Source organism: Sorex fumeus, unplaced genomic scaffold (genome assembly GCF_029834395.1).
Source record: "Sorex fumeus unplaced genomic scaffold, SorFum_2.1 ptg000002l, whole genome shotgun sequence".
Taxonomy (NCBI): domain Eukaryota; kingdom Metazoa; phylum Chordata; class Mammalia; order Eulipotyphla; family Soricidae; genus Sorex; species Sorex fumeus.
The window spans coordinates 14,976,729-15,120,907 of NW_026606059.1; the positions used below are offsets into that span (position 1 = coordinate 14,976,729).

At 40.9% G+C, this 144,179-nt stretch overlaps 2 protein-coding genes across 2 annotated transcripts; one reads left to right on the forward strand and one right to left on the reverse strand.

The window, feature by feature from the left end:
• Positions 1-34,192: 34,192 nt before the first annotated feature.
• Positions 34,193-91,457, reverse strand: ATP6V0D2 (ATPase H+ transporting V0 subunit d2). Its single transcript, XM_056112092.1, has 8 exons — positions 91,328-91,457; positions 73,993-74,164; positions 49,415-49,593; positions 47,841-47,920; positions 46,434-46,511; positions 37,355-37,531; positions 36,025-36,102; positions 34,193-34,354 (listed from the first exon to the last, which is right to left on the reverse strand). Exons 1-8 carry the CDS (start codon positions 91,455-91,457, stop codon positions 34,193-34,195), a joined length of 1,056 nt encoding a protein of 351 aa, XP_055968067.1.
• A 21,700-nt stretch (positions 91,458-113,157) lies between these two features.
• Positions 113,158-122,641, forward strand: PSKH2 (protein serine kinase H2). Its single transcript, XM_056113314.1, has 3 exons — positions 113,158-113,318; positions 119,104-119,770; positions 122,336-122,641. Exons 1-3 carry the CDS (start codon positions 113,158-113,160, stop codon positions 122,639-122,641), a joined length of 1,134 nt encoding a protein of 377 aa, XP_055969289.1.
• Positions 122,642-144,179: the final 21,538 nt, after the last annotated feature.

The window sequence follows — 144,179 nt, forward strand, 5'->3', positions numbered from 1 at the left end:
GCATGGTGGTCACCGCCTCAGAGCTTATTGGACAGCCAGGTATGAGCCTGCGGTGATGGGCAACTGAGGCCTCATGGGATGGGGGCAGGACTGGCACGTTCTTCCTGCCCCACCGAGGCTGAGAGTTGCCCCCACGAGCGGCTCTCCAGCATGGCCATGGCCCCAGAGGCACACAAACCAATCGCAGAACTATGCGGCTTTTGGCAGAAATCCCTCCAGACTTAGTAAAATATCAGAAATCCAAAATCGCAGCCGTGCAACATCAGATGGTCTTCATAACCAGCAATGGAAAACAAATTATTTCAATGTCTTTTCAGCAGGTTTGACTGTTGGAGGAAAATTCCAACTAATAATGATGCACCTTTTGTCAAAAAAATGAATGTAATCAAAGTAAAGAGAGAGTTAAGTGGAAATCATCTGCCTCATCTGCCTCACAGGCATCGGGAGAGGTGGGATGGGGGGTATATTGGGGTTCTTGGTGGTGGAAAATATGCACTGGTGAAGGGATGGGTGTTTGATCATTGTATGACCAAGATTTAAACCTGAAAGCTTTGTAACTTTTCTCACGGTGAATCAATAAACAAATTAATTTTTCTCTTTTTAAAAAAGGAAGAACAAACCCTGAGTGCTCAAGGACAGATGACTGGTTAAAGAAACTTTGGTACATCTACACAAAGGAGTACTATGTAGCTGTTAGAAAAGATAAAGTCATGAAATTTACATACAAGTGGTACTACATGAAAAGAATCATTTTAAGCAAAATGAGTCAGAAAGAGAGGGATAGACATAAAAAGATTGCATTCATCTGGGGGACATAAAGTAACAAAATAGGAGATTAATACCCAAGAATAAAAGTAAAGTAAAGTAAAGGCCCTCCCGTTGATCATCGATTTGCTCGAGCGGGCCCAGTAAGGTCTCCATTGGAGACTTTGTTGTTACTGTGTCTGGCATATCGAATATTCTCGGTAGCTTGCCGGGCTCTCCGAGAGGGGCGGAGGAATTGAACTCGGGTCGGCCATGTTGGCTGCGTGCAAGGCAAACGCCCTACCTGCTGTGCTATCCAGGAGGTTCACTCCATGGCTTAGAGGCCAGCCGGGCATTCTAGGGGAAAGGGCAGCTCAGATAGAGAAGGGAGCACCAAATAAAGGGTGTTTGGAGGAATCTCCCAGGATGGGAGATGCATGTTGAAAGTAGACTATGGACCGAACATGATTGCCACTCAATGCCTCTTTTGCAGACCACAACTCCCAAAAGGAGAGAGAGAACAAAAGGGAATGCCCTGCCACAGAGGCAGGGTGGGATGGGGGGATGGGGGGTGGGAGGGATACTAGGATCTGTGGTGGTGGAAAATGGGCACTGGCGGAGGGATGGGTACTTGATAATTGTATAATTGAAACTCAAGCACAAAACTTTGTAAGTCTACAACTGTACCTCATGGTGTTTCACTAACAAAAATTTTTTTAAAAAAAGGAAGAACAGATACTCTGTAGAATACTTGGGATTTTATCATTGACGTTGGAAATTTTTCTTATACACAAAAGTAGATTCTTGATCTGGAGAGAAAGTACAGGAAGTAAAGCTTTTACCTTGCATATGGTCAATCCCAATTTGATTCCTCCCTCTGCATATTTTACCCCTAGCACTGCCAGCCAGTGACCCAAGCACAGAGCCAGGAGCAAGACCTGAGCATAGATGGGTGTGCCTCCAAAATTCTGGATTAAGAGAAATTCTTGAGTTTTACTCATTTTTCTCTAGAGAAGAATTGCCAACAACATAATTAGCATTGGTGCATATTTATTAAGTGCCTATAAGGTACATGTCCTTTAATTAGGGATTATGCAAATTTTTTTCCTATGGGAAGCAATGATAACTCTCATGGATATTTAACAGAAAAACAAATTGTTGGATATGAAAATTTAAAAGTGTACGTGGGTTCCGTGGATATGACTTAGCCTACAATCTCTGGTGCACCAAAATCAAATGTATGATCTTTGGCTATCTCAGCAGCAAGAACTAAGGGAAGAGGGATGATGTCAGTAAATTCACACCTATGTGAAATGAATCATATCAGCTAGTAGCAGATGACTTCTTGGACACATCCATCCTACTATGACCCCTTCTACTACCCTCTGCTTTATTTTTCTGACTTCTATGTTGAAAATATCTACTCTTCTTTTGGGGGATCATGCCTCTTAATTACAGAGGTTGGTTCCCTTCCACAATCCATTCCTCTTTTCTAAAGAGTTCTCCAGTCTGAGTTCTAAATTTCAAAGTAAAATTCTTGGGGATGAGGGGAGAGGTAATGATCTGTGCCGACACTCCCCACATATCTTGGCAGCAGCTGGGGCAGGTGTGAGTGTTCCAGGACACATCCGTCTGTGAGAACACCGGAAGCCCACAGAATGGCAGTTCTGGCAATTGTGCAGGGAAGAATACTTAAAATACTCAGACATATACACACATCCCACCTCCCAAAGCTCTATATTAATTCTGCTATTGAATTCCAACCCGACAATGAATTGGAGAAAAACTGATCCCTAACTACACCAATCATCCACATTTGTGTGTGTGTGTGTGTGTGTGTGTGTGTGAAACAAAATATTGTGTTTTCCTTGTTCCAGAAACTCTTCTTAATTGCCAACCACTTTTCATTACAACATCCTATGAATGTCTGAGATTCCTTCAGGTACTCTAGAGGACTGGTTACCTCTTATTCTTCCACTTAGATTTTTGCACAATAACAATAACACATTATCCATTCATTCATTTTTTGACTTTTTAATTCTGTCACTGAGTCATTCAACAGATATATTTGTTGAGTACTACTATGTGCTACTCGGTACTTGGTGTAAAGATAGGCTTTAATTCCACAAATATCTCACAAAGTAATGAATTATACAGACATACCCAAAGTGGTGTAGAAGTAGGCACAGAAAAAGAGGCAATTAAATTTTACTTTAGGATAAAGTCATTATCCTATTTATTTCCAGAGATGATGGAAAGTGGTAATTCAACTGTAAAAGTAAAAAAAAATATTTATTTTTCTTAAGACATATTAGGATTCTACTATACCTCAAAATTAATACTTAGGTTTGTTTTGTGTGGTGTGTATATGTTTGCGTATGCATGTGTGTACTTTTCCACAGTCCATTTTGTTCAACTGAAATAAAGATTTTTCCATACCTTCAACTTAAGGTGCTGAGTAGTTTTGCCAAGTCTGGCTCCACCGAAATGACTCTGCCTCCCTGCTTATAGGCTGGCAATCCACCCTAGTCACTGTCACTGTCACTGTCCTCCTGTTGTTCATAGATTTGCTCAAGCAGGCCTAATCACATTGTGAGACTTGTTATTACTGTGTTTGGCATATCAAATACATCATGGGTAGCTTGCCAAGCTTTGCCGTGCAGGCGAGATACTCTCGGTAGCTGGCTGGGCTCCTTGAGAGGGGTGGAGGAATCGAACTTGGATCGGCCGCATGCAAGACAAGCGCCCTACCTGCCATGCTATCGCTCCAGCCCATCCACCCTAGTATTAAAAATAAAATCTAACATTGTAATTTAATATGAAGCATGAGTCTATTCCCACCAGATAAGCAGTGGTTAATCTCATCACTTCACTTTGCAAGAGAGCAACTCGCTGGGCTGCACGATAGCCACTGTCCCATTTCTAGGTCCCATTTCTAGGATGCCTGTAGACCTCCAGCTCTGCTTCCTGACCCACAGCATTTCTGGGTCAGAGACAGAACAGGTTCCAGTATGAGCAAAGGTCAGTGAGGGAGTCAAGCATGAAATTAATGTCTTCATTTAAAACTCTTATGAATAGTTATTGAGTGCACGCCTTGAAATAGAAATTGTCATACATGCTGGAAATATGACATGCAAACACAGACATTGGGTCTCCTGACATTTTTTTTTCTCTTCTTCCCTGATCGATGATTGCCACCTACTGCCAGTATTTCTCAGTTTCTTTTGCAAGTAGGTGTAGTCATGTGACTAAGCTGTGATGGATGGGATGTGAATAGAAGTGACATTTGCTATTTTAGGGATCTCACCTTTTAAAGAACTTATCCCACTCTGCTCCATTCCTATTTCTAATTGACAGGAAAAGAGCAAGGAGTTGACTGCCCTCATGACTTGAGATGGAAGTAGGAGCATCCCATCAGCCCAGATTGTCCAGATAGAAATTGTTTCATAAAAAAACAATAACCTTGCAACTTTAACAAGTTGCATTACTTGGGGTTTTCATTCTTAAAGGGTATTTTTATCGTAATGAGAACACTGCAGTCTTTTGCCCCCACGCCTGGGTGTCCCTCGCCGGGACCCCTTGGAGGGGAGCGGGTTGAGCTTTCCTCCCCGCCCCGACCGGGGCTCCGGCAGCGGAAGACCTCCAGGACCAGCCACCACCATGCTGAGACCACTCGCCGCACACATGAAGGTACTGGCAGAGGGACAAAGCCACGCGGGTTCCGGGGCTGAGACCTCCAAGCCTACTCGGATTGGAGTCGAGCACCTTCCATCCAGATCCTCCAAATTCCAGCAGGCGGGGGTCACACCCACCACCTGGCCCCCTGGCGCTGTGTAATCCCATCAGCGGCCAAGACTCAGAGACTATAAAATCCAGCTCCCGGAACATCTTATCAGAACTTTTTTTTATGACATCTTATTGTCTCATTCCTACTTTGGACAAACTTGCAGGCTATCGAATGTAGCCTGCCCACAGGGCAGAGTCTGGCAAACTCCCCGTGGCGTACCAAATATGCCAAATACCAGTAACAATGATGGGTCTCATTCTCCTAAAGACCCTTAATATAATCTCAGGGCTAGGATGAAAGAGACGTTACTGGGGCCTGCTCGAGGCAATCGACGATTAACAGGATGATGAAATGAAATGAAAATGAAATCTTTTCATAAAAATTATCTACAGAGAAACAGACATTTATCAATGAATCTCAAAATAATGTGTCATTAAAAATAGGGATAAAATCTTGTAAGAAAAAGACATGAGTCAAATCTTGTAAGAAAAGGTGAGAGAGTAAGAGCATGTAAAAACGGAGAGCTGCACCAGTGAGTGTCAGTGGATCTGCTGAGTATCTTGCATGTGGCTGACCCTGACCGAGGTTCGATGATTCTCCAATCACATATGATGCATGTATGGTCCCCTGAAAACTGCCGAGAGTGATCTCTGAGCACAGAGCTAGGAGTAAGCCCCCAGAACACAGAGAAATGTGGCCCAAAAGTAAAATGACAAAGCTCTGACCTAGTTAGGGGGTGAGGTTAAGAAGATTGGAAAAACAACAAGACTGGAATAAGTCTCTTAAATGTCCTAGACATGGTATGTGCTAATTTTTAAAAAGCCAGATTAAAAGAAAAAAAATCAATAAAACCATAGTGATAGTGATTTATCATGATAATCTAAATACTTTTAAAATTTTTTTGGTTTTGGACCACATCTGAAGGTGCTCAGGGATCATTCCTGGTGGTCTCTTAGGACTATATGGGGTGTTTGGGATTGAATTTGGGTTGACCACATGCATGGCAGGGCTGGAGCGATAGCACAGTGGTAGGGCGTTTGCCTTGCACGCAGTCAATTTGGCCGACCCGAGTTCGATTCCTCTGCCCCTCTCGGAGAGCCCGGCAAGCTACCGAGAGTATCTCGCCCACACGGCAGAGCCCAGCAAGCTCCCCGTGACGTATTCGATATGCCAAACACAGTCACAACAAAGTCTCCAATGGAGACGTTACTGGGCCCGCTCGAGCAAATCGATTATCAACGGGAGGGCCTTTACTTTACTTACTTTACATGCATGGCAAATGCCCTACTTGATGTACTACCACTCTGGCCTGAAAATCTAAATACTTTCCTGCATGAATATCTCTGTTTGATGTGACGATTGGTCTAGGGTGGAGGATTTGCTAATGTCTTGCTATAGAATTAACAATTAATACAATGAAATAGAAATATTTTGTATATTATAAAATAACAAATTAAGATGATCAAACAATAGTTCCTAGCAAGTGGTATCAGCTGTAATTCTACTAAAAATGAAATCTTAAATTTTTGAGAATATTATATTCTTTTAATTTTATTTTAGTCGCATGGCTTGCCATCCTGTTGATGATAGGGTATCATGCACTTCACATTCTGCTATCACATTCACCAGCAGAGGGTCTGCTCCTCTCCACCACCTCAGGTCCCCCTAAAACACTCACCTCCCTCCACGTCTTTCTCCCCGTCAAGGTCAACTTGATTCTACAGACCCATTTACAGATTTTGTTGCTTTGGGCCATTTATTATTTCCTTCCACTGCTTCTTTATATTATAATGCTTGCCTTAAAAAGAAACAGCAAAGAAAAATGTTTAAGTCAGTCCTCAGAGGCAAATACATGAGTACAGCTAAAGTGGACAGAAAATCAAAGCAAAACATATAACTAATTTCTTTTTTAAGGAAAAGAATGAGGTTTTTGTTTTGGGGGCACATCCAGTGTTGTTCAGGGCTTGCTCCTGGCATGTGCAAAGCAAATGCCCTGTCTGCTGTACTCCAGCTCCAGAACAAGATTTATTAAGGTAAAGGTAAAGGTCCTCCCGTTGTTCATCGATTTGCTCGAGCGGGCCCAGTAACGTCTCCATTGGAGACTTTTGTTGTTACTGTGTCTGGCATATCGAATACGTCACGGGGAGCTTGCCAGGCTCTGCTGTGCGGGCAAGATACTCTCTGTAGCTTGCAGGGGCTCTCCAAGAGGGGCGGAGGAATCAAACTCCGGTCGGCCATGCTGGCTGCGTGCAAGGCAAATGCCCTACCGCTGTGCTATCACTCCAGCCCTAAATTTATTATTATTTTTTAAATATTAACTGGTTTTATTTTTTAGTTACAGAACTGTGATTTACAAAGCTATTGAGTTTTAGACATATAATGTTTCTACAGCAATCCCTCCACCAGTTTTCCCGTATTCCGGCACCCCAACCCAATCCCACCTGTCAACTTGACAGAGACATTGCAAAGTTCCAGTGGTTGCCACTTAGATCTCATGTTTTCAGTGTTGTTGAGTCTGTGTTTTGGATATACGGCTTTACCACTCACCCATGTCACCAGTGTAACTGAGGCCCTGATACCTGTTCACCCATTACTTCCTGTTCTCTTCTTCTTCCTTGATTTCTTTCCTTCTCTCCTTCTCTGTCCTTCTCCTTTGTAAACATTGGGGGGGGGGGGTGGAAAGAGTGAAATGCGCATTCGCTTTTTACTACATTTCCTCATCCAGTCAGAATGAGGTATTTTGGTATTGTTGGCGTCTTATTGACATTGGTGAAAGACAACTGAGAGACTACAATTGCCTGTTCACTTTGCTGGTATTGAACTAGAGGCTAATTACAACTAATAATGTGAACTGATGGGAAAAACATGAAACCATCTGAGGAGCAGGAGACATTTTAGAATTCTAGACACACGAGTAACTTTTATAAGGTGATACACACATATGCTACTTTACCACCAACATGACATTACTGTTTGACACACAGATGCAAGAAAAATCAAAACCAATGGGGACGGGCTGACACAGCGATGGTTGAGCACATCTCAACAATCTAATCGAACTCCATTGCAATGTGGGACTTTTAAATATGTTAAAATATATTTTATTGCTCTAGCGGGCCCAGTAATGTCTCCATTGGAGACTTTGTTGTTACTGTATCTGGCATATTGAATACTCTCGGTAGCTTGCCAGGCTCTCCGAGAGGGGCGGAGGAATCGAACTCGGGTCGGCCATGTTGGCTGCTTGTAAGGTAAATGCCCTACCCGCTGTGCTATCGCTCCATTGGTGGCTTTTGAAATTAACTTCAATCAGTGTATGCACCCTGTGAGCTTCAGATGGTTATCTATATAAAATTGTTGCTGTTGTATCTAATTGGTATTGAGAGACTGGGATTGAGCAGATCTCCAATATTAATTCAAAACATATATCCTTAAAAACTGGTACCAAAAATTTAAAAGAATCTGTGATGGCAATGAAGAGTACTATTTACTTCATGTTTCTTCTTATTACTTTTTTTGAAGGGGAAGTATTTGGGCTACACGTGGCAGTGCTTGGGGGACCTTATGTGATGCTGGGGATTGAGGCTGGGTTGACTCACCTGAAGCATGTGCTATACACACTGTGCAATCAATCTCTCTCATCTTACTCTGTATGACTTTTACTAATTCAACTTTTATTCCACATTATTTCTGAATGAAGAGGCAATTACATAGAAGAAATAGCCATATCGAGAAAAAACTATGTTGCTTTAAGGAAGTATTGCCTGGGTTAAATAGTCCACATGAGAAATTAAATATAATTTTCACTTAGTACTTTAGGGACCAAAGAAAATCCTCATTTGGAGGGAAATAGCAGCATAAATACTGTATGAATAGTTATAGGCAATGATAGAAAAATAACCATGGTCACACTTTTTTCCAAAGTAGATGGGAAAAATTCTATCAGAGGACATCATCTTAGTTATTATGGTGATGCAATTTTCTCTTCATTAGAAGTCACTGCAAGTATTGTACAAGAGAATTTTAATAATTCAAATAAATTACTTTGGAAATAGTTTAGTGTTATGCGTTGTAGAAAGAGGAAGGGTCGGTGCTTTTGGAAAGCTTACCTTTAAATAAGAAGAAAAAAATTTTAAAAAATTCATTGTAAATCTTACTTTATCTTGTCTGATCTGTTTTATTATTATAATAAAAGTCATATCTAATTAAGGTTACAGAAACATTCATTTCATTTCATTTTTCATTCTTCATCCTGTTATTCGTCGATTGCCTCGAGCAGGCCCCAGTAACGTCTCTTTCATCCTAACCCTGAGATTATATTTAAGGCTCTTTAGGAGAATGAGACCCATCATTGTTACTGGTATTTGGCATATTTGGTACGCCACAGGGAGTTTGCCAGACTCTGCCCTGTGGGCAGGCTACATTCGATAGCCTGCAAGTTTGTCCAAAGTAGGAATGAGATAATAAGATGTCATAAAATATGTCCTGATAAGATGTCGCGCGGCCGCGCGCGGTTCCGGGAGCTGAGTCTCTGAGTCTTGGCCGCTGATGGGATTACACGGCGCCAGGGGGACAGGTGGTGGGTGTGACCCCCGCTTACTGGAATTTGGAGGATCTGGGTGGAGGATGCTCAACTCCAATCCGAGTAGGCTTGGAGATCTCGGCCCCGGAACCCGCGTGGCTTTGTCCCTCTGCCAGTACCTTCATGTGTGTGGAGAGTGGTCTCAGCATGGTGGTGGCTGGTCCTGGAGGTCTTCCGCTGCCGGAGCCCTGGTCGGGGCGGGGAGGAAAGCTCAACCCGCTCCCCTCCAAGGGACCCCGGCGAGGAACAGCCAGGCGCAGGGGCAGGAGACTGACTGCACTGGTCTCGTCCGGGAGCTGGATTTATTATTATAATAAAAGTCATATCTAATTAAGGTTACAGAAACATTAATACAGTTCAATTATGACTGCCTTATAGAGATAACAATTCATAATTTATAAAATGATGAATAGTGATATCATCTTAAGTGGAAAACAGTAAAGGCCAATAAAAATAGAAACACATTTCATGGTCGCGAGCTGTTACCTGGCCCTTCTTGCCAGTGAGCTGCAGGCACTGTGTGGAAATAAAAAGTAGAAATATATGTGTTCAAAAAGCAAAACAGGGGCTGGAGAGATAGCACAGCGGGTAGGGCGTTTTGCCTTGCACGCAGCCAACCTGGGTTCAATTCCCAGCATCCCATATGGTCCCCTAAGCACCGCCAGGAGTAACTCCTGAGTGCAGAACCAGGAGTAACCCCTGTGCGTCGCCAGTTGTGACGCAAAACATATTTTAGTATACTTAAGCATGATATACCACTTTAGTATTCCAAGACATTATCACGCAAATCAATGAACAACGGGAGGACAATGGACAATGCATCATAGATAATTAAGTTATATTGCATTGCGATGTATAAAGTTTATGTGGGAGCTGGTATTTATTCAGTGGTTACTTATTTTTGTTTTGTTTTTTGTTTTTCTGGGCTACACTTGGTAGTGCCTAGGATGCTGAGGATAGAACCCAGGTTGGCCATGTGCAAGGCAAATGCCCTCCCCACTGTACTATCGCCCTGGTCCCTCAATATTACTTATTGAGCACCTGCATGAGCCAGACACTGCCAGGCACTGAGAATATAAAACTGGGCCAACAGAGAGAGGCTCTAGCTTCTTGAAGTTTATAATTTGCTGGGAAAGAAGAACCACATGTTTAATAGCTTCTTAGTAAGAGGAAATATGACATATTTTGAGTAACTTAAAGGGTGGTTAAGACAGAATGTAAGAGGGAGTCTGAGGTAGGAGAGAGCCAAAGTCTGTGGTATGCTGGTGAACTGGTTCTCCTGGGGGAGGACACACTCTGCTCCGCAGCATGGACCTCTCAGCCCAGAATTCAGACTCTGCTACACCCAACTTGAAACCACCAATGGTCAACAGTGAGCTTGTAATAGCCTGTCAGTTTCACTATCCTCTACTGGCACCAGACAATCTGCACCAGCTGCAACATTACTTCTTTCTCTTATTTGCACCAGATCTCTGGTCCTGTATTTATGCCATGGCAAACTTATTATCTTAAAAATAATAGAAAACTTGGGGCTGGAGCAATAGCACAGCTGGTAGGGCGTTTGCCTTGCATGTGGCTGACCGGGTTCGATTCCCAGCATCCCATATGGTCCCCTGAGCACCGCCAGGAGTAATTCCTGAGTTCAGAGCCAGGAGTAACCCTTGTGCATAGCCAGGTGTAACCCCCCCCCCCCCGCAAAAAAAAGGCTAAAAAAAAAAGAACATGTTTTTTAAAAGAACTTTTTGGTACACCAGAGAGGTAGGATGTTTGCCTCACATGTGGCTGACCTGGGCTCCATCTGTGGCATCCCATCTGGTTGCCTGAGTCCTTTCAGAAATGATCCCTGAATACAGAGCCAGGAGTAAGCCCTAAGTACCACGGGGGATAGCCTAAACATGAAAATAAAAATTGAAAAAAAGTAAGCCTGAGGCTAGAGAGATGTTACAGGAGTTCAGATACTCACCTTATATTCGGCCAAATTCATTTCTATTCCTGGAAGCATATATGGTTCTCCAAGGACCACCAGGAGTAAGTCCTGAGCACCACCATTTGTGCTCCTCCAAACACACACAAAAAATACCAACTCTAGCTCTTTTTTTATTATTTCATTTTTATTTGTGAAACACCATGCGGTACAGTTGTAGACTTACAAATTTTTGTGTAATTTTTGGGTTTCAGTTATACAATGATCAAGTACCCATCCCTCCACCAGTGCCCATTCTCCACCACCACCAGTCCCAGTATCCCTCCCACCCCCCATCCCCCCATCCCACCCTGCCTCTGTGGCAGGGCATTCCCTTTTGTTCTCTCTCTCCTTTTGGGTGCTGTGGTTTGCAAAAGAGGCATCGAGTGGCAATCATGTTTGGTCTATAGTCTACTTTCAGCATGCTTCTCCTATCCTGGGAGGATCCTCCCAACACCCTTTATTTGGTGCTCCCTTCTCTATATGAGCTCCCTTTCCCCCTAGAATGTGTGGTTGGCCTCCAAGACATGGAGCAAAACTCCTGGTACTAATCTCAGCCACTCTTGGGTGTTAGTCTCCTATTTTGTTACTTTATGTTCCCCAGATGAATGCAATCTTTCTATGTCTATCCCTCTCTTTCTGACTCATTTTGCTTAAAATGATACTTTCCATGTAGTGCCACTTGTATGTAAATTTCATGACTTCATCTTTTCTAACAGCCCTAACTCTTGGATGGTAAAATAGAGTTGAAAATATGATAGCAACTAATAGAACAATTTCTGTGAATGAATTATATGAGGAGAAACCTGGCTTGGGGAATTAGAGGATCGTGACATCAGTGCTGGATATGTTGATTTTGAGTTGCCTTTTGGATTGCCAAGTCAAACGTTGAGCTAGAAGCCAAGTCAAATGTTGGACTTGAAAATTAGGAGTGAGTTGAGTAAGTGAAAATGGAGTAGAGGTTTGAGTAAGATGGTAATTACAGCATGTTCTTAGACTGTTGCCTAGGAAGAAAATGAGGAGAGGAAATGAGGACAATTCAGATGAAGTCGTCCATCACTTAATGGTCAGGCAAGAGGCTGAGTCAGCACTGAGCAGGAGGAAGACCAGGCGTGTCGGGCTTCAGAAACCCCCAGAGTCCGCTTCAGGGTGGGTGGAGGGGGTGATGGTACTGATGTGAATTCATGGAGCCACTTCTTCAAACTCACCCTGGGGGTTGGGAGCCAAGCTTTCTCCCCCGTGTTAATCAGGAACAAAACTCCCATTTCATTAGCTCAAATAGAAAATAATATTACAAGAATAAAAAGACTTCAGGGAGAAGTGAGGGCAGGATCTTGGATTGATAGGAAATGAAAATGGGAAGGCTCTAATTTTTATTATTGATCATTGTATTCTATTGTAATTATATCATAATACATTATACAATTTTATCAGTGTAATCATAAGTTTAATATGGGTTGAACAGTATTCAGTACTCACATATTGACTTTTTTTAGTCTAACAATCACTATGTGTATGTGATACTAGTTTCATTTTACAAAAGATGAAATCAAATTTTATTTTATTTATGTTTTATTATTTTTTTAAGTTAGTTTTGTTTTGGGGGGGCGAGTCACACCGGTGATGCTCAGGAGTTATTCCTGGTTCTGCACTCAGGAATTACTCCTGACAGTGCTCAGGTGATTATAAGGGGTAGTGAGGATCGAACCCTGGTCAACCACATGCAAGGCAAATGCCCTATCTGCTGTACTATGAATGAAATTTTAAAGAGGAAGAATTTGTGCAAGGTTATATCTGTTCCATAGGGAGCTAAGGCTCAAACTAAGTTTTAACTGATTCTGCAGCTCTTAATATTCAACAATATAAAGGTTCACAAGGATGAAGAAATTTGCCCAAGCACACTCTTTCAGCTCAGATAGAGAAGAGAGCACCAAATGAAGGGTGTTGGGAGGATCCTCCCAGGGTGGGAGAAGCATGCTGAAAGTAGACCAAACATGATTGCCACTCAATGCATCTCTTGCAAACCACAGGACCCAAAAGGAGAGAGAGAGAACAAAAGGGAATGCCCTGCTATAGGCAGGGTGGGATGGGGGATTGGGGGGTGGGAGGGATGCTGGGACCCGTGGTGGTGGAGGATGGGCGCTGGTGGAGGGATGGGTACTTGATCGTTGTATGACTGAAACCCAAGCACAAAAATTTGTAAGTCTATAACTGTACCTCATGGTGTTTCACTAATAAAAAAAAAGCACACTCTTTCAGGGTGCAGTTACTGTGTCTCTCGGCAGGGCGATCCATTCTCTTCAGGGGCTGACTTCCTCAGCCTTTCCTGGCACCTGGTTCCTCTTCCTCTGAAGAGCCCTGCCTTGTCAAGTGCTTCCATCTCTCCCTGTCTCAGTTCCAAATCCCACACACACAAATCTAACCAGTCCAGTTCGTCTAGGAGATAGAAAAATGTCAGGTGGCCACTCAAGAACCCAGACAGTTGGGACCTGGCACTGCAGTGATAAGGACAGAGGAGATTTGAGGGAGGGACTGTTCCTTCAGGTGAGAGCTGTGGGCGAGCTGAAACAGGACTGCTATCTGGGCTGAGATCCCTTATCAGGGATCACAGTCTCTGGATCTTTCTCCTTTCTCCTGACTGTCTTTCCAGGAGAGGATGTTCCACTCAATATCAACAACACTTCTGGTGGTAAATAGCAGAGACCGTGCCAGAACTTGCATCAGCAAGAAAGGGGCACTTGTGAGTTATAAGATTCTTGATCGGGTCATAGTCCTCCAAGGAAAGGACAGCTCTGGACGTTGGGAATAACCTGAGGAAGCGAAGATCTAAATGTTGCTAGGGCTTTTACCTTTCAGTCTTTTAGCACTGTATATCCCCGTTAATCGAGACCGTTGTCTTTCTCATTGTAGGTTGCTTTCAACACGCAATGAGCAACAGGTGTTGAAATTTCACAATTTATGGTTTCAATCACTGCCGTGACAGTGATACAGTATTTCATGGCTCAAAAACCTAAAAATCCCGAGGTGTCAATACTTTGCCTCACTTGAGTAAATTGACTACTCTTCATTTATGCAGAAGATGGTAGATTTTTGATATTGATTCGGATTAGATTTGTCCTCTACCAGTTTTTTCTTAACTAAGAAAGAGGCTATGTGAAAGTATGAAATCTTTAAAAACAACAACAGAAACCCTTAAAACCAATGACCTTTGGGGCTGGAGCGATAGCACAGCAGGTAAGGCGTTTGCCTTGCACGTGGCTGACCTGGGTTCAGTTCCCAGCATCCCATATGGTCGCCCAAGCACCGCCAGGAGCAATTCCTGAGTTCAGAGCCAGGAGTAACCCTTGTGCATTGCCAGGTGTGACCCAAAAAGAAAAGAAAAGAAAACAAAACAAAACAAAAAACACCAAGTGACTTTTGAAGGAGGTGGAAAGAGGAAGCCTCTTCTAGAGGAAGGAAATTTCTCTACACTCATCTTTCTGATGACTGGTTTCCTTGATTTTGGTTTGCACACAGTCCATGAAAATTTCTGAGTCTTCATAAGCTCCGTTGCTATTTAAGTGCTGAGCAAACACTGCTCTAACCTCTTACTGTCCTTTTCATGGCCCAGCTTAAAGCTTTTGCTAAGGTTCTCTCTGACAAATGAATGAACACTTTTCAGTTTCTATCTTACAAAAACTCTCTTCAGTTTGTTTTCGTTCTCCAGTTCCTGTGTGGTGAAGACTTGCAGTTGTTTGGGGGATCTTTTTTCTCCTTCTTTCTTACAAAATACAACTCTGTTTTCAGCAGACCTCAAATGGCCAAAGTCATCAGAATAGGAGATCTTATCTATAGAAAGGAACTTAACATGGCTAAGGGGGGCTTGGGACACTAGTCAAGGGAAGCAAGTGGGGCTTCTGCCTAATGATTCTGGAAGCGACCCTGACTTGTCTTCCTCTTCACTCTTTCCCTCCTATTTTTTTTTTTTGCTTTTTGAGTCATACCTAGCGATGCACAGGGGTCACTCCTGGCACTGCACTCAGGAATTACCCCTGGCAGTGCTCAGGGGACCATATGGGATGCTGGGAATCGAACCTGGGTCGGCTGTGTGCAAGGCAAACGCCCTACCCCGTGTGCTATTGCTCCAGCCCCCATCTTCCCTATTCTTGGCATTGAGATTTCATCCAAGGGTACAGCTGATGAATCCTGTAGGACCAAGGGGATATTCCATCTCCAGACACTTGAAAATAAATTGAGACAGGCAGAGAGTGAAGGTGATGGGAGCTGAGTCCTCTGTTTTGCATGTCCTATCAAGAAAGCTCATGAGTCACCAATTCTGGTATTTCCTTGGATTTGCTCTGATTTCTGTTTTCTTCACCGTCCATTTACCCAGCCTCTCCTTTGATTTTCCAAGTACCTTTTCACCACTCTCTCACTCTTATTTGGGTCAGCTGGAAACAGTTTCTTTGCTTGCAAATAAAAGGATTTCTAACCAAAGCACCAATTATAAAAGCCCTGAATCAGGATTAATAGTAAACACTATTGGCAGATTCTCTGGTGGGCGGGTTAATGATTAGACTCCCAGAAATCCACACTGTGAAGCTTTTCAAGCGCTCAAATTGTACAGCCCCCTGCCTGCCCCAAAGAATGAGATTGAGTAGAAACAAATGCAGTCAAATACACAAAAATCTATTTTACTACCATAACAACTCAACTTAAATATTTCCGCCCCCCCCCCCCAGGACTGGCATTCTCACATTTTAATAAAAATATATAAATTTCCTCTTCAAGAAAATTTCCACTTCAAATTTAAGATGCCATGTCAAGCTAATATAGGATTTAGAGGGTAAATTGTTCCTAGAGATTAGCTTCACTTTCTCTCAAGGCTAATTAAAATCACCACCAGCCTGACATAACATAGTATCTGGTGTTTCCATAGCATCTCTCACTAAGCGGCTTTACTCACTAATTAGCCTGGCAGTACACTATGAAATTCCTTCCACTCAGAGACAAGTGGTTAGAAGGCCTTTTGGGTAAACATAACCTTATAAAACAGAATAGCAGATAATCAAAATTTATCCAGATGAAACAGAAAGGGGACATGTGTTCAGCCAAAGAGTTAAACTCAAGCTGAGGCTTGGCAGAACACTGGAAAGAAAATATCCTCTCCTGTTTTGTTATCAAACACATGCTCAGCTGAATACTTAATAATCAGAAAGAACGAAAGGCTTGATTTTGTAATGCGGTTTGGCAGTGGGCATCTCTAGTACCCAAGGTCTTTCCAAGTATCATCACGAGCATTATTCAACGCTGAGTTAGAGGGCATATCCGACTGCTGATTCAGCTCTACCACTTCCTGTCAACAAAATGCTAATATTATACAAACCCTTCACATACCCAGTGGTTATTTAACAAAGTCATCTCATATCCGAAGAAATAGAAAATAATCTGTCACACCAAAGGACTTGCTGAGAATTCAAAGCTGTACCACACTGCTTACTCTGAATCTATTTACCTTCTTTCGGACCTAATGGAAATTGTCAGTATGGAAATTGAGTTTTATTGCATCTGGGAGGTTGGTAAAATATCAAATTCAATAGAAGGAAGCAAAAAAAAAAAACCCTGTAAAAATAACCTCAATTACAATGACAGTGAGATTAGGGGCAAGAAAACTTAAAACAACATCAACAAAATACACACACACACACACACACAAACGACCCAACAACCCCATAGAACTAAAGATATAACTCAGAATACTGGGGTGCAGGCTTTGTATACCGGGAGCTTAGGTTCTAGGGTGGGTACACATAGTTACACAAGCACTGCAAGGAGTGGTCATGGAGCACTGAGCTGGGAGTAGTCAATAAACAACAATAAATAAAACATAAAACTATGAATTTCGTCCTTGTTTGAGGGTAATTGCAAAGAAGGGCAAAAATGGTTCTTCAGTTCAGTAGTCCTGCAGGCAACATTCTGTTTGCCTTTTTTATGTCTTATGTTCTGAAATAATGATGACTCCTTTTCTACTGCAGCATTTTCAGAATGGCAGCTATAAGCAAAGGTCCTGGATACAAGTATATGCTCTGTACTATAATTCCATCTACACCATTCATCATGTATATGTAGTATCAGCACCCAAGTGAAGGCAGTGAAGAGCATTTCCTCTGGGAGAAATGCTGGTGTGGGATTGTCTCATAGTATTGCATGAAAGGCTGACTGCAACAGAACACATTCCCCTCATATTTAATTTAATATTTTTTTTTTGGCTTCTGGAACATGCTCAGTGGTGCTCAGAGCTCATTCCTGCCCTTCTCAGTCAACAGCTGCAGAATGACGGACTCTGTGCCAACGACTCTAATTTTACTTAACAGTGACTCCCAAATACAAGAGTACTTGAAAGCAGTTTTAGAACTGGTCATAGTGCCTGAAGCAGTCACCTCACTTTTTTCTCATCATGTAGCCATTGTCTAACCTCAAGGTGTGCGCCCACGTGCACACGCGCGCACACACACACACACACACACACACACGATTGAGTATGCTATAATCAGATATTTTTGTGAGACAAAATGTTCATTCATTACTTTTCTTACATATGTTGTTACAACTTTCCTGCACTTAGTCATTGGTTTTAATTTAGGAAGGTGACGTTAGGCCACACCTATGGGTCTTCAGGATTTACTCCTAGCTCAGTGCTCAGGGATCACTCCTGGCAAGGTTTGGGGGACCATGTGTGGTTTGGGAAATTAAGTGGGTTGGCAATGTGCAAGGCAAGACCATTAACCTCTGTACTACCACCTGTCCCTATTTTGTTATCTTTTTATCAGGCCTAATTGATAAAGTAGATTTTGTCATCTGTGTGTAAATGAAAAAATGGAAAAAAAGACATTTTATAGAGTTTGTTACTATCCATAGTTTCAGGCATTCACGGGAGTCCTTGGAACATAGGCCCCACAGATAAGGGCGAATACTATGCTTGCTCCAAAAGCATGTGGGAAAAGGTTGTTTAAAAAAAAATCAAAATGTTAGGGGCTGAGCTATAGGATAGTGGGGAGGATGCTTGTTTTGCATGTGACTGACCTGGGTTTGATCCTGGGATCTCATATGTTCCCCTGAGCACTGCCAGGAGGAACCCTTGAACACTGCCGGGTGGTCCCCAAACAACAAACAAACAAACAAACAAAACGTTATCCCTGTTACTCTATCTGGGTCCCTAAGTCCACCAAGAGCAATCCCTGAGTAAGGCTAATCAGTGGACAGGGGCACCCGTGGATCTGCTGCATAAAGGGATGATGCAAGAGATTTCATCACACTATTCTGAGCAGGGCGCAACTTAAAATAGATTAATTAAAAGGTAAAGGTAAAGGCCCTCCCGTTGATCATCGATTTGCTCGAGCGGGCCCAGTAACGTCTCCATTGGAGACTTTGTTGTTACTGTGTTTGGCATATTGAATACCTCAAGGGGAGCTTGCCAGGCTCTGCCGTGCAGGCGAGATACTCTCAGTAGCTTGCGGGGCTCTCCGAGAGGGGCGGAGGAATCGAACTTGGGTCGGCCATGTTGGTTGCGTGCAAGGCAAATGCCCTACCACTGTGCTATCGCTCCAGCCCACTGAACTCTTTTTGAACTAGGATGACCATGAGTAGCTTAAAATGCCCCAAGTATGACCATGAATGTGGAAGGAGGCTGCTGGAGTAGTCCTGGAGGTAGCCTCTCAAACCACGCCCAAGGACTGTCAATAAGCTCTGATCATAGCCCTTGGGAACATGATCAGAAAATTCTCCAAAGAACAGGTTATGTCCAAAATGCCTTCATCTTTCATAACTTCTTTTTATCTATTTTGCATTTATTTCTAAGTGTGTGTGTGTGTGTGTGTGTGTGTGTGTGTGTGTGTGTGTATGCGTCTTTTGTTAAGTTGACTTTGTTAAGTTGGGGAATGTCTTCTTTGAACTTCTCTGTATTCAAAGTGGGGAATTAAGAAATATTTGGCAGAACAGATTTACTGTTCAAGTGCCTGGAAGGAGTGGGTGTGACTGAGGGAACAGCACTATTCCACAGTACAAGTGTTTCCAGCATTCTTTAGTTTGGAGAACAGTTACACAACCTTAGAGGTTTCTCAAGACCCCTTGTATCACATGGCCTGTAATCTGTATATTGGGCATGGCTCTACAAATCTTTTAAAAATAATTTTAAATTAAGACACGGTGATTCACAGTCAAGTTATTCATAGTTGAGTTTCAGGTTTACAATGTTCCAACACCGATATCACCACCAGTGTCAACTTCCCTTCAATGCTCTAGGTTACCACCCACTCCCACCTGCCTCCTTAATAGACAAATTTTTAAAAAAAATTTTATTAGTGAAACACCATGAGGTACAGTTGTAGACTTACAAATTTTTGTGCTTGGGTTTCAGTTATACAATGATCAAATACCCATCCCACCACCAGTGCCCATTCTCTACCACCAATGGTCCCAGTAGCCCTCCCCCCCCCATCCTCTCTCCCCACCTCCCTACTCTGCCTCTGTGGCAGGGCACTCCCTTTTGTTCTCTCTCTCCTTTTGGGTGCTGTGGTTTTCAAAAGAGGCATTGAATGGCAATCTTGTTCGGTCTATAGTCTACTTTCAGCATGCTTCTCCTATCCTGGGAGGATCCTCCCAACACCCTTTATTTGGTGCTCCCTTCTCTATCTGAGCAATAGGCACATTTTAAAGTTTGCTTGTTCTAGTTTGGGTCTCATGCTTCCATTGTTGTTAGTTCTGTGGTTTAGATCTATAGACATACCACACACCTCAACACCTTCCAAATCTTGACCAACACCTGAAAGTCTCCATTGTGGAACATTCTCCCCTTTCTCCCCAAGGATTCCACATATGATAAGACAAAATATTTATTTTGAATAGATCCCTAAATGCTACCTAACGCCTATAATATGTCGGTGATCACACTACACTTAGGCAACAGAAGAGATGCACCTACACCACCTTCCTGAAAATCGCTGATGCTAATCTTGCTTACTAGTAGGAGACTCTCAGTCCCATTTCTTTTTAAAAAAAGTTTTTTAAAAAACTGATTTTAATGTAAACAAAAGCCACAACTATTGATACAATTTGAAAATTAAAATTGATTAAACAACAAAGCTGCAATATTAAAATATTGGCATAATAAATCCATTTATGTGAAAATTATTATATCTGATCACAGAGTTATTAACTTCTTATCTAAGAATTTATTAAGCTGCGTGTTGCTTCAGGAGGTATGCTGTGAAACAGAATTTTACAGGTAGAAAATTCTGCTCATTGGTTCATAGAGATAACCGAATTGAACTCATGCTTTGCATACAATTACCTCTGATCTCTGAACAAAGAACTGGGATTAGCCCCCAAGGTATGCTGGATGTGACCCAAATCACACACCCTCAAAAAAAAAAAAGAAAAAAATATTTATTAAGCAAATATATATTAAATACTACTCTAAGTCAGTTTCTGTGCCAAATACTAAATATATAGCAAATAATTTACCAAATAACAAAATATTTGTTTTTATATAATAAAAATACAAATTTTCTATTTTTATAATTTCAGTGTTTGTAAATGTCCCCTCTATGGCAAAACAAATATGTTCATGTTTATAAAGTATGCAAATAACATAGTAGGATGCTGAGAGATGAGAAGACAACTTCATAAGATAAGAACATCTTATCTTACGAGGTGGCAAGCAGTATAGTTATATACTGTGATCTTTACTGTTCCCAAGAGATAAAAGGTGCCTAGTACAGTTGGGCAACATGTCTTGACATTAAAACTTGAAGAAAAGGGGAGTGAGGGGGAAGCATTGGGAGAGAAACTGAGGACACTGGTGCTGGGAAATATACAGTGGTGAGGGGATGGGTGTTGGAACACTGTATGACTGAAACCCAATTCTGAACAGCTTTGTAATAGTCTAACTCACAGTGATTCAATGAAAAAGATAAAAAAGAAAAAAAATCTTGAAGAAAAGGCACTGTTGGGTAAAAATACAGTGGAAAGGAATTCTATGATAAGAGTAGAACATGTCTAAAAAAAAAAAAGAGTAGAACATGTCTCACAGCCTGATTGACCCAAATTAGTAGTATTCAGAGTTTAAAATTGTTTTGTTTTTGCAGGGGTTAGAGCTAGACAATACTTGGCTATGCTCAGGGCTTCCTCCTGCTCTGCATTCAGGGATCACTCCTGGCTCTGCATTCAGGGATCACTCCTGGCTCTGCATTCAGGGATCACTCCTGGCTCTGTATTTAGGCATCACTTCTGGTGTTGCTAGGAAGACCATATGGGGTGCCAGGGACCAGTTGCATGCAAGGCAAATGCCCTGGCTGCTGTGTTATCACTCTGTCCTCTGAAAATTTTAAAGGCCACTGACAGTGGAATAGTGGACAGGGGAGGGCAATGGAGGACAACATGGAAAGATCAGCAAAGGTCTGAACGTTTGAGGCCTTGTAAGACACAGGAAAGTTTTTATTTGATTTCAAATGTGGTGAGGTACTATGGAAGCACTTTAAGTGCAGGGAATGATAACGTCTCAGGCTTTGAAAAGTTTTCTCAGTTGTAGTGGGTATAATGACTGGTCTGTCAAAGTTAGTCATCGCTAAATCCAGAGGAGTTTATTAGGATTGGACAGGAACATTCTTCTTGCTGAGCTGACAAGCTGATAAAACGTCTGCCTGAGCTATTGCTGCTCATCTCTAAGTGCGGAAAAACACCAAATGAAATCTTTGAATCTTAAAATGAAAGGCACATCAAAGGAAAGTGTGAGGTCCTGGTTTCATGTGTATTAGCTCTTAAAAATTGCTGATGATGTGAGCCACTACTGCTACTCTGTATTAGAAGCCAGTTTGATAAGTTTTCTGTCACTGTTTTACAGAGTGTATTTGAATCTTAAATGAGAGACTATCAGTTCTGAAGAAAATAAAAATTGAAAACCACACTGAGTAGAATATGTGTATATATATATACATATACATATTCTACATCATGTGGTTTATATATAATATTGAGATAGCTATAACTTCTGTCACTGTCACTGTCACTGTCCTTCCGTTGTTCATAGATTTGCTTGAGTGGGCCCAGTAACGTCACCATTGTGAGACTTGTTGTTACTGTGTTTGGCATATCGAATACATCATGGGGAGCTTGCCAGGCTTTGCCGTGTGGGTGAGATACTCTAGGTAGCTTGTCGGCTCTCCGAAAGGGGCGGACGAATTGAACCTGGGTTGGCTGCGTGCAAGGCAAACACCCTACTGCTGTGCTATTGCTCCAGCCCTGTAAATAATATACAATTTATACCTTTTTTTATTAGTGAAACACCATGAGGTACAGTTATAGACTTATAAATTTTTGTGCTTGGGTTTCAGTTATACAATGATCAAGTACCCATCCCTCTACCAGTGCCCATCCTCCACCACCACGGGTCCCAGCATCCCCCCCCCACCCCCATTTATTACCTCAACATCAGACTGGAATCCATAATGTTTATTGAAGACAAAGTTGGCAAAACTCTCCATGATATCGAAGCTAATGGTATCTTCAAAGATGTCACGCCACTGGCCGAGCAAGTGAAAACAGAGATAGACAAATGGGACTATCTTAAACTAAGAAGCTTCTGCACCTCAAAAGAAACAGTGACCAAAATACAAAGACATCCTACAGAATGAGAAAGGATATTCACCAAATACACATCCAACAAGGGGTTGATATCAAGGATATACAAGGTACTGGTTGAACTCCACAAGAAGAAACCACCCAACCCCATCAAAAAATGGGGAGAAGAAATGAACAGAAAATTCCGCAAAGAAGAAATCCGAATGGCAAAAAGGCACATGAGAAAATCCGAATGGCAAAAAGGCACATGAGAAAATCCAAATGGCAAAAAGGCACATCACTAATCATCAGAGAGATGCAGATCAAAGCAACAATGAGATATCATTTCACACCACAGAGACTGACCCACATCCACAAGAACAAAAGCAACCAGTGCTGTTGCGGATGTGGCGAGAAAGGGACCCTCCTTCACTGCTGGTGGGAATGCCGGCTGGTCCAACCCTTTTGGAAAACAGTATGGACGATTCTCAAAAAATTAGAATTTGATCTCCCATTTGACCCAGCCATAGCACTCCTGGGAATATATCCCAGAGAGGCAGAAAGGTATAGTCGAAGTGACATCTGCAATTGTTTGTTCATTGCAGCACTCTTTACAATAGCCAGAATCTGGAAAAAACCTGAGTGCCCGAGAACAGATGACTGGTTAAAGAAACTTTGGTACATTTACACAATGGAGTACTATGTAGCTGTTAGAAAAGATGAAGTTATGAAATTTACATACAAGTGGTACTCCATGGAAAGTATCATGTTAAGCAATTTATACTTTTTAATTAAAAAAATTTAGGACACTGAGATATAGTTCTGTTTCTGTTTTTCGTGGGGTTGGAGTGTTGAATATCCTTGGGGACTCTGCTCAGGAATTAACCCTGGCAGTGCTTGGAGGACTGTAAGTGGTGCTGGGAATTTTGACCATCACATGCAAGGCCTGCATCCTGTACTACTCTCCAGTGAGAAACAAAGTTTTGATTTCTCTTAGCATTTCTGATCATAGTTTCCCTATTTGGGGAATGTGTCCATACTATTCCAAGTGCCCATTTTATGTTATATTTCAGCATCTGATTTAAGATATATATCTTATTTATTTATCTTTTTAGGACAGATACAACAGTGGTTAAAGACACATTTCTAAGATAGCAATATTAAATAAGGAACTGCACTGCACTGCACTGTCCTCCTGTTGTTCATCGATTTGCACGAGTGGGCACCAGTAACATCTCACAACAAATTGTGAGACTTGTTACTGTTTTTGGCATATTGAATACATCACAGGTAGCTTGCCAGGCTTTGCCATGTGAGCGAGATACTCTCAGTAGCTTGTCAGGCTCTCCGAGAGGGGCGGAGGAATCGAACCTAGGTCAGCTGCATGCAAGGCAAACACCCTACCCACTGTGCTATTGTTCCAGCCCATTAAATAAGGAAACAAATGAATATTAAAAATACTGTATGAGGGGCTGGAGCAATAGCACAGCGGGTAGGGCATTTGCCTTGCACGCAGTCAACCTAGGTTCGATTCCCAGCAACCCATATTGTCCTCCAAGCACCGCCAGGAGTAATTCCTGAGTGCATGAACCAGGAGTAACTCCTGTGCATCATCGAGTGTGACCCTGCCCCCCAAAAAAAGAATACTGTATGAAAGATGTTGATAAACTCATGATCATTAGAGACTATTAAAGACTCAGTTACTGTTGAAAAATCAATAGACAATGCATGTCAACTTATTTATGGGGTTATTAAAGTTTGAACTTCTGCTATAAGGCAAAGGAGTTCTAGCACAGAGAATGTGGAGTATGCTATACTCTTGGAAATCAGATGCAGGCCAATTTGTGCTGATCAGGTGTCCCAAGGCACAGAGAGATTAAGAGTGCCATAAAATATAGAAGTAAGCCTTCTTCATACCTCTTTGGAGAAACCATGCTGGTTCATTTGTTATCTTACTTGGTGAAAATATTGCTTTCCTAAATTTCCACCTCATTGTGCACATAAAGAATGTTTCTTTGGGTAATTAGGGAAGACTGATAGGGTCAAGGGAGATGAGACCATAGATATTCTGAGGCTGAAAAATCCATCCTTTCTTTCCCCTCCCCTCTCCTTCCTCCCCTCCTTTTTTTTTTGTTGTTGTTGGGTACACATCCAACAATGCTCAGGAGTTATTCCTGGCTCTGTAATCAAGAATTACTCCTGATGGTGCTCCGGAAACCACGTGGGATGCTGGGGATGCTACACCGGTTGACCATGTGCAAGACAAGTGCCATACCTGCTGTGCAGTGACTCCGGTCCTGGGAATCTACGTTTCTGTTCCTCTGTCATGTGAGGCAAAGCTAGGTGCTCAAGAAACACTTGTTTAAGAAGTATGTGGACACAAACATTTCAAACCTTTTTTTTCTAAATTTTTGTTTTTATTGAATCACAGTGTTGGTGGTTGAGTTTCAGTTGTACAATGTTTCAACACCTATCCCTTCACCAGTGTTCATTTCCCACCAGCAATGTCCCCATCATTTCTTTTGTTTTAAACGATTGCTACAAACCCTTTTTCTTAAGCTCCAGCTTTGGTCTTACGTACGTTGGCAATGTCAAGGGTCGGAGAGATAAGACTGTGGATAAAGTGCCTGCCTTGCAACTGCTGCTAAATGGGGTTTGATCCCTGGAACCCCATATGGTTTTTCTGGGCCTACCAGGAGTGATCCCTGAGTTTAGAACCCTGACTACCAAAGTTGGCAATGAATCAGTTGACCCTTAAAACTCAGCCTAACAGGAATATTAACATTTTCACAAGATTTTTTGTTGTTGTTGTTGTTGTTGTGTTTTTGTTTGGCGGACACACCTGGCAGAGTACTGGCTCTATGTCAGGGATCACGTGCCTATGGGCTCTGGGAACCATATCGAATGCCCGGGGATTGAACCTGGGTCTGCTGCATGCAAGACAAATGCCCCATCTGTTAATCTATTGCCCTGCCTCTCCAACTCCTCCACAAGTTTAATAAAGGCCCTCAATTTGCTCAAGCGGGCCCAGTAACATCTCCATTGGAGACTTTGTTGTTACTGTGTTTGGCATATTGAATACATCACGGGTAGCTTGCCAGGCTCTGCTGCGCGGGCTAGTTACTCTCGGTAGCTTGCCGGGCTCTCCGAGGGGCAGAGGAATCGAACTCGGGTCAGCAATGTTGGCTGCGTGCAAGGCAAATGCCCTACCACTGTGCTATCGCTCCAGCCCAAAGGTTTCTATCTATAGAACACTTAAGTAGCCATTGCGGTGGATTCCTTGGATGTTTAACATTGTTCTACTGCCTGAGTCTTATAATTCCTAATTAAATTTAGTACACGTAATAGTCACAGTCTAGTGGGAAAATCTCCAGAGGAAATATACAAGAACTTAGGGGGGAAAAAGGTTTAAGATACTAATCAGACAAAATTCAAATTCTGGAAATGGGCTACAGTTCAGTGGGAAAACACTGTTTTACATGGAGGAGGTCAGGGGTTTAATTCTGTGGAAAAAGGAAAAACAAAAGAAAAAAAAATAACCTCCAAGCATACAAAAACCCTGCGATATAAGAGTTCTTCTCCTCACTTAACTTTCACAGGACATTTGCTTTTATTTATTTTTCCATGGGTAAATTTTTATCTCAAAGTAGGCTATTCTGGTGGCTTCAACCCAGAGCTAATTTTGAGAAGAAAAAAAACAAAACAGAATTCACTTCCTCTCAATTGACGACTGGTTTCTGCTTTATTTTTACAGAAACATCCTTTTCCCCCTTGCAACTCCCTTTTCACATTTCAAAGCCATTCCCATCTTCAGTAAAGTCACACTTTCCATGTGGCTCCGGAGAGGTTTGCTGCATTTATACATAAACAGCTCTGATTTATATGTAAGCACTCTCTTGGCAGTCCTGTCTGAAATGGTCTCATCAAAGTAGAAGAGCACAGACTACTCCCAGAACATAAAGATAGATGTTTCCTTCTAGGAAATAAACTGACTCGAATTCCATATTTATAATACTCACTAAGGTGGCCATGCATCTATTCAGCCCACTCCATTCCACTCAACCTGCTTTATCTGGCCTTGAGCGGTAAAAGATGAATAAGAAGATAGAAATGATTCATTTCTAGCTTCCACGAGGGAAATGGGAAAGCACATTTTTCTTCCATTTCTCCAAAAATGAAGCGTTAAGAATAAATTTTTCCCACTTGATCACTGAATTCTGAAGGTTGACTTCAAGAAATATTTGCTGGTCTCGGTTTATATTTTTCAGACTTAATTTTTTTTAAAGTACTTCTCTGTTTATAACAGAATTGAGAGGAGGGAACAGAGATTTCTCAAACATTATAGCCTCCGGCTCTATCAACATAACTCATGGAAGTAAGGCATTTATATACTAAAGGAAACTTTCTATACTGGCACATCATAATCATCCAAACTATCTTAGTGTCTCCATAGAGTTGATCATAAGAGTCCAAACACTATATGGGTTAGGACAAATAACATATAATAACATAATAATGGGCTGGAGCAATAGCACAGTGGGTAGGGTGTTTGCCTTGCACGTAGCCAACACGGCCAACCCAAGTTTGATTCCTCTGCCCCTCTCGCTACCTAGCAAGCTACCAAGAGTATCTCACTGGCACAGCAAAGCCTGGCAAGCTCCCTGTGACGTATTCGATATGCCAAACACAGTAACAAGTCTCACAATTTTACTGGGCCCACTAGAGAAAATCGATAAACAATGGGAGGACAGTGTCAGTGACAACATAATAATAACATATCCATTATTATAATATCACACATAAAAATTTTACAGACATCTGAATACTCTAAGCTTTGTTTATCAATTCAATGGTAACGACTACTTTGTATATTGCCTCTATCTGTCAGCATTTTCTAAGAATATTTCTATGATTGAAATCAGACGGTATTGCAACTTCTCGGTATATAGGCATCTGTATATACACACGTATATATGTATAGTAATATGCATTTAGGGTGCCTCATTGTCTTTTCACACTTCAAACTCATTTCACCTCAGTTTGGATGTGTCACAATTTATACATTCAACTATTAAAGAACATCTTGGATACTTATAAATTTTGGCAATTCTGAGTAAAGCTCCTACAAACTTCAGATTTTGTGTAGACACAAGTTTGGGAAATCCTTTGGGAAAATACCAAAGAGGATAATTGGGAAAATACCGAGTGGTCAATTTTTGGATTGTGTGGTAAAATTATAAGAAACTGGGGTGAGAGAAATAGTACAAGGATTAAAGTATTTGCCTTGCACACAGACCACCCCACCTTAATCATTGCCAGGAGAAATCCCTGAACTCAGAGTCAGAAATAAACCTTGAGCACTGCGGGGGTGACTCAACCCCATCCTCTCTCCTGACCAAAAGAAGCTGCCCACTTTCCGAAGCTGCTGCATGGTTTTGCATTTCTGACATCAACAAATAAGAATTCTTTTTGCTCCACACAAGAATTCTCCAGAATTTAGGAGTATCAGTGTTCTGGGGTTTGAAAATCTAGTAGAGGTGTAGCAATACCTGCCTGGTGCTTTAATTTGCATTTCCCTGGTAATATATAAATATGATATTGGGCATATTTGGTGAGATAGCATTAACGTTTATGTATTGATGTACAAAGTTACTGAATACCATCATGGCCAGCCTCTGTCCCTGCGTTATCTCTTGATACCTCCTCTGCTTATTAATCTGAATTTGTCATCACTTGATATAGTTGTCCCCTTGCTTCCTTCCTCTACAACAGATAAATGAGATAATCCTTCAAGTTTTGTTTATTAATTAGAAGTCACACCCCGCAGTGCTCAGGACACCACCTGGCACAGGGCATAAAACTCAGGACTATGATCTCAACAGCAGGCTAGTTTCCTGAGGAACGGGAAATAAAATTCTACTCAGCCACTATAAAACGTGAAAGTTCAAGACATCTTGAAATTACTGGGTGTGTGTTCTCATCTCTTAGAGGGGCACATTCTGTTTTTCTCTTGGGGTTGCAGGGAAGTTCCTCTCTTCTGTGTTCACATTCTAATGACACTTATCTGGGGGTGGTGGGGGAGTCATTGTTTATAGCAAGGAAAAAGCAGCAGCAACTTCTCAGAGGGTCCTGGAGGAGGGATTAGCCACCAGTTTATCACTGGCAGGTGGGTGTAAAGGGTTCGTCAGAGAATTAACTTGAAACTTTCCTCTAAAATCCCTCTCTCGTTGGCAGTTTTGCTGCCAGGCTTTAAGATCTCTCTCGACTGTACAATATAAAGATGCACAGTAACACAGTCCGGGAATAATAAATGACCCACAGCAACATGTCTGCAGGTCACCAGAACTTTGCTGGGGAAAGGGCAGTGAGGAAGATGACAAGAGGAAGATTCTGGAGGAATCTTGTTGGAGGAAGTGGACACTGGCAGAATGTTTTACGTAGCTAACCCTGTCATCAGCAATATTGTAAATCAAAGACTAAAAACTTAAAAAGCCAATAAGGGAAATAAGACATTGCAATTTGTGTGGACTTTTAAAAAGCTAAAACGCTGAAAATCCTTTACTGTAGAGACACAGGCTAAAACATGAAATTCTGGTGTTCCCGAAGGCCAGTTACAAAGCAGGGAACGTGTCCTAGGGTCACCCCTGGAGTTAACTCCTGGCACTGAACTGAGGGAATGATCTCACCTGGAGACCCCCCCACCCACCCTCCAGCCCCGAGACTGGGACACTCCACCTCAGGACCTAGCTGAGAGTCAGGCCTCCTGAACAAGTGAGAGCACAGCACTTTGGCTTTCTCTGACTCTGAGAGCCACTATTTGTCCTTGTACTTAAAAATATCTACCGGGGCTGGAGCAATAGTATAGCGGGTAGGGCGTTTGCCTTGCATGCAGCAGACCCGGGTTCGATTCCCAGCATCCCATATGGTCCCCCAAGCACCGCCAGGAGTGATTCCTAAGTGCAGAGCCAGAGGTAACCCCTGAGCATCGGCTGGGTGTCACTCAAAAAGCAAAAAAAAAATCTCTACCACCAAACAGTCCATTACTGAAATAGTCTCCAAAGGGCCAGAGAGGTGGTACAGTGGGTAGAGCACTTGCCTTGTACACAGCTGACCCAGGTTCATTTCCTAGTACTACAGTGTTCCCTGAGCCCCTCCAGGAGTGATTCCAAATCAAAACAAAATCTTTTCTCTCTTTTTTTTTCTTTCTGCTTTTATTAAATATGCCAAACACAGTAACAAGTTTCACGATGGAGACGTTACTGGGCCCGTTCAAGCAAATCGATGAACAACAGGAGGACCGGACCGGACCGGACCGTATTTTTGGATCACGTCCAGCAAAACACAGGGGCTACAATTGACTCATGCACTCAGGAATTACTTCTGGCAGTGCTTGGGGGACCATGTGGGATGCTGGGAATTGAATCCGGGTTGGCCACTTGCAAGGCAAATGCCCTACCCGCTGTGCTATTGCTCCAGCCCCAACAAAACAAAATCTGCAAATAAAGATTGAATTATTTTTTTGTGAATTGATATACCCTGTGGTCTGTGCCTCGTTCCTAATATGCATGTGTTCTTTAAATACTCTCACAAGAAAAATTTTTAGATGTATATGTCTTTAATATTTAAAAACAATAAACACAGAAAACCCATTAAACGTATAAAACCCAGCTGCTGGAAGTGCACGGCCGCATCCGTGGCCTTGCGACATCTTACTGTCTCATTTTTCTTTTGGAGAAACTGGCAGGCTACCAAAAGTATCCTGCCCTCACGGCAAACTTCCTGTGTCGTACTCAATATGCCAAATACCAGTAACAATGATGGGTCTCATTCTCCTAACCCTGAAAGAACATTGAATATGGCTCTTTTAAAATCTCAGGGCTGGGAAAAAGGAGATGTTACTGGTGCCTGCTCGAAGCCATCGACTAACAACAGGATGATTATGATTGTGAAACACAGAATTATCATCATTCTTATGTTCTGGGGCCCCACCTGGGATGCTCAGGATCTATTCCTGGACCCTACCTCTGGGGGTGCTACTAGTGGTGCTGGAGGGGGGGTAGAACCTGAACGTTCCACATGGAAAGCAAGTACATAGGTGCTAAGCTGTCTCCCAGGCCCCCTAATTTCCTCAGTTATTTTATTATTTTGTTTTTGGGTGGGGGCGGGGCCAGGCTTATTCTTGGCCAAGGATCACTCTTAGTAGGGCTCACGGAACCATATGCGGTGCCAGGAATTAAACCAGGCTTGGCAAGCGCCTTATCTTCTGTTCTAGCTCTTTTATTTAAAGTTGTGATTCAATATAAATATTATCTTTGTTAATCAAAATAATGTCCACTGTCACCTGGAGGAAAGCAAGCACACTTTCTCTTTCCTGTTGACGTGGAGGGTTGTCTGGGGAAAGTTAGCAGGGGAGAGTCCTGATCGGCTGTGTCCCTCACACGTACCCTCCCTGTGATTTAATGTAGCTGTGACTGTCACTGTCCTCCTGTAGTTCATCTATTTGCTCGAGCGGGCCCAGTAACATTGTGAGACTTGTTACTATGTTTGGCATATCGAATACGCCACGGGGAGCTTGCCAGGCTCTGACCAAGAATCTGCAGAGGCTGAACTCAAGAGATTTCCTCCCAGGCAGGAAGTATTATTGGTGTGGGAAACTCGTATAAAGCGATGGCAATTCAGCCTAAGGCATTTCAGTAGATGGCTACGGTTATGGATTCCTCCACCCCTCTCAGAGAGCCCAGCAAGCTACCGAGAGTATCTCGCCCACACGGCAAAGTCTGGTAAGCTACCCGTGAGGTATTCGATATGCCAAACACAGTAACAACAAGGCTCACGATGGAGACGTTACTGGGCCCGCTTGAGCAAACCGATGAACAACAGGAGGACAGTGACAGTGCATCAAGAGACTATGGATGGGAATTCTCTAACTTTCTCAAGCCCCCCGGATCAAAGAGTATTAAGAGGGAAATAATACTTCTCAGCAATCTGCTCCATGATGGATGCATCCAACACACGTAACAGAGTCTTATGAAACGAGATAAATATCAAAGCTTTTTGCAACTTTCACCTTCTCTCCCTTGAGACGATTTAGAAGGATTCTGGGGTTTGGAGAAACTAAAGACTGGTCTGAGGCGTGTAGTTTGGAGGATATGGCAGCCTGTCTCTGAGGGCAGCTGCCCCATTGCCATCCTGTTAACTCTGAGTGCGCCTCAAAGGAACCTTAATAACACTTAGGCACCGTTAAGGGCTCTGGGTCCCAAGCTGCACAGATGCAGTAGAGTCCTCCACTTCTAGTCTCCTTGTTCTTCCTCACCACGCTAAAGAGCACCTCCCCAGGGGCTCTGCCATTCTGTGAACACATGACTGATGTGAGCTCACTCTCATTTCCCCAGCTGTGCGTGCTCACCATTCTCTCTCATGAATATACACAGGTTTCTTGGGCGGGGGGCGGGGGGGGGGGGATGCTGGAGTATATATAAGCTGCTATGTCACTTGGTTTCTGCAGGGTGGGAGACCAGACCCCCAACTCCCTCTTTTGAAGCTGTTCTCCAGCCCATGCAGGAAGATAGTAATGTAGCACTGTTGTCCCGTTGTTCATGGATTTGCTTGAGTGGGCACCAGTAACGTCTCCATTGTGAGACTTGTTGTTACTGTGTTTGGCATATCGAATATGTCACGGGGAGCTTGCCAGGCTTTGCCGTGTGGGCGAGATACTCTTGGTAGCTTGCCAGGCTCTCCGAGAGGGGCGGAGGAATCAAACTTGGGTCAGCCACGTGCAAGGCAAACACCATACCCGCTGTACTATTGCTCCAGCCTATTAGTTATATAAAAATCATAAGGTTAGATATGATAAGTAGAATGAGATGATATGATATGATAACCCAACCAAACTTGTAGCATTGCCAATAAAACTTTGTTTGGGGGTCACACCTGGCAGTGCTCAGGGCTAAACCCAGGCTTTTCAATAAGAAATCAGTCCTGGTGGGGTTTGGGTGGCCATATAGGGTGCAAGTGATCAAACCTAGGTTGGCTCTGTATAAGGAAAGTGTACTACCCCCTGTGTTATCTTTTCATACCTTAAGTATCCTCTTTCTATTCAGATGTCCCTGAGTTTTATGTAGGATAACAGAAAAGTGAAAATGCTAAGTACTCATTTTTTTTCTTTTTGGGGTGGAGTCATACCCAGTAGTATCAGGAATTACTTCTGGCAGTGCATGGGGGACCTTATGGAATGCCAGATATTCAACTTGGTTTAGGTGCATGCAAGGCAAATGCCCACCCACCTGTATTATCATTCCAGCCCCAAGTCCTCAATATTTGTGTGTAGAAGCATGGAAAAGCAAGAGTAAAGCATTTTTAGTAGATGTAATTTTTAACACAATCAGACAAGAATGAGAAGCATTACAGAGTTATTTAATGGTAATGAAGGCCCAGTGAAGGTTGAGACTTAAGTATGCAAACAAAATTTAAGATTGCTGGAAGGAAGGAAGGAAGGAAAGAATGATGGAAGAAAATGGACTATGTGTTAAACCGCGCCACCATGCCTGCCCGGAGGGGAAAGGGTGTTGTCCCGCTCGCCCGCTCCTCTCTGCAAAGAAAGATGGCGGCCGCACAGGAGCCTTGTGGACAGCAGGTTTGAGCCGGGGGCGGGGGGCGGCAGGGGCCTCATGGGAAGGGGGGGCATTCTGGGCCGTCCTTCACGCCCGACCGAGGTCGCCAGCTGCCCCCCACGAGCGGCTCTCTGGCACGGCCATGACTCCAGAGCACAGAAACCAATCTCTTAACTATCTAACTTTTAATAGAAATACTTCCAGGGTTAATAAGTAAAACAGCAGAAATCTAAAACCGCGCGGCCGCAATAGCGGCCGCGTGACATCATTTTATTCTTAAACCAAGCTGTAGAAAGCAAATCATTTCACAACGCTGTTTCAGCATATCTGATGGGGGGGGGGGTCATAAACTCTAAACAATAATTGTGCATCTTCTATCAAAACAATGTATCTAGTCAAAGTAGATAGAGTATTAACTAGAACTCATCTGCCACACAGGAATTGGGAGGGGTGGGAGGTGGGGTTCTATTGGGGTTCACGGTTAAAAATAAGTATTGGTAAAGGGAAATGTGTTTGATACTTACATGACTGAGACCTAAACCCGAAAGCTCTGTAACTTTTCCCACAGTGATTCAATAAAGAAATAAACTATTAAAAAAAAAAAAGAATGATGGAAGAAAGGAAGCTAAGGAAGGAGGGGGAAAAACTGAAGGAAGGAAAGGACAAAAAGGAGGAAGAAGGAAGGAAGAAAAAAGGAAAGAAATGAGTAAAGAAGGAGCAGAAAAAGTAATAAATGTGCTGTCTCAGGATTGGTTTACTGTAATTCCAGCAGATCTGCACAATTGAATGCATGCAGTATGGCTTACTTTTTTTTTTTTGAAACTTAAATAATATCGACACTATTCCTATTATTTTCCTAACAACTTCCTCTTAAGATTTATGATTTTCTGCATCTGATGTCCCCGTCCATTGGGCTATAAGATTGGAATGTAACTATTAATTTTAGCTCGATGTCTTTGGGAAATGCACTCTGCTATCCATACGACGTTTCTCATTTCTTGTTCCTTCAGCTTGGTATAGGCGTAAAACACACCATAGTGGAATTGCCTGTTGAAAGCCAGCACGTTCATCTGTACCTGAAGAAAAGAAATAAAATGAGGACTGTCAGCTTATGTGATTAATAAAATTATTAATTATTGATAAATTAGAAATAAAATAATATTAAGGTACTATTAAGGCTTGCTCTTGTGTCTGCAGTTAAACAGGCAAATTAAGTCAGAGGGAAGAGTAATTCAGCAAGCTAAAGGGACAAGTTCACTCTGCAGATAAACAAAGAAAAGTCTCATTTAGAAAGCACTGCTAGCTCTAAGATTGATAGGAGAACTTCGGTGTGTTTAGCTGTGTGTGTGTGTGTGTGTGTGTGTGTGTGTGTGTGTGTGTGTGTAGTAATATTCATCAACATTGATCTGATTTCTGGCTAAGAGACTTGTGACATTTAGATAAAGTATTTTTTCTTGGCCATGAGCTTTAGGTTTTTAAAAGGGGGGTTTGACCCTAATTCCCTTCTGGGGCAGTGTCACCAGCCCTCGGGCATTTACACTTAGAGAAACCACTTTAGCTTCTTTTACAGAAGGCAGATCCATTAGAGAAAATGTCACAGAGATTTCAAAACTGGAGTGAAGGTTAAAATGTAATGATTCCTTGATTCTTTCCATTTTCAAGACAAGGAGGAGGGTAACTGAAATCTTTATGAAGTTCTGAAAATCTCAAGCAAAGTACTTAGGTGCAGAAGGCCCCATCAGGGATGGATACTTTCCCTGGCAGGGGCAGAATCCTCAACAGCCTCCTTACAGTGGGCACCTCTGCGTAGAGGTGTCAAATTGTAAAACATCCCTAATATATGAGATCATTCATTTTCTTTAAACTTCTATGACAAGTTGTAGAAAGCAATTATGTCAAGAGTATGCCTTGAGCCAGGGAGAAAGCTCAAAGAATTGGAGCACGTATTTTGCATGCGGGACTCCTGGGTTCACCCCCTGGTCCTGAATGTGCTCCCACCTAGCTGAGAAAAAAAATAGGCCTTATAGGGAAAACTTTCATAATTCTTTCCGAAGTCAGTTTAACCCTAAGGTTTGACTGAATTTTCAGATTCTCAGTCTATGCCAGTGAGACTGAAATGAAAGTGGTTTTAGGAAAATTAATGGAGTCATTGGAAAATTTGTAAGATCCTTTGTTTGAATTGTTCAGTAGGATGGAAATTAACTGTAAATTAATTAAGTAAGCCATTCCCTCTTCAGGGCATCAGGGCATCAAAGTAATCTAGATTCTCTGGATGAATTATCATAAAATAATTCCTAATAGTGTGAGTCTTACTATCAATCAGCATAATCCTTTTTGAAGAAGGGATGGCTCAAAAGTGAGATGTACCTATTACGAGGCTGTGGTGTGTGTGTGTGTGTGTGTGTGTGTGTGTGTGTGTGTGTGCGCGCGCACGCATGCGCACACATGCGACAGTGTGTGTATGTGTATAATCATTCAAATGTACTCTTCTCTTTCTCTTGCTAATTCCCTCCAGAGTTTCACTATGCTCGTATCAGTCTTGATTGCACAATTCTATAAGAAGTTATCACATATGAATCATAGGACAAAAATATTCACTCATAATATCCATTGGCTGTCAAATTATGAATATGCCTAATCAACAGGCTTGATCAACTGTAAAAAGAAACCAGAGGAAGAAAGTATTTAAGACCTATAGTCAAGAAAAGGAGCATACAAGCTAACAATATTCTTATTTATAGCATACCTCACGTTCATAAAACACATCCTCCAGCGTCTTTCCCCCGTTGCCATCACCCACAGCCTCAAACAAAGGCTTGTAAACCTTAAAAACAAAGCCAGGAGAAGATGAATCAAATTATAGCTGATTGACTTATTTAGACCTACCATGCAAGAGGCAAAAGGAGCTCTACCCTCAAGGCCTACTGTTTTGGAGTCACTTGCAGTTCTTAGGTCCTAGCAGGTCCAAGGTGAATAAATGTGGGTTGACCAGTGTTGGGTTCAAGAGTTTTGTGAGACCAGAACTGATACAAATGAAACTTTGAGTGTGGAAGGAGCAAAATATAGGAAAATGCTCAAATTTTAGTATTATGTAAAAGAGCCTTTGACTATGACAATACAAAGTATTACAAAGGTTTATGTAAAGTTTGTCAACTATTCCTTTTCCTGTGGGGCATCAGAACTTCTTAGAGAATAGCAAGAGATACGTCATTCTAGATCTGGAATAGTTACCTGGGTTACCTGTAAGTAGCTGTCTACATGTTAGAAGGAATTGAATCAGGGTTTAGAACCTTAAACCAAAATGCTTCAGTTTCTTCCAAAAGTAAACTTGGTGTTAGAATAAGCAGAGAAATAAAAGTAGTTCTCCTAAAAGGGAATGCCCTGACACAGAGGCAGGGTGGGATGGGGGGATGAAGGTGAAGGGATACTGGGATCCATGGTGGTGGAAAATGGGCATTGGTGGAGGAATGGGTATTTGATCATTGTATAATCGAAACCCAAGCACAAAAATTTGTAAGTCTACAACTGTACCTCATGGTGTTTCACAAATAAAATTTTTAAAAAAATGTACATAAAAAAAATTAGTTCTTTCGTTCCCTAGTTCTGGCCACTGAACAAAGGTAATGAGATAAACCAATATATCCATAGTCTCCTCTGCATTTCAAATAGACAGGCTGTACCTAACCCTGTTTACACAAGGGCACTTGAAAGGACTATTGGGTCAGGCCATTTTGCATAACTTTGACATGAGCTCATATTTCCAGAACACTGCACCGGTCTCTTGGAGAAGTGGCTTTATCAAGCACTTCAAAAAGGAGTACTCAAATGACCACTCCGTGGAGATTTAAATCTAAAATTTAAGCACATGCTTAGCAGGAACCCTAGTGAGCACTAGCTCAGGTTAGAACTTTAGAGTATTTCTTTGGGGAGAAGTAGTTGCAGCAAGAAATGCTGGTTTCTCCCTGACAAACATTACTAACTGCTTAAGATAAGAAGTGCAAATTTGATGTGCAGACTTGTGAAGCTGTCTTGATGAAATAATTTGAGACACGTAGGGTCCCGGGAGAATCACATACTGCATAATGTTCTGCGACTCTCTTCATCTGTTCGAAGTCTTCTGCTTGGGCCAGTAGGCGCAGCCCCTCTGGATAGAGTTTGCCACAGGTCGGGTAGAGGGTCTCCCGCTCGTCTTTGCTCAGCTCCGTGCCAAAGGAGTTCAGAGTGATGATGAAAGCCCGTCTGTCCGCCTCAAACTGAATTTGCAAGACATGAGATCAGTAAAATCCAACCATGGACTGACTCAACACAGGAAACAGAGCCAATAAGTCGACAAATTCATTTCTGAAGGGATTCGTCTTCCTTTCCGGATCTCTGTCTAATTACAAGACAGACATGTGTTATTAATGTTCCCTGAGTCTTGTATAATGGAGTAACTTTGCTTGCCAGAAAAGCCTCTTGCCAGTGATAATGGCCTGTGACTGAAACTCCCACTAACCCATCCTTCCCAGGAACCCTGCAATTACTCAGCCATGTGTCTACCACAGAGGCCTTGGCCGCTAGAGTTTCAAGGGCCTCTTCTATAGAAATTGGAATAACAATTACTTGTTGGGGTCAATTTGGGGATAAAAATTTTAAATGTCAGTGGAATCACCACTACTATGTGCGGAACAAAAAGGGTGTGTTATATGTAAACATCCCTTTTCATCTGTTGATGTCAGTCATTGATGTCATTTTATATAATGAAACCTCATAGTATCTGCCATTTAATTGGACTGTTGCTTTGTTTTCTTTTTCCTTCTTCTTCTTTTTGTATTTTGGCCACACCTGGTGATGTTCAGGAGTTCCTCCTACCTGCATTCAGCAATTACTCCTGAAAGTAATGGGCGACATAGGGAATGCTAGCAATTGAACCTGGGTCAGCTGCATGCAAGGCAAGTGCCTTACTACTGTACTATCACTCTGGTCCCTGGTTTTGCTTTATTTGTGTATACGGGGATGTGTGTGGGTTCTCAAGTACCTCTTCTATATAAAAAAATTGGAATAACAGATACTTGTTGGAGGCTTAATTCGGGGATAAAAATTTAAACGTTAGTGGAACCACTACCATATGTGGAACACACATGTGGTTTGGAAAGTGAAGGGGATTATAGGGTAGACAGGTCCGGCCTGGGGTGTCACTCCTGTGGAGAAAGTGATCCATCAGGAGCCACATCCATCCAAGTTTTAGTTATTTTCTTAAAAACACTAAGTCTGACGCCACTAAATTTAAGTCTGTTGCTAAGAGTTAGGTGTCTCAGATCAAGTTCTTTTCCTTACAGGCCCTCAGCTTCCTTATTTGTAAGGTGACGGGATTTGGTCCTGGAGGTAACTACTGTACACTCAGAGCCCATCTTCTCTGCTGGGCATCCCAAGGCATCTCAGCAAACAGGCCCGTCAGCCTCTTCTTCATTCTACCGCTTGAATTACTTATTATCCTCTTAAACTTTCCTTAATGGGTCCTCCTCCCTGAGCATGGGTATTACTGGATAACCTTGGACTAAACAAGTCTTCTCCCGGAAGCACCAACACTTACCATGTAATTTTAATTCAATTTTTATTTCTTTTGGGGTGGCACATAACTGGCAGTGCTCAGAGTTAACTTCTACTTCTGAGCCCGGGGTAACTCTTGGTGGTGCTTGGGGGACCATATGCAGTTCTAGGGATCAAAGCAGGGTCAGCTTTATGTAAGACAAGCACCTTAGCCCCTGTACTGTCTCTCTAGTGCCACATGACTTTTGAAATCTGCATGTATTTCCTTTCTCTCCGCTAGACTAAAGTGTTTGAGGGATCATTTCCATTCACTAGCCAGCTTTGCATCTACACTGGCTGACATATAGAAGTATCTTCATCGTCCACTGAATCTAACAGAAATGGTTCGAAAACTTTAGAAATTCTCTAATATTTTCTCCCATGTTGCATTGTATACTGTCATTGTATACTGTGTGTTCCATGGATTACCAGTCATGCTTTTTGGCATTTTCCAGAAGCTTGTGAGAAATGCAAAACCTCAGGTCAAATACCAAACCTGTGGAGCCAGAAATCTGTGTTTTACAGAATCCCAAAGTTCCTAGTAATGCACAAGGAAGAAGAAATGAGTTGCTCTGTATCCTTCAATCAACTTCTGTCACTGTCATTGTCACTGTCCTCCCGTTGATCATCGATTTGCTCGAGCGGGCCCAGTAACGTCTCCATTGGAGACTTTGTTGTTACTGTGTCTGGCATATCGAATACGTCATGGGGAGCTTGCCAGGCTCTGCCGTGCGGGCGAGATACTCTCGGTAGCTTGCCGGGCTCTCCGAGAGGGGCGAAGGAATTGAACTCGGGTCGGCCATGTTGGCTGCGTGCAAGGCAAACGCTCTACCGCTGTACTATCGCTCCAGCCCTTGATCAATTTATTCTGAGTAATGGACTAATAACAAATCCAGACTTGCAACCAATTTTATGGGAACTCACACTGAACAAGTGTTTTCCTCTTAGGAGCAGGAAACCTAGCTTCTTCTGATCTTTTGACTGCTCTCTTGGAAACTATGGGTGAGCTAAAAGCAGGAGTGACCTTTATTTGGAAGCAAAGGCAGCTACCTCAGGGTACCGAGTAAAGTTAGTCTTATCATAGTTTTATGCATTTTGGTGACTAGACTGTCACTGTCACTGTCCTCCCATTGTTCATCAATTTGCTCGAGCGGGCACCAGTAACGTCTCTATTGTGACACTTGTTACTGTGTTTGGCATATTGAATATGTCACGGGTAGCTTGCCAGGCTTTGTCTGGTTGGTGAAATACTCTCGTAGCTTCCCGAGCTCTCCAAGAGGGGCGGAGGAATCGAACCTGGGTCGCCTGGGTCAGCCACGTGCAAGGCAAACGCCTTACCTGTTGTGCTATCACTCCATAAATACAAAAGGAAGATGTCATATCATTTAGGGACCTTGGGGAGAAATAATACAGGAGGTCCAATGGTTAATTGCCTCAAGCATTTCTTTGTCTTGCTTTCTAGTCTTAAAATGTTAGGATTCTATGAAAATTTCTAGTCTTAAAATGTTGGGGGGGGGCGTGTTCCTATCTTTGAATCACACCTAGAAATGCTGTGGACTACTTAGGGGTCACAGAGCTCAAGGTCATATGTTAGTTAGGGACCAGACCCAGGGCTCCTGCATGTAAACCTTAAACTCCAGTCTTTTGAGGCCCAACATATGAGGATTTTATTTATTAGTAGCAGTATTATTTTGGGCCACACCTGGTGATACTTAGGGCTTACTCCTGACTCTGCACTCAGTGATCCATTCCTGGTGGTATTCAGGGGACGATATGTGGTGCCAGGGACCAAACGTGAATTCATGGCATGCAAGACAAATATTCAATCCCGGTACTGTCTTTCCAGCCCCAAGATGCTAGAATTGTAAAGAGAGGGGTAGATTAAGGTAAGGAGAGCTCGAAATGTGCAAGGCATGGAGTCCTTTCTAGAAGGAGGCTAGATGAAGTAAAACATGGCATTTCGGAAGTATGGGCACAGCTTAAACACTGGGACAACTGCTCTGTAATAAGTCACTTTAACAATCCATAGACTTCCCCACTTCTCGTAAACACATCTCCCCTTTACCTACAATGCACATATCTATTCCTGTATGGTGAAATTCTCCCTGCATAACAGGTCACAGGCACCCAAAAGCATCTTTTTCATAGGAAAACTTTCCATTTTCTCCTTAATTGGATATGATTTCCTTTGGACTCTCTTGTAATTTTAATTTCTCTTGTTTATTATAGTTGTCTTTAAATGTACCTCATTATCATCTTCTAATCTTGAGACTGTAAGCAAGTGTTTGCAAGCTCTTAGTGAAAAAGAACTATAATTTTGTGGAGTTATAAGAGAACTATACTGTCTTTGGCAAGCTCATTGCTACCAGTTTGACAGGATGTCTGATTATGGAGGAAAGAAAATAGATGGAATAAGAGGCTTTGTTAGTCAAACATCTATGAAAATTTTCACAGGTTTGGCATCCTGTTGACAAAATTTATGATGAATACACTATGTTCTATGTTCTACGTATTCTTTTCACGCCTTCCTTCAAACACTTGTAACTTTAAAAACAAATTTTGTTATTGCAAAAGATAACAAAGTACTGTTGATTCACTCAAAATTCACTCAAAATTGTTATCAGTTGTACATGCCAGAGTGAGGCTGATCAGGTCCGATATTCTTGCCAATTCTCGAAGGCGGAAAGGAATACCTTGCAGGAGCAGTGGGTGGAAGAGTGGAGAAAGGGAGTGACTGACTGAAATCAAGTCCAGCCTTGTCAGCGGGGTTACTGGCCAGGGAAGGTGGACAGTATTCCCTGCACGTCATCATCCCTGTTTGTTTAGTCACATGGGCTGCCAGTCGAGCAAAGGGAAAAAAGTAATGAAAGACACAAAGGCAAACAGTACACTGTGGTGTATTTGCCTTGAATATGTCAATTTCCTCTTTTTCATATGAAGTCACAATCTCGTAATCGGACCAGATTCTCTCAGACAAGTCTAGTTTCCATCACAGACTCCTTTCTACCATACAGACTCCTTTGAAATCTCCAATCAAATGAGATCAAATGAGACTATACATGGAAGAACTGTAATAGAAAAACTACATTAATTAAATGCACCACAAACAAAAGGAAAGGTCATTACTTGATCTTATGTAATTATGTAAAATTGATCAATCTCCTTTGTTCATGTCATCAGAAAGGTCAAAACTGCCACATGCTATGTGTAACTGGTATTTTGATATGTGCAAAATTTTATTTTAATTTTTTGCATTGGTAGGGATTGGATACTGAACCCAAGGCCTCACACAGGCAAAGCAAATGACTCTACCACTGACCTACATCCCAGGCCTTGGTGTTTCTAGTTTTAAACTATAATGATGATAATTTTTTAAAGCACAGCTTGAAAAAAACCCCGGAAGCTAATGTAGCACTATCATGGGTATAAGAAAGAGCCAATGATAACAACAGGTATATATAGTTTGATCAAATCCTCCCAGAAATGAGCAATATTATTATCTTGTCTTTTTAGTTACCTAAAGAATTACAAAGATATTTTTATCTATTTCTTATTTTATAGTATAAACATATGATACTGCTTTTGAATTATCACCTTTTAGACAAAAGAATTGTGAAAAGTAAATTTACTGTAGGTGCTCTATAAGGTAACGGGTGCACAGACAGGAGTGGGAGCCCCAGGCTGCTTCAGTTCAAACCCAACACTGCCACCTACTACTTACTTAACACCATTTACTGTCATTCATTAGGCAAGTTACTAACCTCTCTGCCTCTGTTTCCCCCTTCTGAAAAGAGGCACTGAACTGCCCGATGCACTGTGCTATGTTGAGGTATAAGTGAATCTACATATTAAGGTACTTAGGATAATATTTAGCACATAATACGTGTTCTTTATTAAGCACACCATTGTATACCTTTCCTCCCTCCCACCTTCCTTCATTCTTCCTTTTTTCCTTCCTTCCTCTCTCCCTCCTTCCTTCCTGCCTGCATGCTTGCTTTCTTTCTTTCTTTCTTTCTTTCTTTCTTTCTTTCTTTCTTTCTTTCTTTCTTTTCCTGGCCCATTGTTCAACAGTGCTCAGGAGACCAGCAGTGCAGTAATTGAAAACAGGATTCAATAAAAATCAAGTATTCCCTCTCTTTGAGCTATCTCCCTGGCCCTCACATCACGTATTTCACGGGTAAATGTACACAAACCATTTATAAACCACAGGAATTATGCCATGTGGAAACTATACTTTTTAAACTGACATAATGTGTTCTTATAGTGTGACTGTAGCACTGTAGCACTGTCATTCCGTTTTTCATCGATTTGCTCGAGTGGGCTCTAGTAATGTTTCCACTGTGAGACTTGTTGTTACTGTTTCTGGCATGTCGAATATGCCAAGGGGAGCTTGCCAGGCTTTGCTGTGTGGGCGGGATGCTCTCAGTAGTTTACCAGGCTCTCCGAGAGGGATGGAGGAATCAAACCTGGGTCGGCCGCATGCAAGGCAAATGCCCTACCTACTGTGCTATCACGACGTGGTGTGACTAGTTGTTTTATTTATAAAAAGAAAGGGATGAGCCTCATGGACCACAAATTTCAATACTTGGCATGTCTGAAAGAGACTCAGTCACTTTCTGAAATTTAGTGTGCCATAAAAGTGTTATTTATTGATAGTCACTTTTTTGTGTTATGTAGATAAGGACAAAAATAGTTTTCAGAGCTTGTCAGCTACAAAATTTTCCTTCAAGGACTTCTTGCAGGGCCAGAAGGATTGGTCCACAGTTGGAAGCCTGCCTCAAGTGTTGGGGGTGAGGGCAGTTGGGATTGACAAGGGACCACTATGGCAATAATGTTGGAAGGGATCCCTCTGGATGGGAGATGCTTACTGAAGTGGGCAAGGGACCAAACATGATGCCTCTCAGTATCTGTATTGCAGACCATAATGCCCAAAATGGGGGTGGGGGGCGGGGGGGGGGAGAGAGAGAGAGAAAGAGAGAGAGAGAGAGAGAGAGAGAGAGAGAGAGAGAGAGAGAAGAAAAGTACATGCCCTAGAGACAGGAGATGGGGAAGGGGAGTGGAAGGGAGAGATACTGGAGACATTGGTGGTGGGAAATGTACACTGGTGGAGGGATGGGCATTGAAACATTGCATGACTAAAACCGGATCATGAACAGCTTTGAAACTGCATCTCTTGGTAATTCAGTTTTTAAAAAATTTTAAAATAAAATAAAGCATAATCAAGGACTTCTTGGGCTTTATAAGAATTTTAACAGGGGGGTAAGAAAAGTATCATTAATTGTGAAATTTAATAATCAGATTTTCTAAAGGGAACTAACTTGACATGCTGTATCAACACTGGTTTAAATACATAGGCATGTGAGATTATTCACTTTCCTTTGTTCACTCCTAATTAAAGGATAGTTCTTTTATTTTTTTTTTTAAATTTTTATTAGTGAAACACCATGAGGTACAGTTGTGGACTTTTTTTGTGCTTGGGTTTCAGTTATACAATGATCGAATACTCATCCCTTCACCAGTGCCTATACTCTACCACAAATGATCCCAGTATCCCTCCCACCCCCCCTTCCTCCCATCCCACCCTGCCTCTGTGGGCAGGGCATTCCCTTTTGTTCTCTCTCTCCTTTTGGGTGTTGTGGTTTGCAAAAGAGGCATTGAGTGGCAATGATGTTTGGTCTATAGTCTACTTTCAGTATGCATCTCCCATCCTGGGTGGAACCTCCCAACACCCTTAAAGGATAGTTCTTACCACTTTTCTTGAAATCAGAAGTCATTGACTCATTTAGATATTTATCCACCAATTAAATTACTGCAATAGAAAATCTTATGATTAAAGATTTAGATGAAAATGATGGGACAGAGCGATAGCACAGCAGATAGGGCGTTTGCCTTGCACGTGGCCAACCCGGGTTCCATCCCCAGCATCCCATATGGTCCCCCAAGCACCGCCAGGAGTAATTCCTGAGTGCAGAGCCAGGAGTGACCCCTGAGCTTTGCTGGGTGTGACCCAAAAGGCAAAAATAAACAAATAAATAAATAAATAAATATTTAGATGAAAATGAGCTTCACATGGCAAAGCAAGGGCTTAGAAGTGCCTCCCATGGCCTTTTCAAAAATTAAGTGAATTTGGACACTAGCAAAATAAATCTGTATTAAACACTCAACACATATTCTTCCCAGGGTGCTCATCAGTGTTTTCTAATATCGGTCCTGAATTTCTTATGTGTTTGCAGATCAAAATTTGAAAGAAGGAGATCTTGATAACAGATTAAACGAGTAACCCTAAATAGTTAAAAAAAAATTCAGTCTGTCCTTATCCACCGAGGTTGTCTTCAGGAATCACTTGATAGTAAAAATGTGATTTTTTTCCCTATATGTACGGCTCAGTTTCCTATACATACATACCCCTGATGAAGTTTAATTTCTAAACTAGACACAGTAAGGTATTTACAGTTATAATGATAAAATAAAATATGTATAGTAACATATTGCAATAAAAGATATGTTAATATAGTCTATCTCTCTCTGAAAATGTTTTACTCTGTAATATTATTTTCTGACCATGATTGATGGAGGGTAAATATAACTGTGAAAGGGAAAACCGCAAGAAAGGGAGAACCACTTTAGAAGAATAATTTGAGAGGTAGACGCCAATGACTACATTTGACAAATCATTAAGTGACTGTCAATCACATAACCCATAGAGTAACTGTCCATCAACCATAAGCTGTAGTCTTGGTGATTGATAGTTGCATGTTTGTTAGTTACTCTATAGATGGGAAAATGCTGAGTTATAGTCAACCACACCTGGAATACTTGCAAGGTGGTTGGGGTGACCTTTATTTTGGATTTATTTTCATTTCTTTTCTTTGGGCCCCACCCAGCGGTGCTCAGGGCTTACTCCTATTTAAGTATCTATGTAAGTACATATAACAACAACCCTATGGAAGGAACCTCAGTGAACTTTGGTGTTAAGTTGTGGGGGTTCCCACTCATTTGATATTCTCTTATTAGAGGTTTTTTATTCATGCCCGGCAAGCTACCGAGAGTATCTCGCCCGCATCGCCCACATGGCAAAGCCTGGCAAGCTCCCCGTGACGTATTCGATATGCCAAACACAGTAACAAGAAGTCTCACGATGGAGACGTTACTGGGCCCGCTCGAGAAAATCAATGAACAACAGGACGGACAGTGTTTGTTTGGACAGTTTTAAAAATAAAGAGTATCACCAATTTCCTATAGTTTACTAAAGTTTTGACTAATTACAATTTGCTTTTCTCAAACATTTCAGAAAGAAACAGCAGAAAATGTTTATATTCTCTTCTAATTCCAAAATGATTCTTCTATGTTGAAAAATTGTATTCTTAATTATAGATATTAAATTTTGTTTGTATAAGTAGTTTATGCCCAATTAAAATATTCAACGTTAGAAAAGATAAGTGGGATTATACAAATTAAATTTATAAGCACAGAATCAGCAAATGTCCCTGAGCACCATAAGGTGTGGCCCAAACAAACAAATAACGCACAAACAATTATGTAAGCATTTTATTTGGTGAAAAAAAAATTTCAAGGACTCTTTCTTACCTCAAGTATGGGACACATAATTTCTGCTGTGACATCACCATGATTCTTGCAGAATTTATAGAATGCCTCAAGGTAAGACTTAAAAAGAAGATCATAAAACAATAAAGTGAATGTGCTTTCCTTTCGGGAAGTCTACATAAACTTAAATCTGATTTATTAAATGCTTTAATAGAAAGTAAAATATTTCTCTCATATATTTTATAATAAATCTGCTATTAACTTCCACAGTGAAGCCTGTTATACAGCCTAAGAAAGAACAGAAAAACAAAACTGCACTTATCATACTTTATAATTGCTTAGCAAGCACTTTCTTGCAAGGTTCTTGGATCATTTCACATAGTCGACTGTTGATATTATAATAAAAATGCCAAAGTCTCCTATGAGCTCAGCAAATAAGTCTAGATTTTGTCCTCTGCTGACATTTCATCTCTGTTAGGGCTCACAAGGTCTACTTGGATAACTCGGAGCATGGTGGGTGTGTTGTTCAAAGCAGAGTCTAGGTCGTGGAGTGAGACTACTTTGATCACAGTTCTGGAATATTCTAGCTAACTGACTCTGCCAAGTAAGTCTTATCTCTCCGTGCACCAGGTTTCTCAGCTGAGCGCTGAGGCTGAGGAGAACTGGTAGCTTTGTTGAATGAATTCAGCAAATGCCTTGAAATTGCATATAGCAGTGACTTCTATTAGGAATATCTCAAAAATGTTTTTTTTAGATGAAGTTTTCTTATATAAACAAAACTTCTCTGCAATGCAATACTTTATTTTTTATCTTTTGGGTCACACCAGGTAGTGCTCAGGTGTTACTCCTGGATCTGCAGTCAGGAATCATTCCTGGTGGTGCTTGGGGGACCATATGGGATGCCAAGGCTTGAACGTGGTTGGCCGTATACAGGGTAAACACCCTCCGCGCTGTATTATTGTGCCAAACCCTGCAATGTAATACTTTAGAGACTATATTTTATCATAAGGTAGTATAAACGTGTCTATTCTTTTATTGTGTTGATGGCTTTCTTGTGCAATTCAGGAACTGTACAACAATTGAACAAAAAGATGTTGCACAGTACAAGATTGACTATGCATGGTGATGGCTTTAAAATGGAATAATATGATTCACCCTATTGACCTACTGACCTGTCTACAGACACATAACCAAGACATTTAATCCAAACATTTAATATTCCAGGTACCATGCATGCACCGGATTAAGGAAAAGGATGATATTTCCTCTCAGGAACTTGTGGGTTGAGGGAAGGTGATATGTGTGAATTTAACTAAAAGACAGGCAGGGCTGTATAGGCTATGTTCCAAGTAAGCACAGCTTCCTCATTGTGGCATTTGGCTAACAGACAAAACAACTTTTATATGTAAATTTCAATTATGGTGTTATTAGGTATCTGGGGAAAGTTACCTTGTATAATTTATTGCGCAGTAATTCAATATTCAATTCATCTAGAGTATTTTCAGACATACAGTCCTGAAAGAAAGGGGCTGAAAATAGAAAATAAAAATTATCATATAAATCAATTAAAACATGATAATAAATTATAGGAAAGGTCTCCTAAAGGTACTAGTATGTCACCCATGCCTGACAAGGTTGTTCTATGGTAACATAACACTTCACAGTAAAGAGACTAGGAGGGACTATTTACTAAGCACTCCATATGTAAAAGCCAGATACTACGTGCTGAATATACCTTAATTTATTTAACCCTCACAAGATCTTGAAATTGTTTATTTTAATGTTGACTGTTTGGGAACACACCCTGAACTCCCCTGGCCATTATCTCATATTTACTATTTGTGACTTGACTAAGCTTTGAGTTGCTCTGAAAGTATATTTAGTTTACAGAATTATAATATAGTTAAATACTACCACTTTTAAAATGATAAATCAACTAAACTGAACTTCTCTGTGTCATCTGATTGGGAACAGACTGAGCCTAGCTTTCCGTTCAAAAATGTCTAGTTCATCCTGTTTTTTGTCATTTAGTGCTGACATAGCATGGGCAACTTAGAGAAAAATTGTTTTTCTTCCTCAAATTTGTTTTAAATGGCAATTCTTTTGTTGTTGTTGTTTTATTTTTTAGGGGTCATACCCAGAGGTACCTGGGGTTTACTCCTTGCTATGTCCCCAGGGATCACTCCTTGGGGGATTGTAAGGAGTGTCAGGAATCCAACCTGGGCCACCTGGGTCAGAGATAAGAATCTTATCTCTGTACTATCTCTCCAGCCCTTAAATGGCAGTTAATGGAAAACTGGCCGTTAGCCAGATTTTCTTACAATCATGTGTACAAAATTATTGCTCTAACGTTTGTAATACTTCAACTATTGTTCATGCCAAATTAGAATAAAAATATTCATATCATCATTGCTTCAGATAGTTGGACAGGCATTCCTAAACATTTGATAGAAAAATGGCATCCCTAAACTTCCTAGTACTAAATACTTTCCACATCAATCTTATTTACAAAGAAATAGAAACTAGAAGGTGATAGGATTAATCACAATAAAATTCCACTAGAGATTATTATAAAAAATTACATTCTACTAGTTGTTAAGTTCTAGTGGAAACTGTGATAACTTTAGAGTTTTGGAGATGAAACTTCTATGGTTCTCAGGTGATCCTGGACAGCTTTTTCATCTGGAGTGAAGAAAGGGAGATAGAAGTAGATGGCTTAAGGCCTTGTTCAATTTAGTAGTCTGTGTAGATGCATCTGTGTACAAGGAGAAAGCTCTAAACTGCATATGTGTTTTCTTTTTGTTTTATTGCTTTGGGGGTCATACCCGGTGATACACAGGAGTTACTCTTGGCTCTGCACTCAGGAATTACTCCTGGCAGTGCTCAGGGGACAATATGGGATGCTGGGAATTGAACCCAGGTTAGCCATGTGCAAGGCAAATGCCCTACCTTCCCTGCTGTACTATCGCTTTAGCCCCGAATAACAGTTATGATAGAGGAACTGTGAGTGTGTGGATTCATACCCAGTGGTGTCTCAACCAGGACAGCATGGAACAGGTCAGAGGGTGTCTCTGCAATGTTGACAGCTTCCATTTCTATGAAGCGACCCAGCGGATGGCACTTCATCAGAATCTCTTTTACAGATTTCTTTTGCAATGCCCCATTCATCAATAAAATCACGTTGTCTATCATATAACTGCACCTGGTGTAAAAGAACACTCAATTATTTGGAAAACAACTGCATGAGAGAAAGTAGCATCCCTGAAGATGAAATGCATACAGATTCTCTCTCTCTCTCTCTCTCTCTCTCTCTCTCTCTCTCTCTCTCTGTGTCTCTCTCTCTCTCTGTCTCTGTCTCTGTCTCTCTCTCTCATATGTAGGTAAGGGAAAATATATGACTTTATAGGTAGATGACAGGTTGAAAAAGCATTTTGCTGTTACAATTACCAATTAAAAATAAGTTAAACATTGGCTTGTGGGGCTGGAGCAACAGCACAGTGGGTTGTGTGTTTGCCTTGCAAGCGGCCAACCCAGGTTCGATTCCCAGCATCCCATATGGTTCCCTGAGCACCACCAGGGGGGATTCCTGAGTGCAGAACCAGGAATAACCCCTGTGCATCACCGGGTGTAACCCAAAAAGAAAAAAAGAATCGGCTTGTGAGAACATGTAGAAGCTTTTAACATGTGATGTAGTCTGGGGAACACAAAATTGATTTTTCACATTGGCCAAGGGGTTTGCGAAGTTAAGAAACAGACAACTTTAGATATTACTATCCAATCTCACTATTAAAAAACTAATGAACCTATGATGAAATACATCACTGAGGATTCAAAATATTGAAATATTTTAAGTAAGTAAGTAAGTAAAGACGGGCTGGAGCGATAGCACAGCGGTTGGGCATTTGCCTTGCACGCAGCCAACATGGCCGACCCGAGTTCGATTCCTCCGCCCCTCTCGGAGAGCCCGGCAAGCTACCGAGAGTATCTCGCCCGCACGACAGAGCCTGGCAAGCTCCCCGTGACGTATTCGATATGCCAAACACAGTAACAACAAAGTCTCCAATGGAGACGTTACTGGGCCTGCTCGAGCAAATCGATGAACAACGGGAAGACAGCGACAAGTAAGTAAAGGCCCTCCCGTTGATCATCGATTTGCTCAAGCGGGCCCAGTAACATTCAGTCCCCGAAATATTTTAAATGAAATAAAAATTTCTAATATGAACTTATTAAATAATTTATTAAAATTAAGAGCAGAAAGTGAACATTCTAGATTTCCCATTCCTTAAACCCTAGAAGTTCAATAGATGCAGACTTTATGTGATTTCTTTCCTCATATAAATGGTGTCCAGGAAACAGGGATGAAAGGACCCTTTGGCTCATAGGCTGGGACTCACTAGTCTTTCAAGATTGAAAAGAGACAAAGTTCCTTCCTTCACATAGAAAATGATCCAAGGGAAGAGCAGGGACAAAGAATAAAAAAAAAGTCTCATGGTAAATGACAGAAAAGTGGACATGCTTTGCACAGGAAATTACAGGATTGTGCTGGTCGTCAGAGCAAGGCCCTCAGCTAGCCTGAGTCAAATTTACTAAAGTTCCATTCAGGCTGAAAACTGTAGACCAAGTGGGAGATGTGCAGACCCAAACCACTGAAAAGTGGAGGAGGAAGTGTTTCAAGGCAGACAGGAGAGCCAGTGAAAAGCCCCAAGAAGATATTCTTCTCCCTAGACTTGCGCACTGGAGTGGGGACCCAGGCTGAGCTTACATGGTTTCTTCCAGGGGAGAAATGTGAACATTAAGATACCGAATATTAATTAGAAGATACTAAATGCATTTAAGCAGAAGATACTGAACGTATTTAATGCACTGAAGCAGAAGAATGCCTTTTTGAATCCTCACTGGATTCATTAAATTTTTTAAATAGTGAGATCAAGTAGTAAGACCTAAAATTGTTTGTTTCTTAACTTCTCAAACTGCTAACCCAATGTGAGAAACTAATAATGCATTAAAGAAGAATTTTGGACTATGTAGAAGAGATTAAAACGGAAGAGGTAGACCAAGACTAATATAGTGAGATGTTCCCCAAAGTCACTTTTTTAGAAAAATCATGATAAATAACAAATTATTTAATCCTGGAAACACTATGATGGTAATTGGTATTTCTTATCTTACAGATGAGGAATCAGAGCCATAACAAAATCCCACCCATGCTGAAACAATGAACAAATGAGGGACTGGGGAGCCAGTACATTACATTTGCCTAGCATGCAACAAACCTGGGTTGAATCCCCACCATCCCATATGGTCCCCTGAACACTGCCAAGAGTGACTCCTAAGCGCAGTCAGCGTTAACCCTTGAGCATTGCTATGTGTGACTCCAAAATAAAACAAAAACAAAACACAAAAGAGAGAACTGAAAAATCAAATAGGCATTCTGTGACTGAACTTTCTCTGTCCACTTCCCCCCCTTTTTAATTGAGGTACGGTAATGGAATTTTTCTCTTAGCTGAAGTAAAGTAACCAAAGGTTCTGCCATCAAGAGTTCCCTTGAGAAAATATTGCAAACGGTTCTGGTGGAGTTGTAGAAGGAAAAAAGGGAGAAAGCAGAAAAGCTGATGGCTGTAATTAATAAGCAGGATTGGTAAAATAAGACAAGACAAGAGGTTTTGAAATAAAAAGAGTTCGAATCACAAATTGACCACAGAGAAAGGGAATAATCACTATATGGTGACTGAAGGACAAAGAAAGTTTTGACTTTCAGTCTTTGTGCATATAAAAAATTTGCAAACAGGAAACAAGCAAATTTGTTTAAATGGTGAGGGAAAGGGAATAGATTGCAAATAAGAAGAGGGAACAGGCTAATCAACACTTAAATCCTCACGACTAAACAGTGATAGTCGTGTTTACTAAACTTGATCACAATTCAGACTTGAGAAATAGTGGCTTTCACTGGATAAAATGTAACCAAGACATGAGTCAGTTTGCATGGTTTATCAATATCCGAAGCAAGGAGGGACTTTCAGGTAGAAAAGAAAGTCCCCTTCATTATGGAAATTCTACAATCAATCCTGACAAAAAATTCTATCTTAAAGAAGTTTGGAATCAGCCAATTATTCCTTTATAAAAAGCACATGGTAATAAAGTTTTTTTCACCTCTCAAACAACAGTACTAAATTTAGACATAATGGAATTTTAGAATCCTTTTTATCCCTTGAAAATGATATTCAAATGGAAGTGCTTATTTAACTGTCCCTTTATGGCTCACAAGCTATTACCTGAAGAGGGAATTACCAGCAGTTAATAATCCTTAGTAGGTTCCTGACATTTAATTGTTCCTCACAGCATCCCCTTAATGTAAAAGCTTATGAGCCGCCAACATCCTCAGTTTTGCAGAGAACTGTTAGGCCAGTGTTGATGAGCACCTGATGTCAGTGCGATGAGTGTGAATTTAGCTCACATGTAATACTCAAGCTCAGCCTTACTGCAAACCTGGGCTTGATCCTTAGCACTGCCAGAAATGATCTCTGTGTGCAGAGCCAGGAGTAAGTCCTGATCATAGCTGCAAATGGCCCAATCCTTGCCCCCAACTGAAACAGTCCCTTCTCCTGAAAAAAAAAAAAAAAGAATCAAGCACATGTGAAGTTTGTACATGTAGTTGTGCCCATGCAGACATGTGTGCATATGTGTAATAAGAATTTTCATTCATGTTACAACAGAGAGGGTAGGTATTATACTACACTGGGCAGGGATCATAAAGATTGAATCACTTTATTTCAATTCATTATTTAAGTGGCCCTATTTTTAACAGGGGTCAATAACACCAATTCCTAGTGTTTCTCAGGAAGTAAAGAGGGAACCCCAAGAGTGATGGGGTCACTGTCTCTCTGTGCCCCACTACACCTCTGTCACAGAGATCTATTGGGTATAGATTCATACTTGACTGGTGGAAGTGGGAGGGGGATATTACACCCAGGAAACTTTATTTTTTGCAGGCTTTAATCTTTATAGACTTCCAGGCATGTGGTCGCCAGGAATGGTATTATTGCTAATGCCATCGAGTAATTTTTGAGCTGAAAGGCACTTGGGTATTTGCCTGGTCCAAACCCTCATATTTAAGGAAACTGGGTTTGTCACATAGTGACAAGTCAGGAGAGCTCAAGTAAGGAAGATAGAATTTTCACCTCCTTTTCTCTGGACAAACATTTTCACTTTTAGCATTTTCTAAATACTTTACTCAAGAGTTCTGTAACTCTGAGAGGAAAACCTGTGAAAATCATGAAGTTCCTTAAAATTGCGGAGAAAATTATTCTTGACATTTCAAACACATTGGGTTGTAAAAATAATGTTTTCAATGCCAACCCTTTCTGAGCTTTTCACTACGTGTTTCACTCAAACGTCACAATTCAATGCTGGGAATACCCGGAAAATCATCACTTGTGTCAGCAGAAGTCTAAGGATGAGTGGTGTTAAATACCTTGTCCAAACAGACTTGGAGCCCTAAAACCAAAATTCTGGTTCACTTTTAGATTCAGATAAAATATATCTTAAATTGAAAGATATTTTCTTTCTTTCTTTCTTTCTTTCTTTCTTTCTTTCTTTCTTTCTTTCTTTCTGCAGCATTTTAGATCACAATTGCTTGTGTTCAAGGCTGACTCCTGGCTCTGTGCTCAGGGATAACTCCTGCCATACCTAGGGACCATATGTGGTGGCAGAATTGAAGCAGGGTTGGCCATACTCAGGCAAGCACCTTACCCCCTCTACTCTTACTCTGTTCACAGCAAGCTGAAAGATTTAAAAACCTCTTCTTGGTCTTAGAGACATTCTCTCTCCTAGATTTTTTTTTTCTCACAAACTTATTTAAGGATCCTGAAGATAAATAAAACACATTTCCTATATGATGACTATCAAACTCTAGGCTGATATCCACTGTTAAATGATAACATAATCTAGACCCAAGAATTACAAGCTAAACGAACTGTTTTATGGATAAAAGATTTAAATACTCGAATGTAATTACCAGTGCCTGAGAAATGACTGTCATTCTCATTCACTAGGCACTCAGACATAAGAATGAAAATGGGAACCATTTTCCAAGAACTCAGAGAAGCTGAAGCAAACAATGGTTCAGATCTTTTCCAAGGACAAACTACGTAGATGGAGGACACCAGTAAAACTGTGACAATTTATATCAATCTTTTCAGGCCTCTCTCATCAGATCTGGGGCTGGGCATACACCCACACTCTTTAACCCTCTCCAATATTGACGAGCAATCACTTGTAATCCCTTGTCATCCCGTTGTTCATCGATTTGCTTGAGTGGGTGCCAGTACCGTCTCCATTTGTCCCTGTTGTGTACTAGTGTAGCCCAATGGCATCTGCTCACTCCAGGAACACAAAAAGCATCAATCCATTCATTCAGGGTCTTAATGAAGAAGTTCGGCCATCTCGTAGGTGGGCAGCCATACGATCTTCTGTCGTCCCATGGAATCCAGTCGGTAATGGCTCTAGTCCAGTGGTCGTCTCCAAATCTCATTACGTGTTCAGCCCATCTGATTTTTGACGCCTTGGCAAATGAGACAGCGTCCCTGATTCTTGATGGTTGACGGAGGTCGGAACTCCGGATACTTTCATTTGAGTGAAATGTGATACTCCAAGCATAGCTTTTTCGATTCCTCTTTGAGAGACCCAAATAGCGAATAGCGTTCTCATCCTGTTTTCATAAGGCCCAGGTCTCTGAGGCATATGTTAATGCAGGAAGAACAGTAGAATTGGAAGAGGTGTGCCCAGAGCCCAAGGTTCTTCGTTCTCTTAGCTATTTCTTTGACGCCCTCGAAGGCGTTCCAAGCAGCTCTCTTCCTCCTGCACAACTCAAGTGCCAGGTCATTCGTCATGTTGACTTCTTGACCTATGTACACATAACTGTTGCATTCGGAGATGGTCGTCCCGTTGAGAGCAAATGGAGTATCAGGGACTAGTCCGTTTCTCATGAACATTGTCTTGGTGAGATTCAGCTGTAGTTCGACCTTTCCACACTCATGGTCGAAGTTGGCCAACATTCATGCTGCTTGGCTGATGTTTGCTGTTATTAGAACAACGTCATCAGCAAAGCAGAGGTGGTGTAGTTGCTGACCATCTATCTTCACTCCCATTTCTTCACATTCCTGTCATTGCATGACATTCTCGAGGGTGGCACTGAAGAGTTTCAGTGAAATGGTATCATCCTGCTGAACCCCTCTCTTTATGTCGATGGTCACTTCCTTGTAGAATGGTGAGATCCTGGTAGTGAATCTGTAATACAGCTCATGGAGGATCCTGATGTATTGAGTTTGAACGCCCTGATTGGCTAGGGCTTCGATGACGCTTCCATCTCAACAGAATCAAAGGCCTTCTTTAAATCAATGAACGTTAGACAGAGTGGCATCTTGAACTCCCGAGAAACCTCAATGAGCTTGGTTATCATGTGGATATGGTCAATTGTGCTGAATCCTTTTCGGAACCCGGCTTGCTTGCATGGTTGTCCTTCGTCTAGTGTACTGATGAGCAATACTGACGAATAATCAAGGTAAATGGAATAATGACAAAAAAATCATGAAAAAAAAAGTATGTGTTTTAGAACAGTGCTTCAAAATTTCCTTCCTTCCTTCCTTCCTTCCTTCCTTCCTTCCTTCCTTCCTTCCTTCCTTTCTCCCACCTTCCCTCCCTCTCTTCCTTTTCTCCCTCTCTTTCTTCCCAGTTCACTTCACAGGGGCTGAGAGTTTATTTTACAGATGCTAAAAGAGTGGCTTTTGAAACTTAGACACTTGCACAAAGAAGCAAATAAACTGATGCTCAGAGACATTAAAGACTTAATTGCTGCTGACAAGCTTTTTTCTCCAGGTGGTTAGATTCCACTCTAGTATGGAGATAGACATTATTATCTCCAAAGCAAACAGTATTTACAAGAGGTGCTCTGAAGTGGCCTGTGTTTATCTTAATGAAGGAGTCTCCTTATTTCTAGTGTCCTTGTGAGAGAATTTATGGATTAAGCTAACTAGGCTTCATCCTGGATAGAATCTCTCTTTGTGGATTTAGCTGTCCTCCCCCCCCCCCCCCCCCCACCGCACTGTCCTGGATAGTGTCTTCTCAGCAGCTGGCCCACCCTGGGGGGCCTTAGTGGAGGAGGAGAATGTGCTTGAGACAGGTTGAATGTCACAGGAACTGGGAATAAAAATGGCCGAGGCTGGCCCACAGTGATGTATAGAGAACAGGGCACTTGCTTTGCTTGTGGCAGACCCAGGTTCAATCCCCGGCACCATACTTGGTCCCAGAAGATGCTTGGAGTGATCCCTGTCCCGAGCACCACTGGCTGTATCTCTCTAACCCATTCCCCAAGAAAAAAAAAGATGGAGGTCCTTGGTTTCTTTCTTTGTATGTTAAAACCCTCTTGTGACATGCCTTTCAGGGAGAATAAGGTGGTTCACGTCTCCCTTTATGCTCTGAAATCTATTTCCTGGCAAAGCTCCTGCTGATGATTTCTTCACTGAGTGAGTACAGTTCTTAAACTTATGACTGTACCTTTGGGTCGCAGACAGGCATGAGTTACTGGACAACAATGAATAGAGGGCCGTGACTATGTTCGCAAGCTCCTTTCCAAACACTGAACTGAGCAGACAACCAAATCAGGGACGGGGGTTCTAAACTGGGGCATAATCAAACTTTATCTTCCCCTCATTACACAGTGACATGAGGGCTAAGATCAGGCCCGGTGGGCTAGAAGGATTACCAGTATTCCCAGGTTTGTCCAGCATGTAAGTGTCATCAGTTCTGTGGATCTGAATCTCTGCTCAAAACTCTTCAGGCACAGAAAGGAGCTGGCAAGGAACACTGAGGTAAGGGCCTGAAGGGCAAAGCTACACACAGTCTCCTCATAGAAGGGGAGAGGCAACAAGAACACCAGCAATCCTGAGCACCATGGTGAGTTTGGAAGGGCTAGTTTAGAACACTAGACACAGGATGCAGTGAATGACAGAAGAGGAAATGCAATTGAAGAGGTTTGAGAAAATAAGTGAGAAAAATAGATGAACATAGATCCCCACACCACCACCTGCCACACACACACACACACACACACACACACACACAAACACACACACACACACACTCTTAATCTGGTGCTCAGGGATCAAATTCAGACCTTTTCTCATGTGAGGCAAGGCAGACATCTGACATATATTCTGACCCCTAGGGGATCTTTTTGGCATTGTTTTATTTTGCTCTGTTTTGGGGCCTCACCAGCCATGCTCAGGGCCAATGGCTAATTCCTAGCTTTACACTCAGAGATTTTTCTGGCAACCATTTGGAACAGAGCCCATAGAGGATTCTTCCTTCCTTCCTTCCTTCCTTCCTTCCTTCCTTCCTTCCTTCCTTCCTTCCTTCCCTCCTCCCTCCTTCCCTCCCTCCTCCTTCTTCCTTCCTTCCTTCCTTCCTTCCTTCCTTCCTTCCTTCCTTCCTTCCTTCCTTCCTCCCTCCCTCCCTCTATCCCTCCCTCCCTCCCCCTTCTTCCTTCCTTCCTTCCTTCCTTCCTTTCTTTCTTTCTTTCTTTCTTTCTTTCTTTCTTTCTTTCTTTCTTTCTTGTCACACCCGGTGATGCACAGTTCTCACTCCTGGCTTTGCACTCAGGAATTACTGGCAGTGCTCAGGGGACCATATGGGATGCTGGGAATCGAGCCTGGGTCGGCTGCATGCAAGGCAAACGCCCTACCCGCTGTACTTTAGCGCCCTAGAGGATCCTTTCTAAGAAGCTATAGGTCTCAAAGGGCGAGAAGAGCAAAGAATCACAAGGTCACTATGCAAATTAAATTATATCATTCATAAGAAAAGTGTTTGTAAATCCTAAAATGCCACTGTAGAGGAACTCTTCTTCTTCTTCTTCTTCTTTTTTAATTGAATCACTGTGACATACAATTACAAAGCTCTCATGTCTGAGTTTCAGTCACACAATAATCGAACACCCAACCCTCCACCAGTGCTTATCTTCCACCACCAATGCCCCCAGTATCCCTCCCCCTCCCAACCCTCCCCCGCCTCTATGGCAGACAATTTCCCCCCTACTCTCTCTCTACTTTTGGACATTATGATTTGCAATATAAATACTGAGAGGCTATCTTGTTTGGTCCTTCATCTACTTTCAGCCACACATCTCCCATCCCAATAGATCCCTCCAACCATCACTGACTTAGTGATCCCTTCTCTATCCCAGCTGCCTTCTCCCCCAGCTCATGAGGCAGGCTTCCAACTATGGAGCAATATTCCTGGCCCTTGTGTCTACTGTCCTTCGGTGTCAGTCTCATATAATGTTATTTTATATTTGTGGAAGGACCTTGAAGCAGATGAGCCTAATTCGAAACCCAAGTCTGTCACTTAAAAACCAGTTTAATAGGAGATCTATTTCCCAGACTTAAAATGGAATTTTTACTGGTTGTTGAATAGCTAGTGCAGGGATTAGTCATACAAATGAGATCGCTAGCAGAGTGTCTTTGATAAAGGAGAGTCATATACTATAAGATATTTTCTGTGAATCAGATTTTAGAGGAAGGGGGAACAGATAATTATAAGCCACAAAAATGTTAATGTAAAAAACTTACAATGTTTCGACTCTTTTATTAAGCCTGAAATCTTTATAGTTCTGTAGTTTTACATTGAGCCAGTAGGATCTTCTCTAAGTTAACATAATGCTCTTAGAGGATAAGGCGCTAGCACCCAGCTAATGCTGTGGGAACCAAGTGGTCATTATTTGGGAGGCAAAGGCTCTTAAAATCCTGTTCTGCACCTTCTAAGCTTAAAATTATCCTCATGTGGTGATTATTTCATCTGATGTTTCCTTTGAGATTGTCAAACTTCAAAACGGTTAATGTTCTTTCTTTGGGAATGTAACCAATAATCTTGAAACAAAGATGTTAACTAGCTGTCTTAAGTAATAACTGGTTTCAGATACATTTTAAAAGAAAAGAATCTCCAAATTCTCCCTTTGACCATGCACCATTCAGTAGTAAAAACAAAACAAACCTCTGGTGATTTCAACAATTTCAACAAAGCCACAAGCACTGTGATTAAATGGCTTCGTCACCAGAGCTGTTTCCTATTGTCAGGAGTTCGGTAAGGAAGGTTTCTTTCCACCTAAGAGATATGGTCTGGTCCAATAGTCGTTGGAGAGGTGGTACCAGATGTAAGGGATTTGCCTTGCAGGTGACTGTGAACCTGGTTTGAATCCCAGGTACCACATATGGTCCCCTGGGCACAGAGCCAGGACTAAATCCTAAGCACTGCCAGGCATGGGCCCAAAAAAAAAAGCAAACAAAAAGGAGAACTTGTCAGCATCTTTTCATCAATAATACATCCTGTAGGGTTCTCAATGATCACAATTGTTTCTAGGTGACCAGGACCAATGACACTAGCTTGGTCACACTTTTACATATGGAAAATACAAGGGAAAGAACTAAAATGCATAATCAGGAATAATTATTCATGGAAAGAATTGAGGGTGTGTTCATGAAAATATTTAATACATTGTATAAACATCTTAAAAGGGGTCACTTTGGGCCGTGTTTGGGGGATGCCAGGGCTATGCCCACTGGTATTTTAGGGGATCATGTGGTGCTGGAAGTCAAATCCAGAGTCTAACACGGCAAGGCATGAAGCACATCTCTGTCCCCTACTTGACACACTTCCATAAGCCATTTAATGAGTTAGTGAGATTTCTCAACAAAAGTGCGCATCTACCTTAGCAATCCCAATGGTTACTAATTATAGCATGAACATATTGGAAGTGTTTGTCAATAAGTTAAATTTCAAGTAAGAGTTGCCCCTGATTACTCTGGTAACCATTTCTGTTCTATTCCAGATTTTCTCAATTCAGGACTCACCCCATATGCTCACATGGGGCAACCCTGTCATTTACCCAGATTGGTTAAACAGTTGAGACTTAGAAATCCCTATAAACATTTTTTGTTCTTCCTGAAATTTAACAGTTTGGTTAATTTTTGTTATTTTCCTGAAATCCTCCCCCCTTTAAATAAGGGAAGTGAAAATTAAAAACAGTTTTAAAAAGCAATTAATTTTTGCTATCACACTCATTTTTTTTTATTCCAGCAAAATAAAATACTGAACAATTTCTCAGAAATCAGCATTGCCAATAATAGCACATTCTGGAATAAGAATGCTGATCACTATGCATTTCTCAAACCCTCAGTAAATCTGAATCTTTAGAAAACTTCTCTAGTTCTTAAAATTCTATCTAACTCATCTGTTTGGATTTAAAATTTCTTAAACTTGTTTCCACACCTGTCTTTGTTCCCAGATGTATAGAGCTTCCTCCCCACCAACTGCTGAAAATTGAACTGCTTTCCTTTCCATAAGACCAATTCAAACTTATTTTTAAAAATGTCTCTGGTTACAAATGATATTTTTTCTCTCCTAAATTTTCACATTTATATTTATGTTATGGGGAAATTAGTGTTTATCAGTATATCAGTAGCAGCAGTGGTAGATAGAAGAAACTTATTCATTCAATCACTTATCAAATCCCGTAGGATTTAATTAGGATTCTACTACTGATTCTGTTTCTATTCAACTTGGTCCTCTTGAGTAAGTCATTTTGCACATTCATTTCAAAAATTCTTATTTACAGATGATTTTTGTCCACCTTTATTGATTATAAAAATCTTAGGTGCAAGGACTTTGTTCAGTAAGTCCATATCTGCAGGTCAGAGCAGAAGGTCTGATGATTCTTGCATAAAACGAGGACAAAATAATTTTCTCACTCTGTGGAGTGCATTGTCCTCTATGTTCTTACAGGTATAACCACGATCCAGTCTATTAAATAAAAGTGAAAGTGATAAGTGGCTACTTATCTTACCCCAAACACCTTGTCTAGAGCTGCCTATTCTCTGCTTTCTTATGCTTTCTGCACTGAGGAGAATTAAAATATTAGAGATTGATTCAATGTCTCTTCATCTCTAGTCAAGTATGTGAGTATTGAATCTTAATTTGTGGTACCCTAGACCACCAATGGAGTGATGTTTCTTGCCTCTCAGATGGATTCCAAATATCGGATGCCTAGTGCAGCCTGTTCAATAAACAGCCAAGAACAACGGTGAGTGGATCTCATCTATGCATATTTATACACTAGTCACCACAGGCTCAAAGGATCTTATTTATTTCTTCCCCAAAGCAAGTGGAAAACCACACACACAGCTGAGAGAATAGGAGAAAACCAAAACTTCCCTACATTATTGTAGTATGAGAGAGAACTCTGCTAAGATCTGTCAAAATCTAAACCTGCACAACTGTTGACAAAGCAATTTTACTTCTGGAAATCTATATGAGGGATACACTGGTACACGAAAGCAAAGGCTTACAGATTATGATGTCTACTGTAGTATTACCAGATTGGGAGGTGATGGGGACCACACCTCCACAGCCAGTGATGCTCAGGGACTACTCCAGGCTAGTGCTCAGGGGATGCTCAAACCTGGGCTTTCTGAATGCAAAACATGCACTCTCTCCACTCAGCTATCTTCTTGGCTCCAGAATATAACTTAAACTAGCAAAGAAATAACTTAATTGGAAAAAGATGAAGGATTAATTAAATTATGTAAAATTAAGTTATGTAATACACACTACAATATATGATATATGTTTGAAATAAGCTAGACTGATATATACTTATGTAGAAAGCTTTTAAAAGATTGCATGAAGACAGTCCACTCTCTCATTATTCACAATAGCCAGAATCTGGAAGCAACCCAAGAGCTCAAGAACAGATGAATGGATAAAGAAACCAAGGTACATCTATACAAAGGAATACTACGCAACAGCTTTTAGGAAGAATGAAATCATGAAATGTGCTTATAAATGGATGGACATGAGAGTATCATGCTGAGGGAAGTGAGTCAGAAGGAGAGGGACAGGTATAGAATGACTGCACACATTTTTGGTATATAGTATGAGATCAGTATCCAAGGTCAGGGTAAACAGGGTCTAGGAAGACTAATGAATGGTTGGAAGCTTGCCATAAGAGTGTGTGTGTGTGTGGGGGGGTGAAGTTAGGATAGAGAAGGGACCAACCTGACAGTAATAGTTGGAAAATGGTCATTTTGGACAGGAACTGAGTGCGTAAAACAGGTAAATAGGTAAAGGGATGTATCTAATAACCTTCCATTATCTGTAATGCAAAACATAAGACCCACAATGAGAGAGAGAGAGAGAGAGAGAGAGAGAGAGAGAGAGAGAGAGAGAGTGCTTGCCATAGTGGAAGGCCAAGGGTGGGACGTGGAGGAGGGAAACCATTCGTGGTGAGATAAGTAGTACACTGGTAAAGGGATGGGTGTTGGAACATCATATGACTGAAATCCAATCATGAACAACTTTGTAAATGTGCATATCTCTGAGATTCATTTAAAAATTAATTAAAAAATTGTTACTGTTTTTGGCATATCGATGGGCCAGACACGTAATGCTATTTGGAGACGACTGCTGGACTAGAGCTGTTACTGACTGGATTCCAGGGGACGTCAAAAGAACACCTGGCCGCCCACCTACGAGATGGTTGGACTTCTGCGTCAAAACCCTGAATGAACGGTTTGAGGCTCTTCATGTTCTGGAGTGAGCAGATGACATTGGGCTACACTAGCATGTGACAGGAACGAACAACAGGATGACAAGTGATACAAGTGATACAATTAAAAAACAATAAAGATAAGGCATAATGCAGTGTTATCTTAAAGAACTGGCAACATATGAACACAAGTTATTATTATTAATGATGGAAATTTAATTCATATGGGTATGCAATACAAAAAAACCCTAATAAATAAATGCTCTAAAATTTAGTTTGTAACCTCAAAAAAAAAAAAAAAGGACAAACTGCTATCATGCATATATGAGCTTACTGCTCTAAAACAAACTATGCATGTATACCTGTTCACATATTTTGGTTTTATTTAAATATAGATAACATTTGGCATAAAAATTGGGAAGATATACATGAAATTTATGATTGGCTACCTCTGGATCACTGTCACTGTCACTGTCATTCCCGTTGTTCATCGGATTTGCTCAAGCAGGCCCAGTAACGTCTCCATTGCGACACTTGTTACCATGTTTGGCATATCAAATACGCCACAGGTAGCTTGCCAGGCTTTGCCATATGGGCGAGATACTCTCAGTAGCTTGCCGGGCTCTCCAAGAGGGCAGAGGAATCGAACTCGGATCGGCCCGGTCAGCCGCGTGCAAGGCAAACGCCCTACCCACTGTGCTATCTATTGCTCCAGCCCCGGCTACCTCTGGATATTGGGAAATATTTACTGAAGCATAGTTTTTACTTAATATTTGTTTGCTTATTCCTGAAAATAAATGGAAAAGCCATTAAATAGAACTTGTGCCACCTCATTGAGTTATTAAAAATTAAATAAACTTAATACATATAAAGTAATTAGGTGAGCACTTAATTCATTGTAATAAAAATGAACCATGAGATTCTTTTAACCTAAATAAGATACTGTTAATTAAAATTAGGATAGTGGCTATTCGGATCTGTCCCAGGGCAGATGTCAGCCTCTTCAGACTATGAAGCAGATTCAAGTCTCCTTTACTGAACAACTGTCAAAGGAGCCATGAAAGATTCTGGAGAACAGGTGAATAGACTCAACCATGCCCCCTGGTGGTTCAGTGATGCCTAGGTGGAGGGTTCATGTGCACCTCAGTCCAGAATGCAATATACATTATAGTTTAAGTCACTCGCTTACGTTTTAACACCCATGTGCACCTCAGTCCAGAATGCAATATACATTATAGTTTAAGTCACTCGCTTACGTTTTAACACCCATGGTTTTAATGTGCACAGTCATCACCAAAGCGCCCAGAAACCCAACAAAACCCTAGAAAGAACATAAAAGCCTTGACCCTGACTGGGATCCTACACGCAGAGAGCTGCTGTAGTGATGGGGTAGTGATCCCAGCCTCTCCAGCCCTCACTAAAATTCTTCTTTTATGTTTTTTGGGTCACACCCGGCGATACTCAGGGGTTATACCTGGCTCTGCACTCAGAAACTACGGGGGAGGGGCGTGCATATGGGATGCCGGGGATCGAACCCGGGCCGGTCACGTGCAAGGCAAACGCCTTCCCCGCTGCTCTGTGCTGCTCTATTGTTCCAGCCCTCCCTAACATTCGCTGCCCTGAAACATGACCTTTGCTAATCCTGTGTAGCATCAGCGTTCCAGCAGTCGGTGTTTCTGCTCTTGCTGCTGGTTTGGTCTACAGATTTCTTTTTCATTCTTCAAGCCCCAGCTTGGGTATCCCCTCCTTTACATAATCTTTCCTCGCTTTTTTTTTTTTTCTTTTTGGGTCTCACCCGGCTATGTTCAGGGGTTACTCCTGACGGTGCTCCAGGGACCATATGGGATGCTGGGAACCGAACCCGGGTTGACCTCGTGCAAGGAAAATGCCCTCCCCACTGGACTACGGCTTTGGCCCTACCTTTCCTCACTTTCACAGCTGAATCGTGTGCTCTAACATACACATAGAGGGAAGAACATGTTTGGGGAGCAGATATAATGTGAGTGGGTATATTTATGTATTGCATATGAATGAACTTCTCCAATAAGTCAGTTGCGTGGTTATGCAAGCATATAATTACACAGGGACCCACACTTGTCTAAATCTCTATTGTTGCTCTAAACATTCTTTCACTTTGCACGAGGTCTTGCAAAATATGTTGCTGGTCTTGTTTTCAAATTAAACTCATAATTTTATATTGTATATAACTATTATTATTATAGATGTGGAAACCAAGGTTTTAAATGACTAAGAAACTTTTTTTTACAATCCCACAGTTGGTATATTGTAGATAATAACAAAGTCTATATTTAGTTTTTCTCTAATCTTAGATTCAAACATAAATTTCCACTCATAGTAGTCAGTATATTGATAAAATAAATAAACATAATAAGCATAATTCTATTCAAAATAGACTACGTTTGCAGAATAGCACTAATGTTATTTTTAATTTACAAAATACTTGAGAGTTGTAAATATCGAAAGTCTTATCAGCAGCTATGTTGAAATATACTTTCTCTACTTTGGCTCCCCATCAAATCTTTAAAGATAAATCTCTTTAAGACAGTGCAACTATTAAGGTTTCAGAAAGATACTCTCTACCTGTCTCTCCCTCTCCAAGGCAACAAAAAGATCTCAGAAGAACTTACTGGTTCAGAAGCTAAAAGTAACAAATGTATAGTGATATGAAGTATTCCTTCTCACATTACTGGAAATGTAATTACTAAAATCAGAAACTTAGCAAATACTATGCAGACTTTAAGGCATGAATGACACAAGACTCAACGTATCTAAAAGCTTATGACTACATGGAGAGCTGGGGATTTTTAAATATTTACCTTAAATGTAATTTTTTAAATTTTGTGAGCTATCCCCAGCAGTGCTCAGGGAGTTACTCATGGCTCTGTAAGCAGGAGTTGCCTGTGTCAGTGCTCTGGGGGACCCTGCCCTGCTCTGGATCCAACCTGGCCTCCTGCATAACAAGGATGTACTTGGGACTGGAGCTATAGCACAGCAGGTAGGGCATTTGCCTTTCATGCAGCAGACCCGGGTTTGATTCCCAACATCCCATATGGTCCCCTGAGCACTGCCAGGAGTGGTTCCTGAGTGCAGAGCCAGGAGTAACCCCTGTGCATCACTGGGTGTAACACACACAAAATAAAATCAAACAAACAATAAGGATGTGCTCTGTCTGATGAGCTACCTAGCCTGCTCCAATAAGTGATTTTTCTTTGAAGACTTTATAAAAATCATTTATTATTTTGGACTTACAGTGTTATTAAAATGTGTTCCAGATCTTGATGGTCCTATCGTTCCCCATCTGGGACTTCCCGATGATCTCGGCTCTTTTTGGAACCTGGTTTTTTTTTTTTTTCCTTCGGGATCTGTGGATCCCACCCTCCATGTTGTCCTTCTCTTCGGCTGAGTGCTCGCTCCAATAAGTGATTTTTAAAAATTACTTATATTTCTTTTCCACATGGGAAGAGGCTGATACAAATTTTAAAAAATTAAAATTTCATGACAAAGGTCGTTATTGTATTGTAGAATTAAAGAAAAAGACTCAGGGAAATGTTAAATGATGAGATTAATGGTGTTTGTTTAGAAATTTTTTTTTGTATTGTACAGTCAACTCCGCCCCTCTCGGAGAGCCCGGCAAGCTACTGAGAGTATCTCACCTGCATGGCAAAGCCTGGCAATACTACCTGTGACGTATTCGATATGCCAAACACAGTAACACGTCTCACAATGTAACTGGGCCCGCTCAAGCAAAATCGATGAACAACGGGAGGACAGTGACAGTGACAGTACAGTCAACTGTAGTTCTTTTAATCAGGAAAAAAGAACCCCAAATTTTATTTCTTTTTGTTTATTTGGGGGGAGAGGTGGGCAACACTAGCTGTGCTTAGAGATCACTCCTGCTGGTGCTCAGGGCACCATAAGCAAATGCTGAGGATTGAACTGGGCCTGGTAGCATGAAAGCGTCTTCATTCCTTTACTATCTATTCGGCCCCCAAACATGAATGTTTAATATGGCAAATTTTCTTTTTCCTTAGCTCAGAATCACGAGGAATAGATTCCCTGCTGACCCAGGTTCAATCCCTGGCACCCCAAGTGGTCCCCCAAGCATCATCAGGAATGATCTCTGGGCACAGAGCCAGGACTAAGTCCTGAGTCAGCCAGGCTTGGTCCCCAAACAAAACAAAAATAAAATGAAACACAACAAAACTGTTAAATAAAAATGTTAAGTCCAAATGTATTCTGGTCCATCTGCGTCTTTCTGATTTTCTTATTTCCAGTCAGTCTTTAAATTTAGCGTCTCTATATTTTCTCTATTTCAAGTTTCATCCCCTCAATACATCTTTCACAAAAATAACTGGGTCATATTTTAAAAATATGTCAGATAAGTACCCTCAACTTTTCAAGGCAGTTGAAAAGTAAAAACAAACAAAAATTGGAATGCAATCTGAAGTCATCAGATGTGGCCTTTTCATCACTTATTTGGTAGAGAAGGATTTTAGCACTCATCGCTAATTATGAACCAGGAGATAATAATAGTTTTCAATTATTTAACAAAGACCCTGTGTATAATAATCCTGAGAACTCTACCATGGAGATGCTGGATTATCTTAGGTCATATAGGCCCAGATGTGTACAATCACTTGATCATCTGCCTTTTCTAAGAGAACATGCTTCTGACAGGTGGGAACCACTAAGTCTGTAGCATCACATGCATGCAAATTCTAACACCCTTTCTGAGAAGTTTATCTTTATCAACATCTCCAGATACAAAACCTCTTTATGCTTTACTGACACCCTACTTCTTCTATCTGATATATAGTTTAAATGCGGCTTCAAATTCTACTTCCTCTGCTAAATCTTTTGAAATCAGAATTAGTTGCTCCATCCTTCACCACCTCCCATGGAATGTTCAAGTTTCTATTCTAACTGGAGCTTAACTCTGTCTTATTTTTCCTGGATTTGTGCTTACATCTGTTTTCTCCCATCAGAATGTGAGTTCTTAATTCTCAGAATTAGACTGTTTGGTTTTTATTAGTTTAAGGGTCAGACTCAGCTGTGTTCAGGAGATTCCCAGATTTGAGCTCAGAGATTACTCCTGGCAGTGATCAGGGGAACCAGGTACAGTTCCAGGGATCAAAACTGGGTAGGATAAGGGATAGAGAAGAGACCAGTATGACCACTGTAAGGTGGAAATGATCTCTCTGGACAAGAATTGACTGTTGAAAGTAGGTAAATTTGTATGCATGATAACCTTTCAGTATATGTATTGCAAACCATAATGCCCAAAAAAAAGAGGTGAGTGGGGAGAGGTAGAGAAAGAGAAGGGAGGGGGGAGAGAGAGAGAGAGAGAGAGAGAGAGAGAGAGAGAGAGAGAGAGAGAGAGAGAGAGAGAGGAGAAAAGTGCCTGCCATTGAGGTGGGGAGAGGTGGTGGAGAGACTGGGAGCATTGTTGGTGGGAAATGTACACTGGTGAAAGGACTGATGTTAGGGGAAAAAATACCCAACCCCCCAAAATATGGATCAGCTACATGCAAGGCAAGCACCTTACCCTCTGTACTATCTCTCCAGCCCCAGCTATTTGGTTTTTGACTAACAAGTAATGAAGTAACCAGCTTAGTTGACTTGCTCAAGTCTTTCCGACTTGTAGTATTAAAATAACTGCATTTAAGATCTTACTGCAAACTAAGATGTACAAGTCCCCCAAGGTACAATACAGTGGCTTTCGTTACAGTCTACACTGCAGTACCATGTAGCAGAAGGCTCATAATACTTCACTGAGACAGTTGGGGACTTTGATTAGTTTTTATGAGGAAATCTTTAATGAGTTCTCCAGTGTACTGCCCTTAAGCTATGATTTGTGCTTGATCTTACTATATAAATATTGAATATTGTATTTCCTTGGATAACCTACGTTAAGGAAATTTAAAGCCCCTGAAGTAATATATTTTGAACATTGAAAGGTTATTTTTTAAATTGGCTAACCTCAAAAGCAAGGAGTTTTTGAAATGCTGCTGGAAAGTATTGAATCGAAGACAAGAAAAATAAAACCACTGGGCTATCTTAACTACTGTCTTCGAAAATGCTACTGGATTCATTCTTTTGTCTCACACAATTGTGTATAATTACAGTATACAACATCTCCAAATCTTCCTGTTATTAAGCATTTAAAAATATCTATTCTAGATTTTCAAAACAAGTTTCGCATATACAGTAATTATGTCACCAAAACGTACAATACCCAGCTTGTATTTATTCTATCAACCTAAATTTAGACTATATATGTTTATAGGGTAAGCTTGCTACCTCAGGGTTGATTTACTCATTCCTATCATGTTCTCGAGGCATTTCCTAATAGGATAGGAAGTTAATTCTACGTGGGAGAAGAAGTTCATCATGCTGAGATGCACACCTGATTCAAAAATGTTCTGGAAGAGCAACAAGAATAATAGCTTCAAGGGGTGGAGCACATTCCCACACTGTGCCTCTTTTGTTAAAATGAGACACCTCGAGAGCCGTTGGGTGCTTACGAGCCAACACAGGTGGGATAAGCGATGAATTGATTGAGAAGGCCTAGATTTGGGTTCAGTTGAACTTCCTGCTCTTGTATAACAGCTGTGGAGAGAAAAGCATGGGAATGATTGTGAAAGTTGACTTCCAAGTGGAAAAGTTGTGGACACCATGATCAGACACTTTGATGGAGAAACGTTTGTTGGATTGGTTTGGGTGATACACATGCTGGTGCCAGAAGCACAACTTCAGTGCTGTGTTTAGGTTCGCTCCTGGCAAGGCTCTGAAGACCTGTGGTGTGTGGAATGGAACCCGGGGCTTATGCTTGCAAAGCATCTACCCAACTCTAGAGCTATCTTCCCAGTCCTGCGGTGTATATGTGTGGGGTTGGGGTGGGGGATGGGGGTGACTGCCACAGACACAGCCCTTTGAGCCATCACTCTGGGGTCTGGGCTTTAAGTTTCTGAATTCACAATCTTTTCTTATTAGCAATAAAAAATATATATCAAGTGAAAAAATAGATAAAAGGTTTTAGTCAGATAGCAAATATATATGACAAATGTTAAATGATGTAGAAACTTGCTAACAAAGATAAACTACAGCAGATATTTTTTTAACAGTTTATTTTTCAAACTGAATACATGTTTTATTATAGGTAATTTTTCAAATGCATAATATTAAAATTATCCATAAGAATGGTTTTCAAACTTATTCCCCACTTAATGTATTTTAGAATTAATACATTACCATTTCATTTTTAGAAATACTGTAATGCTCAGGGGACTTTATGTGAAGCCACGTGCACAGCAAACACCTTAACCCCTATACTGTATCTTTGGCCCCCTAAATTTTTTTCCTTTAAAATGATAATTTTATAGTAATTCTTATTTAACTTTAATTGGTCTTTGTTCCTTAAAAATTCTATGTACTTTTTCTAGATGGAAATTTTATAACCTTTGGTGTGTTTAATGTATAATTTTATATGTCTCATTTTACATACAAAAATGGTTTTATGGATATTTTCCATCATGTAGTGCATATAACATGAGAGAATTTGCCTAATACATTACACATGTTATATACATCACTTCCTCTAAAGGTTTTTCTTTTTTTCTTTTTTTTCTTATTTAATTATTTATTTATTTTGATACATAATTTTTAACCTTTCAGATTGGCATAATAACATTGAGAATAACGAAAAATATTTGAGAATGGTGAGTTGAACACTTGTACTACTTCTGCTAAGTTCAATTTAGGATAAATTTTCAAAATTATAAAGGACATTCCTTTGATTTACTACTTTCCAGTACTAGAATTGTATTTTGAAAATAATTTATGAGCTAGATAGTAAGAAGCTATTTTTAATGAGAAAATTAGATATCACATTTTTTGTAAATGAGAAAAAGTTATATAACCGTTTCATGAGGAAAGAAAAATAGGAGTGTGATAATAGGAGTATGATTTAATATGTATCCATTGGAAATGTGGGGTAGGATAGGTTGAGTGTCAACGCCCTACCAAGGCGATGAGTTGCCCCTGATGCGTGGCCCTCCAGAATGGCCATGGCCCCAGAGGCACACAGACCTAATTCAGAATCCAGCAGCTTGTGGTAGAAATGTGAATGGACTATGCGTTAAACCACGGTGCCATGCCCCACCCCCCAACGGGAGGGAAAAGGTGTCTGTCTCTTCCGCCTCCCCTGAGGCTAACCAGAAAAAAAAAAGTAAGTAGTTGCTTTGTGGGGAGAGCAAAAGAGTAGGTAGAAGAAGACATGTGGGACAAAGGCATATACATTTATGCATACATATATATATATAAATTTTTATTTTGGGGCCACACCCAGTGGTGCTCAGATTTGACTCCTGACTCTGGCCTCAGGGATCACTCCTGCAGACTTGGGGGACCTTAAGGAAAGCAGCTTGAATCAGATTTTGCTGTGTGCAAGACAAGTACCTTATCACTGTACTATATCTTTGGCCGAAAGACATGTATTTTATGTTAAATCTTCCTGAAACAGGCTTTGTTCTGAATCTAATATTCATAACGCTGAATATTACATCTGAAGTGTAACAGGTAAGAGGTCATCAACCGCAGACATTTATTCACACTTGTACATTAAGAAAACTGGAGAGTCTGTTGTAAGCACAGGATAGAATTCAACTAAATTAATACAAACAAAATTTACTCATTGGGTAGAAATTAAAAGGGATATTTTTAGACTAACAGGCCTTTATATTGAAAGATTGGAACACTGGTGATAGAGAAGGATAAAAATTTAAGAAAATATATGCAACTGGAAAGGCTTTTGGAGTACAAGGAGCTTAGGTTTATCAGGCTACACCCATCACAGTACTACCGAGTCATTCCCATTACTTTTGTTTGTCTGTAACTACTTCCTTGTGCTCTCTTCCCCAACCAATTTGTAAGGTCTCGTCCTTCTTAGACACTGAAGCTGTACTGTAAGTTAATATTGCCTTTCTCCTCTCCTTATGTCTTTTGAATAGTTTACTTTAATACAATGGCCTTTTTGTATAGATACAGGAAGACAATTAATATTATGCTTTATAACTTAGGACTTAATTGGGTTTGAATATTATTCACTTCTGGGCATCTGCTTTCTCAACCTAAGCCTCAGTTGCCCACACTTCCTAGCACCCCAAGGGCAGGGTCCCGACGTGGGACTGGATGGAACCAGGGCAAGCCGGTAAGTTATGTGCTACCCTGGCATCGCGATGGGCCAGGCCAAGGTGCCACGATTCTTAACTATAAGTTAAGAGTTTGACTATAGGCAAATGTTGTTATGATCCAAAAGTAACGACGAAACTAGGACCCTGATGCTAAGAATAGGAAAGACATCTGGCCTGAGCACTGCAGTCTGAGATTGGGATGGTCCTGGGAGAGCAATTCTATAAACTTAAAGTATTTCTTACTGTGTCCATACAAAATGATTTATATTATTTATGTTTATATGTTGGTCGGACAAGGAGAGGAGAAAAACATCCAGGGAATTCTGTTCTAGTGTGGGTTGATCTGCTGAATGAGAATCTGTCCTAGAAGCAGTTTTCCTGTGTGTCCTGACTAGCTTGAATGAGACTGAACTTTTCTCCCCCTTCAAACTGCCTTCAGTAAATGATTTCAGTATATTGAAGCAGTTTCCCTTATCTCACAGGAACCTAGCTGGTCTTAGGTAAGCAGATCTCAGGTGCTAAGCAAGGCCTGATCTTGGGACTGTAGATGCCTGGCTCCAGGCAGGCTGATCTTTGAGATGTAGACTCCAAGCTCTAGCAGACTGGTCTTTGATGTGCTATTCCAAGTAGCTTGTAAAAGGTAAGGCCAAGATTACTGGCCTGCGGATGTAAAGAAACAATGTATAGTTTGCTGCTTCAATGTTCTTTCTGTAACTCCTTTTGATGACATCACTATATTGGCCCTTTAAAGGTACCATGATGTATATAAGGGGGTGCTCTCTCAGGGTACGGGGGCTTGAGGACTCCTGAGGCCTCCATGACATACATTTCTTGCATGTAATAAAGTGCTGCTAAGACCAACCAGCCTGGCCCTCATTTCCTTCCTTCACCTGACCATCGCCATCGACCTCCCTGGAGTGGGAAACGGCTGGCCAGAGTCTACCGAACAAGGGCGGCAGAAGAGAAAGGTCGATGCCGTCCCCTTAGCCCACCCGTTTTTTGTGTGTTTACAGAGAAGCCACTTGAACTATTACAAGAAGAAATCATGAAAAAGTAGATGTAGTCTTAGGAACAATCTGCAATATTTTAACCTCATTTTGTAATCCAAAAATGTCACATATTTGCCTTCAGTCCAACAGTTAGAATACTTTAAGCATTAGCCCCACTTAACATGTTTTAAAATGAAAACAGGATAGAGAAGAGATCAGTAAGGCAATGATAGTTAGAAATGATCCCTCTGGATAAGAACTGAGTGGTGAAAGTAGGTAAAGGGATATACATGACAATCTTTCAGTATCTGTATTGCAAACTGTAGTAATCCGTACCATGATAAACCCAATTTTGAATAACCTTGTAACTTTGTGTCTCACAGTGATTCAATTAAAAAAATAAGATAAAGTAAAATGAATACAGAAAGTACTGGTTTATAAGAGGTTACCAACACCTTTAAAAATTCATATATAAATAATGAAAACTATTTTCACTGTATCACTGTCATCCCATTGTTCGTCGATTTACTCAAGCAGGAGCCAGTAACATCTCTATTCCTCCTAACCCTGAGATTTTAACAGCCTCTTTTTACTCATCTTTCATTTCTCAGCCTTTTGGCTAAGATCTAGTGTAGAAAACTATTTTCAAATAGTAAAACTAGGATGTTAAGTTTCCTATTAGTTTACTATTTGTAGTTACTAAAATTTGAATGTATTTAAAGTTACAAACAATAGAAGTCTTAATACTCCACTTTAACTGTTAGGGGATATTTGTATAATAACATTGGGGACTTTCAGTTATCACTTACGTCATGTAGTTGAAAAATGTGCTTAGGGGCTCCAGAGAATGATTCCGTAAATATTCAAATTCCATGCAAAGTTTTTTCCTCATCTCAGTGTCAATTTTGGAAACAGTAAGAGGATTCGTTTGATTGGCCAAGAAGTTGCCATAATCAGTGGTCTGGAGGTGAATTTTCAGATCTGAAATTAAATGAAAACCAAACATGGTTAATATTTTAATATGTAGGAATCCCCTTTGCAACATTAAATTCAGAGTAACTTTAAGATAAGTGTGTTTTAATTATTGTTACCTTATTAGACCTCAATCAACATGGACCTATACATGACTTAGAACTGAGTGTTAATATTTCAAGAAATAAAAAAGAATTCCGTCAAATTCAAAAATTTAGTAGCAGATACACATTTTACTATCTGAAGATTTTGTATGTATTTGTTTAAATTACTTTATTCAGCTGAAGAGGACATTAACAACCACCTAGTCAAGAAATGATAATCAGGTTTAACATATTTCAATCAGCTGGGAAAAGTGCTTAGAAAGCTGTTAAGTAGGAAAATAAAGCTCTGTCTTAGCTTTATGAAAAAGAGAATTTTACCCTTAATACTTACCATGCATATTGGTGATGGAATGAACAGCAATATCCCTTTATTCCAGGTGAAAAGAACTTAAGTCTTAGGTTGAATTAAGCTGAAGATTGGCACTATACAGTAAAGTTCCAAGGGATGGGTCCGCTGACTTTTTAAAATCTAATATCATTTCCACTGTTTATGCCACAGAGTCCTTTTTTTTTTTTTGGCTTTTTTGGGTCACACCCGGCAATGCTCAGGGGTTACTCCTGGTTTCAGCACTCGGGAATCACTCCTGGTGGTGCTCAGGGTAACACATGGGATCCTGGGAATAGAACCCAGGTCGGCCCTGTGCAAGGCAAACGCCCTACTCGTTGGACTATTGCTCCAGCCCTACAGAGCCGTTTTTAAGATTTATTTTTTAAACCACTGTTTACTTTTACTTTACTGTTACTGAGATACTGGATAAATATTAATGTTGCTGATACTTTTCATGCACACATCACTCCACAAGTACTATCACAGAGGCGGAACAGCTGAAAGGTCAGGCAAGAACCGTACCACAGGCCTGGTTATGAAGTGCAGGTTGGCGCGGAGGATGCTGGGAGCTGAGCAGAAGGAAGGGGCTCTGTCTCCCATTCAGAATTAAGCCCTGTGACGTCAGCAGGCAGCAAACCTCACCTGCACTGACCCAGTAGCAAGACAACTCACATTGCACTGGGTCATTTTGACTACAGTGTGTCTTGGATTATGGAAACTCCTCAAAAAACTAGGAATTAATCGTCCATGTGATCCAGCAATTCCATTTCTTGTCATTTACACCAAGGGTCTAAAAACTCTATTCAAAAAATACATCTGCATTCCTATGTTCATTCCAGCGCTCTGCACACTAGCCCAAATCTGAAAACAACCTTGGTGTCCAAGAACGGATGCCTGGATAAAGAAACTATAGTACACAGATGCAATGGAACACTACTCAGAAGAATAGATGAAATCATGTGAATTGTTATTCCGTGGACGGACCTGGAGAGTATCATGTTGAGTGAAGTTAGTCAGGAGAGGGACAGATACAGAGTGATCTCCTTCACGGGTGGTATATAAAGAAACAATAAGGAAATAAGGAAGACCAAAGGCAACAGAAATGGGTCCTCTAGTCTTTAGCAGGAAGCACATCCCTGAGGTGGGGAAGGGGGGCTGGATAATGATGGTGACTGTGGTATTGGAATGTTTTATGCATGAAACCCTGACAGTAGCAATATTGTAAATCACAATGCCTAATCTAAAATTTAAAAGATGAAGTAAAGTAAAGTAAGTAAAGGCCCTCCCGTTGATCATCGATTTGCTCGAGCGGGCCCAGTAACGTCTCCATTGGAGACTTTGTTGTTACTGTGTTTGGCATATCGAATATGTCACGGGGAGCTTGCCAGGCTCTGCCGTGCGGGCGAGATACTCTCGGTAGCTTGCCGGGCTCTCGAGAGGGGCAGAGGAATCGAACTCGGGTCAGCCATATTGACTGCGTGCAAGGCAGACGCCCTACTGCTGTGCTATCGATCCAGCCCTTGTTATGAATACCTATTGTATTCATAAAAGATGAACACAATAAAAATTTAAATTAAAAAAATAAGGTACAAAAAATAAGGAAAAAACAACCAAAGATCAGAGATATTAGTTAGCAAACTGCTCCAGATGACATTCACAAACTGTGATTCAAAGTAATCTGATTCCAAAGCCACTTCCAATCAGTATTTTATTACAGGTCAATTGAATTAGATTACAATGATTCTGTAATCCAATCAGGTAAAATTAGTTGATCTCATTCATCTTATTTCAAATTATGTTGACAGTCATTCTAGCTTACACCTATTACAGGGAATTATATAGGCTTCAGAACGTTAAGACTGTTTTTTCTCTTTTATCTGAAGTTCCTTGTATAGTATTCAACATTTAAGTGGTATTGAATTATCAGGAATGGGTCTGGCACCCCTTAGCATGCAATTAGAGCAAAGACAGCATTCTGGAACTTTCATTCTAACGTTTATCAAGCATCTATTATGCACCACTAACAAACTACAGAAGATCAAAAGGTGGTCAAGGCATAGTTCTTGTTCTCAAGTAAACTCATAAATCTGGTTGGAAGAAGAGGTACCACAAAAATGTGATTCACATAACATGCCGAATTCAGTGATAGAGGGAAGGACTTGATGTATAAGGAACTTAGAAAATGAGAGAAAGATACATTGGGATGAAGCAGCAAAATAGAACCTGAGAAATTTTCCTGAAGAAGTTGAACCAAGTGGAATATGATGGTGGGAGAAAGTAGTTCTATGAATTAATACATGTATGAAAAGTACACAAGCTCAAAGCAGTTCACTGTATCTCTGAGAACTGGATTTGCAATTGGACACAGTGTAATTGTGAGTGGCTAAGATACTGCAAGTAGCTGAGATTCTGTGAATAGTCATTCTTAGTACCTGGTATAGATTATGCATGGAACATGATCTTTTTTTTTTATAATTTATTTTTTTATTGAATCACTGTGGGAAAAGTTACAGAGCTTTCGGGTTTAGGTCTCAGTCATGTAAGTATCACACATTTCCCTTTACCAATACTTATTTTTAACCGTGAACCCCAATAGAACCCCACCTCCCACCCCTCCCAATTCCTGTGAGGCAGATGAGTTCTAGTTAATACTCTATCTACTTTGACTAGATACATTGTTTCGATAGAAGATGCACAATTATTGTTTAGAGTTTACGACCCCCGCCCCAATCAGATATGCTGAAACAGCGTGTGAAATGATTTGCTTTCTACAGCTTGGTTTAAGAATAAAATGATGTCGCACGGCCGCAATAGCGGCCGCGCGGTTTTGGATTTCTGCTGTTTTACTTATTAACCCTGGAAGTATTTCTATTAAAAGTTAGATAGTTAAGAGATTGGTTTCTGTGCTCTGGAGTTGTGGCCGTGCCGGAGAGCCGCTCGTGGGGGGCAGCTGGCGACCTCGGTCGGGCGTGAAGGACGGCCCGTTACGCCACCCTTCCCATGAGGTCCCTGCCGTTCCCACCCCCGGCTCAAACCTGCTGTCCACAAGGCTCCCATGCGGCCGCCATCTTTCTTTCCAGAGCGGAACATGATCTTTATCTGAAGTTGGAATTCACTTGCTCAATTACTAGCTAAGTTATTTTTTTTTCCCTCACTGTAAGTTTACTCAACTTCTTTGCTCTTTGAATGTAGAAACTGCGTTTCTAGCAAATGGATCCAACTTGCTTATATTTGCTTACTTCTTTCATATTTTATTTAGCTAAGTTAATTTCAAAATACGTTTTTCCTCTATCTTACTTGACTTTTAGTTTGACAGTTGAAATTTGACATAATTGTGACAGTTTTCATTCTCAGCAAAAAGACTATTTTCCAACAGGAGTGACACAAATGATATTTCTTTCAAAATATCAAAGAGATACTTTGTTCATGTGACATATGCTTCTTTTCAACCAAACAACCTCCAAACCTTTCTCGTACTAGTAAGATCCTGAGATGAAATGTGTCAAGTGTCTCAAACGCTAAACGGATCCTGAAACACTTTATTTGGTGCTGAGACAACTGAGACAGCAGGAACCTCTTTTCCTTCCCCAGAACCAGAATAGTGCTGAGCGATTCTTGCATTGCAACGGTTCAGGAAAATCTTAGCATCTGAAATGCTTGCTCTAAGATGCTAAATGGATCATAAAGCAACAAGGCTTAGAATTTTTTAGTTTTCAAATCACGTAAGTTTTCTTTGCGTTTCCCAAATGTCTTTCAAAATAGGGATGTGATGAAAAGAACTTTGTGGTCAAAGAAGTTTGGAATAAACAGACTTCTTAACAGAGGGAACTCAACGTCTTTGCCGCATTTATCTGCATGACTTCTTTGGAACGAGCATGGCACAGACCCTCTGAGTCACTACAAAACAGCAGAGCCTCCCACAGTGCACAATTTGGAAAATAACACTGCTTTTATTTTTCTCTCGTTTGTTTTGGTGTTGGGCCATATACCTAGGGATCACTCCTGCTGGGCTTGTGGGGACCATATGGGCTGCAGGAAACAAACAGGGATCCGCCACGTGCAAGGCAAGAACTAACCCATTGTACTATCTCTCCAACCCTAACTTGTCTTATAAATTAAGGAAATTTTGCGGCAAGCGGCATTTTTTTTTTAAATTTCAATGAGGAAAATATCATGTTTTCTAAACTGAGATCACTGCCAACCGAATCAATTTTATCTGTACCAGTGAGAAATAAAAATAAAAGGAATCAGTTGGGGTTATAACAATAAAAGTCAGCGAATTTCCTACATATACACACATGTGCCTGTGTGGAGTATCAGGGTCATAAGGTAAAAATGTCCATCCTGGGAATGCAATCCTGATTTCTGGCCACTGATCTAATTTGACTCACGAGACAGAACAATGATTGGAGACACCATGGTTATTTTTCCTCTGGTGGATAATTTTTAGGAAATGAGTTCCCCCCCCCCCCCCTTCTTTTCTGTGCAATATTCCTATTGGGTATCTCTTTAAGAATCTATTTCACCAAGGAAAGAGAGAGCAAAAGGGAATGCCCTGCCACAGAGGTGGGGTGGGGTGGGGTGGGGGGATGGGGGTTGGGAGGGCTACTGGGTTCATTGGTGGAGGAGAATGGGCACTGGTGGAGGGATGGGTACTTGGGTACTTGATCATTGTATAACTGAAACCTAAGCAGGAAAGTTTGTAAGTCTACAACTGTACCTCATGGTGTTTCACTAATAAAAAAAAAGAAAGAAAAAAGAAAGAAAAAGACACACAGTTAAAAAAAAAAAAGAGAATCTGTTTCACCGCTGCAGTTTGAAGCCCAAGACATCACAGTAGTCTTGGAAAGTGTTATCCCAGAGCTTGTCCCTCCTTTAATTCATACTTTGCTGAATCATTTTCTTGTCTACAAAGTAGATTTGAACCTGTGTTTTTCAATTGTGTGGGATTGATTGCTTAGGGGACCATGAGGGCTGAGGTTTGAACTGGGGTCTGCTGCCTTAAAGATAATCACCTTAACCCTTGTTCTGTCTCTTGGTCTCAGTTTTATAGGATTAAACAAGATGATGTGATGTAAGTGAAGAGTGAGCATATATATCTAGTACATAGTATTCTTTTCTCTTTTCACATGCATCTACTTTCATAATATTTTTTTTTCTTTTGGGTTATACCTGGTGGTGCTCAGGGGTTCTCCCTGCTCTGCACTCCAGAATTACTCCTGGGATGCTGGGGATCGAACCCGGGACGGCCGAGTGCAAGACAAATGCCCTACCCTCTGTACTATAGCTCCAGCTCCCTACTTTCCCAATAATTTGATAGAACTGGTTAACGTTTTTATTCTCAATAAATATATTAGCGTCTACCATTCAATCTTAGAGTCATCATATAAAACCAGATGCAGCTTCCTCTGTTTTTCCTTATTTCATTACTTTAGTGATGATATTTCAAATCCTCTTTGTTGCTTTATTATTCTAAATCCCATTTGTTCTTCCTCAATAGTTTATCTTGTCCTCTACTATAAGGAGGATCATTCAAGGGGCTAGGATGTAGCCCATTAAAAGAGCACTTATATATGTGAGGGCCTGAATTCAATCCCTGGCACCATAAACACATGAAATAGAATGACTGCCTGGCACCTTACCAGTTTTAGTAAGAATATTGTCTGGTTACATCTTAATAAAAAACAGTATTGGAAAAATCTCTAAGAATTGAGCTCCCATAAGACCCAACAATTCAACCTCTTGGCATCTACCCAAGAGCTGATTGTGTCAACCTTATTTCTGTTGCTGTTACTCATTTGGTCACAGTACTGGGGATCACAATGGCAGTGCCAGGTTGGGGCTCTGACCTGACTCTCATTTATACAAAGCAGGTGCTCTACCACTGAGTCACATGCCCAGGCCTCTTTTTTAGCAATCTCTTAATCAACTCCTCAAAAATTAAGTCCTTCTTGTGAACTCTGCTTCAAAATTATCTTTCCTTTTGGGGTGATTGTGTAATATGCTATGCCTGGCAGTGCTCATGGTTTATTCCTTGCTCTGTACTGAGGGATTATTCCTGGTGGTGCTTGAGATACCATATATGGTGCTGGGGATCCAACCTCGGTTGGTTGCATGCAAAGTAAGCACCTTAAGCTCTGTATACACACACACTCGCTCTCCCACTCTCACACGTGCATTCTCTCTCAATCTCTCCCTCTCTCTCTCTCTCTCTCTCTCTCTCTCTCTCTCTCTCTCTCTCGTGTTTATCCTTTCTGAAAATTTTATTGGCTCTTAAAATAATTTTAACAGTAATTTGAGTCACTGAAAGTTTTAAGCAGATTGCACTGTTGGGGAAAAGGAGCTCTTACCAGTTTTAGTAAGAATATTGTCTGGTTACATCTTAATAAAAAACAGCATTGGAAAAATCTCTAAGAATTGAGCTCCGATAAGACCCAACAATTCAGTCTCTTGGCATCTACCCAAGAGCTGAAAAAATGGTACTTTGAGAGGATATTTGCATCACTATTCACAATAGTCAGGATCTGAAAATAACCAAAATGCCTAAGAACACATGACTGGGTAAAGAAGCTGTGGCATGTACACACAACAGTTCTAAGAAAAAATGAAATCAGATAATTTGCTGCTGTATGAATGGAGCTAGAAGGTGTCATGCTGAGGTTAGTCAATCAGAGGGAGAGGGCCAAACACAAAATGATCTCTTGTCTGTGGGATACAAAGAAACACAGTGTAAAAATAAAAAGTGGCCAATAATAACAGACCCTGAGAATGGTCCTACGGAAATGAGTTTGCCAGGATGTAGGTGGCAGGGTGGGCAGAGACCACAAGACACGGATGCAGGATGCTGACACTCTGGTGGCAGGTGTGATGTTAGAACATCATATGCCTGAAACTATTAGGAATGGTATTGTTAGTCACCGCGCCTGCATAAAGATGAAATAAGAGGGTAAGAAGGCTAAAATAGGATGGTAGAGATAAGCCAAAAAGAAAAACCTTCCTGGCCAGGGAGACAGTTCAAAGGGATGGAGTTTATTCCTTATACGGACCAGGCCCTGGCACCATCACATAAAGGGGCTGCATACATGAAGCTGGCAGGTCTATATCCCAGGCTGGGCATTACCAGAGAAGCTCTCTGCATCCCTCAGAACTTCTGGGGAGGACCCAATAGGTGAAATTTTATATTTATTGTTTCAATTCACAGAACAATTTTATTGCACAATATCTTTCAACTTTCACCAGGACTGCTCTTTCCTAAATGAAGAAACAGAGACTTGGAAAAATGTCTTGTTTCATATGGTTCCAAGTAGTTGACCAGGCTATACAGACAATGTTTCTTGTCCTCTTCCAATATCTTGAAGTTCCATAATCAAACCTTCCAAAGAGCTTTAATTTTTTTTTTTTTCCTAATCTAAATTCTCAGGCATTCTAGTGTGGAAGCCAGATGGCTTACTCTCTGGACAGGATTTTTTTTTTTTACTTACCTATAATTCATTAGTTTTTCTTGTAAGCTTAAAATATCCAGAATCCCAACTCTCCCCAGTCCTCCTACCTCACTGGCTTTTCCCCAAAGCAATTATCCTTCAAGGTTTGATCTATTTTTTAATATTGCTGCTCTCTATAGGTTTAAGCTATCCTCATATTTTTAATTATGTTTACTTATAATATCCTCTTAACTAGATAGCTGTTTAGGGTGTGAATCATGTCTTTGTTTTTATCGTATTCTCTGCATTAGCCTAATAATTTCTTAATCACATAGATGACTTTTAATATGAACAGATTAAATTTGTGATTAATGCCTGGAGCCCACGTACTATTGGCCACATGGCACCCTGTTATAAAATTCAGTGCCTGGTACCAGGGTTAAACTTTTTTTTTTTTTTGGTTAAGCTCATTTTAATTCTTACTCATCAGAATAAATATTTCTAAAATCAAATGTTGTTCTCTAAAAGAGACAAATACTTGGGCTCATGAACCAAATGTCATTAGTCATAACCAGAAAATGGGAAGCTATTTTGTGATTTAAAGATCTAGCAGGGAGGGGAAACTGATTCTTATTGCAAACATATTGCAGTTCAGTGGAGATGTGCTCAAGATTTCTCAAGAATTTGTATGATTTACAGTTTACAAAACATTTTCAGTCATTTCTGCTCCTTCTAGAAGCTGGGAGTTAGGCCAGGCAGATAGCAGTTAAGTATTATAAATGAAAGTATCATACTTAAAAGTTAAGCAGCTGGCTACATATCCCAGAGCCAGAAAGTTGAGTCAGATTTGAACCTAAATATGCAGACAGTTCTGCTGTGTGTTATCACACTTGGACAACATACAAAGACAACCTGGGGTTACGGACACAAGGAGTAAGAACAATAAGATGCTTACTTTCTGCTTCATTTATTTAGAAATGTTATTATTTCTTTTTTATAAAATCCAGATCCCGGAACCTATTATCTCATTCCTACTTTGGACAAACTTGCAGGCTATCAAACGTAGCCTGCCCACAGGGCAGAGTCTGGCAAACTCCCCGTGGCCTACCAAATATGCCAAATACCAGTAACAATGATGGGTCTCATTCTCCTAAAGAGCCGTGAATATAATCTCAGGGCTAGGATGAAAGAGACGTTACTGGGGCCTGCTCGAGGCAATCGACGATTAACAGGATGATGAAATGAAATGAAAAATTATTTCTTTTTTAAATAGAATAGTACCATGGGTAAGGCACTAGCCTTGTATGCAACTGACTTGAGGATCCCAGAATTGCAGATAGTTCCAGAAGCAAAGCCAGGAATAACTCCTGATCATGGAGCCAGGAGTTAGCTCTAAGAGTTGGTGGGTGTGGCCCCAAACCAAAATAAATATAATCATAAGGATAAAAATTAAAATCAGGCTTATTGAGATAAATTGACAATTACAGATTATTTAAAATGTGTGTCTATGGTGGCGATTTGATTTAAAGTATATATATATATGTATATATACATACATATATAAATTTTTTTTGGGGGGGTAACACCTGGCGATGCACAGGGCTTACTCTTTGGTCTGCACTCAGGAATTACTCCTAGCAGTGGTGCTCAGGAGACCATATGGGATGCTGGGTATTAAACCCTGAGTTGGCCGCGTGCAAGGCAAATGCCCTACCTGCTGTGCTATTGCTCCAGCCCTTATAGTATATATTATGAAAGTATTCTTTCCCCCTAGTTTAATAACACCCTAAAACCTCATATATTTATGACTCCTGCCCTTAGGAAACTTAAAGTATAGGAGATAGATTCACTGAATGTATTACTACAAGTTAAGACCTTAACTATGACTACTTAGGTCAGAAAAGTGACACACATACCCAAGGTCTGTGCAAATGCCACTGAGACTATTTGCACGGTGGTTCTTTACACAGCGCAGAGGCTGAGATGGGTCAATTCTACCTTATCAGAGATAAAGTTGGGAAAGGTTGTAAAGAAAGTTCCACAAATCTATTCAGTGAGGTCTTTATAGAATAATGGGTGACTCTGGGTACCATATAAACTCATTAAAGGCCACAATCCAGAGACTCACAAATTAAGCTCGGAAAAGAGAAACATGTCACAGAGATGCCTCCAGACTCCCAAATTACCACCCAGTTAAAAGTTTAACTCCAGCTCTAGCACCCTATGTAAAATTTTAGAATTCCTGCAGTGTGTGACTATTTTGGTGACTGCATGACATCTCAGATTTTATACTACTGATATATCAAGAGTAGCACTACATTTGATGGGGTGTAAGGTAGAAGGCAACAATCTTGAGCTATCTACCTATCTGTTTGTCTGTCGGTCTGTCTAGCTGTTTGTCTATTAGCACACAGGCTCCACCTGTAACAACAAGTCAGTGATCTCTGATACAGGGGCTTAATAGTTCCAAGGTGAGACACAATAATCTTCACACCCTTTCCTCTAAGAAAACCTTTTTGGGATCACTTTTAGTTGATTTTTCATAAAAGCAATACAAAATAAATTATTTAGCATCTGTCTTTGGGGCAGGTTTGGGTGGTGGTGGAAAAATTTGAAATAATGGTGGTGAGAAGTTGTGATGGTGGTGGGGTTGGTGTTGAAATATTGAATGTAATGCAACTTTATAAAAATAAAATTTAAAAGAGGAGAAAAGAATAATGGGAGTCCTTTAAAGGAAAATGCGTAGTGTGGCAAGGGGATAGCTCAACGGGCTGGAACGCATTCACTGCAAGTGGGGATGGAATGATGGGAATGATCTCCAACACCACCTGGTCCGAGAACCACTGGGGATGATCTGCTGGGAGTGACTCCCAAGCATTCCCGACTGTGTTCCAAACACATGGGAGCTGACACAAAGGGGATTTGTGTCAGAAAGAATAACTTTAGAAAATGCAAAAGAGTTCCAAGGAATTGCTCACAAGGCAGGGACAAGATGACCTGCCCAGCCTCTTGAGTGAGGAGTGAAGTTTATCTTCTCTGATAAAAGGCATTAACATACTTGAACAGGAGAGTGACAGTGTTGTGTATGCATTTTTTTCCCTTTTTTGGGGGGGTCACACCCAGCAATACTCAGGGGTTATTCCTGGCTTTGCACTCAGGAATTACTCCTGGCAGTACTCAGGGAACCATATGGGATGCCAAGGATTGAACCTGGACCGGCCGTGTGCAAGGCAAACGCCCTAACCACTGTGCTATCGCTTCGGCTCCATGTATGCGTTTTTAATACAAGCCAGCAAACTGTTCTAGAGCTAGAGGCACATATGATGTTGAAGGGAACGTGAAAGGAAGCTCAAGACCTTGAAATAAGTCTTCCACTTATGTGTGTTTTTATTTTTTTTAAATAGTAAACTGATATAAATACTTTCAAATATAAATAATGAAATGTCTTCTCTGCTACTCAGCTACCCATTGACTGCTCCCAGATAATTACTAATTTTAGTTATTTTGGGGCCCTTTTCAAGTTCTTTGTAAGTAGACCATCATAAAGAAATAAGTTTTAAAATGTATCTCTATTGTTTTGTTTTGTTTTGAAATGGGAGCCACATCCAGCCATGTTCAGGTCTTACTACTGACCTCATGTCAGGGATCACTCCTGGCTGTATGTGGGGGCCGTATGGGATGCCAGGGATTAACCCCAGGTCTGTCGCATGCAAGGCAAATTCAGACCATTTATTCTATATCTCTATATCTCTGGCCTTTAAAACTTATCTGCTTTTGTATTTAAGTGTCAGCCAGTCAGTTCTTCCCGTGCTTTCCTCATTTAATGCATCTTGACAATCTTTTTACATTAGTTGTCTTAAGTGTGTACTCATGGTTTTTCTTTTTTGAAAGTGGCAGAAAATTCTGTTATGTGATTAGTTAACCTCTTCCTTGCAGAGGACAGATTTGTTTTCAGACAGTGCTCTGAGAAACCCCCAGATATCACCGTCATATGTACTGTTCAGCTGAAACAACTGCCTGATTGCCGCCATTAAGGATAATAACATTTCCAACATTTAATTCATTTAATTCTAGAGTGGGAGTCTCTTTGCGGGGATGGGACTTAAGTATGTCTTAACTATCTTTCCATCCTTGAGTCTGACTAGAAAGTGTTTAACTTAAGTGTGGTTATTGAATTAATTCCTATGTGAAGGTAGAAAGGAATGAAGATTATGCCCCTTAGGGTACAATTGCCTCCCTTCAAAACATAACAGCAGAGTGTTCTCACCATACTTGAAAGTCAGTGGACATGGGCACCATATAGATTAGGAAAGACTGGGCTATTACATTTTACGGCCGTCAAGTATTAAGTAAAAAAAAAAATTTTTTTTTATTGAATCACTATGAGATACGCAGTTACAAAGTTGTTCATGATTGCGTTTCAGTCATTCAATGTTCCAATCTCCATCCCTTCATCAGGTCTTAATTTTTGAAGCAATGATAAGGATCAAAAGGCCAGGCCACATTCTCTGCATTGAGACCAGGTAGTACATGGACCTCCCCAGCACCGTAAGGAGGTTGGTAACTGCACACCATGGGCATAAATGTCAGCACCATTGTAATCACACCTCCTAACTCACTATACCTCCTTTTAATTCCCACTCTCCCCGGCAGACTTCAAAATTCTGTTGCTATGTTCTCTCAAGAACAATAATTTGAAAAAGAAATTTGAAAGAAAATCACATTAATTCTTTAAAGAGCATTTTGTGTCTCTTTAACTGTTATTTTGGTTCTAAGCCACTTGTAAAGTTTTGAGAGTTTCTCCATAGATCACATCCTTAACTCCTGCAGTACCACTGGTTGGTATTGAGAACCACATTGCCACAGAGTTCCCCAAGAAGGACTGAGTCACAGATGACCCCAGTGACTGACTCAGGTCCCAGTGACTGACTTGTCGAGGCCAACCTTGGAACAGATGAATCTTTCTGAGAAAACTCATCCTCTGTGCACCCTGGAACACAGTTCTGAATATGGGACATTCCAAAACTTTTCTGGATAATTTTTTCACCCTTTCCCTTCCAAACTGACCTGAAATGTTCGATATTCCTTTTAAACAAGTGCTCCTAAAACATTTTGTTTTGCTCCTGCCCTGGGTCCCGGCGCCTGGGGCAGTCAGGATCACCCCTCTACACCTGAGGATCAAGCTCACAGCTGCACCCTGTGCTGGGGGCTGTGGAGCAATGAAGTGGCCCCAGGACCTTTGTCCTTGGAACTCTATCAATAGAGAGTCAGGGTCACATTGCCTCTCCATATGGAGGCCGCTGGGGTTAGACTAGCTGCCTTGGGCTTGGTAGGAAAGTTTTGTTTTGTTTGGGGAATGGGGATGAGACTCCCAAGAGGTGCTCAGAAGCCTGGGGGAGGATGTGGTATTGGGATGCCTCAGGGGTATCCTGGTGGAGCTCAGGGGTCCCCCAGGGCTGCACCAATGGCACTTGTGGGGCCTTGTGAGGCCAGGGATGAAACCAGGTCAGCTGCATGCAAGACTGTGCCTTAACTCCTAAACTCTCTCCCCAGCCTCGCCAGGAAAGTGCTCTAAAAGAAATCTAGGCTCCAACCATTTGTTGGTGCCATGAAACTTTAAAAATAAAAGACAGAGGCTGGAGCAATAGTACACAGGGTATAGCCTTGCACTTGGCTGATCTGGGTTCAATTCCCAGTAAGTTCCACGCCCCATCAGGAGTGATCCCTGAGCACAGAACCAGGGGTAAGCCGTAGGCCCAGAGCAGCAGGAATAAGCCCTGAGCACGGTCAGGTGTGGCCCCCCCAAACCAAAAATAAAATTAAATAAAGATAAGTAAGCTTTCTTATTATGAAGGAAATATATATTTTATTGGCTTCAGCACATAATATATATATATATATATGTATATATATAGAGAGAGAGAGCACTGTTTTACGCCATCTTCTTTATCCTTAATTTGTATGAGACAGGTTTTCTGCAAATATAAACAGAAATCCCAAAGTCCCAAACTTCTATCTAAAAATTGCCGTTATTCTTTTTCCCCCCTCTCAACAACACAGTTCAGCTCAGAAGCAAGCTGTGTTTCTTTTGTGCATCTACAGATTCAACAATTGCTTTCAAAAGTCAGGTATTCCTTTACATCCTGTCGTATCTCCTTGTGTAGGCATTATTTTCAAAAGGAAAATGGAGCTGACATTGACACATCATCACAATTCAGGGTAAGGTAGAAGATCCACTTTAGTGGAAAAAGACCGGATAACTTCTGTCCTCCATTGCTACATTGGTCACGGTCTTTCTAAGCCTCAGTGTCCTAAACTGTTCACTGAAAAAACAAAATCCTTATTTAGATGGATTTTTCAGCATCCATTTATAACCCAGTTTGATGATTTATATTTGATATTCCTGGGAGTCTCTGAAGAACTGACTGGCATACAGTTTCAAACATAAATTGTGAAATAAATGGATTGAGTATTATACATTTTTAGAGGAAAAAAGCTATAGAAATTACAATTAGAAAATGTGTTAAAAATTGTTGTTTTTTCATTAAGCCAGGATTTGGGGATAATTTGGGGTAATCCCTAAACATTACATAAACATTTCTGTATGTATGCACTTCTCGTGTATATTTCTGAAAAGGTTTATTCTTCAGGTCTTCAAAGTGTCTGAGACCTTTCCTTCTCTCTCATACTGAAGTTGAAGTTACAAAATTCAGCTAAGTGCAATTTTGATAATATATTTATTTACTTCCTTTCTTCCTTTTCCTTTTTCTTCTCTTGGCTCAACTAAATTACTAGGTCAAAAAGATACTTGGCAGAAGATATTTGGGAGCAACTTATACATTTCTGATTTTTGTCCATTTTAAACTTTCATTTTTCTGGAATTCTTTGTTTGATTTTATAATGCCTGCCCTTAGTGTCTCTCTGAATTGTATTTTTTTTAAAGTTGACTAACCTTTGCTTTATATCTTTATGACATTTCATGTACTTTTTGTATTTTATTTTGCATTCTTCAGCTAATTTAAAAGCTTGACTAGGAATGAAATGGAATCATTCAAAGCATTTTTCTTTTCTGTGTTTGTTAAAGTTTTTGCCTACCTCAAAATTCCACAGATTTTCTGTGCAGAATTAATATTCTCCAGTTACCAAAGTCCTAACTTAATATGCTAATAAAAATTTGGATGGAGGGATATAGAGTAGGAGCAGAGTTAATTCTTTTCTGAAAGATTTTTCTAGTTTTTCTGTTGCCAGTGAAAAGAGTCTCTCAGCTCTGGTCTGCCCCAGTTCTGGCCTGCACAGGTTGGAACTCTAAACAGCAGCCCAGGGAGAAGCCCTCAAGGTCACCTTGAAAAGGTCTTTTGCTTCCCAAAAGTCCTCCTTGCCATCTTGATTTCTGCTGCTATCTGGCACTTTCTATAATAATGGGAAAGTTGTAAAGCTTTATTGGGCATATATTGATTTTATAAGTTTATTTCAAATTGGGCATATGTAACCTTTTGATAATAAAAGTATCATAAATGTAAAATCTTTGGTGAGGCTTTGAAAACAAGGTGACTTAAAGATAATTTCCAGGGGCTGGAGCAATAGCACAGCGGGCTGACCTGGGTTCAATTCCCAGCATCCTATATGGTCCCCTGAGCACCGCCAGGAGTAATTCCTGAGTGCATGAGCCAGGAGTAACCCCTGAGCATTGCTGGGTGTGACCCAAAAAACAACAACAACAACAACAAAAAAGGATAATTTCCAGAGAAGATGGGGAAACAGGGAGGTATTGTATTGGGTAAAGAATACTATGTTTTGGTACACTCTATGTCCCAGAGATTTATGGTATAGCATAGAGTATATAGATGATAACACTGTGCTCTGTGGCTAAAATCTGATAGCAATTCTTACATTAGGTGTCCTTATTGTTTTCTCTCTCTCTCTCTCTTTCTCTCTCGCTCTCTTTCTCTCTCTTTTTCTCTCTCTCTAACACATAGAGAGAATAAGTAAGTGAAGGGTAGAAAAGTTTCTCAGGGGTAATAGGTTTATAATATAGATTATAATCGTGTTTTTTGATACATAATTAATTGCTGAAATCCTAAAATTATATTGACTAAATAGTACAACTTTTTGTATAGTGATCATACCTCAGCCAAATGGCTTTTTAGAAAAATAGTTTCTCTTTGCTCGGTGCTCCTGGTATTGTTTTTTTTCTTTTTCTCTTGTTTTTGGTCCAGAGATTCAACCCAGAGACTCACATATGCAAGGCAGAATTTATTCAGTCCAGGCCCTAATCTCATTATCACATTTTTCAAATGAAGCATCAGAGACTCAGAGCCCCAGGGCACTTACTTTGAGCATCAGAGGTCAAAGTCTGGACTTCCAAATTCAGGACAGAGAGCAATAAAACCCACCTCTAAATTTCTTTAATTTTGGTCAAATACAAATCTCAGACTCTAATCAGTAGATACTGAAAAATTTGGAAGTAGAACAATTTTCTTAGCATTTTTGGGGAGTGTGAGGAGGCAGTTTAGATCTCTAAATAATCTGGAGAAGTATCTCCAAAGAATGCTGAAAAATAGCAGAATGAAAATACATAAATTACGAAGGAAACCAAATATATTAAAATAGGGTTAGCAAGCTATTTCTTAAATATATAATACTTAACTTACTAAGACATTAAACATCTATCCTAAATGAGAAATCAATCCTGGCATAATTTTGAAATAATTATATTGATTAATTTATATCAATAATCATATAATTTACATTAATATAATTTATAGACTTCTGAAATAATTATATTGATTACTCATATTAATTAATTTTGAAATAATCTTGAATAATTTATAAACATACATGGTATTTCAATGTCTCGGCAAGAAATATGATATCTCTCCTGGTGACTAAGTACTGAGCAACACAATATGTCTTGTCTGCATTCAGAATGAAAAGAAATACTCATTGGTTTTGATTGTTTGTTTTTGTTTGTGTTTTTGCCTTTTTGGGGTCATACCCAAAGATGCTCAGTGGTCATTCCTGGCTCTGCACTCAGGAACTACTCCTGGCGGTGCTTGGAGGACCCTTTGGGATGCCAGGGATCCAACCCTGGTGGGCCGCGTGCAAGGCAAATGCCCTCCCCACTATACTATTGCTCCAGCCCCAAAATACTCAGTTTTACTTATAGAAAGAAAGATGTCATGCTTCGCCTTGCCCACGCTCCTTGGGACCTCTAGGAGTCGAAGCCTGGCTGGATGTCCCGGCCAGGGCCACAGAGCAGGCCTCTCTGTGCTCCCAGAGCGTGCTCCTTTAACTGTCACAGTGACGTGCTCACACTCACCCTCCAGGGTCTCGCACTGAGCCAGGTTGGCGTAGTCCTGTTGCTTGAGGAGGCCGGCTTTGCAGCCGCGCACCAGGCCCTCCAGGTAGCCGTGGTCTGTGTTGAAGTACAGCTCAGCAGCCTCCAGCATGGCTGAGAGAATTCAGCTCCTGGTCAGCCTTTGCCCACCGCCTGGAACAAAATGCAACAAGTCATGAGGACTGATTATCAGGAAACATCAGCTGAGAGGGTTTCTGTGACCAGTTTCTCCCAGTTTGAGTGACCAGTTTCTCCCGGTTTGAGTGACTTTCAACACAGCCCGCCTCTCCGGGTCTCTGTTTTGACAGCAACAATGAACCGATCGGTCAGCTCAAGGCAACCCAGGAACCAAACCACAGAGGGAGGAGACCCGGTAAGCCAGAGGGAGGGGTCCCAGCTTCCCTCTCTCCCTCCTTGAGCAATTGCACCTCCCTGATTGTGTTTTGGTAGGAGTCAGACACCTGCATGTTTTAAGAAACATTCTTCTCCCCAGTGAGGTTTTGAGCTTTTACTGAAAGTTACATTTCTCCCAAATTTCTAGAGGCTATTCATAAAAAAAAAAAAAAAAAAGGGAATAGGTTGAAAAAATTTTAACTTGCGTGAATAGGTGAGAATGGCACGGGACAGGACGAAGAATCGGAGAAGCTCATGCAGCAACACGGTTGGCCAGAAAATCAATGATTTGTGGTTATCAGCACAGCCAGAGGCTGGTATGTGCCTCCCTGCCTCTGTCCCTACTCCACAGGGAGGTTGGGGCCTGCAGAGCAGTCCAGGAAACAGGAACCTGTGCTGTGACTCATTATAAACCACTACCTTACAAAATTGCACTGTTCATGAAGTGGGCTGCATTTCATTTTTCCCATTTGAGACTGGCATCTGGACAGGGTGATTATCCTAATCAGAGATGAGGACTTCCTCTTCAGAAGCTGGGAGGGAGCTCAAAGTACACAGTAGGAGAACACAGTCTTAATTAAGGCACTGCATTTTTGTTTTGTTAATACATGGAGCAAAATCATTTAATTAGAGAAATGTGAGGGGAGAGAAAGAGAGATATATGTTCAAGAGAGAACACAGCCTTCTCTGGAGTGGAAAAGCTGGCCATGTCTCAAAAATCACGAGGGCATGAATTATTCCAGAATCTCTGGCAGGAACCAGCCCAGAGGACACCTTGACCCAGAGCGTCTGGCCTGGCTGTGTGACCTACTGAATGCAAGTAATGAACTTGTGTTCATTGGAGACTCTGGTTTATAATAATGTCACAGCAGCAATGAGAAACAGATGTGCTAAGTAATATAACAACTTGAGTAATTGGTGGGAATGATCTATTGGTAAGAAAAAAAGGGTAGAGAGCAGAGGAGGAAATGTGTACTAAAAAGCCAGTGAGTAATCTACCACGGCTTGGAAGCCAGCAGCATATGCTGGGGGAAAAGGCAGCTCAGATAGAGAAGGGAACACCAAGTAAAGGATGTTTGGAGCACTCGCTCGGGATACGAGATGCATGCTGAAAGTAGACTATAGACCGAACACGATGGCTACTCAATACCTCTATTGCAAACCACAACACCCTAAAGGAAAGAGAGAGCAAAAGGGAATGCCCTGCCATAGAGGCGGGGTGGGGTGGGGGGTGGGGTGGGAAGGTGGGAGGGCTACTGGGATCATTGGTGGTGGAGAATGGGCACTGGTGGGGGGATGGGTACTCTATCATTGTATAACTGAAACCCAAGCACAAAAGTTTGTATGTCTACAACTGTACCTCATGGTGTTTCACTTAAAAAAAAAAAAAAGGCCAGTGAGTAATCTCAAAAATAAAAGCAACAGGGACTAGAGCAATAGTACAGTGGGTGGACACTTGACTTGCAAGTGGCCAAACTAGGTTTGTTCCCAAGCGTATATATGGTCCCCCAAGCTCTGCCCGGAGTGATGCCTGAGTGCAGAGTCAGGAGTAAACCCTGAGCACCAAGAGGTGTGGCCCAAAACCCAAAACCAAACCAAACCAAAGCAAATAAACATCTGCAAGTATCCTGGAAAAAAAAAAACTCCAAACACTTCAAGAGATAAGAGTAAGGCTGTAGGACATTCCTTCCCCAGCAATCATAACATGCCATTAACTTATGTGCATATACTACCAAAAATTGAAGTTAACTTCAAAAGCTACCAATGCCATTATTGTAAGGCTCTAATTATGCTCCTCAGCCTGAGTCTAACTTCCAGCCAGGCCTGAACTTCTGACTAGGCATGATTCAACCAAGTTTAAAATTCTGTAACCGTAATTTGATCATTGTATAATTGAAACCCAAGCACAAAATTTGTAAGTCTACAGCTGTATCTCATGGTGCCTCACTAATAAAAATAAAAAAATAAAAATAAATAAATAAAATTCTGTAACCACAGCTGTGCATGAACGTCCAGTAGGCTGGGAGCGAGGGGCTCCCCTAGCTCCGTCCCAGCTTCCTTCCCTCCCCAGCCAAGCACTCAAAGGCAGTCAGGCAGTGCACAACTGCCTGGTGAGGCTGGGTAAAGGCAGCTCAGACCCTGTGGCTCCTGGCTGCTTTGGAACAGCTGAATCACAAACCCTAGTGCCTAGCAGGGACCCCTACAGACATCCGCAAAGAAATAGAAATAAACATGCTGCAAAAGTAGAAGGACAACAGCAGAGGAGACAGCTCCCAAGGGGCAAGGACAAATTAAGGAACTAAAGAAACCCCAGTAATCTGACTTCCCAAAAGGGGAAACAAACTGGTAGGCCACGTGATCGCAGCCTCTGAGATCACAAGTTCCCAGACTTGCCTTACTTGAATCACCCGGAAAGCTTTGAAAATCCCGTTTATCTTTCTAATACTTCTAATAACATGGTTAAGGGCCAGACCACATCCAGGATCATCACATCAGGATCACATCTGAGGACAGGACCCAGACTTCAGTAGCTCACAGTGATTCCAAACCAACGTGGAGAAACTGTCTTAGAATAGTGTCTTCAAACACTGGGTCCGCGGTGTGGACGGTTTGGAAATCAGTGGCCTACCACAGTGGATATAATTATCCTTAGGCTGGTATGCAGACTGGCCTGCCCTGGGCATAAAAATGTTGAAGAAAGTTCTCCTAGATGACAATGAAGGAAAGAAAGGGTAGAAATAAACCTACTATGGTGTGAGATGAGATCTCATTGTTGTTTTGATCTGCATCTCCCTAATGATTGGTGATGAAGAGCATTTTTTTTTTAATGTGCCTTTGGGTCATTCAGATTTCATCTTTGAGAGAGTTTCTGTTCATTTCATACAAACTTTCATGATTACATTTCAGTTATATAATGATAGAACACCCATCCCTCCACCAGTGCACACTTTCCACCACCATTGTTCCCAGTGTCCTTCCTGCCACCCCCACCCCATCCCATCCCCTGCCTCTGTGGCAGGTACATTCCTTCTTACTCTCTTTCTAATTTGGGGGTGTTGTGATTTGCAATACAGATACTAACAGGCCATCATGTTTGGTTCTTAGTCTACTTTCACATGCAAAGCCTTTTGAAGCCCTCATGTTACCAGCCCATATCCAGTGAAGATGTTGTCTCACTCTAGAGACTCTACTTACCATGTTACAATCATCCCCAGAAATGCACAGAAAGAGCCACCCCACTGAATCTAAGGGAACTACTGCCCCTGGGGGGAGAAATATCACCCCACTTTCTCACCTACTAGTCTAACTAGGTCATTTTTCTCACAGCAACTATTGCCTCCTAATGCTTTCAAAGCTAAGAGATCAGAGAAATACTAAGATTTTTTTTTATGTAGCCTTTAATATCCAGAGTGAGTATCTTAACTTACCAAAACCAAAATCCATGTAAAGAATCTTAGCAGTTTTATTGAAAAATAAAATAGCCTTATTGTAGTTTAGGTAATAGGGTAACCAGAGTGTTGATTTGGTGGTGGGGTTGGGAGGGGGAGATCCAGGTGACTTTCTGAGTGCAGATCTCTGTGTGTGTGTCCGTATTGTTGATGAAGCAAAGCGTTGCAAAGGGTAAGTTAGTAGTTCAGTTGGACAGACACTTCAATTTGAGGGTCCTAAGAGGCAGAGTATCTTGAATGGACCTACACATGCTGCCATCCTCAGGGACTAAGTGCCCTTTCTTTCCTAAGGTTATGTTAGCGCTTAAAATAAATGCCCTTTAAATTGTCTGCTACGGGGGCTGGATCGATAGCACAGCAGGTAGGGCATTTGCCTTGCACGCAGCCAACATGGCCGACACAGGCTCCATTCCCAGCATCCCATATGGTACCCCGAGCACCGCCAGGAGCAATTCCTGAGTGCATGAGCCAGGAGTAACCCCTGAGCATCGCTGGGTCTGACCCAAAAAGCAAAAAGCAAAAAAAAAAAAAATTGTCTGCTACAGAGGCAGGGGGAGGGTTGGGAAGGCAGTGAGGGGTGGGGGCATACTGGGGACGTTGGTGGTGGAGAATGTTCACTGGTGGAGGGATGGGTGTTCAATCATTGTATGACTGAAACTCAATCATGAAAGCTTTGTAACTGTATCTCATGGTGACTCAAATAAATAAATGCTCTTTAAATCTCCTTATTTATTTAGGGAGACCCAGGGGCCAAGGTTTGGAACTATTTCGGGAGTTCTCTCCTGCTCTCTGCTCAGGGACCATGTGGTGTTGGGGATGGAACATGGGCTGGCCACATGTGAGGCAATAGCCATATTCCCTGTACTACTTCTCTGGAAAATGTTTAAAGCTTTATGGAACATCTCAGACACATCTGAAGAAATCAATGCTGTAAAAAACCCAGTCTCTTTAGTAAATATTCCCTATGGTCAGTTTCGACTCAGCTTTATTGGGGATCAGCATAATTTTCTATATAGGGTCCTATGAACTCTGTGTTGTACCTAGTCTCATATAGTAAAAGTAGCAACTATTTGACTTTGTAGTGAGATCTTGGTTGGAGTTATAGATCAAAAAAAATGAATGCATGTAACTACAATTCTAATTAAAAAAAAAAACTTTACCAAAACAACTGGCGGGCCAGATTTGACTTCTGGGTCAAAGGCCCAGAGTTTGCCAGCCCCTGTTGGCATCACCCTGTTCTGTAACAAAGCACATTTTCTCCTCAGCACAAAGTCTTTTATTTAAAAACTGATTTCTTATTTTCTGATATATAAGATAATTAAATAAAAATTAACAACCCTATAAGGGTTGAGGTGTAAGGTCAGAAATATCAGTCATAAATAAAAGCATGCAAAAACAGCCTGAAGAATGAGTTTGAATATATATGGAAGGCCAGTGTGTTTGTTGAATTATGAACAAATGAAAGAATAGAGCAAGATGTGATACGTGAGGTAGAAAGACATTAACTTTTGATCATCTTTTTATATTATTATGAGAGACCTGTATTTAACTGAGAGTGCCATTTCTATGCTAAAAGGTAGATCATATTATCTTCACACACTCACAAAATTAAAGAAAAAAGACCACTAAGGGGCTGGAGCAATAGAACAGTGGATAGGGCATTTGCCTTGCACACAAGCAACCCAAGTTCGATCTCCGGCATCCTATATGGTCCCCAAGCACCACCAGGAGTAATTCCTGAGTGCAGAGCCAGAAGTAACCCCTGAGCATCACTTGGTGTGACCCCAAAAGAAAAAAAAACACCAAGTCTCTGAAGTCATTGATGTTTACAGCAATGTCAAAATTTGAAAGTACGTTAAGACTTAGATGAGATAGTAGACCCATTCTGCTTACATTTTTATAGCTTCTGGCATGAGGGCAGGACAAATTCAGCACACAGAGTGGCTAAAACTTTCATTAAAATTTGATATTTTCTTGGTCTTGGGAAAATAAGAGTTTGAGGCTACTAGAGCAACTGAAAATTTAAGAGTCAGAAAGTAGGAGGAATGAAAAACGTATGACAAATTGTGTATATGAACAATACCTGAATAGCTTTTCAACAAACAGGTGAGAATCCAAACATCCCAATGAATGAAAGCTGAAAGAACTGAGCAGAAATTTGAGCTGCTACCCAAGAGAGAGACTACTAGCCCAACTGAGTTAAAATATTAAAATACAGTAACATCTTTAAAGGAATAAACTACATGATAAAATAAAGTATGTCTAAAATAAAATAAAATATGTCTAAAATAAAATAAAATATGTCTAAGATGTAATTTAATTCAATTTAAGAAATACAAAGAACATGACCCATTTGCATAAGAAATAAATCAGCATTAAACAACCCAGATAAAAGATAAGTGTTGAGGGGCTGGAGCAATAGCACAGCGGGTAGGGCGTTTGCCTTGCACGCGGCCGGCCGGGGTTCGATTCCCAGCATCCCATATGGTCCCCCGAGCACTGCCAGGGGTGATTTCTGAGTGCAAAGCCAGGAGTAACCCCTGAACATCGCCGGGTGTGACCCAAAAAGCAAAAAAAAAAAAATAAGTGTTGAACAAACAAAAAATATTAAGCTTCTATTAGGGAAATAAAATAGCAGGCACGGTGCTTGCTTTACATTAAACTTTACTTTAAACTTCACTCAGGTTTGTTCCCCAGATTACACATAATCACTTACCCCACCAAAGTGATCCAAAGTGAAGAATCAGGAGCAAGACCTGATCACTGTCAAGTGGCCCCCAAACCAAGAACATGAAGCAAAGAAATCTATTCTGACTTCTCTCAAATATTGAATGAACAGAGCAGTAAATCACAAGTCTATTATACGTCACTAAGTGCTAAATCCTTAGTGCTAAATCTCTAGACACTGTTCATATTTCTCCACGTAATTACAATTTTTCCCTTGATATATTTGAATGAAGAAACATTATACTTGATTTATGCAGTATGTCTAAATCTTACTTAAATACACTTTCCCTCCCACTGGCCCTGTCTTGTTTGAATAACTGGGTAACATGTTCTGTAGTTTTCTAGTTTAGAACTTGTTCATTACTTCCTAAGATATCATTGCACTTGTTCTGTCTCCTCTAGTTCCATAAAATTGGCAGTTAGACCTAGTAGCCACGTCACTTTTATGTTAGGTGTGTGTGTGTGTGTGTGTGTGTGTGTCTGTCTGTCTGTCTGTCTGTCTGTCTATCTGTCTGTCTGTGTGCGCGTGCGTACATACAGTAAACAAGAACTTATCACAGCATAATTAAATAATTACTTCCATCAGAGGGAATGTAACCGCTGTTGTTTTCTGTTTGACTTTTGGGGAACACCCAGCTGTGCTCAGGGCTTATTCCTGGATCGTTGCTAAGAGGTTACTCCTGGCACTATCCTGAGACCATATACATCCCCAGAGGACCTTAATGTGGTGCCAGGAATATATCCAAGGTCAGCTGTATACAAAACCTTTGCCTTAAGCATTGTGCTATTTCTCTCCAGTCCCCCAGCTGTCATTTTTATTTTATTTTTTTGGTAGCACTGTAGCACTGTCCTCCCGTTGTTCATTAATTTGCTCAAGTTGGGACCAATGACATCTCCATTGTGAGACTTGTTGTTACTATTCTTGGCATATCGAATACACCACGTGGAGCTTGCCAGGCTTTGCCGTGCGGGAAGGATACTCTTGGTAGCTTGCCGGGCTCTCTGAGAAGGGTGGAGGAATCGAACCAGGATTGACCATATGCAAGGCAATTTTTAAAAATCAATTTTTATTAAAAAGCACCGTAATTAAAAAATTTGTGAATATTTGTATAATTGTTTCAAGCATTTAGTCTTCCCACACTGTCAATGTGACTTTGCCTCAGTTTCCCGAATCCCCAGTTTCCCTTCCAATCTCAATCTACCCCCTTAGGCACTGTAGCACTGTAGCACTGTTGTTCATCGATTTGCTCAAGCAGGCACCAGTAACGTCTCCAATGTGAGACTTGTTGTTACTGTTTTTGGCTATTGAATACACCACGGGGAGCTTGCCAGATTCTGCCATGCGGGTGAGATACTCTCAGTAGCTTGCCGGGATCTCTGAGAGGGGTGGGGGAATTGAACCCAGGTCAGCCTCGTGCAAGGCAAGTGCCCTACCTGCTATGCTATTGCTCTGACCCCCCCCACTTAGGCACATAACAATTTTACTTTATATTACTTATTCCAACAAAACTTTAATAAATGGCAAATAGAATGATCAGAAAATAAATCTGTAAGAGCCAATTTGTGATTACTGTATGATTTTGACCTTTGTAAATAAGAAAATTAAATCCATTTAATACAATATGATAAAATGCCTATTCTCATTTACATATGTATCTATTCTCATTTACATATGTATGCATATACATATATAACTCTGGAATCTAAAGTATATTACATTCAATTTTATTTTATATTTAGATCTCTTTATGGAAATAATCTCTCATCTCACCTGTCATTACATTAATAACATTTTAAAGCAATTCTGTGTTAATATATTTTGGCATGTACATGGAATAGATGAGGCCTACATATGCAAAATCTTCCCCTATGCTTTATATAAACACTGTATTTTACAAACTTGCACATGATGATTTGTTACAGAGATTCAATATTCTAACACCGGTCCTCCCACCACAACACCTTCCCTCCACCATTGTCTCCAATTTTCCCAACCACCCCTTAAGCGCCCCCCATTATAGACCCACAATAATTTATTTTATATTGCTTGTTATCAATAATTTGCTAACAGAATGATCAAAAATTGTTTCCCTAGAATAAAATTAGTGTGAGTTGTATTTCATCATGGCAACATTAAGACCTTGTATAAGAGATTACTAAGACATTGTTACTGGTCTAAGCCTTCTGTATTTATGTTTTGTCAATGGAGATTGATTGCCTTCTATACTACATTCCATCCAATCTGGTGTTCTACTAATGGTTCATTAGTGTTCTAGAGCTTTAGGTGTTCAGAAAGTCCAGAATTTTTAATGGGGTGGTACAGCTGCAGTTAAATTTGAACTTGATGGTGGCTTTCGGATGTGTGTGTGACTGTCAGAGCTTCTGTAAGTACAGAGAGTTGGGGGACATAGCCAATCCCAATTCCATGAAAGCCTGGAGATTTTAGTCACAAAATCCACATGCCCGAATTTTTTGAGCAGATCAGTTTCTGGTGAGGCTCGGTCCCAAGACAGTGGAGTCTGTCTAGGGCCATGGCGGCGATTTTGAAGTGTGGAAGCAAGCATCTGATGGGGTTGTGTTTGGATGGGCCAGCTATAAAGTTATATTTTTTATAAAAAATTAAAAATTATAAAAATAAAAAAATTATAAAAATTAAAAGGTAAAAGGTAAAGGCCCTCCTGTTGATCGTCGATTTGCTCGAGCGGGCCCAGTAACGTCTCCATTGGAGATTTTGTTGTTACTGTGTTTGGCATATCGAATACGTCACGGGGAGCTTGCCAGGCCCTGCCGTGCGGGCGAGATACTCTCGGTAGCTTGCCGGGCTCTCCAAGAGGGGCCGAGGAATCGAACTCGGGTTGGCCATGTTGGCCGCTTGTAAGGCGAATGCCCTAGCACTAAGTTTAAAAATATCAGCATCCATTTAACAAACACTGCCTAGATCCACTGTTTCCTTTTCAGTCACAAAATAATTTTGTGTTTATTATTCATTTATTAGCTAGATTATAATAATTAAAAGAAACTAACTACTCAGGGCCAGGAATGTGTTTTGGTGGTAGATCTCAAGGTGCTGGGTTTCACCTTTACTTCCACAAAAGAGACTCAAAGGTATTTGAGTCTGGGAGAGAGTTCGGTGACTAAAATGCTTGCCTTGTAAGTGTGAGACTCTGAATTTGATCCACCATGAAGCTGGTAGGCACTAAATATGATTCTGAAATCTCTGTTGATGGCCCAGTGACTGCTTTCTGTATTCTCTGCCCTTAAATCAATTTCAGAGTCCTCATGGCATGATATGTGCGAGCACTGCTATGAAGGGACACAGCCCCTGGCAAGCAACTGAGGGGGGGGGGAAACATGAGCATTGGCAGAACATTTATGTAAGCACTACTTCCCACTGAGGACCACAACCAGAGTATGTTCAAGTACCACAACTGTGTGACACAAATGTGAGACCCTCTGTGAGTCAAACTGCTGCCAAGTGGACCAGTATTACAATCAGATGTATGACCCTCAGCAGATCACAACGGAGTGTGTAAGTGCCACAATAGTTTTTGTGATGCCTGGTCAACATAACGTTTTCAATGGAGAAAGGAATGGAGGAATGAGGTGAAACATTTAATCATCAATTATTGGTTACTTATGTTTATGGTTGCTTATGTGTATGGTTTATATATAGTTCATATAAAGGATTATAATTAATTTGTTTCATTTATTTAGCAAGCTTCCAAATAAGATTTGTTTTCAAACACAAGACCCATAAGTGGTTTTTTTTTTCATTAAAAAGATTCATGTATGGTTTTAAGCAGAGAACATTTTATTTATATAGCCCTGGTAGTTTGATTGCTTCTCTGCTTCTGTAATTTTGCTTTGTATTCTGTGATCCATTTTATATAACTTTTCCTCAGATCTGGAAGATATTTCTCCAGGAGCATTGGCTTAGTGTTTCAGTTATGAATGCTTCTTCAGAAAACGGTCAAATCTCTGAAGTGCATGAGTCTGTACAACAAGTGACTGAGGTCATGGAAATGAAAAAGGTCTGTACAAGCAGATGTCAGGGTCCTGAGGTCAAATGTGCCACGTGGAGTCTGTGGCATTAATAATCTCTCTCAAAGTTTGCCAAACTTACTATTTAATACACCAAAATGTTGCTTCTCTGGTATCTATAGATGGATTTGCACTTACCTTCCTTGACTTTTCCCTCCAGGACTTAAATTTTTCTCATTAGAACTTGTCAAAACAAAGCAAACCTCCCATTGAAGCAGAGCATTATGCTAAAATCGATGAAACAAAATGTGAGTCTAAGATCACACACATTCATCACCCCTGTGTCAGTTCTTTAAGAATCTCAACTTGATTAACGTGAATCCCAATTTGAAAACCCAGGAAGTGTACAACTGTGTCTGCCCCATTAGCACTGCTGGCAACTGAAGTAAGTCTCCTGCCATTGATATGGGCAGGGATCGCTTTCCTAGCTGGAAGAACACTCTTCACTGAGCCTCTTAGAGACAGAGGGGAATGTGAGCTGTCATCAGAATTGTTGGCTTTCTAGGTTATTGAATTCAGAAGAATCCTTTAGGCTGTAGGTGAGAAGGACTATGTATGCTCTGTTGATTATAATAACTTCATTTTAAAGGTGTTTTTATATTTTCTTTTTACTAAAGGAAGACAAAGGTAGTTTAAGTGTTGGCAGTCTAAAATCGGTTTTGTCCATGATTTGTAATGTGCTGTTTGGCTTTATGTTCAACTTTTGTATTTAAACAAAACATTTGTGCTATTTTTGTGTTCATTAAATCTGGTCCTAATGTTGTATGCATCCCTTTTTATGTTATCTTTGTTCTTTAGTGATCATATTTTATTTCTGATTAAAAAATCTGATCCATGGCAAGAATTTCCAATCTGATGAGAAAAGCACAAAAATCACTCATAAATTTTAAATAAAACATATACTTAAATACAACTAGAAAACAAATGTGAAAAGCACAAAATCCCAAAATGGCTGTTTATTTCAAAGTTTAAGAGCATAATTAGTACTTTATACAAACACTATATTTGACTTGCAGAGGAATGAATATCTGAGAAAGATGATAATTTCCTTTATATTTTGCTATTTTTATTCTTTTATGCTTACTCTTTACAAAAACACACTTATTATTAGTATGTTATATACAGTTGATAAAAATCCCTTCAATAATATTTCTTACAGAGAACTGTTAATCTTTCTCAATGTTTACCCAAATTGCTATTTAATACACCAAAATGTTGTTTCTCTGGTATCTAAAGCCAATTGTATTGGTACCTTCTACCTCTGCCAGTGAGAATTGGTTACCGAGAATGAGACAAACATACACAGAAGGCATGTTCTGTGTATGTTCCCCCAGGGGTGGCTAGCATCAGTAAGCTCTCATGCTGCCCGTTTATTAAATATAGCATCTCTCCTCTATCCTGACTCCCAACACAGTGAGCCGTTGTTTAAGTTGTCAGAGACCCTGACAACAATTCATAAGCAAAATTCAATGGGGACATGAAGAGTGGAAAATGGGATAGTTCATAGAGCCAATCAGCACACACCCCTCAAGTAAGGTTGTGACAGTTTCGTATTCTATTTTTGTCCATGTTTCCCTCTGTATCTAGGACACCTTATACGGTTTGATTGTTCTCCTGGGTGCATTTTGCTGCCCATTTAGATTCTAAGAACTACGCTGTTTGTGCCTTGGGGACTACCCCGACCTTGAGGGTGGGTTTTTGATAGGGGAAAGATCTTCACATCAGGGAGCCAGAATTAACTTAGAAAGGGAGATTTTGGTTTTAGGCCACAAGAGGTCACCATAGCATTACAGGAAGTCTCTTTTCATTTTGTTTTATCTTTTGACACACCTGTACATCTTTACACTGTAAACATTGAGTCAACGTTAAAACAGTGATATCCAATTGTTCAGGTTCCAGGGGCTTTTCAGACACTCCATGTTCCAAGAGTTCTGCTGGCTATCATCACCTTTCCCAACCCATTGTTGATGTTTATTATAAAGCTAAGCCAATCTCTTCCTCCTAAAGATTAAGTGACATTGTACCTTTTATCTGGTATTTCATCATTTGGCTTTTACCCTTCTCTATACTTGCCTTTTTATTTTTTTTTTAAGATCCCTGAAAGATATAATGAGGGATAATGTGGGAGAAAAGCTCTGAACAAATAGGCTTGAGAAACACATTTGTGTCGTCCATCTTGCACAAAGTACATTTCCTAGGATATCTGAGAAGTCCTTTGATCAAAGCTGTTTAATTTTAAAACAGTATTTCCAAACAATAAATTGGACCATGATTTCCTTTGTTTTGCATTTACCCTTAATTTCTAACTTGAAGTAGCTTTCTTGGGAACATTATTTCCATAATATAACTTGTAAAATATAAAACTCATACATATATATGCATATGTAATTATTGTACAATCAGTTTTCTCTTGAAGAACTTATAGTTCTAGGACTGGAGTGATTATACAGTATGGTAAGGTAGTTGCTTCCCATGCAGTCGACTCGGATTCCATTCTTAGGACCCCACATCGTCCCTCCAGACCACCAGGAGTGATTGCTGAGTGCAGAGCCTAGATCCTCCCAGGATGGGAGAAGCATGCTGAAAGTACACTATAGACCAAACATGATTGCCACTCAATGCCTCTTTTGCAAACTACAACACCCAAAAGGAGAGAGAGAACAAAAGGGAATGCCCTGCCACAGAGGCAGGGTGGGGTGGGGGGATGGGGGGTGGGAGGGATACTGGGACCCATGGTGGTGGAAAATGGGCACTGGTGGAGGGATTGGGTACTTGATCATTGTATAATTGAAACCCAAGCACAAAAATTTGTAAGTCTACAACTGTACCTCATGGTGTTTCACTAATAAAAATAAAAAAAAAAAAAGAGTAAGCCCTCCTGAGTACCTCCAGGTATGGCCCCCACCCTTTAGTAAGAAATTATAGTCCTATATATTTATAATTAAGTATGTCACTGCCACCCACTGTTTTCTTCTCCTCTCCAAGTATACCCCATTTTTATTTTTTCTTTCTCAATGGCAGAAATCCCAACATAGGTTAGCTAGTAGTAGGCTCATGTAGTAAAGACATGAAACTAATGATGGAAAATTCACCAAAAGGAAGCAAATGACATTGTGCTGAGAATATAATTTCTGTGAGGAAGTTTGAACTCAGAAAAATGAGTTATAGGTGAAAAAGTCATCTCACATTGTTATAAACCTAGGAAAATGTCACAGAAGGAAGATTTACAATGAGAAATGACTTTATACTAACAAATCTTACATAGAAAGCCTCGGAGCACAATTGACATAATGCCACAATTGCAGAAATTGGGAGAAACTAATGGCTTTTGAGGCTGACCATTAAATTTCCACATATCTCCAATATTAAAAGTACCTGATTCCTAGTGAAGAAAAAGGCTGTCATAAAATTCCAGTTAACCAGTTCTATTTTGGTAAGATATAAAAATTTTAAATTAAGATTATTTGAGTATAGTCTTTTAAAAATTATTTTTTAAAGGGGTGGGAAGATAGTACTGTGGAGAAGTTACTTGCCTTACACAACTGACCTAGGTTGAGTCTCTGGCATTATATATGGTCCTGTGAGCACCACCCGGGGTTATCCCTGAGAAGAGAGCCAAGAGTATCCCTTGCCCAAAGTTTTATAACTAATACAATTTTTCTTTTATTAGAAAATTGTAAAGGGACCTTTTTGTAAAACAGACATCACGTATCAAGAATTATAATCCTGGGAACAAAATATTCTAATGTAAGGTCTATTATTCATGCCATCATTTTGAAAGTTATTTCTAAGTTTCGTAATGTTATGCATATGTAAGCTTATTATTCAATTAACCTTCAATAACCTGCAATGAGATGACTCGAGAAAAATCTGATCTCTATTGCTACCATTAGATTGCAGACCCCCGAATAATATATAATATGGGGCCTCATATACAAAGTCAATAAAAAGGGTTGTGAAAGTGCAAAATTATAAGATAGGTTTTAAAGGTTTAGGTGAGCAGGGTTTCCTTAAGCAGATGAAATGTCACTTCCCCCACTCTTTTTACGTCTATTGCAATAGTAGCCAGCATCAGAATCCCATCAGAAATTTTTTTGGTAGCCCCACACCTATTGGTGAAAAGTAAGAATTTCATCAGTGGTATTAATGCTATTTTCACAGCGCATTTTTAAAAAAATTTTATTAGTGAAACACCATGAGGTACAGTTGTAGACTTACAAATTTTTGTGCTTGGGTTTCAGTTATATAATGATCCAGTACCTATCCCTTCACCAGTGCCCATTCTCCATCATTTGCATTTTAAAAAAATTTTTGTTAGTGAAATACCATGAGGTACAGTTGTAGATTTGCAAATTTTTGTGCTTGGGTTTTAATTGTACAATGATCAAACACCCATCCCTCCATCAGTGCCCATTTTCCACCACCACAGGTCCCAGTATCCCTTCCACCCCCCATCCCCCCATCCCACCCTGCAACTGTGGCAGGGTATTCCCTTTTTCACAGTGCTTTTTAATGCCAATGTAGAAGACTTAACTGAATATGATGTGAAAGAAAGAGAAAGAAAGGAAAATGTGAAAGACTGCTTTACAAATATTGAAACTATCTTTGTTGAAGATGATGGTAGCACCACCCAGTGTCTATCTCCTAGTGGAACCAAATATTCAGCAATGCAATGGAATGCTGGTCATTTATTTAAAAACATTATTTACTTTTAATTATTTTAAATTATTTTTTTTTTATTTATGTTTTGCCATTAGGGCCACATGTAGAAACACTCAGAGGTTATTCCTGGCTCTGCACTCAGAGATCACTCCTGGCAGAGCTCAGGAGGACCATATGGGATGCTGAGGATTGAACCTGGGTTGGCCGTGTGCAAGGCAAATACCTACCCACTCTACTACTGCTCCAGTTCCCTTCTTTTTAATTGTTATTTGATATTGTGAATTGATATGTGACAGGCATCATGTTTTCACAATCCCATATCTGTTTCATAAATTCCTATAGCTTGCAGTTCATATTTTCTGTATTTGTTCAGGAATAAAGAAAATAAGAATACTGCTAGGTAGAAAAAAAAGTCACATATATTATATGTACCATCATATGATAAAAGTCAATAAAAGTGTTGCATACTGTTCATTGTAAATTTTTAGCAAATAATATACAGCTATGGAAAAGAATGACTTTTTTATACTCATTAATTAGTTGTTGTTAGTTACAAGTTGTAACTTGCTTTCTTTTTGTGTTTTCAAAGATTTTCAAGTTTTTTTTCACAGAGTATATAGTACCTCTGCGATTGAAAACTATAAAACTAAAAATAAGGGTTGGTAACACAGTCCCCTTTGGAGCAGTTTCTCAGATGGTCAGACATGTTTTCTCTATTCCCATTGTCTACCTCACATCTCTGTTTCCCTGAAAGATTTAGGGCCTATGAATTTGTTGTTTAAGTGGTCAGTTTTTACATTTATGAATTATAGCACTAAATAAGACTTTTCATCTTTGATTTCAACTTTAATGACTTTCCCAAGGCCTAAAACATTTTCATATATCATCATGTAGATAATTTGTTTGAGATGCTTATAAACTGCAGATTCTTGAGCTCATTCTAGGCTCAATGAACCTGAATTTTTTTTATGTAGGAGTACTGCTTTTTATTCAGTCACTGATTAGCTGATTGAATTGAACATGTACTCCACCTTACTCTTTTTTTTTCATTTTTTATAATTTATTTATTGAATCACCGTGAGAGCAGTTACAAAGCTTTTGAGTTTAAGTCTCGGTCATAAAATGAAACACCCGTCCCTTTACCAGTGCTCATTCTCCACAACCAAAACCCCCAGAATACCCTCATCCCACACCCTCCGCCTACCTGTGGGCCAGATGATTTCAATATTACTCTCTCTCTCTACTTTGATTACATTCAATATTTTGATACCACACCCACCATTATTATTTTGGATTTTACCCCAACACTCAGATCTGCTGAAAAGGAAACAGTAGACAATTTGTTTCCTATTGCTGGCTAAGAATAACATATGATGTCCGGTAGCTGCAGTAGCGGCCATGTGATTTTGAAATTCCAAAATTTTAACACTTAAATCTGGAGGGATTTCTGCCAAAACCTACTGGGTTCCGAGATTTGTTCCTGAGTCTCTGGGATCATGGCCATTAAGCAGCTTGATCAGGAGCCATAAAGGCCGTTCATGGGCGGCAACTCGGGGTCTCGTTGGAGGAAAGGGCCTGCTCCACCTCCATCCTGTGAGGCCCCATGTGTCTTGTCACTGAGGGCCCAAACCTGACTGTCCAATGACCTCTGGAGGATGGCAGTCACCGAGCAGCCTAGGAGAAGGCACCCTTTCCCCCCTTGGGGTGGTCTGGATGCATTTCTGCCAAAAGCCACTGGGTTCTGAGATTTGTTTCTGAGTCTCTGGCCGTTATGCAGCTTGATCAGGAGCCAGAGAGGCCATGCATCCAATTATATAGCTGAGTGGGAGGTGGTTTGTGGGTGTGTCTCCCACATACCTAACTTTTGGCCATTTACTTTCTTGGTAAACTTTGCCCCAAGTTTGAACTCTGGATTTTACTTAAGCTTACTCCTGACTCTGCACTCAGGGGTCACTCCTGGCAGGACTCAGGGACACCATATAGGATGCCAGGGATAAAACCCAGGTCAGTGGCATGCAAGGCCAGCGCCTTCCCCACTGGACTATCACTCCAGCCCGAATGTGTTATTTTTTTTTATATAGGGGTTACACCCAAAGATGTTGGGGGATGAGTTGGGTGAGCTCCAGGGACCATTCTCACCAATACCCAACCCAGAAGTGTAGGTCTGCTGGTTCTGTGTCAGGGATTGGTACTCTGGTGTTCAATTTGTTATTATTTCAACTTCTCAGATACAAAAATAGAGAGGATCAAGAAGTCAAGTAATTTTCCCAAGATTCTAGAGCTGGTGAAAGCTGTTACTGGGCTTTGAATCTGAGAAGTCCATTCTACATTTCTCATTAATGAGATTAAAAATGAGATCAGGGGCCAGAGATGTAGCTCAGCAGTAGAGCTACTGGGTTTGATCCCTGGCATCACAAAAACGAACAAAATCATACTGAGGAGAGTTTTTTCCCTTCACAACTAGCAACGTGTTATAAATAAAGGTAAAGGCCCTCCCGTTGATCGTCGATTTGCTCGAGCGGGCTCAGTAACGTCTCCATTGGAGACTTTGTTGTTACTGTGTCTGGCATATCGAATACTCTCGGTAGCTTGCCGGGCTCTCCGAGAGGGGCGGAGGACTCGAACTCGGGTCGGCCATGTTGGCTGCTTGTAAGGCGAACGCCCTACCCGTTGTGCTATCGCTCCATATTCCTATCATTGTTTTAAGGAATCTTTCAACCTGGAAAAGGCAAGTTTTTTTTTTCATTTTAAAGAATAGTACTTTATTGAATATGCCTTATTCAGAGAAAATTAAGTTTTAATCTATGAGAGCCAGATTATACAATGGAAAGCAATTTCTTAGTTTTCCATACTGATAGGATGATTTCTATTAAATGAAATGCCATAAAATAATATTCATAAATACAGTACACTATCTCAAAACATTTCACAACATTAATATAATGACATAAAAATATCATTCTATCAGGTTAGATAAAAATAATGAAAAATGAACAATCTAACAGAAATTACAAGCTTTTGTTAGAGCAAACAAGAATGCGAATTTGTTACCAAGTATAGACAAAACAAGGGCAAGTTTTTTTTTTGTCAGGCCAGCTAAAATATAGTGAAATATTTTATCTTCTTTATGAACGGAAAAGGGAAATTTCAACATGAGGGTTGTCAGCTTCTTTGATACACTTCTATAAAGAAAAGTATAGTTTTAATTTGATAAGAGACCTTACTAATAATTATTAATATCAACTAATTTTCTTCTTGTCATTGCCCAGTACAACTTGCTGTTCTACAAAACTACTTGTTCTTGAAATACATCATTTAAATAAAAGAATATGGTGCCTCCTCGCAGCAATTACAAAACTACTTTCTTTAGTAGTAAATGGAGAAATAATGCTAATTTGTAAGATTAATTTATAGCTTCAGTGATGAAAACATTTGCAGCAGTCAAACAATTCTTACTGACCTGCCTGAGTTATATGTTATTTGTGGGGGTGGGGGTGGGGGTAAAGTATTGAGATGGTGAGAAAAAATATGGGAAGGGTAACAGCAAACTTTTTCCTCTCTCTGAATTTCACACAAAGGCACCACTCGTGGAGATTTCTTGTTTGTTTTTAAGAAGAAAGCTCCCCGAGTAATTTTGCATTGTTTGTTCCAAGCGTGTATGTGAGATTGGCTTAAAAGAGCCCCTTGCTAGCTATCATTACAAACACAAATCCTACACCTGGGAAAAGCAGGGGTTGATGATAACAGGAACACCTTCAGACTGATGTCTGGGGGCCTGAAATCACTTTAGAGGAAATGACTCCCAGTGGGAGGTCTCTCAAGCAAAGGAAAACTTGGAAAACAAGATTGCAGCTATTCTAAGAGGAACTCATTCTAAATGAAGCAAAGTCTTCATGTGACCTCTTTAAATGTGCTTTTAAGATAAAGGAGGGAAAGGAATGAATGGCAGGACTTCACAGAATAATGATTCTTTTGGTAACTTCAATTGCTTGCTTTCCTCACTGTTTTACTTTAGGATTCTGAAGACTAAATATCACAAATAAAATCTTTTCATTTGTTTATACCACCAGTGTTTATGTAAAAAATGGCTTTTCTCTAAGTGATAGTCTAAATCTTTAGTTAAATGGACTTAATTGCTGCGAGGCACCATATTCTTTTATTTAAGTGATGTATTTCAAGAACTGATCACAAGTACTGAGCACATCAAAGTGAAAATAAACCAGCTTTGCATCTCGAACTCGGTTTTACAACTTTCTTAATCCAGTTATGGAAAAAATATAGATTTTAATAACTACAAATATTTAATGTATGTATTGAATGTTGTCACAAGCAATGCTGTCCAGTCTCCCAATTATCAAAGAAATTATGCATAATAAAGAGATATATGGTTAGGTGACTGGTATGACATTTTATATATTCCTTTAAGTGCTTTCTTTTCTCAAGAGTCAGTTAAGGGGCTGGAGCAATAGCAAAGCGGGTAAGGCGTTTGCCTTGCCTTGCATGTGGCCAACCTGGGTTCGATTCCCTGCATCCTATATGGTCCCCCGAGCACCCCCAGGAGTAATTCCTGAGTGCATGAGCCAGGAATAACCCCTGTGCAATGCCAAGTGTGACCCAAAAAGAAAAAAAAAAGAGTTAGGTTGAAAGGACATACTTAAGATATTTATCTTTAACACTTTATAATTGAACAACCAGATGAATTGCCTGAAGAGCAAAAGTTTTTAAATGCATAAGTTGAGTTTTGTCTCAGGGACAATACTTTATATTACCAACAACGCTGGTGCTTTCCAAAAGAGAGCCAGTGATTTTCACTTCTTAAAAGCATTAAATCAGTAATGAGTGGAACCAATTTTTCAGGAATAAATTCCGGCTCTGGAGGAAGCTTTCCTGAATGCTTTCCCTGCAGTGTGGCCAGGAAACTAGAGATTTCTGTTTGCCCCATAATTCCTGCTGTTAATGTTGCCTGGAAAAACCCAACCACTTGGAGGCATAGCCTGGAGAAACGCCCTGCTCTCCTCACATCTGCCCAGGTGGAAGATTCCAGTGGAGGCTTCGTGTTTGCAGACACACCACACGCGCCCAAACTCTCTCACTGCAGGGAGCCTTGAGCAACAGATTCCTTTTTGAACATCACCAGAGCGTTCTGTTTCTCTCTGTTTGTGCCTTTTTCTTTTCCATTGCGCTTGTATTGACTTTTCTGTGGATTACTGGGGAGTTGGGGGGAGGGGAGGAGGGAGGGATGAGGGAGCAAAAAAAACAACAACAACAAAAAAAAAAACCCTCAAATTTTTAAAAGAAGAAAGCATGATTGTTCCTCTGCTTAAAAGCAGGCCTCCTATCTGTTTCCTAGTGATCAGGTAATTCTGAGATGTTTCCCCAAGGAAAATCTGTGAGGCAACCATTGTAAAACTGCCCCCCCACCCCCCCTCCCACCACCTCAGTTCTACCAAGCGGTCTTTCAGAAGTTCCTATAAAACAGTGTTTTGTGGAAAATCCATGACTGATTGACTCATCACAGCTATTCTTGGTTAAAGCAAACGAAAAATGGAACAAAATTAGAAAGGAAATGACTACTGGAAGAGGGTATTGGCAGACTTTACCTCTGCCGTTGGGTTTTTCCAACTTGCTAAGGGTGTAATCTTGATTTGATTGGTTTTGATTGCATTTCACTTTTCATGTTATTTATCTGCACAATTAGCATCTTTACATGGAACCATACAAAAAGTGTGAAAATATTATGGCTTACTAAACATAAAATACACATACAAATGCATAAAAAATGACGAGGAAGTATATTTTATGTTTAGACATTTTCATCATCTCAGACTTTATACTTGTATTGTCGTAGTGCATTGGGCTATTCTGTTTGTTTGTTTGTTTGTGGCCACTTGGTGTTCAGGTGTGCTCAGGAATTACTCCTGACTCTGTACTCAGGAATCACTCATGGTGAACTTGGGGGACCATATGGAATGTGGGTATGGAACCCGGGTCAGCCACTTACAAGGCAAATATGTTGGGTTAAATTTTGTGAAGAGTTTTTCAGTCCACAGATGAAATGACCAGAGTGTGGGGTATTATTGTCCCCGCTGATGATAGGAGTGAAGCGCAAGGGTTTCGGGTATGGTAATAATTTCATACTCGGAATATTGTCTGCAGTTCGAGTGGATTTCATATTCACAATATCTAGATTTGACCCCAAGTCTTGGAGACCAAAAATCCGTTAAAGGGAACATGGCCTTCCTAATCCGGGTCTAATTTTAATTTAATTCTTCGTGTCCTCATTTTACAGACAGGGAAAACAGTCCCCGTGAGTCAAAGCCAGGCTTCTGCCCTCTTGTCCATCTGGCCAGAGCCTCGAAGCCTCAGTGGCACCCCAGGGTCCAACTGATTGTCAGCGGGGGGCCCCTCCTAGAATGCGCTTGCTTGCTAACAAGACCCCTCCGCGGGGTTCCTGGGGAGTCAGTCCCGCCCCGTCCAGCGGTGGCCGCGGTCAGCCCAGGTGGCCCCCGGAGCGTCGGTCTCTGCGCGCGCCTCCCGGGCATGGGCTGTGGCGCCAGCGGGAAGGTGGTGCCCGCTTTGCCCCAGCTGGCCTGGACCAACGGCGACGGGCCCCAGGCACGCTCAGAGACGGCAGCGGAGGCAGCTCAGAGGATGCACATTGCCCGTTTCCGAGCCAAGTTCGACCCTCGGGTCCTGTCCAGGTAAAGCCGGAAAGCAAGGTGGATTGACTCGGGCCAACGTAATCAAACTGGCCTTAGTGCGTCCTCAAGGGGTCCCGTGGAGGCGCGGAGAATCGCCCCTGGACAGGTCCCAGTCTCAGTTCTCTCATCCTTCGGGGCAGGACTCTGAGAAATATCTTGTTCTGGGGCACCTTTTCTTTCGAAATGGAATCTAGGGCCCTTATCTCTCAGCCTAGCCGTGTGGGAGCAGGGTTTTTTTGTAAGCGTTAATTTGCAAACAAAAAAGGTCTAATCACCTTGAAAATTTCCCTTCAGTTGCTAAGTAAAGAAGGAAAGAATCCTCGCTGGGGGGAAGACCTTCAAGTCTTCAACGCACAACAGGTCTAGGTGTGTGTGTGTGTGTGTGTGTGTGTGTGTGTGTGTGTGCATCTATGTGTCTGTGTGCGTCTGTATGTGTGTGTATGTCCAACCAACACCAGGGTTTAGGGTGTGTGTGTGTGTGTGTGTGTGTGTGTGTGTGTCCAACCCACAACAGGGTCTAGGGGGGTGTGTGTGTTTGTCCAACCCACATCAGGATCTGGGGAGTGTGTGTGTGTGCATCTGTGTGTCTGTGTGCGTCTGTATGTGTGTGTGTGTCCACCCAACATCAGGGTCTGGTGTGTGTGTGTTCAACAACATCAAGGTCTGGTATGTGTGTGTGTATGTGTGTGCGTGTGCACATGTGCGCGCATGAACAGGTCTGGTTTGTTCTACTGAATTGTTAAAAAAGAGATGACAGTGTTATGTTATTTCATGAGACTGACACTCAAGGACAGTAGAGTCAAGGGCCAGGAAGATTGCTTTATGCTTGGCAGCCTGCCTCATGAGCTAGGGGAGAAGGTAGCTGGAATAGAGAGGGGATTACTAGATCAATGATGGTTGGAGGGATTAATTGGGTTGGGAGATGTGTGCTGAAAGTAGATAAAGGACCAAACATGAGAGCCTCTCACTATCTGTATTGCAAACCATCCATCCAGTAAGGGCTAATCTTAGCGGAAAAACAGGGAGAAAACCCAGGAGACAGAATGGGTGTTGTTTATTTTCTTTCTTTTCCCCCCAAGGCTGAACAGGTTAACCGAATAGGTTTTTCAAGACTGAATAGGTCATGTGTACGCACACAGATTGCAGTGTGGGACCAGGGTCCTGCAGCTAGCAGAGTGGGGGGGATCCCACTGCAGAGATGTCCCTGCAGCTGACCTACCTGGGGCACACAAACACCTTGGGAGGCCAGTGCACCCACGTGCCCCCCGCTGTCCACACACCAGGTGTGGGCGACTCTGCAGGTGCGGAAGGGCGCAGGGAAGGGGGCACAGTGTCTTGTCCCCACGGCTTGTAGTGTGGGGTGCGGACCTCCAGGGGGCGCTGGAGGTCACGCACATCACAGATTAGGTTTCTGGGTCAGTACCTGGAGACCTTACTGGGCCCGCTCGAGCAAATGGATGAACAACGGGAGGACAGTGACAGTGACCTGGAGACTGTTGAATCTAGATGGATGCTGTAGAAACTTTAGGGAGGTGGATCCCCAAGGACACCCATTCCTCCTTCACGGGTGGGAGTCCCTGTATGCAGAGCCAATCTCCTGTGGGTTCAGGGCCGCCGACACCTTCAGAGGTGCTCAGTGGAGGCCTGGGTCAGGATCTCCAGGAGTGCAGATGTGCAATTTGTGTTAATCAAACCACATTCAAGTGCTTTTCAAGTGCATGTCACCAAGTGTTAAGGAGCACCTAAGAGTGTGTGCTCTAAAGGGCGATGCTGCCACAGTACTCCTTATTCACCCTCATCCCCCCACTTCCGGGGCAGTCCCAGCTCTTAGAATGGGATCAGGGAAGCAGAGGATCACTGGAAAAACATTAAAGATAATCTCAATGTTCTTCCTTAGCAAATGAGGATTTGAGCCATAGAAAATTCTTGGAGAAATGAGTCTAGTTGTATATCTTCACTGTTGTGATTCTGATTCTTGCAGAATAAAGTTGCTAGAATTTATTGATTTATTCTGGGGAATTTATCACCATTACTTCTATTAAGTGAGTTGTACAATTATCATCTCCATCCTTATATTTTTGTCCAAATTTTGTGGAACTTTGGTACAGTGAGTCTGATGCCAACCTAGAGTTAATCAAACTATACTTCTCAATTTCTATAGTGTCATAAAATGATGATAAATTAATCAAAAAGTGGAGCTAAAGAAATTTTCTGTTTGTAGTTGCTGAAAAAATGAAAGAAATCATTTCAATTTCTATAATTTTGGATGCTATGAAATTGTCGTCTTCCCTCCAATTGTCTATGAGGCAGCTGTTGATGCCTGGAAGTGGATGGAAATGCTTTCTCCCATGCTTGATTTGATCCCTAAAGTTTTTGGAGTCTGTGTGATGATTTGGAAATAATGTCTTCATAAATGACGATTTTATCCAACATTCATTCGTATTCCCTCTGTGCCAGGAACTGCACAGTATATAGTCACTCAAGTGATAAAAGCAATCACCATCCAGAGTTTCACAAGCAAACATGCAGCTTCATGAATGTTAGGAGACGTTTGTGGTTCTATCTGAAGTTATTTATTTCCACTATTCTAAATCTTGCCTTAAAATTCAGTTTTCCCCCCTGTTCAAATTACCAGCACCTCTCTCGTAAGTACTTGGTACATGAAAGGTCTTATCTGTATTAAATAAACCCCATTTTATTTGAGCGAAAGAGTGTAGTTAGTCAGAAATGATAATTTTTCTGATGGCGAATTTGATGAGGAAATAGATTTGCTTGAAGTGTTGAGTGCATAGAAATAAATTGGTATTTGCAATGTGCTTTCATTCGCTTTAGAATTAATGTAAAAACATGTTAGGCTGAAGGACAATAGAATTTGAAATGCTTGTAATTGTCTTCAAAAAATCATACTGAGTATGTATGCAATCAAAAGGAACGGTTGGAAGAGTAAGAAGAGGCAGCATCTATTTAATACAACTGAATTACCATTTTGATAAGGTAATTGGTCAGAAAATTAAATGCACTCTAGAGAACAGAGCTGTTTTCTGTAAGCTGTTACAGTCAATGCTGTTTCTATTCAGCAAACACAAGGAATATAAGGAACATATAAGCTGCTCCCCAAATTGCAGGAAAAGTAATTATTACACAAATAGATTATTTCTAGGAGAAATTGACGTATGCATTTGAATCTTTGACATTGAATATAAGACCTCATTACCTTCTCTTTTGGTATTCCCTTAGTCCATTTCATTTTCTGGCACCATTTTGTGGGAGGAATTTTAATAAAGCAGAAAAATAGCACTGTCCTCCCGTTGTTCATCGATTTGCTCGAGCAGGTACCAGTAACGTCTCACAACAAATTGTGAGACTTTTTGTTATTGTTTTTGGCATATCAAATACGTCACGGGTAGCTTGCCAGGCTTTGCCATGTGGGAAAGATATTCTCGGTAGCTTGCCAGGCTCTCCGAGAGGGGTAGAGGAATTGAACCCAGGTCCGCCACATACAAGGCAAAGGCCCTACCCACTGTGCTATTGCTCCAGTGATTATACAAGCAAGAAGATTTAGGTTGTAAGCTTCATTCTGTAAAGTAGCCAATGAACTAACCTGATCTTTAAATGTCTTCATTTGTAAAATTGAACTAAATCACTTTAATATTCTTTCCTATAGAAAATTATGGTTTTAAGTTTCTCTCTGTTGCAAACTAGAGAAATAAATACAGGTAGATTATTAAATTTGATAAATTCCCCTGAACCCACCCTTTAAAATTGAGTTGAATTGACAATCATTTGCCACAGGATTGGTGTTATTACTCTTTTAGACATAGGGTGTTAATGCACCAGACTTGCCATCAGAGTGTCAATAATCCTCCACCACTGTCCCTAGGTCACTTCTAATCCATACCACTATTTCTCCTGGTCTTCACAGACTCCACTCTGCAGGCAGAATCTCCCCTCTCCAACTCCCATTGGATATTATCTGTTCTTTTGCTGCGTGTTTCATAAATGAGAGAATCAGTATTTGCGCAATTTCTAATTCACTTTTCTTAGCATGACACCCTGAGTTCCTTGCAAGTCAGTGTTTCTCAAAGTGTTGATATCACTCCCAGGGGCTGATGGATCAATTCAGAGTGTGTGTTCATAGCTTTAGGTTAACTGGGGGTTACTTTCTAATTTCTGGGCCACATCTAGCTCTGTGCTTAGGACTTACTCCTAGTTCTGTGGTCAGGGATCACTCTTGGCTCAGTACTCAGGGAACCATATGTAGTGCTGGGGATTGAGCTAAGGTTAGTCACATGCAAGGCGAGTTTGCCTGTTTTGTTAGCTGTGCATTCTTTTGGTTTTTATCTTAATTAATTAATTAATTTATTTATTTATTTTTGCCAATCCTGGCTTTGTTCTCGGTTTGTAAATCACTCTAAACTCAGGGATTACTCCTAGTTGGGCTCAGGGGACTCTATGGGGTGCCAGGGATTAAAGCTGATGGGTTGCCATTTGCAAGGCAATGCTGTACTATTTATTGCGCCCACCCCTCAGGGAGCATCTATTAAAGAATTAATTTCAATGGGATAAGAGATGTGTCTGGAACTGAGAGCTCCCAGTCAAGTAGCATAGAGAAGGCTATTCAGAGAAGGCTATTCTTTTTTTTTTTTTTTTTTTTTTTTGCTTTTTGGGTCACACCTCCTGGCAATGCACAGGGGTTACTCCTGGCTCTGCGCTCAGGAATTACCCCTGGCGGTGCTCAGGGGACCATATGGGATGCTGGGAATCGAACCCGAGTCAGCCGCATGCAAGGCAAATGCCCTACCCGCTGTGCTATTGCTCCAGCCCCAGAGAAGGCTATTCTTCATTCCTGGTCTTGCCTCCTGATGTGTGGTTTCTTCTACCTTTTGAGAAATCAAATAGAATAAGTTAGTAGTAATTTTCTAAATCCAGATTTGGTGGTGCTTCTTGGAAAATGATAACAACCAGGACTTCAAGATAGGAAAGGAACTTCCTTAAATTCTCCCCCCAAATTTTGTGAAACTCTTGAAGGAGTAGAATTTTTTTTTGCGGCGGGAGTCACACCCGGTGATGCTCAGGGGTTACTCCTGACTCTGCACTCAGGAATCATTGGCAATGCTGGGGGACTATCTGGGATGCTGGGGATTGAACCTGGGTCAGCCATGTGCAAAGCAAAGGCCTTCTGTTCTGTGCTATTGCTCTGGTCCTTGAAGGGTTAAAATTTGAATCCCATATACTTAAGCTACAATCTGCTTATAGTCTTGGGAACACATACACACACACAGACAGACATATTTAGGGATGAGCATTTGAAAGATATTCTGGTACACAATAAGTGGGCAGGAGTAATAGTACTGTGGGTAAGGTGCTTGTCTTACACATGCCAACTTGGGTTCAATCCCTGGTGCTTCATAGAAACCTTCAGTCCCCGCCAGGAGTGATCTCTGAGTCCACAGTCAGAAATAAGCTCTGAGCACCAGTGTATATATGCCCACACAACTCCCTTTCCCCTACCTCCTACCCCCTGAAAAGCCGTTGACTCACCAACAACTTTTTATTTTAATACCCCTTGCCTCCATTGCAAAAAAAAAGTTTAAGGATGTTTAAAAAATAAGGATATTAAGCAATAATGAGTAAGATGAGAGAATACAGAAGTTGCCATGATCATCTAAGACATTCACTTAAATCATTATTGCCATGATCATCTAAGACATTCACTTAAATAATTTTGAAATCCCTTTAGAAGGATAACAGTTTTTGTTTTTATTTTCAATTAAAAAAAAAACAGGTACGACATTAAGGCTCTTATCGGGACAGGCAGTTTCAGCAAGGTTCTCAGGGTGGAACAGAAGACCACCAAGAAACCTTTTGCAATCAAGGTGATGGAGACCAGAGCCAAGGAAGGCAGAGAAGCCTGTGATGCAGAGCTCTCGGTCCTGAGACGAGTTAGCCACCGTTATGTTGTGCAGCTCACGGAGATCTTCGAGGCCCAGGACCGAGTTTACATGGTGATGGAGCTGGCCACGGGAGGGGAGCTCTTTGATCGACTCCTGACTCAGGGATCCTTTACGGAGCAAGACGCTGTCAGAATCCTCCAGATGGTGGCCGACGGTGTCCAGTATTTGCATGCATTGCGCATAACTCACAGGGACTTAAAGCCCGAAAATCTCTTGTATTATCATCCAGGTGCCGAGTCCAAAATTTTGATCACAGATTTTGGCCTGGCACACTCGGGGAACAAAAGTGGGGACTGGACAATGAGGACGCTCTGTGGAACCCCGCATTACATAGCTCCCGAGGTCTTGCGCCGGCAGCCTTACACCAGTGCTGTGGACATGTGGGCTTTGGGCGTGATCACGTATGTTCTGCTCAGTGGATTCCTGCCTTTTGATGATGAGAACCATACGAGGCTGTACAGGAAGATTCTGAAAGGCAAACCGAATTACACAGCAGAGGTAAGAGGATGTTTGATGGATTCCAGAGTAGACTTTCTTTCTTTCTTTCTTTCTTTCTTTCTTTCTTTCTTTCTTTCTTTCTTTCTTTCTTTCTTTCTTTCTTTCTTTCTTTCTTTCTTTCTTTCTTTCTTTCTTTTCCCTCCCTCCCTCCCTCCCTCCCTTCCTTCCTTCCTTCCTTCCTTCCTTCCTTCCTTCCTTCCTTCCTTCCTTCCTTCCTTCCTTCCACTTTTTGGGTCACACCCTGCAATACACAGGAGTTACTCCTGGTTTATGCACTCAGGAATTACTCCTGGCAGTGCTCGGGGGACCATATGGGATGCTGGGAATCGAACCTGGGTCCACTGCATGCAAGGCAAATGCCCTACCCTCTGTGCTATTGCTCCAGCCCCTTCAGAATAGTTTCTTAACCATAGCCCTAGTGGCATGTAGGGCTGAAAGATTCTATTGGAGGTGAGGAGGTGAAAAGTGAGCAACTATTTGCCTTAAGAGCAACATCGTTGGCCTTAAGGCTGCTGCTCATAGGCTGATATTTAGTCAGTATGCCAGATACTTCCCCCAGTTGTGCTACCTTCAAAATATCTCGTGGGACAAACTCCTTTGGTTCTGATATTAGGCTTTCGGCCAGAAGCACATGACATTAATACTCAAGTAGTTTAAGCATGTTTGCAGTTCTCAGCCAGCTCAGTAGGTTAATATGTATTCAGCTGATCTGCATGATGCCTTGGTGTTTGGCGAGAGATTTTCTTGTTTTAAATCTACACGATCCAAGTCCTTCTTGTAGCGCAGTTCTTTTCCTCAGTGAAATGTTTGGCCTCACAGCTTTGTACAGTCTTTATTCATTGTCTAAACTGGGAGTTTGCAGTGTTCATGAATGTGTGAAGTTTTGTTGTTTGGGGTATGGAAGAAAAGCTGCTCGTGCTGTGTGTAGGAAATCTGACAAAATTGGTAATTTATTTAAAGTTGATCAAGTGACAAATTTGTTCAGTGTGGAACTATCAAAGGGTTTTCCTTCACAAAGAAAAGCATTAGTAATTGGCCTCAGTAGCCAGATGCATGTAATAAATACAAAATAACACTATATATGTATGCAATTATTGAAGCAAAATAATAAAGCAAATAACAAATAGGAAGATAATTTTTTTCTATATTCTGGGCTTTGATCTGTATACATTGAGCAAGAATACAAATTGATGGTTAAGAATTAAGACATAGAGCATGGAAAGAAACTGGGTGGGGAAGAAGGGATGGAGAAGAGGTAACAGGAGTAAGAGCAGAGGCCTCAAACACATCAGTGATAGAGAGTGAGGTATATGTCTGTACCTGAACCCCAGGGCCAACAACACTGTAAGCTGGAGATCCAAAGTGCAGTAACCAAACTTAAAACTGTGCCTGTCAAGGAGGTAGACTGGGGGTGGCAGGGAACCTGGGACATTGGGGGACGTCGACACTGGTGGTTATATTGATTTTGGAACATTACATACCTGATGCACAACCATGAATAACTATGTAAATGATGGTGCCTTAATAGTTAAAAAATGTAAATGGAAAAATAATATAAAGGATGGAAATGCTAGAGGATTACCACCAGTAGACACTTAAGTAAAAATTATTAATTTTGAAGTACTCAGTGTTATGTTGACTGCTCTTAGCCTAAGGAAAATGTATTTATAATTTTCTGCAAAATGTGTAATTAAATTACTCCTAATCACACTATTCTTCAAAAATCTCTATATTTAGAAAATATCAAGATTAATTACAGTCCTTAAATTTTTATGACAGTATATCTGGAATTTTCCAGACAGCTTCTTTATTGTTTGTGAATGCATAGTGTTAGCTTTTAAATAATAATTTTTAAGCTTGTTTCTCTGTGGGTATTTTCCCCCCTGTTTCGGAGGGAAGGAACCTCTCCCTTATGAAAGTTACTTTCTCTTGTCAAGCCCATGTGGGAAAGCATATTATTAAGGGCAGCATATTGATGAGATTTCTAGGAAGGAATTCTCTTTCATTGAACAGCAAATGAGAAAGATAATTGTGTTTGTTTTCTTTTTTCTTTTAGTGAGAAGCCGTGTGTGTGTGTGTGTGTATGTGTGTGTGTGTGTGTGTGTGTGTGTATCTTGTGATGCTTTTCTCAAAAGTGATGTTTTTTTTTTAGAATCACTACATTTAATGGCTGGCTGCAGCAATAACACAGTGGTAGGGCATGTGCCTTGCACGCAGCCAACACGGCTGACCCGAGTTTGATTCCTCCGCCCCTCTCAGAGAGCCTGGCAAGCTACTGAGAGTATCTTGCTCGCATGGCAAAGCCTGGCAAGCTACCTGTGACGTATTCTATATGCCAAACACAGTAACAAGTTTCACAATGTTACTGGGCCCGTTCAAGCAAATTGATGAACAATGGGAGGATGGTGACAGTGACATTTAATGACATTATATGTGAAAAAGTCATTTGAGTTTGATATGCGTTAATTAATACATATACAATGGGATTGCAGTGTGTGTGTGTGTGTGTGTGTGTGTGTGTGTGTGTGTGTGTGTAAATTAAATTATTTTTATTCTTCTTCTTAGCCTTGGCCAAATATTTCACACTTGGCGAAGGACTTTATAGACAGACTGCTGATTTTGGAGGCCGGTCACCGCATGTCAGCTGGGCAGGCTCTTGCCCATCCCTGGGTGATCACTACTGCTGCAGGTTGTTCCATGAAGAACCTTCAGAGGGTCATTTCCCGGAACCTCCTTCGGAAGGATTCGCCCCATTCCCAGAGTCCCAGATCTACACAATCTTCTAAGTCCCATACTTGCCACAAATCAAGACATCTATGGCGCAAACGAAACTTACGAATAGAAGACTCACCTTTGCCTGCTCATTTGTGAGCGGATAACCTTTAAAAGAAGTTTATCCAACTCTGAACTACATCCCGCAAGTTCTGTAGAAAAATTAGGCCACTAGGGACCAGAATTTATTATGATTAAAGACATCATAAGACTACAAGGACAAGGGGGCATGTGACTATTATTAGATAATATTAGCCTTCACTTAAAAATGTTTTTGGTGTTTAATTTTTTAATATATGTATATTTGTTTCCAAATAATACACTTCTGTAAAAGATGAATAGTAAACACTAAGTATGTTTATGCCGTTGAAATTAGTAGGTGGAGAATTTTTTTTTAAGAATTAAAGGGGTTGAAAATGAGATTATAAGAATAAGGAATAAGAAATGCATATGGTGTGACGATGAATTAAAGATATAGCAGGCAGAATTAGATAGGGGGAAATACCATGCTCATCTTGAATTACTGATTTATGTTTTAGGCAGTATAGAGTGTTAATAACATTAGGTAACAGTCAAGAAAGAAGTATGAGTTAATTTTATATTAGCAAATGCTTAAGCAAACTGTCCACTATAAGCATATAATGAAACTTAAGGATATCAAAACAAAAATATCAGTGATAATACATCAAACCAATATTTGGCAGACTTAAGGAAACAAAATATGAAAAGGCAACTTAAGGACAGGTAGAAAATAATTTTATACTATATACCTGATAAGAGCTGAATCTTGAAAAAATATAAGAAATTACTATAATTCATAGGGAAATTTTTTGTGTGCTTTTTGGGTCACACCTGGAGATGCACAGGGGTTACTCCTAACTCTGCACTCAGGAATTAGCCCTGGTGGTGTTGGGGACCATGTGGGGTGCTGGGAATCGAACCCGGGTTGGCTGTGTGCAAGGCAAACGCCCTACCCATTGTGCTGTTGTTCCATCCCCCAAATTTTTTAAAAAGGAAAATAAATTAAGTAGACATTTAAAAGAAGAGATACACATGACCTCTTATGGTACATAAAAGGTTTTCAACGTAAAAAATAATCAGGGAAATGAAAACAAAAAAGATGAGATGAAACATCATCTGAAAAAAAAAAGATAAGTGTAATGAGGTGGAGAATATCAAAGTCTTACTAGTATTGGTGGGGCAGGGGCTATGTTGTAACTGAATTTCAGGCTCTGCTAGCCTTCTTCCATGTGCATTTCTCAGGTAAATGGTGTTGCAGTGGAACAAAATAAGCTCTGGACTAGAGGTTTGTCTTTGAGAGAAAAGCACTTTCAGGCAATTTACTTAGCAAAGCACATGAAAATAAATTATCCATGGATATTACAAATATTTTCACTATAATTTCAAGTAATAAGAAACAAAACCTCTTTGTATTTCTCATTTTTTCTCTTAAAAGAAAGTGATGCATCTCAGAGGGAATAAAATGAGTTTCTAATTTTAGTTATGCTGCTTTATCATCTGTGTGAGAAGTTACTGCACATATTTGAGCTTAAGGGTTTTTTTTTAAATCTGTAAAATCAGTTGAAGGACATTGCGTACTTCATAGGTTTGTTACGTAGAATAAATCATATATTTAAAACATATAGTACATAATACTTGGGTTTAAGTAAGTGATCAATGAATATTAGTGTAGAAAAACATGGTTCCAGGCTAAAGCCACTTTCTAATGTAAGACATACAAATGTAGTATTAGCATATACAGTTGTTTCTTACCTTGAAATTATTAAGGACAAATACATAACATATCCTACTGATAAAAGGCAGTTTTCACATCTTTTTTTTGTTTATTTATTTATTTATTTTTATTTTATTATCTTTTTTTTCAGTTTTCATATCTTGTTAGTCAATCCCCACATCCTCCAGGACTACTTGTTTAACCTTTTTATTTTTTTCTTCAGATTCTTGCATTTTAAATTAAATTTCCTTTTGCTACAGCCTCAAAGAAAATACATCAATTTAAATATTCTAAGATATACATATGTAGCAATGCACTGTCCTCCCATTGTTCATTGATTTGCTCAAGTGGGCACCAGTAACATCTCCATTGTGAGACTTGTTATTGTTTTTGGCATATAGAATATGTCACGGGGAGCTTGCCAGGCTCTGCCATGCAAATGGGATACTCTCGGCAGCTTGCCGGGCTCTCCGAGAGGGATGGAGGAACCAAACTGGGCTGGCTGCGTGCAAGGTGAACACCCTACTCACTGTGCTACAACTCCAGCCCAAGATATACATATGTACAAAATAAAATAAACTTTTCTAATCCATCCCATTCTTCCTATTTTTCTCCAGAGATGATAACTTTTTAAATCAAATTCTTATACTATTTTCAAGCTTCTGAATGTTTTTCACACCAGTGAGATCATAAAGAAATAGCTCTCTGTACTTCACTTTTTCCTTCAGAAAAACAACATAACATCATTTATGACATAGTTGATTTTGAAGACATTTTTGGTCATTGCACATTCAGAAATTCTTTGCTATTTCCAGGGCCTCCATACTCACTTTCAGAACCCCACAAGGGTTTGTTTGTGACCAGTGATTTAAAAAGCTAGATCCTAGATCAGAGTTTACATACTAGGGGCCTGAGTTTGCTTTGCATGTGACCCACCAAAGTTTGAATCCTGGCATGCAAGTGTAACCGCTGAGCACCCCTGGGTGTGGCCCACTCCCCCCGCCCCCACACACTCCACTCTTCCCATACAATTCACTCCCCTTAGCCAAAACACACACACACACACACACACACACACACACAACTTACTCGAGAGTAACACTTTTGGCTCATAAAAGTTCACTTTAGGTTTTGCCTTTAATGAATTATCCCAAATGAAATAACAGAAGAACTAAAGCCAGAGAGAAAGTCAAATTACATAGAATCTCTATTCACAACTTAAGGAGCTAGGTGCTAGTTCCAAGTCAGACTAGATTTTCATTGGACCGACACAAGATATTGAAGGCGAAGAAAATAGCTCAGTTTAGGAGAAATGGGACCAAATCCCAGAGATGAACAAAGGCAGGACATTTGGGATCATGGGAGCTGTCTGAGGCAGCTGGGACATGACACCCAGGGTCTGGAAACTGGCAGAGGGAAGAGTAAGCCCAAATCTCCTGGAAAGAAGCTGGACACCAAATTCTTTCCCGGTTCCTCTGGGTCTGAATTCTGGTCTTCAGAGTAACAAATGATAATTATTAGAGAACTGAAGGATGGGAGAACTGAGAACTAGACAGTAACTCTTGGCTTGAACATTTATGAATTTTTTCTTTCTTTTCTCTTTCTCTTTTTTTTTTGCGGGGGAGGGGTAAGTGGGGGTAGGATGGGGTGGGCATGTCCAGTGGTGCTCGGGGCTTACTCCTGGTTCTGTGCTCAGGGATCAGTCCTGGGGGAGGGGGCACCGTAGGCAGCGCCAGCGGGTTGAAACAGGGTCTGTCATGTGTGAGGCACAGACTCTGCTTCCGCAACTCTCTCTTGAGCCCCATTTGTGACTTGTGTCAAGGGCAGTGACGAAACCTTATCTATCTTTAAAATCCCAGAAACTCAGTGCTCAGTGCTCACACAGGAAATGGGGATTGTACCCTAGTTTCCCACGGCTTCCTTTGCTCAGCAGACAGATCAGCAGAACCACTAAACAGCCATATCCCCTTGGGGCTCTTTCTTTGCACTTGGCGTCTTTTGGATAATTCTACCAATCAGACATACTCCCGAGAGAAGCATTTAGCCGGCACTTGTTCCTGTGTTTGGCTTAGTCTACCATCCTCTGGTGGAATTTGGCATTGCAAACTGAGTTCTAAATGTTTGAATCTTTCTTTGACCAGGCTAGGGAAAGAATGAAAAGAATATTTTAAACATCCGGTTTATAAGGGCTAGGGATTTGCGGGGTGGGAGAGTGCATGGCTGCCTGCATTAGGCTCTGGGTCATGCCTCAGTCCCGAGTATGTGACCTTCGTGGCTTCCAAGCACCACCATTGTCCAGATTCTGACCACAACAAAGCCTGCATTGTTTAAAAATACATGAATGCTCACATTTCTATTTTACATTTCTAATCATTTGTATGAAATTACTTCTTTTTTTTTTCTAAAATAGGAAAAAGACAAGTCTATCCTAAAGATAATTTGATACTTCTTACATCACTAACATACTACTTTTTTAAAGGAAGCTAATAGTGCTACTCCACTGAACACAAATAGTAATTTTAGGCAACCTTAGCGCTCCAAAAGCAAGTTTTCTTGTTAGGAAGAGTAAATCAAACCAGTTCACCAAGGAGGACATACAGAGTTAGCAGGCATATGAAAAGACAAAAATAGCATTATAACCTAGAAGGGAGATACAACTAAAAATGCACAATGATATATTTTGTGAGAAATAACGAGTCAGTGTGTGGAGAGAAAGGAACACTTTTACTGTGCTAGTGAAAGTGTAAATTGATCCAGCCGCTATGGAAAAACTTTGCTATTGAAAAGTTTGGAAGTTTATCGAAAAGTTAAAACTAGATCTACCATATAATCTAGCAATGCTACTCATATATATATATATATATAGTTGAGGAACACAAAATTCAAATTAAAAAGGATATATACATATCTGTGCTATCGATAGCACAGCGGGTAGGGCGTTTGCCTTGCACGCAGCCAACCCGGCAGACCAGAGTTCGATTCCTCCGCTCCTCTCAGAGTCCGGCAAGCTACCAAGAGTGTCTCGCCTGCACAGCAAAGCCTGGCAAGCTCCCCGTGACGTATTCGATATGCCAAACACAGTAACAACAAGTCTCACGATGGAGACGTTACTGGGCCCGCTGGAGCAAATCGATGAACAATGGGAGGCCAGTGCTACATATGCATATCTGTTTATTGTACTATTAACAATAGCCCCAAATTGGAAACAATCCAGGTAACAAACAATAGAAAATGGAAAAAGAAAATGTGGCATGTACACACAGGCAATACCATTTAGCTATTAGAATAAAAATCTTGCCTTTTGCTACAATGAGAAGAGGTCATGCTAAGCCAAAATAGTTTTAAGATGAAGTGGCAAATACTGCATCTCACGTCTGATACATTAAGAATCAAAGCAGAGGAATAGAAAATGTCCAGTGAAAAGATACCCTTGGACTCTGGATGCAGAACTGAGGTTACCAAAGTGGTGGTGGAGAGTGGACTGGTTGGGTGGAGGCGGGGGTCCAATGTTTTCTGGCGGAGGGATATTAGAACTTTGGTGATTGGCATGATGTGGTGACACAGTAGCCCTGAGCCATATAAAACACAGTTTTGAATCTTAGTGATACCCAGCTATGAGAAAAAAAATATCCTATGTGGCACAGCACTCCTTTAACAGGCTGATGTGGAGCTGCACTTTGTGTTAAGTCACATTCAAGTGTGAGCTACTGGTGACGTGTGCCGGCGTCAAGTTTAGCTGAAGGCTAATTGAGAGCAAAGTTCCAACTCTCTTCAATTCTGTGAAGGTTGAGAGCCATGAGGAATCTTCAAAAAAGAAGTTTGAAGTTCTCAGTTGGGCTTTGTTGGGGGAGACACCCTGTACTCAGGGACTACTCCTGACTCTGTGCTCTGGTCCACTCCGGTGTGTGTGTGTATGTGGGGGGGGGGGGGGGGGTGTCCAGGAGACTATATTTGGTGCCAGGAATGAAATCTGGGTCAGTTGCATGTAAGGAAGTTCCCTTCTCCCCCGCATTATCTCTCCACCACCCTTCTTGGGTTTGGTTCGTGGGCTTTACAGGTAGAAGCTATCTTTAAAAGATACAGTAGAATAAGACGTGCTAGTGTAGATATTGCTATCAACCCAAACCATTGATGAGGATGGCGGTGCTGATTAGATTTTCAGAGTAGACAAAACAGTCTAACATTAAGAAGAAGATGTATATCCAGAGAGTACACAATGTTTGGCTTCGGACCATCAAAGGAGAGACTGGAGAGAATAGACCAGGAAGTAAGGCATATGATGTAACGTGGAGCCAATCCTGGTCTGATCCCTAGCACTTTACTGCCCCTCTGTTTACATATCCCAAACATCTCTATATGTGTCTTTTGAGACACATCCCATCTCCAGGTGGTCCTGCATTCCTGGGCCTTAGTAATTAATCCTCTGCATCAATTTCTCAAAAATTGCTAGGAGTAGCCCCTGGACCCTCTAAGCAGCTGAGCTTGGTAGCTTCCTTCTAAAAGCATAAACTGAGCAAACATAAAAATGAGTAAAGGAATAATTGACTATCTTTGTTTTGACTTAATGGTGACTTAATTTGAAGTCAGTTCTCATTTTTCATGATGAAACCCAAAGACAGCATTTCCCAATCAGGATCATATCGCCTCTGTGGGTCCCCAGGATAGTACAAAAGGGTCACAGGTAAAAACTCACATAAATGAGGGAAGACTAGGGAACTAACCAGTAGGACAAGAAGAGAGGCAGAAGAAGAAAAGAAGGGTGAAAAGGAGCCTCAGTTGAAAGAAAGTTGGAAAAACACTACCTACAATGCCCTAGAGTTATGAATTAAGAATCATAAATTACGAAGAATTCAGAATTAAATCCTAAGAATTTTATGCTAAGTCTATTCACCTGTGTTCTATTAATGGCATAACAAAGGCTAGATGACAGTACATCTGTCTATAGCACAGTTTACTGAATATTTTAAGCCCACGGCTGAAACCTACTGTTGAGAAAACAAAAAAGATTTATTTTTTCAAAAATTATTGCTCATTGACAAAGCAACTCATCATCTAGGAGCTCTGGTATGCACTTACAAGTAAACCAATGTTGTTCTCATACCTACTAACACAATAGTTTTTCTGAAATCCATGAATCAAGAAATAATTCTGACTTTCAAGTCTCATTGTTTAAGAAATACATTTCATAAGACCATAGCATCCATAGATAGTGATTTTCTTGATGGTTCTGGGAAAAGCTAATTCATATCCATATGAGAAGGGCTCAGAATCTGAGATGCCATTCAGGACATTGAGGATTCCAGGGAAAAGGTCAAAAGATGAGCATTCACAGAAGTTTGGAAGAAGTTGATTCCATGCTTCCTGTATGAGTTTGGGCAATTCAAGACTCTGGTGAAGGAAATAACCGCAGATGTGATTTATAACTTGTAAGAGAGTTCGTTAGAGATGGAATGTGAAGATGTGAAGATGTGAGTACATTGATACAATATTCCCCCCCTCTCCTTTATTTTAAAGACTACACTGGGGACTGGAGTAATAGTACAGCGGGTACGGCGTTCGCCTTGCACGTGGCTGACCCGGGTTTGATTCCCAGCATCCCATAGGGTCCCCCGAGCACCGCCAGGAATAATTCCTGAGTGTAAAGCTAGGAGTAACCCCCGAGCATTGTGAATTGAACCTGGGTTGGCCACAACGCAAGTGCCCTCCCCACTGTACTATCTCTCCAACTCCTTCATTGCTGCAATCTTAAGAGACAACTTGGCTGGCTAAGGAGAGCAAAGAAACTGATTTCGTCAGATAAAATCTATCCTGAAGATGTGAATTTTGTTGGAAGCAGCATGGGATTTAGTATATTTCATAAACTTAATTGATAAAGCAGCAAACAGGAATAGAAGGGATTTACTTTAATTTTGAAAGAACTCTACTATGGATAAAGTAGTGTCAAACAGTAACACGTAAGGCAGAGAAATCTTGTGAGAGGAAGAGGCAATCCACAGGCTGATCTTCATTGGCAGGCCCTCCAGCCCTCAGCAATTCAGTAGCCTTCAATGACAACCTTCAAAAGTTCAGAAAATTGTTCATATTTTGTTAGCAGCCATCTATTTAAAAATTAAGGTATGCATACTTATTAGGCATACTGCTGTACATTGCAAACTTAGTAGAGTACAGTATGGTAACATGAGCTTTATTGTAGGCACTGGAAAATCAAACATTTTGTGACTCACTTTATTGGACATTTGCTCTATGGTTTTCATCACATGATTTTTATCTATTTCTGGTTTTAGACACATAATTTTTTTTCTTTTTGGGTCATACCTGGGTATGCACAGGGGTTACTCCTGGATCTGCACTCAGGAATTACTCCTGGCACTCTCGGTAGCTTGCCGGGCTCTCCGAGAGGGACACAGGAATCAAACCTGGGTCTGCTGCATGCAAGGCAAATGCCCTACCCACTGTGCTATCGCTTCAGCCCATACATATGCAGAAACGCATATATTTGCTTTTAATCCAGGCAATGTTTAGGGGTTCCTCCTGTCTCTGCACTCAGGAATTATTCCTGGCCTTTCTCAGGTGACCATATGGGATGCCAGGTATTGAACCTGAATCTGCCTCATTCAAGGCAAACACTACATGCTGTACCATTGATCCAGCAGTCCCCTGTCCTTCATCCCCGTCCTCCTACACACAATTTTAACATGTTTAAAGTACTTGCATTTCTGACTCTGACACTGAGAATGATTTTTCCCCCTCTGAAATCTCCCTGAAAGTTGATGCAATAGAACGACTAAGTGCTATGTAACTGGCAACATCTTTATAGTAAACATAACAAAGGTTTCACAGCTTCTTGTTTTACTGTCCTACAATGTAGGCCAATGGTTAATTTGGTGAGAACAGTTTCAGTGAACTCAGAAGCTCGTGGTCCCTTAACATAGATTAAGGTTTGATCTTTAATATTTGGATAGTTGTTAAGATGGAGTTCCAGGAAATCTAACTTTGAGGAAGGTATTATTTACAGGTCCCAAAGTCATATATAAAAATTATTTCTGAACATACTTTTTCCTAGTGGGGTTACACCTGGCTGTGCTCAGGGTTGACTTCCGGCTCTGTGACTTATGGTGACTCCTGGTGAGGCTCAGGGGAACAGCCATAAGTCATAAAAAAATCTTCTTTCTTTATTGGTAAGAGAAAGTTTACATTTTAGCAAAACATGCAAAGGAAGAAGACTTTTAGACACTTAAAATAGGAAGAAAGAAAGCTCACTTCATTTGCTTACTGGCATAGTGCAAAAACGGGGATGGGGGAATGATTGGGGATGCTAATGTTGGATCCTTGACCACACACATCACCTGCCCCTTCCTGTACAAATGAGAGACAGACAGACAGACAGACAGATAGGCAGGCAGAGAGAGAGAGAGAGAGAGAGAGAGAGAGAGAGAGAGGCAGAGATAGAGAGAGAGAGAGAGAGAGAGAGAGAGAGAGAGAGAGAGAGAGAGAGAGAGAGAGAGAGAAACACAGAGAGAGTAGGGTATAGAACTGAACTCTTTGTGGAGCTGTCCAGGGGATAATTGATGGGTCCTCTGATCTAGAGGTAGAGTTCTGCCTTTCTCCCCACCCCACCCTCCACCAGTCCCCAATTTATCTGCAGTTAGATTCAAGTTCCAGTAAGCCCTCTTGGTACCAACTTGGTATTGTAATTCTGTCCAGGGCTTAAAGCAGCCTGAGCAAAGTCTGATTTCACTTGCTACCAGAACTGGCTTAGGTTTGGAAGTGATTAGCCAGGAGCAGAATGCCAGGTGCCATGCGTTAGCTCAGGAACATTCTGCCCTAATAAATGCCACCTGCCTATACTCATCAGTGCAAGTTAGGAAAAAACAGAATGATGGGAAGGGATGGGTGGTGTGGTCCATAACCTTTGGGAGAGATTGATGTTCAAATGAAATGGAAAACCAAAGGGAAGCGAGTAGGAATATGGCCCTACCTTAGATGACATGCTGCAAAACTGGGAAAGAAACCAAGAAATTCTCCTTTCCCAGACTGGGTCAATATTAAGCAAACTTCCCTCTAGGCTAGAAAAATCACCCCCATCCCCTGCTCCCTGGAATGGTTTGTGAAGCACAGTTTGAGTTTGAGGATTTTCACTTACTGAGGCTCCTGCCAAGACACGGGACCCCAACTGATTCCTTTCCAGGGAAATCCTGGTAGCTCCAGGGGCGTACCCAGACATTGCAGCCGACTCCAGCAGCTGAGGGAACTGTACTGGTTTCTCTCTGCCTGATGAGCCAGGGAGGAAGCGTGGCAATGTGGAAATGTGACTGTATGCGTGCCAACTTGAAGAGTTTCTTACCAAAGGCCATGTCAGCAAGCAGTGGGGAACACAGGCCCCGGTGGAAAATAATTTCTGTGGAGATCAGCTTTATGGAAGGGCTTGTTTCCTATAATCAAATATGATGGTCCTGAAAATGGGGTTTGCTTGATATTACAAAGAATATCTTATAGCTGCTGAATGGGAAATGATAGGAAGAAAGAAAAAAAAAACAAAGAAGAATCGATCCAGAGGTGGTGAGAAAGATAGCTCAACATACGCAGGGCATGCTTTGCACACAGAAGGTGCAGGTTTGATTTCTGGAACTGCAACATCCCTGAGAACGACTGGAGGCAATTCCCAAGCCCAGAGCCCGGAGTAGCCCCTGAGCAACTCAGAACATGAGCACTGCCCAAACCAAGCTGAAAGGAACAAGAATCAATCCCAAGTTGCTTTCTCAAAATTCCTGTCCATCAAAGTCTTTAGGAAGGAAAGAAATCTTCTCTGAAGAATTTGAACACATCCATCAAAAATCCTTACATAATCAGTAGATGAATTAAGATATAGGTGCCATAATTTAGAAGCTGCAACTTAAAAAAACATTTAAAGCAGGCTGAGATACAGAGTTACAAAGCTGATCATGCTTGGGTTTCAGTCATACAGTGTCCCAACACCCGCTTCCCCACCTGTGTACATTTCTCACCACCAGTGTCCCCAGTTTCCCTGCCACCACCCCATTTCCCAGACTGTCTTTATGGCAGACATTTTCCTTCTTTCCCTCTATGCCCTTCTCTCTTGCTCTCTCTCTCTCCCTCTCCTTCTCTGTCTCTCTCTGTCCCTCTGTCTCTTTGTCTCTGTCTCTATATCTCTGTCTCTCTGTCCCCCCACCCCCTTCTCTTTCTCTCCTTTGAGGCATTATGGTTTGCAGTTCAGTTACTGAGAAACTGCAACTTTTGTTAGGGAACCATACTGGTTTCCATTGAAATGTTTCACCTTCTGGAGAGATTTTGCAATGACAATAGCCCTTAAATAGAAGCAGAGAAAAAAAAAATACCTTATTTAGAAATAAACATTTAATTTGAAAATGTTGCAAAGTGTTATGATGATTCAGTACTCAGGTATAATTAATCATGATGATCATATGTATTTTAATGGGAGTAACACGTGCTTATTGTTAGCAATAGATTTGTATTAATAAATATGATTAAAATCATTGAAAAGTGTTTTTCACTTTCTGAGGCTCCTGGCAAGACTTGGAGTCCCAGACTAATGCCTGGGGTAGGTTGCTTGTCCAGGGGGTAATGTGCTTGTTCAGTGGGTAGGGTGCTTGTCTTGCATAGAGAGGACTTGGGTTCAATCCTTGGCACTACATTTGTTTGGTTGAGCTCTGCCAAAAGTGAGTCCTGAGCACGGGGCTAGGAGTAAGCACTGTGCACAGCTGGGTATGGCCCCTAGTCATCCTTTCCCTCAAAAAAAAAAGATTTATTCTTATAAAATTAATCTTTAATATTTAATATTTACCCTGCTTCCGGAAGAGAACAGCACAGAGTCTCCTGCCTCCACACCTGGCTGTCCGCACCGGGGCCCTTGGAGGAGGGTGGGTTGAGTTTCCCTCCCCACCCCAAGCAGAGCCCTGGCAGCTGAAGACCTCCGGTTCCAGCCACAGCCATGCTTAAGACCACTCTCCACATGTTCGGATGAGCCTCACGTATGAAGAAACCGGCAGAGGAAACCAGGTGTGTGGGACCCAGGGCATAGATCTCCAAGCCTGCTTGGATTGGGACTGGGCCTCCTCCACCCAGATCCTCCATCTTCCAGTATGTAGGTGTTACATCCACCAACTGTCCCTGGCGCCGTGTAATCATATCAACGGCCAAGACCCAAAGACTATAAAACCCTGCTCCCAGAAGCATGCGGCCGCATTTGTGGCTGCACAATATCTTATTATCTAGTTCTTACTCTGGAGAATCTGGCCGGCTACCAAAAGTATCCTGTCCACACTGCAGAGTCTGGCAAACTCCCCGTGGTGTATTCAATATGCCAAAAACCAGTAACAATGATGGGTCTCATTCTCCTGACCCTGAAAGAGCCTCGAATGTGGCACTTCTTAAAATCTCAGGGCTAGGATGAAGGAGACGTTACTGGGGCCTGTTTGAGGCAATCGATGACAACAGGATGACAGTGATACAGTGATACAGTGAATATTTACCCTGGGCTGGAGTGATAGCACAGCGGGTATGGCAAGCTAACCATGACGTATTTGATAGGCCAAAAACAGTAACAAGTCTCACAGTGGAGATGTTACTGGGCCCATTCAAGCAAATCGATGAATAAAGGGAGAACAGTGCTATCCAGTGCTTATATTTACCCAGATTTTAAGTCTTCAATGGATGATAGCAGCATGTTCAAGAAAATGGTAAATAGTACCAGGATATCATTTTTCCCAAAGGATTTCTAATTCCTACCTGTGTTTCAGTGACATGATTGTAAACCTGAAAGAGGACAGTGAGGGAGGAGCCTTGGCCTGCCTGTTAGTGATTAGAAAATAGGTCCTTTGTGTTTGCAGGCTGGCGGCCTTTGTACCAGGAACCCCTGGAGGCTGGGCTGACTCCAGTCACATGTGGCTTGCTTGTTTAGTGCTGAAGAGCCACAGTCTCAGGTTCTCTGTCCCCTTCTCAGGCCCTGCTGGGGTCCCCTTCAGAGGGAGGGAGATTGGGGCACTGGAAGGGATGAGTTTGTCTCCTTCACATGTCTCTTTCCAGTGAAACAGCAGGAAAACAGCAGCAATGAACTATAAAGACAATATGATGTTGGAGGGGCCAGGTCAAAATTTATTGTTTATTTTTGAACTGGGTCTTCATACAGGGGAAGCACCTTACCCACTGAACAATCTCTTTGGCCCCTCAAAATTTTCTTCTTTAACAAACATATCTATACTTTGGACAACCTGGCAGGCTACCAAATGTAACCTGCCCACACAGCAGAGTCTGGCAAACTCCCCGTGGTGTACACAATATGCCAAATACCAGTAACAATCATGGGTCTCATTCTCCTAACCCTGAAAGAGCCTTGAATATGGCACTTTATAATCTCAAGGCTAGGATGAAGGAGATGTTATTGGTGCCTGCTTGAGGCAATCGATGAACAACAGGATGATCGTGATCGTGATAGTGACCTATACTTGAAAATGAAGATTTCCAAGTATTCTGTGTAAGTCAGCCGTATTTCTGACCCTGTGCTTTGTGCAGTTATGCTGTGCCTTCCAGCATTGGCACAGGCTCTTGGTAAGAGCTCTATGAAGCTATGCGCAATGGCATCGTTGCCACGAGTTAAAGGGGAGCAAGTTAGCAGCCATAGGGTGTTCTTGTCCATGTAAACTTTGAGGATACCAACTCCCAAGGTTCGAACCGAATGGCCTCATAAGCATAAGCAGATGCTTTCTGAATCTCCCACTCACTTTCTGCTTCCGTTTCATCTCTCGGCCTCACGTCTCTACAACCACAAACCTCCTTGAATCCGTTTTCTTCTCTCCCTTTCTCCTGTCCTAGTCCTATTTCAGAACTCTTTTGTTCTTTATAAGTTTACTTTGATTTTTTTTTCTAAACTGTCACGACCGTATCAGCAGCTTCCAGATTGGTAGCTGTACCTCTGATACTCTTTCCATTTATTCCCCACAATCTTCACTTAAGTCCACACGCAGACAGGGACCCACATACTTACACAATACAGTTCTTTAATGGTGGCATCAAGTTGCTTAAAATACTTGAGCCAAAAGTCCTGCCAGAAGCCAATTGAATATATTCAAACTCCAACTAATGTCCTTTCTTGCCACCTTCCTAGTATTCTATGGTGCTTTATGCCGTCTTTCCCATCTTCCCTCCTTTCTCTACTTGTACCCTTCCAAGCAGGATGCCACACTTTCGCCTTCCACAGTGCAAGACTACAGCATCTTTCAGTGCTTCAGAGGTGAAATCTTGCTACCACTGGGTGAGTTCCATTCTGTTTATCTGTATGAACAGTGTCACTGTTACTGTCCTCCCATTGTTCATAGATTTGCTCGAGCGGGCCCAGTAACATCTCCATTGGAGACTTTGTTGTTACTGTGCTTGGCATATCGAATACATCACGGGTAGCTTGCCAGGCTCTGCTGTGCGGGTGTATGAACATTCTATATATATATATATATATATATATATATATATATATGCAGTTCTCACATAGCTCTTTGCAAGGCAACAGCAATCTGGGTTATTACCAAAGAAAGCTAAAAAGATTCATGTAACCCCATCACGAGTTCAGAACAGTGGTGACACTGGCCTGGCTCCTGTGGGTTTTGTCGCAGTTGCCAAGTTGCTTACAGAGTCATAATTATTTTGGAAGAACAATGAACGCTTCTGTCGCTGTATTCAGACTCATGATCAGATCCAACATGTGCCTCTTATTTTTAAATATAACATTCATTGTTTACTTTTCAGATTACAATGGACATATGTGCTCATTTTACAAATATCTGAACCCCAAAGAGAAACTCAGATTATCCATGGATGACATCCTGTTATTGCTGTATTTTATATTGCCTTAATATATATTTTATATTAATATATAAGGATTATACTGCTGTGTTTTATAAGTATGTAGATCTATATAACCAGGATGTTTGGTAATATCTTTCCATTTTCATTTTAGTGTATTTCCATTGTGAAAGTTTCTATTAAAATATTAATTGGCATTCTTTGTTTTTGTAATGACATGGTTCTTATGACAAAGTACTTAGCCATTACCCTACTTTTGATCATGGTATTTCCAAAACTTCACTACTATAAACAAATTACATAAGAGAATTTTGCAATATCCTTCTTTACAAATTTGTGCTTGGGATAAATTCCTGAAATGAATTTCCATGTCCAAAGGGCATACATTTATTTATTTATTTATTTATTGCTTTTTGGGTCACACCCAGCGATGCTTAGGGGTTACTCCTGGCTCATGCACTCAGGAATTGCTCCTGGCGGTGCTCAGGGGACCATATGGGGTGCTGGGAATCGAACCTTTGTTGGCCATGTTGGCTGCGTGCAAGGCAAACGCCCTACCCGCTGTGCTATCGCTCCAGCCCCAGGGCATACACTTTTAACTCCTTAGAAATTTTGTATAAATTTGTAACTCCAATACCCTTTACAATATATTGAATTTGGTTCAATATATATGTTTCAAAGAATCTTATTCTGCTGAAGTAATACAATTTGGTGGGTAGAGCGTTTGCCGTGCATGTGGCCTATCTGGGTTCAATCCCTGGCATCCCATAAGGTCCCCGGAACACCACCAGGACTAATTCCTGAGTGCAGAGGCAGAAACAACTCCTAAGCATCACCTCGTGTGGTCCTAAAACAAACAAACAAACAAACAAACAAACAAACACAATCCCCAAAGAAGAATCCTACTCAAATAGATGGAAATGGTGTATTGTATTTTTGTCAGGAATGAAACACAAATAAACAACTCAGTGCTAAAAAGTTTGTTCTAGATTTTTTATATTGATAATTGTACAAAATAGTTTAATTTGTTGAAATATTCTGGTGATCCCCATGCCCTACTAACAGCAGAGTCTAGACTCATTGTGGGAGTCACTTCCTGATCCAAATGTAGGCGTGTCTACACAGAGTCGACAAGACTATGAATAGGGGTGGTTTACAGCCCTACAGTTTGAGATGGGGAGGAATTAGACTCTTCATTTGCTCCCACAGTTCTGCCAACTGGAGCATGGCACTGTAGCACTGCCCTCCCGTTGTTCATCGTAGAAAGGAAAAGAAATTGCCTTCACTGTGCCTCACAGTATCTATATTGTCATCTGTGAATTCCAGGGATTTGATAGTTTTTACTTCTGAGTGATTGCAGTCTAATATCTTTTCTCAATTTTTGAAAATTGTTGGTGAGAATGGGTACTTTCTTACCAAAGAAGTGGAAAATGTTTTCAGTATCAGCAGTTGCTGGCCGGTTGTCACAAGGAATAAAGACATCAATTTTTACTGAATTTTGCTGAAATTGTTGAGACAATTCAATTTACAATTAAGAAACTCATTTCTTGTCTGAGAAACAGGCAGGTAGGATGGTTTGTTCTTTCCTAAATTGGGCGTTTGGACTGAGCGTGCTGAGACCAGCAAGAGCAAATTAGATTAGGAAATGCTAGCCGGATGTTTCTCTAGCTCAATACCCCTCTTTAGAGCCATAAAATCAGGAGACATTGGTGAATAAGGTCACTCAATGAGATTATCACAAACAGATTGTCAAATTCAAAATGTCCACAGTTGTAAAGATACTCATAGAAAAATTTATTATCTATAGTTTCACCTCTGGACATTTTGATTGTAGCACTGTCCTGTAGCACTGTCCTCCCATTGTTCATCGATTTGCTCGAGCGGGCCCAGTACCGTCTCCATTGTGAGACTTGTTGTTACTGTGTTTGGCATATTGTATACGTCAGGGGTAGCTTGCAAGGCTTTGCCGTGCGGGTGAGATACTCTCAGTAGCTTGCCGGGCTCTCCAAGAGGGGCGGAGGAATCGAACTCGGGTCAGCCAGGTCAGCCGCGTGCAAGGCAAACACCTTAATCTAATCCTTATAATGATTTCCCATTAGAATCATCATTTTTGGCATCAAAATTATTATTATTATTTTTTGCTTTTTGGGTCACACCCGGCGATGCTCAGGGGTTACTCCTGGCTCACTCAGGAATCACTCCTGGCGGTGCTTGGGGGACCATATGGGATGCTGGGAATCGAACCTGTATCGGCCATGTTGGCTGCGTGCAAGGGAAACGCCCTACCCGCTGTGCTGTCACTCCAGCCCCCAAAATGATTTTTTAAAGTGGAAGTGTAGCTCTTTCATATTGTTGCTATTTATTCTCTCATTCAATCATATTTATTTATCATCCGCCTTGTTCTGCTATTTTTTTGAGTGGATTACACTGAATTCCTACTTGTCCAAGACCATTGAAATAGATATGTGTGTAGGGAAAGTATATGTTCTCATGAAGAATATGTAAGGTATCCGATATGCCAAACACAGTAACAACAAAGTCTCCAATGGAGACGTTACTGGGCCCGCTCGAGCAAATCGACGATCAACGGGAGGGCCTTTACCTTTACCTTTACCATTATGTTAATAGACACAAAGGATTTAGAACTGATTCTGCGGGTACTTATAGCCACTTCTGAAAAGTGGTTTATAGCATTTCTGTGCAACTTCAGTTGGGATGATTACTAGAGTAGTGTATTAATACTCCTTGGACACTAGATGGTGCCATGAAACATGCATATGTGAGTATTTTGGTGATTCTGTTCAAGGTTTTAGTTCAAAGGAGAGATGAGTTAAATTTTTTTTTTAAGAAAAGAGAACAGTTTATAGAATCATATATACATTTTTTGCTATCCTAAAGTAATGTATTTCTCAAAAATAAAATGTATTTTTTAATTAAAAATTATACTAAAATATTATAACATGGCAACAAATGGCTCATTTTTTTCAGATCTAAACATACTATTTTATAGTCATTGTAGAAAACTTTTGAAATAGTTTGCATGATTCCCATTTTATGTAGGATAAAAATAAGTCTCAGGAAGTTACTTAATTTATATCATTATAACTGTCGCACTGTAGCATTGTTCATTGGTTCCCATTGTTCATTGATTTGCTGGCGTGGGCACCAGTAATGTCTCCATTGTGAGACTTGTTGTTACTGTTTTAGGCATATTGAATACGTCACAGGGAGCTTGCCAGGCTTTGCTGTGTGGGCTGAATACTCTCGGTAGCTTGCTGGGCTCTCCAAGAGGGGCAGAGGAATCAAACCTGGGTGGGCTGCATGCAAGGCAAATGCCCTACCAGCTGTGCTAACTGAAGCAATTAAAATAATGTCAAATTGTTAAGGGCATTAATGTCAAATTGTTAAGGGCATTAATGTCAATTTCAGCAATTCTGAAAAATTCTTCAATTACAAAAATTATTTTAAGCACCATGTCTTACAAATCTCTCATCAACTATATGCATTCACTATTCTAGTCTACCAATTCTACTGCTCTACTAAAGCTACCTCTATTAAATGAATATTAAGGGGCCGGAGAGATAGCACAGTGGGTGGGCCACGTGACTGCACTAAGTTTGATTCCTGACATCCCAAAAGATTCTCTCAGCCCCAGCAGGAGTAATTCCTGATGAGAGCCAGGAGTAACTCCTGAGCAAGCTGGGTGTGGCCCCAAACCCAATAAATACATAAGTAAATATAGAAACAATTGTATCTATTTTCAAATAAATATTAGATACTTTTCTTTTTACTTTGTCTCAGAATCATTCTTGGTGTTGCCCAGAGGTCCATATGTTGGTGCCAGGGATTGAATGTGAGTGGGTGTACCTCATGCAAGGCAAACTCTTTTTATTTATTTTCTTTTTTGGTGTAGTTGCCAACCCTCTATTTTCTTTTTTATTTATTTTTTTAAATTTTTATTAGTGAGACATCATGAAGTACAGTTGTAGACTTACAATTTTTTGTGCTTGGGTTTCAATTATACAATGATCAAATACCCATCCCTCCACCAGTAAGGCAAACTCTTAATGCACTATTCAAGCTCTCTGGCTCTAAGTTATTTCCTATCTCTTTATCATTCTCAGATAATCGCAGCACTTTTCTGAATTTATATTTCAGTTTTGCAGTCTTTCAATCGTTTAATATACTGTTTAATTTTTTATTAAACTTCGTTAAATGATTATATTTTAATTTTATTTTCTCTATCAGCTCTTTTTCATGATTTCTTGACTTTATGACCCTACGTGGAAAGAAGTTTAGTGTACAAGTTCATTAAAGATGAATAAAGTGGAATCAGGCTGCCTGATTTGCATTTTGTCACTGTGTCATTGGGGGAAGTTTGCCTGCCTTCTCTGTACTTTGGTTTTCTCATCTACAAAGCAAAGTAGCAATCCTTAGAGTTACCTGAGCAAAGGACCAGGAGGAAGCTCTGCGCCTTCAGGAAATTCTAAATGTAAGTCACCAGCATGGCCCTTTCTACCTACTGAGTGTCAGTGATTTTCAGCTTCGTTTAGTGCCTCCCTCTGTTTTGGATGGATCATGATCAGTTCTTGAGACCTCACTTCTGTTATCTGTGGTCTCTTCTGGAAAGGTCCAAGGACGCTGGTTCCTGTGGGCCATGTGATTTCTGATCAGGCTGATTTAAGTGAGCATCTTTTTTTTTATTATTTAATTTTTATTAGTGACAAATCATGAGGTACAGTTGTAGACTTACACATTTTTGTGCTTGGGTTTCAATTATACAATGATTAAGTACCCATCCCCCCACCAGTGCCCATTTTCCACCACCATGGATCCCAGTATCCCTCCAACCCCCCATCCCCCCATCCCATTCTGTCTCTGTGGCAGTGCACTCCCTTTTGTTCTCTCTCCGTTTGGGTGCTGTGGTTTGCAAAAGAGGCATTGAGTGGCAATCATGTTCGGTCTATAGTTACTCTCAGCACGCATCTCCCATCCTGGGAGGATCCTCCCAACACCCTTTATTTGGTGCTCCCTTCTCTATCTGAGCTGCCTTTTCCTCTAGCATGTGCTGCTGACTTCCAAGCCATGGAGTAAACCTGGTACTTATCTCGGCTATTCTTGGGTGTTAGTCTCCTATTTTGTTATTAAGTGAGCATCTTAAAGTGCCTCTGTGGCTGTGAAGGTTTCTGATGATGACCTATGGGTTCTGGCTTGGCCTTGGGGGCTTGTGCCAGAGGTGATCCCATACCCTCCCATGATAGACACTTGATCTCTGTTTCGGGAGCAAGTCTTCTTCCAGAGAAGCCCCTTTCCTTCACACTGAGCACCAAGTAGCAAGTGGGTGATGGTTTTTGAGTTTGAAAGTTTACATCCACCCTGATACTTCCTGAGAAAGAAATCTGAAGATGATGGTTCCTCTGGGTTTTGCTTCTGCTCACATCTCAGTCACCCTCTCTGACCTGGTTTAAAATGTGTTCGAGAGGTTTCACCTCCTCATTCCTTGTATTCAGGCATGCATATTAAACATTTCTTTTTGTTTTGCTTTGGGGCCACACCTGGCATTACTTTTTTAGCTGTTACTTTTTCATTTGTGACAGCACTAATATATAACATTATAATGGTTTTAGAGGTGCAAAATAATCATGTGATATATGTTTATATTATGAAATATACACGGCAATAAGTCTAATTAACATCTGTTATCATGCATAGTTAAAAGTATTTTTTTCTTGTGTTTCAAAGTTTTGTTTGTTTTCATGTTATACCTAACAGTGCTCAGGGTTCACTCCTGACTTCGTGCTCAAAGATCACTTATTTTTTTTCTTTTTGGGTCACACCTGGCGTTACTCAGGGGTTACTCCTGGCTTTGCACTCAGGAATCACTCCTGGCGGTGCTCAGGGGACCATATGGGATACTGGGAATCGAACCCACGTCGGCTGCGTGCAAGGCAAATGCCCTACTCGTTGTGCTATTGCTCCAGCCCCTCAAAGGTCACTTCTGGCAATGCTCAAGATACCATATGTGGTGCCAGGGGATGAATTCAGGGTCTGTAGTGTGCAAGGTGAAGAGAGTACATTATCCATTAATGTATTTGTACATCTGGGAATTAGATTGATTTGTTTACTTATTAAGCCTGTCTTCTTTCTGACTAGGAAGCCAAGGAAGGCCTGTTTCCTCAGGGTTTCTCCCTGTGTGGATGCATGGCAATCACTCCAGCTGTCAAGGTATCTGTGAATTGTGCTCCATTGAGAAATGATTCTTCCAGTAAAAAGCTGTGACTCTATTCAAAGAGAAATTTGTCTGTGGGGCTAGGGGAATACTTGAAAACATGTATTTAGGTCCAATGAGATTTAAATAACTCCAAAACAAATTTCTTGTTGGCTAAGAAAAATGGTTTTCTGAAGTTCTCTTACTAAGTTGTAAAATGAACTGACATAGGAGGTTGATGAGAACTTGGTGTTGAAAGATAAGAAGATTTTGAAAATTGTAGATTGGTTGAGGCTGAGACAGGGAGGAAAGTCTGTTACCTTGAATGAATAAAATTTTGTATCCTAAGCATACAAAACAGAGAAGTATATGTTACCAGAGGTCATTGAAGACAATTCATAGTTTTCTATTGTGGGGCTGACAATATAGCCAATATTTGCTAAGAATTGGCAAATTTTTCACCTGTGGAAAACTAAAAAAATAAAATAAAATAAAAAATGATCCTGATATTAAAAGAAAAACTAGTACAAAAGAGAAATTAATTCTGTCCAGGAGCGCGAATGATGGCAATATAGAATTGGCTTATTTTTTTGTTTTTTTGTAATTTACTTTTTTAAATTCTAGTTCAGGTAACATGTTTACAACATTGCTGACATTTATGATATTGATGCACATAGTCATTACATCTCACCGTCACGTAAGTGCCCAAGACCCTCCACCTCTTCTGTCACCTCTCATCTACCATTTCATTCCCCATTTCTTCTATTCCTTGGTAATTGAGTTTTCTAATCCAAGGCCAGAGGTTTGTCATTATTTGATACTATCTAGTGACTTTTTTTGTTTCTTACAATTTCCCACAA

Coding starts and splice junctions, on each gene's coding strand:
- ATP6V0D2 (XM_056112092.1), bottom strand. CDS start 91,457: ATGCTGGAGGCTGCTGAGCTGTACTTCAACACAGACCACGGCTACCTG. Junction 49,594..73,992: donor ACATTTTTCAACTACATGAC/GTAAGTGATAAC, acceptor CTTTTACACCAG/GTGCAGTTATATGATAGACA. Junction 47,921..49,414: donor CCTGGTTGAGACACCACTGG/GTATGAATCCAC, acceptor TTCTATTTTCAG/CCCCTTTCTTTCAGGACTGT.
- PSKH2 (XM_056113314.1), top strand. CDS start 113,158: ATGGGCTGTGGCGCCAGCGGGAAGGTGGTGCCCGCTTTGCCCCAGCTG. Junction 113,319..119,103: donor GACCCTCGGGTCCTGTCCAG/GTAAAGCCGGAA, acceptor AAAAAAAAACAG/GTACGACATTAAGGCTCTTA. Junction 119,771..122,335: donor AACCGAATTACACAGCAGAG/GTAAGAGGATGT, acceptor TCTTCTTCTTAG/CCTTGGCCAAATATTTCACA.